Source organism: Perognathus longimembris, chromosome 2 (genome assembly GCF_023159225.1).
Source record: "Perognathus longimembris pacificus isolate PPM17 chromosome 2, ASM2315922v1, whole genome shotgun sequence".
In the NCBI taxonomy this organism is placed as follows: Eukaryota; Metazoa; Chordata; class Mammalia; order Rodentia; family Heteromyidae; genus Perognathus; species Perognathus longimembris.
The window spans coordinates 30,740,096-30,884,274 of NC_063162.1; the positions used below are offsets into that span (position 1 = coordinate 30,740,096).

At 40.2% G+C, this 144,179-nt stretch overlaps 6 protein-coding genes and 1 pseudogene across 10 annotated transcripts; 3 read left to right on the forward strand and 4 right to left on the reverse strand.

Annotated features, from left to right (window-relative positions):
* The first annotated feature begins 10,660 nt into the window (after nt 1–10,660).
* Nucleotides 10,661–80,138, forward strand: Slc16a12 (solute carrier family 16 member 12). 5 transcript variants are annotated; one of them, XM_048338733.1, is made up of 7 exons: nt 10,661–10,992; nt 60,850–61,095; nt 68,747–68,850; nt 71,310–71,453; nt 73,705–74,284; nt 76,246–76,505; nt 78,373–80,138. In XM_048338733.1, exons 2-7 carry the CDS (start codon nt 60,986–60,988, stop codon nt 78,630–78,632), a joined length of 1,458 nt encoding a protein of 485 aa, XP_048194690.1. In that variant the 5' UTR covers nt 10,661–10,992; nt 60,850–60,985; the 3' UTR covers nt 78,633–80,138. The 5 variants fall into 5 exon arrangements, with proteins under 5 accessions (XP_048194690.1, XP_048194695.1, XP_048194692.1 ...); XM_048338738.1 differs by lacking the exon at nt 10,661–10,992 and adding an exon at nt 11,173–11,196; XM_048338735.1 differs by lacking the exon at nt 10,661–10,992 and adding an exon at nt 20,890–21,637.
* Nucleotides 26,325–27,203, forward strand: LOC125346296 (probable RNA-binding protein 18). Its single transcript, XM_048338739.1, has one exon. It carries the CDS (start codon nt 26,361–26,363, stop codon nt 26,922–26,924), a length of 564 nt encoding a protein of 187 aa, XP_048194696.1. The 5' UTR covers nt 26,325–26,360; the 3' UTR covers nt 26,925–27,203.
* A 4,483-nt stretch (nt 80,139–84,621) lies between the features above and the next one.
* On the reverse strand, nt 84,622–89,838 carry LOC125343029 (interferon-induced protein with tetratricopeptide repeats 5). The gene is made up of 2 exons (XM_048335349.1): nt 89,734–89,838; nt 84,622–86,251 (listed from the first exon to the last, which is right to left on the reverse strand). The coding sequence occupies exons 1-2, from the start codon at nt 89,736–89,738 to the stop codon at nt 84,808–84,810; spliced, it is 1,449 nt and encodes a 482-aa protein (XP_048191306.1). The 5' UTR covers nt 89,739–89,838; the 3' UTR covers nt 84,622–84,807.
* A 3,315-nt stretch (nt 89,839–93,153) lies between these two features.
* On the reverse strand, nt 93,154–98,214 carry LOC125346297 (interferon-induced protein with tetratricopeptide repeats 1-like). Its single transcript, XM_048338740.1, has 2 exons — nt 98,047–98,214; nt 93,154–94,859 (listed from the first exon to the last, which is right to left on the reverse strand). The coding sequence occupies exons 1-2, from the start codon at nt 98,049–98,051 to the stop codon at nt 93,446–93,448; spliced, it is 1,419 nt and encodes a 472-aa protein (XP_048194697.1). The 5' UTR covers nt 98,052–98,214; the 3' UTR covers nt 93,154–93,445.
* A 7,998-nt stretch (nt 98,215–106,212) lies between these two features.
* On the forward strand, nt 106,213–106,884 carry LOC125343040 (annotated as a pseudogene).
* An 11,532-nt stretch (nt 106,885–118,416) lies between these two features.
* Ifit3 (interferon induced protein with tetratricopeptide repeats 3) lies at nt 118,417–129,787 on the reverse strand. Its single transcript, XM_048338741.1, has 2 exons — nt 129,603–129,787; nt 118,417–120,426 (listed from the first exon to the last, which is right to left on the reverse strand). Exons 1-2 carry the CDS (start codon nt 129,605–129,607, stop codon nt 118,950–118,952), a joined length of 1,482 nt encoding a protein of 493 aa, XP_048194698.1. The 5' UTR covers nt 129,608–129,787; the 3' UTR covers nt 118,417–118,949.
* Nucleotides 129,788–135,577: 5,790 nt separating this feature from the next.
* Nucleotides 135,578–140,543, reverse strand: Ifit2 (interferon induced protein with tetratricopeptide repeats 2). The gene is made up of 2 exons (XM_048338742.1): nt 140,383–140,543; nt 135,578–137,463 (listed from the first exon to the last, which is right to left on the reverse strand). Exons 1-2 carry the CDS (start codon nt 140,385–140,387, stop codon nt 136,059–136,061), a joined length of 1,410 nt encoding a protein of 469 aa, XP_048194699.1. The 5' UTR covers nt 140,388–140,543; the 3' UTR covers nt 135,578–136,058.
* Between the last annotated feature and the right edge of the window lie 3,636 nt (nt 140,544–144,179).

A 144,179-nucleotide genomic window follows, 5' to 3' on the forward strand; every position in this document is an offset into this window, starting at 1 on the left:
TTAGAGTCATTTCTAATCCCATGCTACATCCTATACCCTCTACAGCTGATGAGGAGGGAGAGAATTTTTTCAACTCTCACAAATGCATAGTTGTGTTGTATAAAAGGACAATATTGAAGGTGAAGGAAGATGGCCAATTAAAGCTTCTTCCATCTGCCTCTGAATACAAGTCCAAGACAGCAAAGGGAAGACTTTTCCAAAGACAGAAACAGAAGGGCATCAGAAATCACAACAGAGACAGGGCAGCTGACAGAGAAAGTCAATGGAGAAAAGTAGGAGACAGCAGTTACAATCCTGGCCCCCTGAGGGGAGGAGAAGCTGAGGTCTCAACCCCAAAAGTAACTCCAAAGCCCATCACCAGTGGCTCACACCAGCATTCCTTCTATTCAGGAGGTTGAGATCTGAGGATCACAGTTCAAAGCTAATCCAGACAGGAAAGTCCATGAGACTCACCTCCAATTAACCACCCCAAAATTGGAAGTGAAGCTGTGGCTCAAAGTGTTAGCCTTGACCAAAAAAGCTCAGGGACATTGCCCAGGCTCTGAGTTCAAGCTCCACTACTGACAAAAAAAAGTCACTCAGAGAATCCTGGCAACAGACTGGCAGAGTTGGGCATGGGATAAGCTCATGCTCCCCCAAAGCCTTAAACCCAATGTGGGAACCTCTAACACACGAGGCCAACACTAGAGAAGAGTGACACTTTAATGTTCCCTATACCTTCGACTGCTAAATCTAAGTACCTTCTAGAGACAGTGCCTTGTGGAGATGGTGCCTGAGACTGACCTACCCTGGGAAGCTGAAAACAAGTACCCATCTTGGCTCAGGAGCCTGGGAACACCTACCACTGTGTTTGGTGGAAGGGAGCTGGCAGTGGGGTCCAGGAGGAGAAGAGAGTCTGATATGGACCTGCGGGGTCGGGGTCATTTAAAGCACAAAGGAGTTCAGGGCAGTGTTGGGCCTGGTGATTGTTGGCCCCGCCTTCTCAGCTGAGAAAATCACTACAGAAACAGAGCTCTGAAGCTATGGCTGGTGCTTAGCCTCTATCTCTTAGCTATGTGGGGGGCTGTTACCCTGTGGGATTGAGAGTTCTGAGCCTAAGTCCCATGACCATGTGATTTCATGAGCCACCCTCTCCCCACCCCCATCCCTGCCGCTTGGGGTGGGGGGCGGGAAGGGGGGTTCACTGCTGGATTGTGGAGAAGCCACAGACTACAAAAGCTACCTGCGACAAGCAGTAGCTCCCCATACACTTTGGAGAGAAGCTTCTAAACTAAAAACATCTCTGTTGCCTAAACACAGCACTGACCGGTGCACAAGGACCCAAAAGAGGACCTAGCTGATTTTCTCCTTTCTAAGTTGTGCCAGGAATGAGGCTCAGTAGCCTGAATACTGTGACAAATGCTTCCCTTCTGAAGTATATCCCTAGTCCTTTTTGGTGGGAACTACACTTCAACCAGCCCATGACACCATTCTGACTGAAACCTCCTTTGGAAGTAAACAACACCACAGAAACAATGGCTAAGGGCAGTGAAGGTGGAAACACCAAGAGGGAGAGCTTGAGGCAAGCCTGAGCAATATAGCAACTTCCAGTTCTAGGCTACATCTCAGCAATGTGTTATATTTGGGAAGAAATATTTCGGGGTTTTTTCTTAATTCCAAAATAGATGGTCATAATAGTCCTGGCCTAAAGCCTATATCTTTAAAATGAAGTTACATGGAATTCCTTTAATAAGGTTTTAATATAACCATAAGTACTATTAATAACACATGCTTTGTACTCCTTTGACATTCTTTCCCATACTCTTCTTATTTCTTGTGATATTTTTTTGTACCCATGAACAGTAATAAATCCCTCAGAAAAAGGGAAAAATGACATTTTTAGCTTAATAGGCATTTCCCAACAACAATATACCCCATTTCTACGGGTTGGAAGAGGAACAGACTTGGAATATTTAGGTCTCCAATCATCCACATAACACTGAAATATAGTTTAAGTTTAGGATGACAACCATTCCACATAGAATATGGAATGGTCTTACTTGTCTGTCTCATGGATTTCCAAATCTTCAATACTTTGGGACCATTTATTCATTCATCAATTGGTTCCTTAATATGTGTCAGACTCTGTTCTAGGTGCTGGAGGACACAACGGTGATGGTCAGACAATGTTCCTGCTCTCATGGAGGTTTAGCTTGGAGTCAAGCAAAATACATGGAAGCAACAATAAGTCAATTCCAGTTGCCATCAATGTCTGAAGAAAACAAGACATTTGGATAAAGAGCAATGGAGATGAGCCTGAGTTTAAATAGAATGGTTTTCAACGATTCACTGGAAAGTTGACTTTTTAAAATTTAATTTTATTGTCAAGATGACATACACAGGGATTACAGTTACATACATAAGGTAGTGAGTACATTTCTTGTAAAATTTATTATCCCCTCCTTCATTTTTCTCCCACCTTCCCTAAAAGTTGACTTTTTTTCCAATGCTAGGGATTGGACTCAGATGCCTTGTGCTTGCTAGGCATTCTCCCACTGGAGCCACACCCCAATTGTTTTGTTTTGCTTTTTTCTTTTTCAGATAGGATCTCATGCTGACTTTGCTTAGGCTGGACTCAGATCATAATCCTTCTGCTTCTGCCTCCCAGGTAACTAGGATTGGAGATGTGATCAACACAGTCTGGCTTGAAAGATGGCTTTGAAGTTTAGGTTTTCACTAAAGGAGAGAAGAGCTTTCCAAACAGAAGGAAAAGCACAGAGGGCACAGATGGTGGGAAGGGCAGGCAACGGCCAGGCCTGGGCATATCAATAGACCATGGTTAGAGAAGCTCAGATTCACTTCCAGTGCTTTGGGAGTAACAAATAAGTTTTCATGAGGATCAGAATAAAGTTTGTTTTTTACATAAAACAAAGCAGCACTTTTTCATGCTATGTTTAATTCTTCACACATCACTAAAATAAAATGCAACTGATAGTTATCATTTATACTGCAATCAATTCTTTGAGCATTACCTCCAGTTTCTTGAGATGAAACATTCTTTGCTAATTTATCAGTGCTATCATAGTATTATCTATAAATACAGTAACAAATTAATGTGTGTAAATATGCTACTCTGCAAAAGGGAGGCCATGCTGTAGTATACCGCTTAATTTTAAAAAATAAGCAACACTATAATTTGTATAATACTAAAGACATTTACAGCACATGATTTATCCATTGTTCATTTCCCTGGATAGTGGTGTGTGTGTGTGTGTGTGTGTGTGTGTGTGTGTGTGTGTGTGTATGTGTGTGTGTTGCTGGGGATACAACCCAGGGCTTTGTGCACACTGGGCACATGCTAAACTATTGAGCTACATTCTCAGTCTTTAATGCCTTATCTGTTGTATTTGGATTTATCCTTATGAAACATTTTCTTCAATTTGCAATAGCAATATTGATTACAATGAGTATCAGTGAAGCAGATACTTGCTCACCAATTCATTAAGATCAGCACAGAGTCAGAAAGGAGAAATTATCCCCAAACATAACCGAGTTCTATTCTTTTTCTTTCTTTTGCCAATCCTGGGGCTTGATCTCAGGGCCTGAGCACTGTCCCTAGCCTCTTTTTGCTCAAGGCTAGCCCTCTACCACTTTAGCCACAGTGCCCCTTCTGGCTTTTTCTAATATATGGGGTGCTGAGGAATCGAACCCAGGGCTTCATGTATACAAAGCAAGCACTCTACCACTAGGCCATACTCCCAGCCCAACTGTGTCTTTTTTTTCACACAGGTGTAATCAGTCTCCATTCCGATTCTGTTGTTACCAGGTATGTGGTCCAGTGGGAACTATCAGTCTCTTCAAATAATGGCTTATGACCATGGCTGAGAGCAAAGCCTGCTGATTATCACTCACTCTTCTCCTGACAGTGTTTCCCTTTTGCTGGTGTCCAGCCCTCTCCCTTCTCTGTAGTAATCACACTTACAGAACTCATATGGTACTGGCTCCATACTGCCTAGTGATCAGCTCTGCATCTCTCTTCTCTCCCTCTACTAGGCATGGCAGGCATTTCCAAATGGCCAGTCCTTACCCTGCTGCTCTAGCTTCATCTCACCTCTCAGGCCCTAAGGATTTTCAAACCATAGTTCTACTCTGGACATTTTCCTTCGGCTCCTGTCTCGAGTTTCCAACAGAGGGCTGGGTATTTTGCTCCTTCTCAGAGCCCTGCATGTCCACCTTTGAATTATTTACAAGCTGTTAATGATCAACTCCCTTCTGTCTGGAGACACACATGTTTGGCCTCTCTCTTCTATTCCATATCTCTTTAGTCACTTTGTCCTATTGATTTTCTGTCTTCTCATCAAAATGGTTTATTTACTAGCTCCCCAAATACATCTTGCACTTTCCCACTGTAAATATTATCACCTGCAGTTTCTCCTGCCCAGACTGCTTTCCTTCATGCTAATGGAAATAATCCAAGAAAGAGCCCCAGCCCCACTTACAAAGCAGCTTCTCTTCCAAACATTCTATTTCTCTTCTGAACTCTCCCAGCAATGGGCTACTTCCTTTATCAAAAGCTATTTCTTTCTTGAAGCAAAATGATCACATACCTTTCCTTGTATCCTATTGTGTGTCTCAGAGTTTTCTTCCCTGGCTGGCTTTGAACCACAGTCCTCATATCTCAGTCTCTTGAGTAGCTAGGATTATGGATGTGAGCCACCAGTATTTGGATAAACAAATAATTTCATCCATATAAAGTCTAGAGAAGCCAAAATGTAAAACCAAACACTTCAGAAAATATTAGGTAAAAGTTTGAAAGATTTTGAGTACATTAACTAGAAAATGAAGCCTCGTGTTATTAAAATTATTAAATCCTGTGTCATGTACAATGAGATTAAGAGATGGTAGATTTTAAAGTTTGTCAGTTAGACCTTGAGGAATTTACATTCTCTTTTTCATATTTCACATATGATTGGAAGACAAGACCAGTAACTTCTCTTTGCTTCCTGATCACCATACTAACATGTATTTCTATTCTAGGTGTAGTCTTAGAAGGGCCTTAATTATGTCAGAGAATGTCCAAACTACACAGTAGCACCCAGGCTAGAAATCACTGATTTCATGGATTAAGATGTTGGCTTGGCCAACCACAATGGTTGTTGACTACAGTTATGGAAGACACAATAACGAAGGCTGGGTAAGTTGACTAGATGAAAGAAGACTTACTAGTAGGCAAATAAGTTCCATTTCAATGAAGTAAATATGGGAAATAGAGATCCAGATGTGATGGCATCCATCTGTAATCCCAGTACTTAGGAGGCTAAGGCAGGAGAGTTGTGAGGTCAAGACCAGATTGAACTACATGAAGAGGAGACTCTCAAAACAAAAACAAAATACACAACTACCGCATGCTTTACAAAAGAGCAAGAGAACAAACAAACAAAAATATGGGAAATAGGAGTCAACAGATTTTCTGGTAGAAAGACTGTTGGGTACAAACAACATCAGTTATATAGGTGGGGAAGAAGAAAGAGAGGCAGAGAGAGAGAGAGAGAGAAAGAGAGAGCGCCAAAAGTGATATTTAAGAACTTATAATTTAGGACAAAACAATTTTCTTCTAAACATGTTTCCCCCTGTGGTTTCAGAGAACACATCACAATGACAGAGCTTCATGAATGAGTAAACATCTATGTTCTGCAAATGGTGTCACAGGTCAAGAATTACACCACCTGCTTTCTATTCATCATCCCTTGCAATCCCTGAAGGAACCAGACAGAAAGGCACCATGGCTCTGCCCAGTATTTCCCTCTCCTCTAGGGGATGTTTGGCAATGTCTGAAGACAATTTTGATTGTCACAACTAGAAACGTTTGTATTGACATATAAAGAGCAAAGACCAGGGATGCTGCTAAATAGTGTACAATGCACAGGCCAACATCATAACAAAGAATTATCAGGTCCAAAATACTAGTAGTGCTGAGTTTAAGAACCTTATTTAATCAACAAAGAGGCGGGGCTGGGTTGGGTTGCTGTTCAATCCATGTTTTTTGTTTGTTTGTTTGTTTTGTTTTTTGTATGGTACTAAGTGATCTCATTTTACAGATGAGAAATCTGAGGCCCGAAGGTATTAAGAAACTTCCTAACCCCATACTGCTAAAGTGTGGCAAAACTATATATTTTTATTTTGATCCTCTGATTCCAACACCAATGTCTTTCTGTTATATTCTGATTCCAGGAAAAAGATACACGTATTGAAATAATTTCCAGGCTTCAAGTCAGGGTAAATGAGAGAATGTTAGTATCTGAGATCAGGGCAGTAATGTTAGAGAGAAGCAACTTTTGAAAGCTAACAGCAAATTGTGGTAATAAGACCAGGCAGGTCTTGCTATTTTAAATTTTTGAAGTAATAAAGTGGGGAGAATGCCAGTGAAACCATCCCCTGGATCTCTGGTGATGTGGCCTTGAGTATAGTGTGAGGTCAGAATAGGAAAATCAAAGTTGAGGACATCAGGCTTTAACTACACTCACGAGGAGAGGCCAGGGATCCATTTTAAGAAGAAGGGAGAGCAGAGATGTAGGGGATGAACTTAAGTCAAGTAAGGATCATATTCAAAGCCAGCCCAGGCAGGAGAGTCCATGAGATTCCTATCTCCAATTAACCATCAGAAAATCGCTGTGGCTCAAAGTGGTAGAGCACTTACCTTGAGCAAAAAAGGATATGCATAGGAGTGATCACAAAGGCTCAAGAGCTATGCACATATGATCATATAAAATAAATAATATTTTACAAAATGAATTCCTAGAAAAGGACTGTTTTGGTTGTCTTTTCACCTTGTTTGCTTGTTTATTTTCCCTTGTGAAGGCAAAGGGGGAGAGTACAGAAAAGGTGGGACAAAGGGTGAACAAATAGTGGTATTCACTAGACACTATTTGGAAAATGAATGATTCATCTTGTGGGTAAGGGTGAGAGGGAAAAACTGGGAGAGAGTGAGGGAAAGGGAGACATGGTTCAAAAAGAAATGTACTCATTACCTGACTCATGTAACTGTAACCCTTCTGTATATAACTGCTACAGTAACAATGAAATATATATATATATATATATATTCTTTTTTTTAAACTCAGGATCAGTGCTCAGGCCATGACAGACACACCCACACACACACACATACACACACACACACTAGAAAAAGAAAAAAATGCTCTTAAAAAAGAAGTAAAGTGGTAGGAAAAAGTAAGGGAGACAGCTAAGAAAGTGAGCTTTGAAAGGTGCTCCCAGGCCATGATGTGATTAAATATATTATTTGGCATGAGGGAAAATGGGAAGGGAAAGTGATAGAGATAGTAATTGGACTACATGGTAAACATGTGGAAATGTAACAATAAAATATCTTTCTGTATAACTAACACAAGCTAATAAATACTTTTTAAAATGTCATATATACAGGAGCTTGAAAATAAAGTTATTCCAAAATCTGTTTTTGGTATCTAGAGAATGATTTTGATGTTTCCTTTTCTATGTCTTGCTCTAAAATGTACAGCTGTCATACATGCTGCTTATATAACACTATGTTTGATATATATAGTTGTTTTTAAAACATTCATTTGTCTTAACAATAAAAATTTAAATTCCATGTAGGCAAAAGCCTTAACATCAAATACCCAACCTCCAACCTTCTGGGAGCTTTCATTTTCATGTGGACACCCCAAACTCTCCTTATCTGGAAACAATGTTCTTGTTTCTTTCTGCTAATTTTACAGATCCCTGTTTGTTCTTTGATGAAGAACAAACAATTCCTTCCATAATGATTGTACCCTAAGGTTACATGCTTCTCAGAATCCAATCTGAAAATTAATTTTACTGAACCATAGTGCAATGATTTTGAAAGATATTTGCCTGTTAGTTATCATCTACAATTGGTATGAATTTGGCCAAATATGCTGTGCCCCAAGGCCAGAATAGTACAGGTAGTTCTCAGCTCTGGCAAGTTTGGGAAGGGGAAGAGAGTAGTAGCAGAGGTATTACACAGTTGAGGTATTAGATTAACTGATCCCACCAGCCAAAGGATGCAATGATAGTACCATGTCCTCTGTTAAAGAAAAAAACCCCAATGGTTCTTTAACTATGATATTGACTTCATTTAGAATCCCTAAAAGGCAGAGGGACCACTGAAATGAGGTCTTGTTAGAGGAAAGAGAGATGGGGTTCAGATCAAAATACAGCTTGGAAAAATGAGTAATTTATAGGAGAGAAAGTGTGTGTGTGTGTGTGTGTGTGTGTGTGTGTGCATACACGCATGTGTGGTGGGGATAGGAATCTGGGGATGGAAAATCACTAAGAAGAAACAGCCAGGGTACAGGAGATTCTGGTTAAACTGTCCTAACAATTCTTGCTAAACGTAGGTCAGAGTGATTGGACATCAAGTCCAATTGGGTGGATTTGGCGAGTGATCAGATACGGAGGAGGAGGGGTTCTTTCTAACTGACTTAGTGATTTTTTTTTGTAGTTGTTGTTGTTGTTGATGCTAGAATTAGATTTTGAAGAGAAAAAAGGTACTGGGATGATCCACAGAAAGTTCAGAACTAAAACTTGACCAAGGAAAATAATCCTTTTTTTTTTTTTTCTCCACTAAGTATAAATAGAGGGTTTTCTCTTCTTCATGCAACAACTTCAACCTTCCAACTTAGGAAGAAAGATTCCTTTCTTGCATCCACCTCCACTTCTACATGCTCCAGGAGAGCAACCCTTTCCACAGCCTTAGGAGAAGAGGCCCATGGGAAGTTACCTTTCCCTGTTAGGCTCTGCTTATTCCATTATACTTAGTCATCATCATCAACAGCAGCCTACTATTACTGAACTTTTAGAGGATGAAACTTCTTCTGCCTGAGATACAATCAATCCAAATCTGAACACTCTAGGGTTAAAACAATGACACAGCACTTAATGGAGTCAACAAAATATTTGCTTTGGGCTTTGTGAAAGGCATGTGATTGGTGATTTAGAAGGAAGCCCAGGAGGTTGCTGTTCTCTTTTTCTCTAAAACTTTTTTCTTTAAAGAGAACTCCTTGGCTTACATTATTTAAACAGAAATGGAATTTACATACCATCCAAAAGAATATTTAACTGAGGGAAATGATTTTTTTTGAAGCACAAAAGGTGTTCAAGTCTTTAACCTAAAGACCTTCACAGTTCAGAGTTCTGGGCTCACTGTTGCTCCTGCATTTATTGGTTTATTTCCATTGTTAATGAGTTCTTTTACACACTTCATTTGCTCCCTCCTATGTGTGTTCGAAACAAATGTTCACTAATCATCACTGAGATCTAACTTAGAGTAGTTTTGCAAGTGAAAATAGGACTTAAAGTCTGATTTATGGAGCCAGGAGGTGAGGTGGAAAAGAAGAAACAAAATAGCCAGAGGGTAAAATGAGAAATGACTTTCTTAGATTCTTCTGTAAAACACCACAGTTGGATGCTGGTGGCTTGCATCTGTAATCCTAGCTACTCAGAAGGCTTGCAACAGGAGGACGGTGATTGGACATCAGTGTGCCAGAAAAATCCTGGAGACCTCCACTCAGGAGACTCAAGTGGTAGAGTATCGGGCCTCCAAGAGCAAAACCAGCAAGCCCCAGGCTCTGAGTTCAACCATTCCTATGAGAAAGTAAGTAGCAAATATTACCTACTACTGATTAGTGGTCTCAAGTTTTCCACAAGTCTATTTTGAGACTCTGGCGTTTACCTGAACCATTAGAGATTTTGTAAAAGTGGTTTAAATTGGAATGTGCATAAGATTCTGCTGTGGAACCCGACATTTTCTATTTTTTTTTTAAACAAGCTCCCTGGTACCCTTGGTCAGTAGGCAACTCTGAATAAAATGGAGGTAGATTCTCTAAGAAGTTGGAATCTCTGTAGTGGCCTTGCTCTCTAAATAATCAGGCAAACTGGGACCCTTACAGAAACAGTACTTAACAGTACCTCCTTGTAGATTTGGGCAGCTCTTTTCCTAAGTCTACGTTTACTGGTGCCTGCCATGTTACGTGCTGGGCTGCAGCGCCAAACTCATTTATTCCGTTCTCAGCAACTAAGCCAAGCAGCCACTGTTATCATCACAAGATACTGAGGCTGGAAGAGTTGTTAAAAGGCCCAAAGTAATGCAGTTTCCAGCAGTTGGACCAAGGTGGGTTTGATGCTCTTGATGCTTTTTAACTAAGCCTGTGATGCTTTAGTTTCCAATGTTGCTCCATGGGGTGAGCTTGCAGGGTTCAGATCCCAGCCCCATAGATCTAAAGTAGTCTCCACTAGTATTCCTCCCTGAGAGCTTGCTTGCTCTTTGACCTTGCAGGGAAAGAATCGTGTGTGTGTGTGTGTGTGTGTGTGTGTGAGAGAGAGAGAGAGAGAGAGAGAGAGAAAGAGAGAGAGAGAGAGAGAGAGAGAGAGAGAGAGAGAGAGAGAGAGAGAGAGAGAGAGAGAGAGAGAGAGAGGAGAGAGACAGCGAGCAGGTCCCTCGGCTTGTTTAGGCCAAGGGTAGGCACGTCTGGGGATCGGACAGTCGGACAGTCCTGGAGCGCGCTGGCTCCGGACACCGCGGGCCATGTGCATTACATAACCCGGAGGCGTCCCTCCTCCCTCGCGCCCCTCACCCCTGGCTGAGCCCCAGTACGCAGCGCGGATCCCGGTGATAAGCCCCCTTCGCCTGCCTGGCGGCGTCTCCCTAGGGCTGGCAGAGCTGGACCAGCCAGTGCATTTCGGGGGACCAATTAGTGCGATTCCCACCCCCCACCTTCCAGACACTCTCCTCCCCACCCCCCCACCCTCCCCACCCCCGGCGCTGCCCTCCGGCCTCCCCGCCCCGGCCCCAGCCTCCCCGCTGCTTCCCCCCGGTCCGCTCCCGCCCCTCTCCAGCGCGGGTCGCAGCGCCTGGGGCCCGGGAAGGGGACACGGTGCGGGGACACGTTCCCGCGGGGAGCCTCGGGGAATATGTCGGTGCGCCATCTCCAAGGCTGCGGCGGTCCCCGCGAGGTGAGGACGCGGCGGGACCCGGGTGCGGGTGGATGTAGCACGGGGGCCCGACGAGATCAGTCCGGAACGGGTGGTTCCAGAGCCAGGATCACCCCCGCGCCCCAGCGGGCAGGGACGCACCCTCGGTTCAGGCTCTGGCCGCTCTGCGATTCCGTGGTGTCCGGGGCGCGGTGGCTCAGGTGACGCGGCCGGGCATCCTCGGAGGTAGGACGGCGCGGCGGCGGGGCGCGGGAGCGGGCGGAGAGCGCGGGCTACCCTTTTCCTCCCTCCGCTGTCCCCGCGCCCCGGGGAGCCGGAAGAGGACCCGACGCGGGGTGGTGGCTCAGCACGTCGCTGGTTGGGTTAGGAAGTTTTTCACGTGCTCCCCGGGTGGTGCCGCGCTCCCGCCGGGCAAGTGAAAGGGAGCGGATGGCTTTGATCTTCATCTCCTGAGGTTTCCAAATGCAGACTTTCCCGGAGCCAAGAGACAAGGTCTTCCCTTCGCCACCCCCCGAAATTTTCTGTATTCATTTTTACAACCCACCTCTGTACCCCCACAAGAATACGTATTTCCCCTTGGGTGAGCTCTTAAAAACACAGTAGACTTCAAAGTTTTTCATGAATTAAACTTAATTGCCCCCCCCCCCCCTCAGTGGCTACCGGTCCATTAGGAAAATCAGAAATGCCCATAAAAATGAGCTCACAATTCTGCATTCTCAAGCAAACACTTCCACTGACGGATGGGCCTGCAATTAATTCCTCTTACTTGATTCTTTGCTGGGCGCCCCAGAGACTCAGCTGGCTTAACCTAGAAAGAAAGCCAGTCCTGCCAAACTCAGGAACGGTGGCACCGTCTCTACAGGTATTGGAGAGCACCAGCTTTTGAAATTGACTGTTCGAGGCATAATTCGTCTCCCTTCCGAAGTCATGATAAACTTGGGTCCTCCCACGGTATTCATCCTGTGTCTGCTGAAGCATTGAGGGACAGGAAGGAAAGGAGTTATTGAGTGACTGAATTTGATCACTTATAATCACAGGATTTAAAAAACCAAAGAAACTTTAGAAAGACCAAACAAAAATAATCACCTACTAGATTCAAACCCATCAGCTCGCGGCGCTGGAAGCTCAGCTCAGGGCGGGCAAGGTTTGGCTAGTTACATGAATATGGGATAAAACCTGAAATCAAGCATTTTTGCTGTTTCCTATGTCAATTTTCAAGGCACTTCATCTCTAGGCATTTTGAACAAAAATGATATGCCTAGAATCATCTAATACTATCAGTCTCCTGTCCTTGTATTTTCTTTATTTTTCTATTTTTAAACTTGCTAAGATTCTGAAATAGATGAAAAGCGTTAATTTGCTCAAACTCACTTTGTAGCACAACTTTAAATGGGTGTGTGCATATTATATACAACATTCATGAATCCTTAATTTAAAGCAATACTTGAAAATCTTTTTATGTCAAGATGAATATGCAGATATGTCCCAGGTGAACACCTAATAAAGAGATAGGCAAGAGTTAGCTACCTCCATCTGTCCTTGGAGCTTCTTCCAATTCTATGTTCTCTGAAATGTTTATTGGCAAGAGCTAAAGGCATGATTTATGGTGGTGGATCTGGCTTGAGCAAAGTGACTTTATAAAAGGAGGATCATTTGTCGTGGTTAATACCAATGCCCTATAATATAAGTCATGGCTTAAAACTTGAAGGAATCTTAAAATGACATAGTTAGCATTTCAGCATTGTATTGCACAGCACTTTTAGTGTTTCAGTTGAAGTCAGTTTTGCTTTTTTTAATTAATTAATTAAGACTGGTTCTAGACATGTAACTCAGTCTGGCTTTGACTTTGCTATGTAGTCTGAGGCTGGCTTCCCCTGCCTTCTACTTCTCCAGTGTTGGGATTCCAAACTCACACCACCCAGGTCAGCTCAACAGAGTGTCCTAGTGCTGTTCTGGGCATTCTGGTTGTGCCAGTTGACAAAACAAAGAACTTTGACCCCCTGGGGCTAAAGTTCCAATTCATTCATTAGAATCTCTCTAGGATTTTCTCAGGCACATGGAAGAGAATTTTAGTTTTGCCTGAAGAAGATACATGTTCTAATATATCTTCTTCCCAGTCCCACAATTCTATTGATTTTTTTTTTGTAATCATAGGAAACAACAGAACAAACCAAGATGAAATTGCTTTGGCTTTTATGATCTGACTTTCTAAAATATATGAGTTGGAGTTCTTACATTTGGTTATTAAACTTATGCTCATTTGGGGTCCATTGCCTTTGGGAAAATCACTGAGGTGACTTTAAACTTAATACAGAGTGGACTTAGTTGTCTCAGAAGTGCTACCATGTGAGTATAGGAGACTAACTGCAGTAGCTTATAAGATATAGCTGGCTGTGTTCGTGTAGATTGTATTGTTTTATTCTGTATCTCTTTGTGTCTTGATTCCCCCACTCCCTTTCATGTGAATAGGTTGCACAGTAATGACTTAATGAGAAAACTGACAACATGGTAGTTTTGAATCAGAGATTCCAGTTTTAAGCATTTTCTAATTCTTTCCATTGCATTTTCTTCAAAACAGCATGGTTTGCAAGCTCAGGCATGTTTGTTGTTCTTAACAAAAGCTTATCAAAATGAACTTGGCAGTTTTTTTGACTTATAAAGCCAAAAGGAAAGTGTTTAATGTTTGGGTTTTTTTTTTTTTGTATTTCTCTCCTAACTAAATGCTTTACTTCTGTGTTTTTTTTTTAAAGTCTAGATTTGAAAGAGTTTTCTCTTTATTTTTTATTTATTTATTTAATTTTATTTTTTTTGCCAGTCCTGGGCCTTGAACTCACGGTCTGGGCACTCTCCCTGGCTTCTTTTTGCTCAAGGACAGCACTCTACCACTTGACCCACAGAGCGACTTCCAGCTTTCTCTATATATGTGGTGCTGAGGAATCAAACCCAGGGCTTCATGTATATGAGGCCAGTACTTTACCCCTAGGCCATGTTCCCAGCCCTGAAAGCATTTTCTCATGAGTAGTTTTTCCCCATATTTCTATGAACTAACCCATTATAATATATAATATGATTGAGAAAAGCCAAATCCAAAGTTAAAGATGTTGGGAGATCTTGAGCACAAAGATTTCCTGTCTCTGTTTTTAATTTTCTCTACATCAAAGGACATCAGGAAGTGTCATTATGTCCTATTAATGTCCTATTTAAAAGTAGCCCCTGTCACACACTAGAAGAGTCACTTTTTTTTTTTAATGCCTGCTAGGCATCCAGAGAAGTGGATTTTTTCTGCATTTACATGTCACTTTGACCCATCAGAAGCTCATCCCTCCTTTATTTAGTGATTTGGGGGTGAGGGAGAACAGGAGAGGAGTTACTATAGTCAGGTAGTAAGTTGCATGTAATTAGTTAATTGTTCAAAATGCTCATTACGTAATTTATTTGATAAATATTTTTTGAACTTCTTGATGGTTTGGAAGGGCATGGCAAAGAAAACTCCTAGTTGTCAGGCCAGGAAGGAGAGGAGAGACATGAGAGAGACAGAGACAAAGACAGAGAAAGAGACAGAGGCAGAGACAGAGAAAGACAGAGATAGACAGAGATAAAGAGACATAGCAAGAATATGAATTAGTAGGGCGCCACAATCCTCTTCAAAGGCATGTCCTCTATTATTTACCTAGGGAGTTTTTTTTTTAAAATAAAACTTTGTATCTCAAAGGTTCCACCACCTCCCATTAGTACTACCCTGTTAACACATGGATATTTAGAAGACATCTGACATCTAAACTACAACAGTCAATGAAAGTAAGCCATATTAACAATATATTGGGTAGAAGTCATAGCATAGCTCAAGTGCTAGAGTACCTGTCTAGTAACTATAGGGACCTGATTTCAAGATGTGTTTGTGTGTGTGTATGTGTGTGTGTGTGTGTGTATGCTTATACACACATATATGTGTTTATACCTACATATATAAGCATATGAACCTTGAAAATGTAAGTAAAATTAGATACAAAAGAGTTTCTATTATATTACCATTTATATGAGATGTTCAGAATAGATACTCCATAGACACCACAAGTAGATTCACAGGAGCCAGAAGATGGAGGTAGAAGGAATCAGGAGTAATTGAAAATTGCACAGTTTCTTTTGTGTGGTGATGCATATGTTCTAGAATTAGGAGTAATGCTTGCCGAACATAATGGATATATTAAAAATAAAAAGAAAAACACTGAAATGCTCAGTTTAAAATAGTTAATGAGTAGTAGAACATTTTCTTAGCATGCACAGGCCTGCATTGGCATCACCGACACCACACAAGAAAAAGAAAGTTAAAGATTCTAGTCTGAAAAATTAGTGTTTATATTATGAATTTAGTTTCAATGAAAAAGAAAAAGCTTTTGAGCAATATTAACAAACTATTATTTACACATAGAACAGTGGTATAAAACATTGGGAAACTACAAGAAAAACAAGAAGATTCCTATTTCTACCCAACTGTTTTTTTTTTTTTTTTTTACAAGTTTCTTCTCCAATTTTAGAAATGGAAGCAAGAAATCTGGGTATGATTTAACAAAGAAAGGCAATAAAGAACTCCAGTCATGACATAATAGACAAAGATTAGTTAATGAATTTACCTTTGTTTGTGCAACTAAAGTTGATAAAGTATTTAAAACATGTCATAACAACTTTTTCACTCTATACCAATGACTTCTGGTTGATTGCTTCAGTTGAAAGAGAGTGAGGTTCAATTTCTGAATTTCAAGAGTATGTCAAAAATAGCTCATCTCTGTATCTGGATAGAAATTCCTGTTTATGAGTCTCTTATGGATACAGAAATAGTTACTTGAGATAATAGATGAGACTTGAACCTAGTTTTCAAGTTTCCAAATTGTATAAAAATTAGTTTTGCCACTCCAAACTCTATTATGATACTTGGGTTCTACACAAACACTTTAAATTTATTACTCAGAACATGTATAAACTATAATTTTTCAACATATTCCTGAACACACTTCATCCTTTTGTTGTTCATTGACTTATTACAAACTAATGGTGTAATTACTTATTTTGGGGACAACTTGTATTGTTTTTGCAACTCTGCTTTGCCCGATGAAATACTTTCCATGGAAATGAGCTCATATTTATCTATTGAAACCAGCTGTATTTCTTGAAATAGCAACTTCAGCTCTCTGAATCTGTAACTTCAAAACAGCAACACCATAGCTGATGGAAGAACCATACACAAAATAATTTCATACACACAACAGAGTAAAACCTGCTGTAAGGAATAACACAGGGTTGCTACTTCACTCAGAGATGGGAAAGTCAATGTTAACTGGCACTAATAAATCATGACAAACATGTAGTTTCTATAGGCATAACTAATATCAAAGCGATGTATTTGTTCTAGTAGATACTTGACAACTAAACATTCATAAATCCATTGATTCAAGACTCTATACCAATGGTTCAGCAGTTTATACACTAGAATCACCCAGGGAAAAGATAAATACTACTGTCAATGCCTCATCCTACAAATTTCCATTCAGTAGTTTTGAGACTGGGTCAAAGCTCATGTCTAACCAGGGTTGAAAACCACCCAGTAAAATAATATTTCAAAATCATATGCTTCTTCAAATTTATTATTGTAATAAATGGTTACTATGGTATTTTATAAACATGCCTGATTAAAAAATTAAGTGATTATTTTTCATGTTTTTGTTGTGTACTTTTTACAGTTTCTCTGTTTGATATATAGAAAGTCTTCCCCCGTGATTGAACAAATTGTCACTGTTATTTTTTTCTTCTTACCCCTGTGCAATTAATCACTAAGCTTATGTCCCTATTTCACATGGCTGTGTGACTTACTGTGTTTCACTGATGCAGATCCTACCCTCAGTGCTGAGTAGCTGTTTGGCAAATTTAGTCACAAGTCTCACCAGGAAACAATTAATTAACTTAATTTTACTAGTTAGAGATGCTTTCAGAGAAAAGAAAAGCACCCACATAAAGAATAAATAAGGATTCATAAATAAGATACTTGTTAAAATACTTCATAAGGTATTTCAGTGACAAAGGGGCTGGCCATTGTGTCAAGGAGTAAATCTTTATGTTTTATTAAGTTGACTTATTTATTAATGTTTCTTTAAGTTGACTTTTTTACCTTCTATGTTAAAAAGAACATAAAATTTAGACTACTATACATTCCAGTTTTATTAAGAGATGAAGATATTACTAAAATTTCAAATGAAAATAAGTAACTGATATACTCAAATTTGCATCTCAGGATCTTCATGGGATATTTTTACTTTCCTTATAAATTCTTGCATGTCAGCATGCCTAATTGGCTATAGAGGAGACTATATTAAGGTAAAGTTTTGTTTTAGCTTTTTTTTTCCCCTCTGGGGCTTGGTGTTGTCCCTGAGCCTCTTTGTGCTCAAGGCTAGTGCTCTACCACTTGAGCCACAGCACCACTACTGGCTTTTTTCAAAGGAGTTTATTGGAGATAAGAGTCTCACAGACTTTTCTTCCAGGACTGGCTTTGAACCGTGATCCTCAGATCTCAGCCTCCTGAGTAGCTAGAATTACAAGTGTGAGCCACTGGCATCCAGCTTGGTTTAACGTTTAGTAGCTGTAAACAGAAACTGAAGAAGAGAATTATTTCGATTCAATCATGTTGAAAGAACTCAGTGGGTTTACCTCTTCACTAGGCAAATGTTAATTGTATACCCAGCGTGTTCTGGACTTCCCAGAGAAACAGGTGTGCACACAAAGAATCATGGCGTTTCCATGAGTCCCATGAACACTGTCTGTTGTGGCAGTTCAGAGCTGGATGCACTTGAGGCTACTTAGATTGGTCAAAGAAATGTAGACATTTACAAGGTGGACATTCTGGGCATCAGAGACAACATGGACAATGGCACTGAGGGGAGAAAGTACACTGTGATTAAAAGCAGCATTCATTCTTCATGATGGCTCCTTGGTGCTGGTGCAAATAGGTGGGTTGCTAGGACACACCAGAGGACAAGCACAAGCAAGGGCATTTAGGGTCTTGTGTATCAAACTATGAAGTTTCAAGTCTTCTTTGGCAGCTTCTAAACCTAAGAGTAGAGTGGCAGTTGAGGTTTCATTAGTTTATGTTTTATATATAGCTCCAAAAATGAAATTTGAAGGAAAACCCAATAAGATGATGACCTAGGAGTCCTCCTGAGGTGATACAGATGAGAAGACTAATACCTCACAGTGAGACTTTTATTTATCTTGATATTTTTTGGGGGCTTGTGTCATGCAGAGCATGTGGTGAGAGGTCTAGTAGGCAGTTTGCTATTTGGAATGATAAGTGTAAATTTTGAACATTATCTTTGAGGATCCTTTGAAATCAATGTCTGGGAAAATTGGAAGGGCCATGAAGCTGGGTGAAAACTGAGGAAGAATAACCAGGCTGTCCTTACTTTGTACTCAGGGCTTATCTTGGGCACTTGCACCTGTATTTTTATACTCCGATTGCCTAGGTAAGTGTTGGTCTTTTTCTTTGGGCCAACTGTAAGGGCAGGGCTGTGAGTTTTATTCACAGTGTCTTTGCTGCGGCACAACCTTTGACCTCATAGGTCTGTGTGTGCCACTGAAATTAGTGGCTTTTTGCATGGAGCTTCAGCAATTCTCGCTTGACTTTCCCCAGCAGTCTACCCAGTACCTGCTATGGTCTAAATATGGTTTATCTTCTCTGAAACCCCATTATGACCTATAAACAGATAGGACCAAATGAGATCTTAAAGAAGTAATTAATGTTCCGCTCTCCTGAGTAAATTCATTCATATAATTAGTGGATTAGTGGATGCATGGAGTCAGCTCTGGAGTGGGTCTGCCATAAAAGCCAGTTTAACTAGTTATCTCCCATTATCCCTATTATTTTCAAAAATCATTTGCTGCTCTGTGCTGCTTCTGGACTCTACTGATAAGGACATCATCAGATGCAGCCGTTAGACTAGAATTACGAGCTGAAAACAATTTCTTTTTTCTTCATAACTTACCCAGGCATTGGTATTGTGTTATTAGCAACAGAAAACTGACTAAGACACTACTCCAGTGGTAAGGATTCAATATGCATTTGTTGAGTGAATAAATGCCACAACTATCATGAAACCACATAAAAAGTAAAAATTAGGGGTCTATAGGAAAGAAGGACAAAGAGGAGAGCTTTAGGGGAGAGACCATTTTGATAATGGGAAGAGTGAATAGTGCTTAAGAGAGGCCCATTAATTGGATAACAGAGTAAGCAAAGGGTGACAAGGACAAGAACAGCTTGGGTGTCATGATAGGGAGACAAAGGGCAAATTCCATTCCACTGAGGTAGAGTGAGGAGATAGAAGATAGTGCAGACAGCTTTAAGAGATTGGTTTTGTGAAAAGAAAATAATCAATGATAGAGTGCAGGAGGCTGAGGAATTTCTTTTCTGCTTCCCCCCCTCATATTATATTCTTCCTTCTGTCTTTAAGGGCAGGAATAAAATAACAGATTAAGAAAGATATAGAAAGAAGTTTGTATTAAAAATATAGCAAAGAGAAGAAAGAGTGCTAACTATAGAGCTACAAAATAGAGGGCAATCCTAAAGGCAAAAATTGTCTAATAAAATAGTACCTCGGTGTTTTGGACACTAAGTTCCAAGTATGCTTAAAATTACTTTATATAAGTAACTCATGGATTCCTATGTAACCTTGAAGAGGTTTAATTGTTATCATAATTTAAAATCAAAGCATCTACAATAGGGAAAGGTTAAGCAACTTGCCTGGGGTTATACAGCTTCTCAATGGCACAACCAGGATGCAGAATTGGCGACCATTGTGCTACCTAAGGAAAATGATGAATATACAGAGTAATTATGATTTCAAATTCCAACATGCAAGAAACAGGTACAATACTGTCTCTGAGTCATGATGCCAAGAACTTAGTTTCTGCTAGAATTCTTAATCTGCATGATTAGAAGATTTCCCCTTATAAAACTTGCCTTACCAGTCATAGGAATACCAAGCATGGGGGTATTTGAATTGATACAGAATTGGAGACTGGTAACTTGGGTGGAGATATGATCAAGGGAGCAACTGAAGTGTTAGATCATGAGCTCCAATCTTTAAGGAAAAGGAGAAGAAAGCAGGACTGGCTAGTACATGGGAGATAGAAGTAGCAGGGAACTGGGGGCCAAGAACGTTGAAAAATCAGTGACAGTTGGTGTTTGAGACTTATGGAGTACAGCAAGTTAGGATAGGGAGGTTATTTAATCCTTAAAACAAACCTAGATCTCAGAGATGAAGCTTGGCACATCTGATAGCAGGTTGATGAATGGCTTTGGGAATAGTGGCCAAGGTGCTGGGGGTGTGGGTGGGACTACAGATGAATCTTCTAGGATATGAAGTGGTTCTCAAAAAATAGAGTTTTCAAGGAAAAGTTGAATGTTTTATATTTTACATGGTAGTTTCTGAAAAATGAACTTGAAGTATGAATTGGCCAAACAACACATTTCACAGGGAACTTGGGTTGCTTTAGCCAAATCATCATCCTTGTGCTAATGAAATCTTTTCTTCCTTCCCATCCTTGCTCTTTTCTCCTAACAATGTGTTGTATAGCATTTTCTAGGCAGCAAGAGATGGCTGAAAACTATCCAGCTTTCCAGATGTGGAGCTCTGTTGTGGCTTGTGGGGGAAAGGTCATGGGAGAGGGGCCAGAAGTTTCAGTTGAACTCAGTGTGCTGTCCTCCACTTCTATAGTTAGCCACATGACAGGAAACCAGCAATATGTTTTTCCCTCATCCAGCTGTACATACATCTCCTTTCCTTCTCTGCCAGTGTAGCGCTCTGGGTGTGGGGGTCAGGGGGGTGGGGAGGAATTAGATCTGATGCAACCTTACAACATGTGAAATCTGTGCTGATTTGATACATAAGTGGTATGAGCAGAGAATTCACCAGGCAGGATGTTGGTGATCTAAGGAATAGAAGCCCTGACTTGGACTGGCTTCTGCCGGAAGGAAAATAATTCCCACATATAATAGGAAATCCAGGAGGAGAATGTCTGGACTCTGGTGTTACTCCTCTGTGATTCTCTTTACTCTGGTATTGTTATCCTAACTTAAAGTCAAAGCTTTTGCAGCACAGAAAAGCTAAGTGACTTGCCTGAAGTTACATAGCTCCTCACTGGCACACTCAGGATACAAATCTGGTAATCGGCATGCTAACTACAGAACCTACATCAAGTAATTAGGATTTCAGATGTCAACATGTGAGAAAAAGCAGTTACAGTCTACTGTCACTGAGTCATGACATCCTGCACTTAGTTTCTACTGGAATTCTTAATCTGCATGATTGGGAGTTTTCCTCTCACAAAACTTGCCTTACCAGTTGCAGGAATAGAAAGGTCGGGATGCTCAGGTTGATGGAGAAGAATTGGGGGCTGGTAGCTTGGGGTTGAGGCATGAGTTGGAGAGCAGGTGACTCAACCTCAACTTGATTGGTTTCAGTGCAATCCGATTTCCCTTATGGCCCCATAAGGGCTACCTCAGTTTGAAGGAATACACAGACAGAGGAAAGTTCTAGTGGATGAAGAGAGGCTATGTATTTATGTGTCTTCAGCAATAAAGAAGCCTGTTCTGGAAGCCCCCAGAAGACTTCTCAGATCTTTGGTAAGAATTGGATCACTTCTCCTCTTCCTTTACATAACCCATCGTATGCAGGAGGAACAGGATTAGCATGCTCTTTTTGAGACTAGGATCTTTTTATGTATTCCAGGCCAGCTTTGAACCTATGATCTTCCTGCATCAGCTTCCCAAGTGCTGGAGTTATAAGAATATACTACCACACACAGATGTCATTAATTCTAGATTAACTGTTTTAAGTAGACTGGATGTTGACAATTAGCAACAAAGTCTATGATAGACAGAAGCTAGAAATCGTTATTTGAAATTCAGACAGCTTTGTCGAAGAGTCAGTGTCATGGATGGCAGCCAAGTCCTCAGTCCCGGTATTGGTATTTGTGAGCAGTATGAAGGCAATTTGCCAGCTCTGTGAGCCTCAGTTTTGTTTTTTTTTCTTTTTGGATTTTGGTGAGAATGAAAGCAAGTACTTCAAACATACTCTAAGTAGCTATACAAATGAAATTTGCTCATTTAATGAAAGTAAGAACAACCCTTCTTCTTATTGAGCATTTAAATGTTCTAGGTACTTCCTACAGATTTGACTGACTTCTCATTATGGTCACTTAAACATATACTGGTCACACCCATACTAAAGAACTCTTGCTGAATGCTTCATTTCCCATCTCACTTAGGCTGAGGTCTAGAACATTAGGATCCAAGGATTGGGCCAAAGAACAGGTGTAGGTTCAGTTTCACCTGGGGGTTCCTTTTTTGTTTGTTTGTTTATGTGAGAGAACAGTGGATCAGAATAAGAAGTCTATGAAGGGGAGCTGGAATTACTGTAGAATAGGTGACTACTGGCTGTGGAGCCTGAATCACTTACTCTCTTTTCTGATTGTCTTTTGCTAATTGGTTTAGGACTCTCTGCACTGAGATGCTACAAAACACAGATGTGTGTGTGTGTGTGTGTGTGTGTGTGTGTGTGTGTGTGTGTGTGTAAAATACTGGATATTTTTCACTGTCATTTTATTTTTTTAGGCTTCTGGAAATGGAAGAGAAGTTTTCAAAGGCTTATCAACTTAGTTGCATAAAATCTTGTCTCATTTGAATCTCATGAAGAGGTCAAGCCTATGTACTGAATGAGGGTTTAGTGGCTGTGGGAACCAAACATGAAGTGTGAAGTTAATTAGGGGATGTATTATTTTTCTTCATGCTGCAAATTTTCTTACTGTGAACAATGCTGAGGATATAATTTTTCCTCCTATTTTGAGTATGATGTTTTCTTGCAGGAAATTAGCTAGGTTGAAAAGTTTGAAAAATTTTTTTTAATATAAATGCCTAATTGAGAAGGAAAGAAATGAGCTACCTGCCAGGAAGGGGGCCCAGTGACAAGGACCACAAAGCATGGCCAGGTCGTTGGGGGAGTAGAAGGAGTACTGTGGGAGGAACTGCATTATTTGGGGGCCAGAATGACTCTGTAGAAAATGGAGACCCAAGAAGTCATTTGGGTGGAATCAGACATGTCAATCAGACATAAAATATTTGTTAGAACTTATGTATTATTAAAAAATATACACATATATATATATGTATGTATCTGCCAGTCCTGGGCCTTGGACTCAGGGCCAGAGCACTGTTCCTGGCTTCTTTTGGCCCAAGGCACTACTCTGCCACTTGAGCCACTGCGTCACTGCACCACTTCTGGCCGTTTTCTATATATGTGGGGCTGGGGAATTGAACCCAGGGCTCCATGTATACAAGGCAAGGACTCTTGCCACTAGGCCATATTCCCAGCCCTTTAAAATGTATTTTAATGCCTTTAGATGGATAGAGGAATTGCCATTTAACAAAGAAGTTTTTGAATATAATGTTTCTTAGTCAATGACACCCCTTTTCATTGCTCATCCCTCCCAATCTATGCACTTCCCTCAACTTGCTTTTTTACATTTTATTTGTTTTTTAATTGGAAAGGTGATGTGCAGAGGGGTTACAGTTACATAAGTCAAGTCATGAGTACATTTCTTTTTGAACAGTGTCATCCCTCCTTCATTTTTTCCTAGTTTTCCCTCAACTTTCTTAATTTTATCATCAAAACACTGAATTTTATGATCACACTCTACTGCTTTACTCTCTCCATTGTTTACCTCCTCCTCTTGGCCTCATCCTCTAACAGATAGAGTTTTCATCCTCATCTTTCAAAATAGCAAGTGTACTTTTTTTTTTTTTTTTTTTTTTGCCAATCCTGGGGCTTAGGACTCAGAGTCTGAGCACTCTCCCTGGGTTCTTTTTTTTGTTTTTTGTTTTTTTTTGGCCAGTCCTGGGCCTTGGACTCAGGGCCTGAGCACTGTCCCTGGCTTCTTCCCGCTCAAGGCTAGCACTCTGCCACTTGAGCCACAGCACCGCTTCTGGCGGTTTTCTGTATATGTGGTGCTGGGGAATCGAACCTAGGGCCTCGTGTATCTGAGGCAGGCACTCTTGCCACTAGGCTATATCCCTAGCCCCCTGGGTTCTTTTTGATCAAGGCTAGCACTCTACTTATCGAGCCATAGCACCATTTCTATGTATGTGGTGCTAAGGAATCAAACCCAGAGCTTCATGCATGCTAGGCAAGCACTCTACCACTAAGCCATATTCCCAGCCCCAGGAATTGTACATTTTTGTTTGCTTTTTTCCTCCAGATTAAAAAAATTTAAATTGCCCGTACGTGCATTCACACTCTAGAGAACAGATTAGAAAGTACTGCACATCCCCTATCTTCTTCCAGATCTCTAGCTTACCTTGTGAACACTTTGGTGGCGCCCTTCCAGGCCAACTTCTCCATATATTCAAATCCCCCAAGGCAAGCCAGCTGTGCCCTCCACCAGCCAGGTAGAACAGATGCTGGAAGTCAGGAGAGCTTTACCCTCTTGGAGCTACCTGGATGAGGCGAGCGTCATGCTGTTTGAGGATCAGGGCACTCCCAACTTTAGAAGGCAGCATCCCGGACAGCCCACCCTTTCCAGAAAGGACAGCTATTTGTGCCCTCTGGCTTCTCGCCAGCACTGCTCTGACTTCCCAAGCAGAGAGCAGGGCCCCTTACCAGTGAAGAGGCTGGTGCCAGACCCAGGGGCTGCATTACCAGCATTGCCATTTCTCTAACACCTACCCTTGTCGCTATACAACCACTTTGTATGAAAGGAATGAAAAGGCCTTGATTCTGCAGGTAAATAGCTCATTTGAGTGACTTCTGGGCAAGTTGCTTCAAGGTTAGAAGACTTGTCTTAGTTTTCTTCAAGTTTAAGGTGCACATTTTCTCTCTCATTTTAATGAAATAAGGTCTGATTAACATTAGATGTGTATATTTTATCAAGAAATGTTTCTTAGTTTTTCCTTCTTCCTGGCAAGTTGTTAAGTCAGTGAGCTATAGTATAATTTATGTTAACTTTAAGGTAGTGAGAAAATGACAGTTGGTCTCAGAACAATGGCTGATAATCTGCTTTGTAAACTAAAGTGCTGTCAAGTAAAAATGATCAGAAAACTTCTAGCTAGGTCATCATTTCCTAAGCATACGATGTGTAGACCGGAACTTGTTGATTTAAAACTGGTGATCGTCTTCTATTCAACCAATTTGGTATTCTGAGTTTTCAAGATGCATGTTCCTATTCTTTCTCCCATCCAATAGCACTTACTAAGCTCTGTTCGTTTTGAATTAAATAAGGAAACATGGCTCTTGAAAACTAGATTTTGTCTTGAATTAGACCTTGACAAGAATCGTAGCCTCCATGCAGATTTAGTGGATTCCTAGCCATTACTGGAAAGACCAGTATGGTGACAAAACTCTTTTCAATTTAAACAGAACAGCAATTTTAAAAAGGCTGTGTTGTGATTCAAACAGAAAAAAAAAGATATGATTGAATGCCTACAATATGCAAGGTAGAATGAAAGAGTTAAAAAAAAATCCCAGTAATTTAGAGTTGGGCACTGTGGCTCACATCTGTAACCCTGGCTACTCAGAAGGCAGAGATTTGTGGATTGTAGTTCAAAGACAGGTCAGGCAGAAAAGTCCAAATTCATCAGCACAAAGCTAGAAGCAATGGAGCTGTAACTCAAGTGAGAAAGTAACAGCCTTGAACAAAACAGGTAAGAGACAGTGCCTAAGTCTTGAGTTCAAGGCCTAGTATGGGTACCAAAATAACTAAATAAAAATGAAAACAATTGTGTAGATATTCTTTCTGTCCTAGTGGAAGTTAGTGTAAAGAGAACAAAGAAAAGTGAATCCTAGACACTGAACTAAAACTCCACTTTTCAGTAAGTTCAGTCAACTTGCTCTAATAATAAATCTGAAGATGTTTACAATCCTAGGAACCTTGGTAAAAACAGAGTGCTAACCAATTACCCTTCTGAAACAAGATCATGTATCATATGTATCAAGGATATGTAAACTCCCACAAGAACTCTCGTCTGTTATGGAGACTGTCCATTTATTTACATGTTATTTGTCACCACATTTAAGGCAGGAGCTGCAAAGCCAAACATCCTTGAGGGGACTCAAGTGTGAAGTATCTGGGTAGTGACATCATAGGGGCTTGGCCGTGGCCATATAGAGGAGGGCAAGGATAAGGTTCATTTACTATCCAGAAAATACTGTTCTTGGTGCTAAGGGCACATCAGTGAATGAAATCAACTGAAATCCCTGCCTTCCTGGAGTTTACCTTCAACTCCACTGCTGCTTTAGAAAACAACTCAGCCAGAGGGCACAGCGGTGAAGTCATCAAGTATTTCCTAGAGATTGATGGAAGCAGAAACCAAAACACTTCCCCTGGAGAACGCATCCATCCTTTCAGAGGGCTCTCTACAGGAAGGGCACCGATTATGGATTGGCAACCTGGACCCCAAAATCACAGAATACCACCTCCTCCAGAAGTTTGGCAAGGTCAAACAGTTTGACTTCCTCTTCCACAAGTCAGGCGCTTTGGAGGGGCAGCCTCGGGGGTACTGTTTTGTTAACTTTGAAACTAAGCAGGAAGCAGAACAAGCCATCCAATGTCTCAATGGCAAGCTGGCACTGTCTAAGAAGCTGGTGGTACGATGGGCACATGCTCAAGTAAAGCGATATGATCACAACAAGAATGACAAGATCCTTCCAATCAGTCTTGAGCCGTCCTCAAGCACTGAGCCAACTCAGTCTAACCTAAGTGTCACTGCAAAGATCAAAGCCATTGAAGCAAAGCTGAAGATGATGGCAGAAAATCCTGATGCAGAGTACCCAGCAGCACCTGTCTATTCCTACTTTAAGCCACCAGATAAAAAAAGGACTACTCCATATTCCAGAACAGCTTGGAAATCTCGAAGATGATGGTTATGAATTATTGTAGCGGCAAAAGAAAATTGATATCCACACCTAAGCTCCTTTGCCTTTGTACTTTGTAGATATAAGCGGTACTGTCCAACAGAGCACAATCACATGTTAGAATTTGGTAATACAACGTTTTTGGTTGTTCCTGATATGTCTTCCCTAAACAATATGTGGAATTGAGTGTCATCCAGAATAAATAGGATGATGTCCAAAACTGTGATTTGAACACTGAGATGCTCTAGTTGGCTGGGTTTGCTTGAATTTTTAACTCCAGAAATACAGTGTTGCAGAGAGAAAGCCAAGCTTATAATCAGGAGAAAACAATTATTAAGTCCATCAAAAAAAAAAACAGGGCATTTTCCTGGGCACATGTTTGCAACATAAAAAGCAAAAAAAGTAACGTGAGAGGCAGATTTTTAAATCGTAACTAGAACTACTGGAGAATTTACAATGGCAGTCTTTCCAACTGGATTGAAAAAAGAGAATTATTGGCCATTTGTAGTAATCTGTTTAAGAATTATGCTTGTAAGTTTCAAAATCCCAATTAGGAAAACATGGTGTGTATATCTTAAAATTGTTTATGTCAACAAACTGGATTCCAGTTTTAACATTTTTTACTACATTCTATTTAGAAACCCAGCTTTTACTCTCTAGTGATCATTTTTAAGAATCTAAATTATCCTACTTTCTCTAATACCAAATATTACTACCACAGCACTTTTGAAAGTTGCAGTAATTGCATGAGATTGTTTTTATAGCATAAGATTTCTCTGTTTGGAACTGTGTCATGGCTGATCTAAATAGAAAAGCAAACATTCTTGGAAAGCCTAAATTTTGCTGTATAAGTCACCATCAAGCATTACTACCTAATAATTCTGTAGGGTCTGAGGAGAAGAAGCGAGATGGGCCATAAAGGCCACATGCAGAGGGCACCAGGAATCTGCAGCGGCCTCTGCTCTGGCACCCACATTGTGACCACCTCATGTTTTCAGTAGTTCTAAAAAACTGCATGACTTGAAAACAATCATTTGTAGAACACCCTGGATGAAAAATAAAATGCCTCTTTGAACAATTCTGACCAAAACAGTGTAGAAAGATTCATAAAAGTGTTTCTTCAGCTCAGTTTGGTCATTTTTGATACCATCTTTGACAGACTATAAATGGGCAGCACTATTGCTCCTCTATAAGTAAATCACTCCAGGTGCCATTCGTGGTAATTAAAGACTGTTTACCACTTTCATTACTAGTTAAAAAAAGAAAAATAAGAAGCTTCCATTGTAGATACTTAAGTCTTCCTAATAATATAAAGATACCAAGCATGGTGTCAACCATCTATAATCCTGGTACTGGAGAGGCTTAGACTGGAGGGTCACAAGTTCAAGAGTAGCCTAGACTAGGTAGTGCTTTCCCCAAGGTCAGTCTTTTTAGATGTCTTTAGATATCAGATACTCTACATTTAATTAGCTCTATGTATATTTGTGATGCAAGTGGCTCTCCTTCCACTTGGAGGCTAATTCAGGGAGGTGGGAGCAACTGTCTCCCCCCCCTTTTTTGTTTCTGGTGACTTCTTGAAGTATAGAACACACCATTTTATCCTTAGGTCCTCAAAAGGTTATGCTAATACAAAACTTAATGCCAGTAGTCTTCTATTTTTAATAGAAACTTAGAAAATACTTAAGTTAGGACTCTATTAAAGTTACTTCCTCTAGAAACCAGAACTATTTATTTGTATTTAAAACAATGTTTATTATTTGTACCAGTTCTTATCCCTCCATGTGAATAAATGCAAGACCTTCTCTGTGAAAGAAAAAAAAAGAAAACAACTCAGCCAGAATAATCCCTAGTCTATTAGAATAATTATATCAGAATAATTTCCAAAGTAAGAGTGAATGAGTCAGACACACAGGTACGGTCCTGTGGATAAATTACATAGATTTTGATTTTGTTAGTATATAGACCTTTTCCTTCTGGCCAGTTTTTGGGGAATCAAGTATTACTGGATAAACATGAGTACTAGAATTTTAAGTAGGGCTAGCTTCCTTTTATCATTTGTCTTGGTCTATCACCTTGATTTGCCAAAATAAGCATAGGTATCAACCTTATAAGACTGTGGCTGGTTTATTTTACTTCAGTTTTGCTGTTCAATTGAAAATAACACTTCATTGTAAGATAAATATATCATGGTACTGATTATGATGAATGACTGCACTTAATTCAGATGACTTGGTGAAGTTTACATGGTGTTGAACAGTGGCTTTTGTGGCTTAGGCTGGATAGCTTGGAGCCCAGCCTCCAGCTCTCAAGGAGTCACTGGGGACTTCTCTTCCGGCCTGGTTTTCTAATGAGTGCTCAAGCAGGGCTTTCTGGAAATGTGACACTGATGAGATCATTATAATAACAAGCCTGGGAGCGTGGACCTGGACACCCTATGCTTTTCTTTTGAGCTTCTTGTGGGAAAATGAGCATGGGCGACTGCCCTTATCTTCCATTTCAACAAATGAACTTCCGCTGGGTCTGCAGAGGAAGATAAAATTGGTCACTGGTGAGAGACAAAAAGCAGGCAGTTGGCAGGGACTGGAGCTCTCTGGCACTGAGAATTCAGTCTTCCATGCTCCTGTTGGCTTGGCTGGTTTCTACTATATCAGTAGATGTTAAGGATGGGAAAGTTTGTGGTGAGGATTCCTGTTTACCAATTTGTACCTGAAGTTCTTTCATTAATTGTATCAAGCCAGGCTCTCAACATCTTTGATTTGGAGAATTTTCCATTGGAGTGACAGCTAACATTACAAAGTCCTAGAATCCTTGTGCCCTCAATTAACCACATAATCCACTGCAGTACCTGCTAAACCCCTAATGAGGGCCTTTCCATCTCTACCAAGCCCAGCAGGCACTGCTGTCAACTGAATATTTGTCTCTAAAGATTTATGATCAAGTCCTAATCCTGGTCAAAAGCCAAAATCACAGCAAACTTAAAGGATCTTCAGTGGCTTTATTTATGTTCTAGAACTGGACAATCCTTTATTTGACAAAATAAGATGTGTGTTCTATGAGCCAGGCAGAAATTGGTTTTACCAAACAGTAATGAGCTGAGGAAAGCAGAGATAAGAGAACAGAAAGCAGATTGGCCATTTCTAAATTACATTTGTAGTTAAGGGTGAAACAGAGGGTGTTTCTTTATCATGTAAGTCACAACTGGCATGTTTGCAGATTTGGCTATAATCTCATGATTCCACCACCCTGTCCCTTCACCCCCCACCCCCGAAACTCAGATAAACAAGTTAGTTTCAGCTTGGTGATGTGGAATTTTAACACAACTCCATTTGGCCTGGTCTGATGAGCCTAGTGCAGCTTAGATCCAAGCAATGACCTCCTCCAAGTTTTGTTTGGACCCCTTAATGTGATCATATTTGGAGGTAGGGAATTTGAGAAGTGATTCAGGTTAGACAGGCCATAGATTAGAGCTCCCAAGATAAAATTAGTGTCCTAATAAGAAAAGGAAGAAGGAAAGCCATGCAAGCATACACAGAGCTGGTCATCTACAGATTAGGAAGACAGAGCCCTCCCCAGAGCCTTCCCTTGCTCTGACACCTTGGCCCCAGACTTCCAATGTCCATAACAGTGAGAAAGCAAATGTCTCTGCTATTTAAGCCAGTCAGCATGGAATATTTTGTTGTAGTAGCTTGATCTGACTATGAGAGGCACAGCTTTTTAACCTTTTCTTTTGTGCCAGTCTTGGTGCTTAAACTTAGGACCTGTACATTGTCCCAGAGTTTTTTTTTTGTTGTTTTTTTTTGTTCAAGGCTAATGCTCTACCACTTGAGCCACAACTCCACTTCTAGCTTCTTTTTGGTAGTTTATTGGAGATAAGTGTCTCACAGGCTTTCTTGCCCAGGCTGGCTTTGAACCACGATCTTCAGATCTCAGCCTTTTGAGTATCTAGGATTACAAGTGTGAGCCACTGGCACCTGGCTAGTTTTTGTTTTCTTAAGGACTTACTTGATTCACAGGATTGTTGGTGAAATCAATTACCTTACACTCTTACAAGCTATTACTTTGCAACTATTAAAATGACAAGAGGGAATACATTTTTTGAGCATGGAAATACATACATTTGTGATCTTACACTATGTATGAAAGAGCAAATTTCACACAGGATGACCACAGCTTTCTGCTTCCAGTACTTCACAGATGATATCAGGTGTGTAAGATTTTCCACACCAAACAATTCCCAATTTTCTGCACATACCTCCTGGATGTCCTATTGAATTCAGTTCTCCCTCTACCCATGCCCAGGTTAAGAGTACAGACGCCACCTGCATTTAACCCAACTGGCTATAACTGATAAGTTCCAGTTCTTCTCAAGTTTATTTCATGTGCTAGAAATAGCACTCAGGAAAACAGTTTACATACAGATGTTATGAGTTTCCTACAAAGAATACACAAAATAGACAGTTATGGAGATAACAGAATATGGTCTGATGGGTACCAAGTAATGGATCTTCTCTCTCCTGGAGGTTGTAGAGAGGCACCAAGCTCTCAGAACCTTATCCTTTTGAGTTTTTCTGGAGGCATAATTACTTGGGCCTGATGATTGATTAACTCATTTGCCACTGGTGGTTAAGTCAATCTCCAGGCCCTCCCCCTTCCCCTGAGGTTAGGGCTGAGGTGGTACCACAAGTTCCAACCCTCCAGTCACGTGACTCATCCTCTAGGCTGCTAGTCCCATCCAGAGGTCAATAGGAACCCCAGCTACTTCATTTCCATGCAAAAAGATACTGAAAGCTTTCAAGCCTTTTAGGCTTACTGAAAATTTCAAGGTGTTTAGGAGTCAGCAGTCGCAAGTTAGGAAACCTGGGCAGAGACTCAGTATGTTTTTCATATTGTGCCAAAAAAACCCCAAAAACAACAAACCTCTCACATTGCTGGACATCCATTACCAGTATCAATCTCTGGAATACTTTTATCTAGACTACCCAACATTAACTTATTATTCTTGTCCTCAACCCCTAACAACTACCATTTATTTCCTGCAAACTTGACTATTCTAGATCTACTTACACACAAACTGGAGTTTGTCTTCTGATGACCTTTTATCACGTCCTATCTTCATGTTCCATTTGTTTTGGTTATTATTAATAATGCTGCAATGAACAGGGCATATAGGTATCTGTTAGAGTCCCTGCTTTTTATTGTTTTGGGTGTATACTTGGAAGCAAAGTTGCTGCACCATATGGAATATTCTTTAAAAAAAAATACTTTGAGGGGCTGAGAATATGGCCTAGTGGCAAGAGTGCTTGCCTCGTATACATGAAGCCCTGGGTTCAATTCCTCAGCACCACATACATAGAAAATGGCCAGAAGTGGCCCTGTGGCTCAAGTGGCAGAGTGCTAGCCTTGAGCAAAAAAGAGGCCAGGGACAGTGCTCAGGCCCTGAGTCCAAGGACCAGGACAGGCAAAAAACAAAAAAAAAGCTACTACCAAAAAAATACTTTGAGGAGCCACCATATTTGTTTTCTATAGAAGCATCACCATTTCCTAATCCCACCAGCAATGCACAAAGCTTTCAATTTCTCTACATTATTCTCAATACTTATTTTCTTTGGTTTACATAATAGTCATAATGCTGATAAAGTCACACTTTCATGTTTTTTAAAGTATTCACACACATAAGCATAGGAAAAATTTTCAATGTATTTTCTGTAACTAAAAATAGTGCCTATTTAGGTGGGAAGATGTGGTTGATATTTATGACCTTCACATTCTCTCTTCTTTTTCTGCATCAAGCAATGCAACATGCAATGGAAAACATTTGCAACTATCTCTTGAGTCTGATATCAGTTCTCATTTGCTGCAGCACATCCTTTCATATGCCTCCTTCTACTTCTTGATTTGGGGCTTATGCTGTCTCTCTTTTTTTTATGATCCCCCTCTTTGTACTGAGGCCACCCACGCGTGGTCCATGGCTAAAGCCTGGCTACAACATATCCCTCTGCCAGTGAAGAAGAACTAGGGCTCTGTGGCAGATTAGATTGTGGAAATGCTACAGTCCAACTCCACCTCTTTCTATTGCCCTTGCCCACCTTCCTCCTCACCTGTTTCTACCACAAAAGAATCTCCCTTTCTTATTTGTTCACGCACTAAAATTGCGGTCAGTGGCTTCATTACAGCCAGATGGGAAGGGTGCGTTCTGTTCTTCTTACTCTTCTCACATTCTTGCATTAGTAATTTTCCTATGACTTTTAGAGCTCACAACAAATGTTTATCTTTTGTTTAAACATCAATAAAGATTTCATGTGTGCCAATTAATAAAAATTAGATGAAATCTTTTTATGGAGCTAGGTACTGATGTTGTGAAGCTATACACGAACAGTTTGTAACAATGTAATTTGTTTTTCATATACTGAATTTGATCACATGCAGGCTGAGAGGATGGTTTACAAAGTGTAGATAGAGAGATAGATATATAGATATAGATATAAATATAGATGCAGATACACATATAGCAAAGAGAGGTGCTAAGAAGAGGCACAGCTAGACAAAGACCTCTCTTTTAAGTGGCTAAGCGACTTTTTTACACAATCGGTAGACTTTCTATAGTGGTGTTTTTGTTTGTTTTGGTTGGACATGATGACTATGATTAGTCTGGGGGCTAAGAAGTTGATGCAGAGGAAAAGTGTTGCAATCATCCTCCCCAAACTGTTATAACCTATGCTGGTTTCATGTAGATATGGGAAAGAATGCTGAGATCAGATGAGTCATTTGGGGGCCTTCGGCCATGGAGGGAATCTGAGGATCAGCTGTGAGCCAGGGCAGCAAAAGTAAATCCATTTCCTAATCCTTTCATGTCTCAATCAGGCACCTCTGTTTCTATGCTCTCAATTTCTTCCTTATGCTTAGATTTCTCATAGACTTCTCAAAGGAGAAACTGTTGATGACTTTGGGGATTGACTTTCTCTGACTTCCTCCTTCACTTCTAGCCTAAATCCATAAAGGCTTCTCTTCCTCTAAGGCCTTTTCTCAACAACCACCCCCATTCCATCTCAATAGTCCTGAACTGCAATGACAGTATTAGGACATTTGCCAATTGATGGGGAAACTTGCTAATTCCACTTCCAAGGCTGTCTTCCTTTCTTCTTTCCTTCCTTCTTTTTCTGCCTGCCTTTCTTTTCTTTTCCTTCTTCCTTGCTTCCTTCCTTCCATCCTTTCTCCTCCTTCCTTCCTTCCTTCCTTCCTTCCTTCCTTCCTTCCTTCCTTCCTTCCTTCCTTCCTTCCTTCCTTCCCTCCCTCCTTCCTTCTCTCTCTCTCTTTCTTCTTCATTATGGAGTTATGGTTCCACTTCTGAGTTATCATATATATATATATATATATATATATATATATATATTTTTTGGCAGTCCTGGGGCTTGGTCTCAGGGCCTGAGCACTGTCCCTGGCTTCTTCTTGCTCAAGGCTAGCACTCTGCCACTTGAGCCACAGCGCCACTTCTGGCCATTTTCTGCATATGTGGTGCTGGGGAATTGAACCCAGGGCTTCATGTATACAAGGCAAGCACTCTTGCCACTAGGCCATATCCCCAGCCCCGAGTTATCATATTTTTAACTTTTCATAAGTTTGTCTAAGTATATGTAGCCTCCTTGCAATCCAAAGACATATTCTGGAGCAAGCCATCTCCCTTGCCTCACCCAGCCCCATGGTGTTTTTCAGATTACTGCCTGTTACTCAGCATTCCACATCTCTTCTTTATTTGGGTAAATCTAGAAATCCATGTGATCCACCCCCTTGCTGAACTTTCCCTTTTCTCTCCATCCTGCAGTGTGAAATCCCTGCATGTTTCTTTCATTTTATCATGCTGTGTGATCACACAGTAAAACCAAAACACCATTAAGAGGGAAATCTTAGTTAGATTAATAGAATCATGCAGGGAGTTTTTATAATTCTGATTGGGATTAGAATAGCAACTATTGATTAAATGGCACTGTATTAATTTTCTTTTTCCTTTTTATTGTAAGTAAAGCAAGGCCATGTTTATATAACCATGCAAGTTAAGGACCTCCAACTTCAGCAAGTCATACTTATTGTAAAAGGAAAATAATTCAAAATAAGAAAAAAAGTCAGTTTCATGAGAAGTCTTTAATTCGCAATGTCATAAGATTGTTATATGAAAAGGATTTATTGCCTTTGCCTCTTTAATGACAACTGTTTTTCGAGATCTGGGTCTGCTTTTGAGAACATTTGCCAAAGAGATATGAATTAAGAATTTGACTGTTAGGACTAGGCATTTTTTTTTTTTTACCAGACTGGAATCATTTGATCATGATCTCAGATTGTAGCTTTTGATAGGGAAGAGAACATTTGTTTTGTTTTATATTATAAGTTTTGATGATCATGGTAGCTTCTTGGCTTTTCAATCTTTGATGAGGGTGCAAGAAAAAACAGACTGCTGGCTTCTTTGGACAGATGGAGACCTACTTGGTATGAAGTCAGGAAATTTCTGATCTTCTGCCATCTATTTGATCAGAATCCAAGGTCCTCCAGCTGTGGCTACCAATATGATTAGCCGTTGGACACTTGAGCATTATCTTCAAAGGAAATATGTTATAGACTTTAGCAATGCCTGGTACATATGCAGTCAAGATGCCCATTGTTTATTCTCTATGTAATCCTAAGGGATTGATGCCTTTGACATGTATTTGGGGGCTCTCCAGTGTGAGGCTTTGAAATGTTGCAAGTCTTAGGCAAGCTGCTGAGCTCTGCTCAGGAACAGTGTCCATCAGCTTCTGAAGGCATATGCAATCGAGTTCTCAAGTCTTCCAGAAATAGTTCTGTGGACTTCACTTTTGCCTGAATTTCAGCCTCAAATGGAAATTAGGTCTACACTACTGTAAACTTCCCTCAAACAGGGTTTTAGGCTACTGTGAACCTGGTCTGTGTCAGTGGTAGATAACTTGAAAACAACACAATAAAGATTGTTCTTGGCTCATTTTCAGTTTGAAATTCTACAGATGATAAGATAAGGAAGAATCCCTAACTGAGTTTGCACTTTCATACTAAAGATGAACAAGCAACAGACAAATTAATAACTGAGACGACGTAAGCAGTGACAAGTATACTGTGGAGTCTATATAAGAAGCCTAATTTCAGGAGGCTGACTTCTGAGAAGCATAGTTCCAAGTCAACCTGGGCAGTTCTTGAGACTCTTATCTCCAATTAAGCACCCCAAACAGATGGAAGTGGAGCTGTGGATCACATGGTAGAACACCAGCCTTGAGTGAAAAAGCTGAGACAGTGAGTTTAAGTCCAGTATTGGCACAGAAGAGAAGTCTAGTTAATTGAGAATTACTAAGGGATGGGAGGCCGACGTATCATAAAATTATTATTATTATGGGGTAAGGGCTATCTTACAAAGAGATGATGGCACAAAGGAGCCTGTGGAGTGAAGGTAGGAGAATAGTATTCCAAGCAGAAAAAATAGCAAGTGTGTGAGAAGGTGTTCAAGTCCTTTGCAATCACAAAAACGTAAGTTTAAAGCATAGGAGAGAAGTATGCTCCCTAATGCAGTTTAGCTATTAGTAGTGTATCAATAAGCTTGAAATTGACTTCTGTGAATGGTGTGAGACTGGGAATTGTGGGATTTTTATATTAATATTATTGCACACTGAGTTATGGAACATGTTTTTCTTTCATTGCTTATTTCCCCTTGTGGACTTTTTGGTTCTGGTACATCCTTAACTGAATGTTTTCTTATTCCTTCTAATATTTTATATTTTTATGTTTCTGCCATTTGCCTAGAGTCTAGAAGGGTGGGGCTAGTGTTTTTGGACTCAAATGGGGTCAGCTTTTGGGGCTTGGTATTTCATCCTACACTAGGACAATCCCCCTGTGATAGAATAGCATATCACCTTCTCCACTAACCCAAGGGTTTCAGCTGTCCTAAAACCAGTATTAAGTGTACGCTACAGCAAATTCAGTACCAATTTTCTTCCAGAAGGGAAGACTAATTGACTGTGGGAGAAGGTAGACAATGTTTAAAAATGTCCATTACTTCATTTTTAGGGGCACTCTGTACTCGATTTCTTTAGAAATTCTCTGTTCCTCTGTTCCTGAGAAATACTGCAAATGGACTTTCTTCCTTTTAGCTCCCTTCCCTGTTGGGTTAGGTTTCAGTGATCTCTGTTTTGTTAAGTCACATACCATCTGTTCATTCATTTCCCAGTTTCCAATTTGGTTGACATCTCCTGTCTATTGTCATCTTCATTCCTGTTCGCTTTGTTCTTGTGGCTTATTTCCTTTTCATTCCTTTACTATTGGTGGGGGGAATAGGAAGGAGCACAGATAAACAAGTCTGCTCCATCTGCTATATTAAATTAGAAGCTGAATGTATCACAACATATCGAACTAATTCCCCCGCAAATGGAAACTTGCTCCAGTGGTTTTGTAGTTTCAAACGATGCTGGTGTTCTCACACAAAGATCTATTGGGGAGTGTTATCCTAGGATGAGGTCCTACCATAGAAACATTGGGTTAAGTAGATTAAAAATTTATGATAGGTATTATCCAATATTATCTCAAAAACTAGTTATTTTTTGCCTTTTCAAGAAATAGATTATCTAACCCATGAAAATAATTTAAAAAAATTATCTAACCCATGAAAATAATTTTTAAAAAAACTTTGGTATTTAATGTCAAATCTTACCTCTTCCCCTAGGCAGAACCAGGAGGAAATTAGCTCTCTGCAGTGGGAAAGAGAAGTATAATCCTTCCTTATTTTCTTGCTCACTGTAAGTTTTTTGATCTTTGAAACTTCCCGAGCATCTGGTTCAATTGGAGTGCGGGTTAGGAAGGTTGGACACACCTTACTTGGCATGTTATTTCTCTTGAATCTTCCTCTTTGATGGGTGATTTTGTAGTTTTCATTTTTTATTTATCTTACTTGTTTGAGGCTTTCCTGCTTGTGTCTTCTGGGTGCAACCTCAGCCAGTCCTGTAACAGCACATTCATCTCTTGTGGCTGATTGCATTTCGATCAGCTACTGCCTCTCTGTTTTCTATTAGCTTCCCTGTTAGAGAGCCATTCCCCTCCAGACGGCCCTCTGGGGCAGGACTGTAATGACTCCTACTGCTCTTACAGCAAGGTCTGGAGCTGCCTTATGGGAAACTCTCATGCATCCTTTGAGTGATGAGGAAGAGGGCTGTATGCATCCTGCACCTCATAGAGTGAGGAATGGGACAAGGGGAGAAATCTATCATTGGTCTTTGTCTCCTAAAATCCTCAGGATTTCTTAAGTGTTAGGAATGACCAGAGCGTCTTTTGCAACAATAGAGTACTCTTAAAGCACAGAAATACTTCAGCTAGGAAAGGAACATTTTGCTCTATGGGAGTCTGGTACTCTGTTGCCAAAGGTTCACTGATGATCTGACCCTTCTGAAATTGTTGATTTTCAAGTGACAGATTTTACAGGAAATTTACAGAATTGTATGTAGTATTAGTGGTGCTAATGGTTTGGGAGAGCACCTTTTTATTTGAGCCTATTTTTCTTTGCTGACAACAAGTAATTTTATCAACGTTTTGTCCCTTGCACCACAGTCTGTACTGAGAGCATCAAGTTGGCTGGACTGGTTTGTTCAGCCAGTGCTTTACCACTTTATCCATGTCTCCCATTCAGCATTTGGATGGTTAATTAGTGATGGCATCTCAAGAACTTCTGTCTAGCCTGTCTTCAAACTACAATTCTCAGGATCTCAGTCTTCCAAGTAGCTAGGATAATAAGCATGAGCCACTGGTACTTGGCTTTAGTATCTTTTTTGATCACAGTATAGTAGACTGGTATCATCAGGAACTAGAGAATAATTTTTCAACATATATGAAATAACCTACTTATTATGGTTTTATGAGTATAAACACATGTAATAATATACAGACTCAAGTATATAGTGTGAAAGCCAGACATGGTAGTACATGACTATAGTTCCAGCTATTTGTAGGGTCTGAGGTAGAGTGATCACTTGAGCCTAGGAGTTCAGGACTAGCTGGAGCAACACAGTGAAACTGCAATCGATAGCTTCTTAAAAGTAGTTACCTTAGAAAAATTTTCAGGTCAAGGAATCATTTTTAGTAGTGTTTTTAATCCATTTTAAATAAATTTAAGCATTTTGCATTTTCTTTTGAATAGTGTCAGCAGTGATTAGTTGGTAAATCTAATATTATTTGGGGGAATATGAAAAAAATTATGTGGAATCAAATCTGAAGTCATTGGAATGGAATAATATGTTTATAAAAGGATGGATTCAGCTTTCTTTATTTTTACCCTGTGTAAAATTCAAATTTATTCAAGTTAATATTAATGGACACATCCTCATATAATACACATTTTTTTACAAGCTTATCTCTTCTCTTTCAACAATTCTTTTGAACAAGTTGTTGCTCAGCCCCTTTCTGTAAAGAATGTATATTTGCTACAATGTATAAAATGGTGAGGCAGATACAAATAACACTGGCTTCAAATACGAAAGTAGAATTCAATTTATTAATATGAAAATCATTTAAGATAATTTATTGTATTTGTGACCCAAGTACATGATTCTCAAATATGAAAGGTTTTTGTTTTTTTGTGCCAGTCCTGGGGCTTGAACTCTGGGCCTAGACACTGTACCTGACTTGTTTTTTTCTTTTGCTTAAGGCTGGAGCTCTACCTCTTTAGCCACAGCTCCACTTCTGGCATTTTGGTAGTTAATTAAAGATAAAAGTCTCAAGGACTTTCCTGCCCCATCAGGCTTCAAACCGGATGAACCCTGATCGCTCCTCAGATATCAGCCTCCAGAGTAGCTAGGATTGCAGGCATGAATTACCTTCTATCAGCAGTACATGTGTTCTGTGTTCTTTGTGAGACCCTGGGACCAGTGGGAGGGCCTTTGTCTTTACGCCACAGGTAAGATACTGCTCACTTGGCTTCTTCTCTGATGTTGTTTACTGTAATTCTCCTTTATCAGATTTCTCCTCCTCAAACGCCACTACGAGTGTGTTTGCTGGCCTGAGAACCTTCTTTGTAGAATACTTTCTTTATTGTGCCATTCTTTGGAGCCTTTATGATATGCTCCATCTTCATGATCATCATAACCATCAGAGAGTCTCCAGCTTTCACTCTGTCGCCAACTTTCACTAACACCTTTTCAGTAGTTCCAGTCATTGGAGCGATGGCACCTCCTCCTTGGATTCCTTCTGAGCTCACAGAAGACAAGTATTTGGGTACTGAAATGTCAATCTCAGTACTGCCTTCCATGGAAAACAGGTAAAGCGTGTTGTCTAGGATAACCAGCTTAGCCTTACTGGCCACGCCATCGATGGAACACTTGAGGTATGTGCAGTCTCCCTCACTGTGAAGTTCACCAAGGACTTGAAAGATCTTATCTTCAATCTGCATGCTGTATGACCCATCAGGGTTATATGTTACAGTGATGGCCACATTGTTTTTACCATCTTTAAGAGTCATATTTTTTTTCTATATATGTGGTGCTGAGGAATCAAACCCAGGGCTTCATATATACGAGGCGAGCACTTTACTACTAGGCCGTATTCTTAGCCCTCAGCTTTCTTTTTTAAATTATATATTTATTATTTTCTGTAGTTGTACAAAGGGGTTACCATTCAACAAGCCAGATTACAGGTTACAGTACATCTTTATCAAGCTCACTTAGTTTTATTTAATTGTCTTGGCTTCTAAAGCAATACCAGCAGTAATTTCAAAAGCTTTTCACAAAAATAATACCATGAAAATATGCCCTCATTTCTAGAAATCACTACTTAAGTGTAAGAAGGGTAACAAATACTGAAAGTATGTTTTTTTTAATTTTTATTTTTTGACTGTCATGGAGCTTGAATTCAGAGCCTGGGTGCTGACTCTGAGTGAGATCTTTTGCTCAAGGCTAGCATTTTACCACTTTGAGCCACAGCTCCACTTCTGTTTTATTATTTATTTATTTATTTATTTATTTATTTATTTATTTATTTATTTATTGCCATTCCTGGGGCTTGGACTCAGGGCCTGAGCACTGTCCCTGGCTACTTTTTGCTCAAGGCTCTGCCACTTGAACCACAGCGCCACTTCTGGCCATTTTCTGTATATGCAGTGCTGGGGAATTGAACCCAGGGCTTCATGTATATGAGGCAAGCACTCTTGCCACTAGGCCATATCCCCAGCCCTCCACTTCTGGTTTTGAGTAGTTAATTGGAGATAAGAATCTCATAAGGATTTTTATGCCTGGCTGGCCTTGAACCATGATCTTCAAGGTCTCAGCCTCCTCAGTAGCTAGGATTACAGCATGAGCCATGGGTGCCTGGTGCCAATTTTTTTCTTTGCTCATGAAAGACTCCTTCCCTGGACTATAAAACAGCCAGCACTGGTAAGACATTCTTATCACTTTCAGATATTCCAGTTCTGCTTTTAATCTTGTCACACCAAACCTTCAACTCATCTTGATGACTATGTAGAATAATCTCAACCACATCTTAGTGTTTGTATTGCCATTCATAATGTATGATCTTTTTTCATCTTAACTCATATTCTTCCTCCTCTTTCCCAAGGGGTAGGTGGTCCTTTCAGAATCCCTAAAGCTACTCAAAAAAAGAAAGAATGAAAGACAAAGAAGCAACTGTATATTTCTAAGACATCATCATTTGGTAGGAAACTGACCTCAGTGGTTTGTTGCTGCTGCCATCACATAATTTCATCCTGCTGGAATAACCTAATATGTTATAGGGAATTGGTTTAAAGTCTAGGAGAGGGATAAGCAAGGGAGTTTTGTTCTGAAGTCCTTTATTAGCACATGTTCAAACACAGAGTTAGTGCAGAGAACAAAGGATTATACTACTTACACCAAGAGGAAAGAGCTGGCTCTCAGATTCTCTTTGATTGTAGTGCTTGCGACTGTCTTAGCCCTAGCTTGCAATTAAGTCCTCAAAACATTGTGGCTTCTGTTACAATGAGGCTGACCTTCAGAGTGAAAACATGAGTTGTCCTTTTTGCCCTATCATTCTAGACATTTCCTTTAAACAGCAATTAGTTTTAAAAATGTTATTTCTCCTGAGAGAAGCTTTGTACCTTTGCTCTAGGATGACCATGCTCATTTGGAGGAATCTGACTCTTTATACAGACTGTACAGTCTAGGGGTTCTTTCTCAGTCACTTACAAGAGGAATTCCCCTGAGCCAGCCTCTAGGCCCTTGAAGCATGGCCCATTTGGCAGCGAAAGGGTACTTGATTCATTCTGTGATCTTAGCTTTCACTCTTGAGTATCTTTTGTCCTCCAGATAGATTCAGTACCTGTGAGCAATACCCTTCCTTTTAGAACACAGTATCTTTTTTTAATTTTAATTTTTTTATTGTCAAACTGATGTACAGAGAGGTTACAGTTTCATATGTTAGGCGTTGGATACATTTCTTGTACTGTTTGTTACCTCCTCCCTCATTCCCCCTCCCCCTCCCCCTTTCCCTCTTCCCCCATGTTCAGTTGGTTTACCTCAAACAGATTTGCAAGTATTGCTTTTGTAGTCGTTTGTCTTTTTTTTTTTTTTTTTTGGCCAGTCCTGGGCCTTGGACTCAGGGCCTGAGCACTGTCCCTGGCTTCTTCCCGCTCAAGGCTAGCACTCTGCCACTTGAGCCACAGCGCCGCTTCTGGCCGTTTTCTGTATATGTGGTGCTGGGGAATCGAACCTAGGGCCTCGTGTATCCGAGGCAGGCACTCTTGCCACTAGGCTATATCCCCAGCCCCAGTCGTTTGTCTTTTTATCCTGTGTCTCTCAACTTTGGTATTCCCTTTCACTTTACTAGTTCTAATACCTACATACACAGTTTCCAATGTACTCAGATAAGATACAGTGACAGTGCAGGTACAACCACAGAAAGGGGATACAAGAGGATCATCAACAATGGAAGCTACAGTTTCACATGGCATGTTGAAAGTAATTACAACAGTGATATGACACTCATTTCCATGATATGGAGTTCATTTCACTTAGCATCATCTTATGTGTTCATAAGGGCATAGCTATTGGGCTCTTGTGATCCTCTGCTGTGAATAGCCTAAACCTGTGCTAATTATTCCCTATGAGGAAGACCATAGAGTCCATGTTTCTTTGGGTCTGGCTCACTTCACTTAGTATAATTTTTTCCAAGTCCTTCCATTTTCTTACAAATGGGGCAAATGTCATTCTTTCTGATAGAGGCATAAAATTCCATTGTGTATATGTACCACATTTTCCTGATCCATTCGTCTACTGAGGGGCATCTGGGTTGGTTCCATATTTTAGCTATGACAAATTTTGCTGCGATGAACATTGTTGTGCTGGTGGCTTTAGTGTGTTCTTGTTTGTGGTCTTTTGGGTAGATGCCCAAAAGTGGGGCTGCTGGGTCATAGGGTAGCTCTATGTTTAGCCTTCTGAGGAATCTGCATACCATTTTCCAGAGTGGCTGAACCAGTTTACATTCCCACCAACAATGAAGTAGGGTTCCCTTTTGGCCACATCCCCTCCAACATTTATTATTTTTAGTTTTCTTGATATAGGACATTCTTACTGGGGTAAGATGGAATCTCAATGTTGTTTTGATTTGCATTTCTTTTATGGCCAGTGATGTAGAGCACTTTTTCAAATGTCTCTTGGCCATTCTCATTTCCTCATCAGATAAGTCTCTTTTTAAGTCTTTAGCCCACTTGTTGAGGGGCCTATTGGTTCTTTGTGGTTTTGTTTTGGAGGAATGCAATTCTTTTAGTTCTGCATATATTTTAGATATGAGGCCTTTGTCCATTGTATGGCTGGTAAAGATCTTTTCCCAATCTGTGAGCTTTCTGTTTATCTTGTGAGCTATGTCCTTTGCCCTGCAGAAAGTCTGCAGTTTGGTGCAGTCCCATTTGTCCATCCTTTCTTTGATTTGTAGCATTTCTGGGTCTTTGCTGAGGAAGTTCCATCCTGTGCCAAGGAGTCCAAGTGTTTCTCCTTCTCCTTCTTTTAGTGTTTTCAAGTTATCTGTTTTAATTTTGAGGTCTTTGATCCATTTGGAATTGATTTTGTTGCAGGGTGATATATAAGGATCTAGTTTTAGTTTGTTGCATGTGTTGAACCAGTTTTTCCTGCACCATTTGTTAAAGAGGCTATCTTTCTTCCACACTATTTTTAGTTCCTTTATCAAAGATTAAGTAGGCATAGTTCTTAGAACACAGTATCTTCTGTTTTCTCATCTTTGACCTGCTAACTACAAATCCTGTATAATTTCCTCAGAGTCACAATTATCTTTATGGGAAAATAAAGGAGAGAAAAATACAAATAAGGTATCCTGAAAGTCTAGCTCCTTCTTATTCATTTCTACTTGTCTTTGTTTTTAGATTTATTCCTGTCACATGTAAAAAAGTAAGTCATATATCTTACTTTGATCTTATTTTTTCCTGCTTCTCCTGGAGTGTCAACTAAGAGCCTCATGCTTGCTCAGTTTTGCTTGCTTGACAGGTGTTTTACCACTTGGACCACATCTCCAGCCTAGCTTTTGCTAGGTATTTTGGCCAAAATCATGGACATTTTTGCCAGAGCTGGTTCCAAACTATGAATCTCCAATTCTGTCTCCTGAGTAGCTAAGATTACAAGTGTGAGCAAATGGGTTCCCAGCAGGAACATGCTTCTTTAATCAACATTCTCTGATCTGCTAACCAGTAACAGTGTTTAACTCTGGAGACATGCCCTTCTTATCAAAATTCATTGACACTGACAGTGGGCAACATTTTCCCTCCAATTGTCAATCACTGGTAGACATATGCAGTGCCTACTCTGGGAATGAGCAAGCCGGCACCCATGATCATGATTCTAGAAAGTCTTGAACCATATCTTGGCAAGCCAGGACCTACAATAGGTCCCTTAGTGCTTTGTCCTGACTTCAAATTTGGCGATGGCTTTATGAATCCTAAATCAGAATCCATCAAGTGCTGAGGGAGTCCACTTTTCAGTCCTTGTGTGTCCTCTCTCCTTCCTTCTTCCTTCTTTTCCTTTCTTCTTTCCTCCTTTCCTTTCCTTTTGCCTCTGTTCTTTGCTCATTTCTTTTCTTTCTTCCTTCTTTCTCTTCTCTTCCCCTCCAGTTCCTCTCTCTTTCCCTCCGGCTCCCTCTCTTTGTTTATCTCTATCTGATTGTGTCTTTCTCCCTCTCTCATAGTTCACTGCTTGCCAACCCTACAAGACTCACATTATCTTCTTCAGAACAAAGAATGAGAAACCGGGGGCCGGGGAAGTGCTTATTGCTTAAGAACTCCATTTGCTCATTGCTTTGATGCTGGGGATGTCTGCCTGTGCTTCAGTTGATTTCACAACTTGGGCAAGTGCTGCTTATCATGGGTTTTCATTGATAGGGCAAAGTTTACATGGCACAGAGATAGGTTGCCAAAGAAGTCTATTCCTAAAGGTTCTCTCCTCCTCCTTCTCTTCCTCCTCCTCCTCCTCTTCTTCCTCCTCTTCCTCTTCCTCCTCCTCCTCCTCCTCCTCCTCCTCCTCCTCCTCCTCCTCCTCCTCCTCCTCCTCCTCCTCCTCCTCCTCTTCCTTCTGTCCATTGAAATGAAGAATTAGGGTTAATATTTTCACACAAATACAAATCTGCTTTACAACTGCATATGCTGGTATATCTTTTGAAACTGTTCTTTAATTTTGACTTTTCCAGTGTATTCCTGCTGGCTTAGTTAGGCTACACTTTATTCTGCCCAGAAATATACTGTGCTTATGGGGTTTTCTTTATCTAGACTTTCCCCCCTCATTGTTATAGTTTTCTTTGCCTTTTCAACTGCATTTCCATATTCCCAACCTACTTAACCTCTACACATTTATTGAAGTGCTTCCCCTGACAACCTAGCCAGTCCCTCCATGAGCCTGTGGCTAGTACCTTTGTTTGCAAGTAACCTAACCTCCCTGAACTGGTACTATCAAGTAGAGAATTTTTGTGGAATGATTCCTGGATGGGAAGAACTCAGGCTTTAAAGTGCCTCTGGGAACCTGCGGTGGGAAGAGCCAGTAGACTTCAGAACCAGGCTGCATGGGTTCCCGTTCACTGTATCATGTGTCAGACAAGGCTCGGGCAGACCATGTGATCCCTCTTTGCTTTGGTTGTCTCATTTTCCAAATGAATGTAATGATAACAGTTATAATACCTGTAGTCAACACTTATCAGATGTCTCTGAGCATTCTTTTAAGTGTGCCAGTTAAATTAATTTACTTAATTCTCATACCTATAAGTTTAAGCTTTCTTTTGGAATTATTTAGGGCAGATTTTTTTTCACTATTGGGGTTTGAACTCAGGACTTCACACTTAACTCAGTTTGTGTTCTACCACTTGAACCATGCCTTTAGCCCTGCTTTTTGCTGGTTATTTTGAGATGGAGTATAACAAACTTTTCTTCCATGCTCTGGCCTCAATTCTGCTGGCCTTCTGGGTAGCTAAGATTACAGGCATGAACTGCACAACCTAGCTGGGAGCAGATTTAAAAAAAAATGTTTTATAGAACACAGTTTGAAATCCTCCAGCAAGGTCTGACTCCCAATGTGCCTGTACTAGAGATGAAACCTTTAAGGAGGTGATTAATGTTAAATGAGATCCTAAGTCAGGGCCTGGATCTGGTAGAATTGGTGTCCTATATTTCAGTTTGTTTTCTAAGTTTGTTATCTGGGTAAGTTATAAAGGAAAAAGGTTGATTTTGATTTTGCCTTGCAATTCTTGTCCAAGGTTTCAATACCAAATCTGATGATGCTTTCCTTATTGCCAGAGTTCAAAAGTAGCACCTGGTATCATATGATGACAGACAGGGAACTTGAGCAAGCTCTAGCCAAATGGGCTTTTGTATCACACACACACACTAGAGATAACCCATTAAGCCATTCATTACATAGATAAATTAATCCATTCCTAATAGCAGAGCCTAACTATTTCTTAAAGGTCTCAACTGATCCCACCTCTTAGAATCTCATAACTGAGATTGAATTTCATCATGAGTGCCAAGGGGAAGAAACCATATTCAATCCATACCACTTTGTAAGAAGAGACGCTGGAGCTTAAGCTTTCTCCCCTTCTCCCCGGGTATAAGTTGAGGCCTATGAGGATATGGCAAAAAACGTGGCCATCTGCAAGCCAGAGAAATCTTACCAGAAACTGAATTATGATATCTAGCCTCTAACACTGTAAGAAAAGAAGTTCCTGTTGGTTTAGCCATCCAGTGGCTGGTGTTTTGTTGTAGCAGTCGGAGTGGACGAATGCAGGCCTTTATTAACTGCTGCAGCCCAGCCGAGCAATCAGGAAGCTCTGTAAGAAGACACAAGAATGTGGCTTCCTCTACAAAAATGATTTCATGCCATCAAATTTGCTCAGTCTTTTCTGTCTTTTTGTTTTGTTTTATTTTATTTTGTCTTCCTGACCTACTCTATTACTGCTTTACTCTTAATTATGACTTCTTATAATTACAGATTTGACTGTGATACCTCCTTTACACACACAATGTGATAACAATTCATTATGACAGTGAGGCTGAGGCCCATAAAATCTATCTTGTTAGTGTTAGTGTTAATAAAATACAGGGTTAAAATGCATTGACGGCACTACATTGGAATGCTCCTGAGAATAAAGCGTTTTAGGATTGAAGATGTGGCTCAAGTGGTGGACTACCATTGATGAGCAACCAAGCTGAGTGAACATGAGGTCCTGAGTTCAAGCTCTAGTACTGGAGAAAAAAAATTATAAAGGAAGGAATAAAGCATATGAATTATGCAGTATAGACTTTATAGCCATTCAACAGCATTTTATTTTTTCTGTGTTCATTGGTGTATTCTTAAGAAACAAGACGTCAACATACTGAATTGGTCCTAACTGAGGAGTGGATTTTAGACATGAAAGATCAACCTGTGCTTTTTAATCTTATAATTAATTATTAAGCAGAAATCATAATGCTTATTTTATTCCCTTCAGATTACCTTGAAGATTCTACAATGATTCAGTATAACTCCAGTTTTTACCTATTTTTATCTTGACAGTATCAACTTCCAATTCCTATCTCTCAGCCCCCAGTGAGAATATTTTGTCTTTGTCAGTATTTTCTTCAGGACCTTTATCAAAGAAAGGAAAATGATTTCCTCATAGGAACCCAAAATGACACAGGAAAGAACAGTGTATTCCCTGTCCTGAAGTAGACTGTTCGTTTTATGGTATTTACTCATCAAATATTGCATCACTTTGGAGAGGAAAACAATTTTGAAAATTACAGTGAAACACCATGCTGGAATAGGTTTCCATTTTAAACTTCCATGCACATTCAAACATTTGGGAAATGTTTTTTTGTCAATTAGATTGTAGTTAACCTTGAAATAAGATAAAAACATGACAGAAAACCCCAATCCATTAAGATTCTTGTTTTCAACTTGTTAGGACATGAAGTGAGGGAGATACCTTTATTCCACCTATAAAAGCATAGCCCCAAAGTGAAAACCTCTCAAATACTAGTGGGAGGTAAATGTAAATAAGAAGGGACACACAAACACAATACATTTATAAAGTGGCAAGTACCAATTATGCCAAATATATAGAAAACATGTGCATTACAGGAAAACAATGAATTCTGTACTTAGTCAAAGCTATTTAGGAGTAATTTTAAAGCCAGGTGCCAATGGATCCTGCCTGTAATCTTAGCAGCTCAAGAGGCTGAGATCTGCCGATCATGGTTTAAAGCAAGCCCAGGCTGGAAAGTTCATGAGACTCTTATCTTGAATAAACCACGAAAATGCTAGAAGTGGAGCTATGGCTCATATGGTAGAGTGCTAGCCATGAGCACAAAAGTTCAGGGATAACACCCAGGGCCAGAATTTGAGCCCAGGACTGGTATTTCAGAGGTATATAGTGCTTCTTCTTATTTGTGCTTTGTTTTCACTCTATTTGACTCTTTTTATCTTGTTACCCTGTTTCCAAGGGGAACTGTGAAAGATGAAGATTCTGAATCTCTTGTTGACAAACCCTCTCTCGTTCCTTTTAATAGTCTAAGAAGAATATTAAAACATTTAGAAAAATATCAGAAAAGTATGTGCAATTTTTATTTTCTAATAAACATTACCAAATTAGTACTAAAGTTACTTACTAGTAATTTTTTTCTAACCATGTCACTATTTGATCTAGTGACTGGTACATATTTAACTTCATTCCGTTTTTAATTTTCTTTTATGAAGTTGCCTCTGAGCTACATTCCCAGTCTCTGTTCAGGAATTTTTTTGACTCCCTGTTATAAAATTATCAGAATGTACAATATCTTACTTTTTAATTTAGAAAATAACTAAAGGGAATAAATGAAGTTTAAAATATCTCTGCTGGTATTATAGGGAAGGAAATTAATATTTGTTCATATGTGAATATTTTAATAGTTTTCAGATGCTTTTCTTGTATTTTAATATTGAGTTGTAGTTAAAGCTCAATTGCATGTCATGACCATATAGTTAATGATTGAGTGAAGTTCCAAACACAGACATGTCTGACCTCATGGTGGGGAAACTGTGCTTAAAAATGTAATATTCCTATTTGTAGCACAGTTGTAAAGGCCTCAAAGAGCAGTTTTTATTATGGCTAATCCTAAGGAGAGTCCTTAGAATTAGAGGGAGATTTCTGTTAGAGAAATGTGGGTTTCTTTTTCTTTACAAAAAAAAAAATCTTTCGGAACCATGAGCCTCTTCTCAACCCTTCTCAGAATATTTTTACATTCAGCTTGAGAACACACATCAATGACTTCACATGAAGTGTTTGTATTGGGAATGTGGTTCTTTTGTAGTTTATGAAATTCTTCTTTATGTAACTATTATTCTTTAACATTTATTCTGATACAAAAGAATTGTAATAATCATAAGCTACTGAAATTACAATTCCTTTCGGTAAAATTCAGGCAGATAGTCTACAACAACAGCAACAATAATAGTATTAAGAGCTAACTTTTGTCTGAGTACTTGCTATGGGCATATCCTATGTTTCTAGGTATAATTTCAGTTATCTCAGATCAATTTTCACAACTTTGTGAGGTAGGTATTGAGATTCAGAAAGCTCAGTAGTAAAACATTTGTCTTTTACCTATGTTCCAGTTTGGAGGTAGCATCAGGCATCAAATATCAGAAGAGGATAAAAATGCTATCTAAAGTGCTAAAAATTTGGCTAATTGATCAATGAAGCTTATAGCTATCAGCCAAATACAGTTGCAATATCTTCTTGGTGAAAGAAATAGGCATGTCCAAGTTCAGTCTCTAACAGTCCCTAAGCCACTACTGGCCTCTTTGCCAAAAAAAAAAAAAAAAAAAAAAAAAAAAAAAAAAGCTGAAAAAGCAGATCAATTGTGAAAAAGAAAGGGAAGGGCTCAATGAGTTAGACAAGCAACACCCCTTGTGGAGAAAAGGAAGAAGGTAGTGAGGATCCTGTTGTGTTAACCCCACTGTAGTCTTTGCTACAGGAGGAAAGAGGTCTTTGTTCCCATCCTGTAGATCCTATTTATAGATCTATCTATCCTATGGTGAATACTGCTTATGAATCCCTTCTACAGTAGGTACTACTCATGGGCCTGAACAACAGAAAAGGAAACAGGCTCATAGACACTAAGAGATGACTGAGTAAGTGGAAGAGAAGTCAAATAAGGTTATTGAGTAAGTGAGGAGTAGAGTTAGGATTGAATAAGGCAGGTCAGGACAGGCTCGGGCCTAATATTGATATAAGGCAATAGAAAATGGAAAAGGGGAGGATGGATTAAAGTGAGATTAAACAAAGAAGTGGTGAGAATTGGATTCACTGCTTATAAGAGTTGGACCGTAATCAAAATGACTCAAAGTTTTCCAGCATTCTGGGTTAGAAAAATAATGAAAGGCCAGGCACCGTTGGCTCATACCTGTAATTCTAGCTACTCAGGAGACTGAGATCTGAGGGTTGCAGTTTGAAGCCAGCCCAGGCAGGAAAGCCCAAAAGAACATTGTCTCCAATTAACTACACACACACACACAAAGGTAGAAGTGGAGCTGTGGCTTAAGTGGTAGAGAGCAGAGAGCTAGCCTTGAGCAAAAAAGCTCAGGGACAGTGCCTATACCCTACAAAAATATAATGAAAGCATTTAAAAAGTGCTTTTTCTGGACATGTGAGTTCAATGTACATTTTACAAGTACTGGAAATTTGAATTTGCAATGTAGGAGAAATACCTGAAGCAAAGATGGAGATATTGTAGAGTGGTCCATTTGAAGGTGATCTGGCAGAAACCAAGGAAGGGTTGAAGTCTGAGCAGACAAAGAGAAACTCAATTTCACAGATACATTCAGTGCGTGAAATTCCCAAAGCTACTAGTCAGAAACTATGAGATGTGACTTCATTTAAAGTCAAGCCCTGACATGAGTTCAGTACCTGATCATGACCCTAATGCACTGTAGGACAAGCCTCCAGGTGACACAAGTGTACAGTTATCTCCATTTGTTCCTTCAGGTTTATGGTTCATCTCATTTCCACCCTGGTTTCTGCCCTGGAATGCTGGCATTATGGATAGTATAAATGGAGTTCCTACTGAGTTCATTCAGTGCCTCAGCCCCTGGGATTTTAAGGCAGGAGAAGTATGAGATTACCACATTCATTTCCTTGGTTTACTATCAGTTCCTATGAATGGCACAAATCTTTACCTGGGATCATCTTCTACAATAACTGCTCTCTCTCTCTCTCTCTCTCTCTCTCTCTCTCTCTTTTTATTCAGGCTTTGTAGGGGTGAGAGGGTGACTATTACCAAGGGAAAGCCTTTATTTGCTGGATTTTTATTAACACTGCCCTTACATGTCTTCGTTAACAAATGCTTTTGTTTAAGTCTCTTCCATTTCCTAGTTCCTTCTGGATTTTGACTAACACATTCTGAAAATAAGATGGACCTCATGTTTTCCAAGGCTCTTGACCTATCTTAATAAACCAAGGGGGCATCTGTTCTGTGGGCCTCAGACCTGGGAAACTATGGAATCTATACAAGAATCTTCAACTCATTTCATCTGTTGTCTTAGTATATTTTCCTACCAGATAACTTATTTAAACAATACAACTATTGCTAGGTTTGGCTAAGTATGTATTTTTGAATGTATAGATAGTATTCATATGTTTTTTAAAAAAAGGTTTGGAGCTAGTTGTAAGACCTCTACTATTAAAAGATCACAAAACATTTTTTGGAATCCCAAACCAGAAACAGGTAGACTGATTTGGCTAAATCAGAATAGGAACAAGGACAGATGTCCCACAACTTAAAAGAACTTTTGTAAAGTCATTTCTAGCTCATTTCAAGCAAGAAGTTGAAGTCCTCAGTCTTAATTAAAAAGAAATAACAGAGCACCCCACATCCCCCAGCTTGGCAGCACCTTGTCCTTTGATTGACCTGCTGTGGCTCAAGCAGCGAGCAGAGTTGACAGAACACAAAAATAAACATCTCTAAGGGGCTGTGGAATTTGATGGCCTGTATAATGTGGGGTAGACAGTGGGCCATGTGCCAGGCTCAGTAGGCGAGCATGCCTGCAACCCACACTGGCTTTTAGCCACTCTGCTAAAAGCAAGGAGAGGAAGGAAAATCAGGTAATAAAATAATGTTCTGCTCCCAGCTTTGGCCTGGTCTGGAGTCAGGGCCTAGGGTGGTTCCTGTGTTCCAGTGAGATGTATTCACTCAGGGTTCTATGACGCAAATGCTGGCAAGGCTGGTTTGCAATGAATAAAAAGAACAGAGAAAGGATGAGTCCTTTCTTGCCCTGATTCTTCAAATTCCTTGCACTACCTGCTTAAATGATTTGAGAAAAATAATTCAGAATTAGAGAATTGGGGATGTTGGTTCACAAAATAGTTTTGAGTACTTTCTTCCAGGCACTAGAAAAGGAATAGTGGACAGGGATCTCCTACTTCCTGAGAGTCCTGAGTCTCCCAAGTGCTGACCTGGGCTTTTCTGACTGCACTGTGTTTCAAATGCTAGTGCGTCACAATACTTCAGAATATGAAGGGTTAATTTCTAGCCACCTGACATACTTGACTTCTTGTCCCTTCTGGGTCAAAAACGTGGTATGGCAGAGTGCAGTGATTACAGAGTGAGGAAAAGTTGTTATGTCAACAGGCTGCACTTCTCTTCAATAATAGGCCAGGTGTTGGTTACCAGAAAGATGGTATAATGCATCTCAACCTCCAGATTCTCCTCTGCAGCCAAGAAGCCCTGGACATAACACAATCTGACTTAAGAATTCCATACTCCGTAAGAGTGCAAAGTTTGAAGAAGTGACACACAAAGTGTATATTCATTGATTCACGTAAATAACAAGCACTACTTTATGCCAGACATTGTGCTAGCTAGGTTGCTAGGTGCTGAGATACTTCTCTCTCTCTCTCTCTCTCTCTCTCTCTCTCTCTCTCTCTCTCTCTCTCTCTCTCTCTCTCACACACACACACACACACACACTTATCACAAAGGGCCACAGCTCAGGATTTACATGTAATTCCAATTAAGAGAAAAAAGAATTCCCTTGCTGCAGAAAATGGTAACCTAGGACAAGTTCTTGGTTGGGAGCTGCAACTGCCAAGAACTCAGAAGTAAGCATTTTTTCTAATGTTGCCTAGAATCAGTGGCTCTGTGAATCAGGAGCCGAATAAAGAATTTTGCTTTCTACTCTGTGCTTCTATGAGAATCACAAGTTGCACCTCTTCCTTCCTTTCCGTAGACTAAGTACCATATAAATCACACTGATGTTTATTCTAGGTTTTATGTAAAGTATTTCTACCCCAAAAGTATTACATACAATGTAGAAACATTGGCAGTGTCTTCAGCAAAGGTCAGAGTTTCAGCTTAGTGCCCAAAGGTCCCCTGACAAACATCCAAAACCTTCTAGTTGAAGTCAGTAATTATTAATTCCCTTGTTACCAAGATCTGTTTGAGGTATAAGCAGAGAGCAGAGAAAGGAAAGAGAAATACAGATCATTCATTTTTCTTCATTTCAAAATAGTATTTTTTGTGACTCATCTGAAATGTCATTGAACAACAAAAATAAATCTATGCACAGCCAAAGACATTCCTAAGACCCAGAGATCTAAGGAAGAAAACAACAGTTGGATCCTTAAGCAGAGAGCAGTTTTAGTTTTGTTTTTAATAACTTCCTTGCACTTTAGTCCTTTTCAGAATTTGAGTTTGCCCCCAGAATAGAAGTCTGTAAATTCACTAGCTGGAACACTTTGCTCCCATGCTGAAAAGGCTTTGTAATAAAAAGAAGTTGAAAGGCTCTCACAGCATACTTGGAAAACTGCCTTTTAATATCCGTTAATATACCTGGCCCCTCTGTTAAATGGGGCCTGGAGTTGCAGGTTGGCCAGAACCGGACATTTCATTCTTGGTAAGAAGGAGTAAAAACTATCAAGCCACTTAGAGGTGAGATGTATTTCTCTGTGCATAAGAAGAAGCTTACAATTAACCGCTTGTAGCAAATATAGCCAGGCACTGTTCTACGTGCTGGGGGTATAACACGGAAAACATAACAGTCATGACTTCCACTAAGAGGCCAGAAGAGGGATTAAGAGCACAAACATAGAAGTCAGTCGTGAGAACATTGCTTACTTGACCTGTAATGTGAAGATTGGCATGCCTACCCAGTGGAATTGGCATGAAGATAGAATGGGGTTACATGTGCAGCAGCGAGTTTGGAGACAGGTAGATTCAGTGCCTTCTTACTGTTTGCGTCTGGAATGTCAAAGGGTGAATATTGACTCCCAATGCAGTTGTGGGTTTGGGGAGGTGATTAGAACATGAGGGCCCTAATGTCATCAGTGGATGAATTCATTGGTAGGTTTGTAGCTGAGTGACAGATGAGGAAATGGTGGAATTTGTAGGAGGTGGGGCTTACTTAGAGGAAATAAGTCACTGAGGGGTGTGTCCTCACAGGGTATATTTTGTCTCTGCATCTTCCCTTGCTTGTTCTTTCTGCTTCTGGTCACCGGGCGGTGAACAGCTTTGTTCCACTCATGGTCTCCACCATGGTGTTCTGTCTTATCACAGGCTCAGAAACAATGTGTCCTCGTAATCATGGATTCATACTTCTGGAATCATGAGCCAAAAATAAACACTTCCTCCCTTTAAATTGTTTTTCTCAGATACTTTGTCATAGAGACATAAAGCTGACACATGCCCCTAAACAGTAAATGCCACTACCATTAGTATTTTGTGGTCTTTCTCTCTTTTAGTCTCTGACTGAAAGTCTAAGAGCTGGCTGGTGTCTGTGTGATCAGAATGTATGTGTCGCCAAGTATTTCTAGTTACATTGGTTGATTTTCTTGCCCTATATCTAAACAGGAGACGTCTTTGATGTTAATTATTTCTCTCAACTTAATTGAAATTTAAAATTAGTGACTCTTATTAAAGCTTTTGATTTATTTCCTTTTAAAATATTAATTTGCTTTATTGTTGTTATAAAGGTGATGTACAGAAAGATTACAATTACATAAGTCAGGTAATGAGTACATTTCCTTTTGTAAAGTGTCTTCCATTCCCTCACTCTCTCTCTCTCCCTCCCATCTCCACCAACCAATTGTATGATGCACTTTTATCAATGTCTAGTGAGCTATACTGCTGCACCTTTCACCCTTTTTTCCCTCAAGTTCTGTATCCTTCCCCTCACCCTCCTGAAGATATACATGTGAATACACACCATATATAAATAAAGAAGACAGAAACATCAAAATATTTTTAAGAGAGATCTCATTTCTATACCTTGTGACTAATTTTGATATATATATTTGTGTGTATATATATATAATTTTATATAAATATAAAGTGACAAGTAGGCATTGCACCTATGTGTTTCTCTCTTAAGAGAATCCTCTTTTGGTCTCAATGTGTGTGAGTATCTAGAATCCTGTATAGTATATCATATTTCTTATGACATGATAGCTCTCCCTGGAGAAAGCAGAACTTACTCCATTCACTAATTAGGGCATTGATTAGGCTCTTTTCATCCTATTAGGGCATTAATTAGGCTCTTACTTTTCACCCATCTGTGTGTGTGTGTTGTAATTTGGGGATACTGAGGAAAACTTGGGGAAACGATATCCACAGATAATTTCTGGTTTTTTGGAACTTACCCCTTGGTAGCAGAGAAAGACTGGCAGGTAGATAACAACCATATACCTGGTAAGTATCAGGAGAGATGTTAGGAAAGAGATTGTTAGGAAGATCTCTTGAAAAGAGTACCCACTTGGAGTCAGTTAAAGCAGAAGCGGTACATAAATCAGATGAAAAAGTAGAAAGGTAACCTTTTTTTTTTTTTTGCCAATATGGGGGCTTCAACTCAAGGTCTTGGACTTGCTCAGCTTTCTGCCTCACAGCTTGTGCTCTACCACTTGAGTGAAACCTCCAGCATTGCTCTTTGCCTAGTTATTTTGGGGATGGAGTCTCAAGAACTTCTTTACTTGAGATGGCTTCAAATTGTGATCTTTTAGATTTCAGCTTCCTGAGTACTTAGGATTACAGGCATGAGCCACCATCCAGCATGAGCATCCAGCTGGAATTTGAAAATAAAAGAACTGTCATGAAACAGATATAAGCCTGACTTACTAGTGACTTACAAAAAATGTATAGGATCACAGATAGGTAGATGGGATTATACATGATGGATGGATGATAGTGAGGCTGATAATATGTTGTTTTTCTCAGCTGTCAAAGAGCTGTCAAAAAGTCAACAACACAATCAGTTATTTTATTTGGAGAGGAGACTTCAGTAATTCAGCCCTCTGACTTTGTTAATTAGGAAGCACCATAGAGAGGAAGTGATTCACACAGGCTCATGCCATTTAAGTAGTAAACTTGGACATCCGTCATTCAATTCACACTCTGGGTAAGTTCCTATGACATCCTTTTACCTCTTTTGTAGCTGTGAACAAACTTATACAGAGTATTGCTACAAGTTAAGCTACTGGAAATAGGAGGGAGGGACTGAGGAAGGAAATAACAAGGGAAAGCCAATGTTAGAAACCTTCCAAAGCAAGTGATTGTTGCATCCCTGTTTCCTGTTAGCTAGCTGAATACTTTCTCATGTAAGACATTGGTAGGTATTCTACTGATAAAATAATTCACTTCAGATAACATCACTAAAGGCAACAGCAAAAGAATTGTTCCACTGATAGAGTGCTTTATAAGAAGATTAAGTGTTAGGAGGAATTCTTTCCAAATGATGAGTACTTTACTTTTGTTTTTGTACCAGTACTAGAGCTTGAACTCAGGGATTAGACGTTGTCCTTTAGCTTTTCCCACTCAAGTCTCATGCTCTATCATTTGAGCCAAATCTCTATGTCCAGCTTTTTGCTGGTTGATTAGAGGTAAGAGTTTCATGCACTTTCCTGCCTGGGCTAGCTTTCAATTATGATTGTCAGATCTTAGCCTCCTGAGTAGCTAGGATTTGAGACATGAACCACCAGTGCCTTTCGTGATTAGCTTCAGTGAATTGAGACTATACCCTAATTTGAGTTGTAAAGAATAATATTAAAAGAAGCCCTTACTAGTTTCTTTTGTTCCATAAAATTCTTTTCTGTAGCCAGAATAAAATTCAGAATAGCATGTTAGCAGTTGATAACATAATACAATGAATCAGAATCACATTAGTAAAGTAAAGAATTGCTTGATGGTACTAGCACTTCCATTCTTTATAATTTTAGGTATACCACTGACTCAATAAAAGATTTTCCCATATCTTTGTTTTATGTAAAGTGAGTTACCAATTGACAAGAATGCCCGTGTTAATATTGTAAGAGAACTACCAGCTATTTTTAAGTCTCTAGGAAACTAGATTCCCCTCATATAACCTTTTCATTTTTTTCTGAATATATATGAATCATCTATTAAATGGTTTGAGATAAACTTACATGCATTGTTTTTGCTCATAGAATGAGCAGCACTGTATGCTTACATTCACATTTCAGGTTCCCTCCCTGCCCTTTGTTGTATTCACTCACATGAATAAGTGCTTAAGCATTAGCATTATAAGTATGTCTTGCTGACAAGAATGCCAGTCACAAACTTGAAATCTCCAGCGCAGATGAACATTGAGCCTGCCCCATGTCAGCCAAGGCTGTAGTGTCATTATTTGCATTATAACAGCTTTGCCAGGGGAGTCTCTTCACTTCTCTCACTTTTGACATCATCATTGTGAAAAGTAGGGGAAATAGTATTTGTTTATTGTTTTTTTTTTTTTTTTGAGACATGGCCTAGCTATGTAGAATAGGCAGGCCTCAAACTCATCCCTGTTCCAGGCTTCGTGGAACTACAGTCACATATTCCCATGCCCTGCTCTATTCTCTTTCTCTCTCAATCGATTTGGAAATAATGTTTATGTCTGAGGGTCAAGGCAGTAAGTAAGTCATGAGGAATTCTGAATAATAGCATTGCATACAAATGTTTTAAGATCAGTTACTTTTCCCACATTGAAGCACTGAAAGGATAGTCTTTGTTCTGTGATGTTACCCAGCATGCCTCTGACTTACAACAGACCTCTGCCCATCATGCTGTCACTACAGCAATATTGAGACTATTACTTAACTTCTTTATTTGGATTTGTGCAATTGAATTTTTAATATTTCCTCACAAATTGGTTTTTATTGATAAAATGTGGAAATGCTGGAGAGTGCATACTCAACTAACACAATTGAAAAGGGAATTACCTGGCTTTAGCAGAAGCAAAATAAAAATGAATGATGCTTAATATTTTTGTACAGCATTGGAGCATTTTATTTTGCCAGGGACTTGTTGCTTACAGTGTATCCTGTCCTGGATAATCACTTCATTTTTAATGTGCAATATAAATAAATGATAGGGCTCTTTTTAGTCCTGGGAGACCATATAAAAGATATTTTTTCATGTTTGCATTTTTCCTACAGGAGTAGAACTGAAATACTTACTCAGGAAAATTATATATATTTAATACAGTTTGGTAGGTGAGTAATAGCAATCGTACCAGTCTAACAGTGTTGCTTTTTGCATGCTTTACATGTTCTTTGTGGTAATTACAAGCATACAACTTTTATATAGGGTTTATTTAGCTTTTCTCTCAAGATACATAAAAATCTTCTTATTTTAACGTTGTACTATAAATGACCATGAATCTTTCCATATTTAGTGTTATCTTTCTATTTATAATTGTGTGTGTGTGTGTGTGTATGTGTGTGTGTGTGTGTGTGTGCACGCGTGCCCCTGTACTGGGACTTGAATTCAGGGCCTTGCTCTCTTGGTTAGCTTTTTTGCTCAAAGGTAGTGCTCTACAATTTGACCCACACTTCCATTTTTGGCTTTTTGTTGGTTAATTGGGGGGGGGGGGGAAGAGTCCTTTAGCCAGTCTGGGCTGTCTTCTAACTTAGATCCTCAGATCTCAGCTTCCTGAGTAGCTAGGATTATAGGCATGAACTATCAATGCCTAGCATAGTTATAGCTTTAAAGAATTATATACTATCCAATTACATGTATCATAATTTCCAAAACACATGTGTGTTAGTTTGATTTCTGTCACTGCAACAAAATAGCAGAAAAAGACAACTTCGAGGGAGGATAGGTTTATTTGGGTTCATAGTTTCAGAGGTTTCAGTTCATGGTTGCTTGGTTCTGTGTTTGGACAAATCTCTGAGTCAAAATAAGCCTTTTCTTTTCATAAGTGGATTATCTCAAGTATTCCTTATAATGACTAACATAGCCCAACGACTTATGTATTGGGGTCTGATAAATTTTGGTATAATACTCCCAAGGGGAAGGAGAATTCACTGTGAGTTATCTACCATGTATGGGGCCTGAAAGAATGTGGTACTCAGAGATAAAACATCAAAAATAAAACAAAGATGTAAACTCCCAAACAAAACCGTCATGTAATAAACTATGCAATCATTTCGAACTTCTGAATCACTTCAAAACTATTTAACACTTTAGGACGAAAATCCTCAGCCTTTCTCTATGAAGGGTCAGATAGTAAATATTTTAGGTTTTGTGAGATACAGCTTTTCTATTCCAACTGTTCTAATTACCAAAGACAAATAGAAATAATAGGCATGGCCATGTTCTAGTAGATTTTTATTTACCAAAAGAGACAGGCCACATTCTTTTTAAGAACTGTAAATTTGTCAATCCCTTCCATACAATGAAAGTACCTTACATAAATGGTAACAAGTGAGTTAAGTTGCTAAACTCACAATGCTATGTTTAAATTCTCTCTTAGTTTTTTGGTTTGCTTAAGGTTACTTAGAAATGCTTAATAAATTCACCTTAAGCTACTTTGAGGCTGTAGTGGTGTTTTGGATATAATCAAAGGCATTGGAACAAGAGACTCCAAAATACAGAGGCTCAAATATAATCAAAACATACTTATATTTTGTGTGTCAGGGTAGGCTTGTGGATGTCCAACATGAGAAGGGAAACTCTTGGGAGTTATCTGGGAACACTGAGTTCTTCCGTTCTATAGCTCTGTTATCCCCAGATGATATCTTGATTCTCATACTTGGAGCTGTCTTACCTCTATGTATATGTTTCAGTGTGTTGCAAAGAAGGTTCCCGAAGACCTGGGAAAGTACTTTTGTCTACAAAATGCCACCTATTGCTACCACTTAAGTGGTTGCTATCTCAACCCTCAAGAAAATCTAAGGAAAATGGTATCAAACTTGAATACTATGAACAGATCTTGGCTAAAATTTGAGAGGCTTTATGATTGGAAAATGAAAAATAAGAGAGGGAAGGAATGTAGGTGTCAAAAAATAATGAGTAGTCTGTTCTAATACAGTGTTCATAATTATAAATAGTTACATCAATAGAAAAACTATAATCGATTTTTTCCAATTTGAACAAAGTCTATCTTTTGACATGGCAATAAAATAAAAATATATTCCTGTTTTTTGGTTTTAGATGGCCAGCAACCTTCATGCCAGCTAGCATTCTATGCCAACTTTGAATACCAACAAGAAGTCACTGGACAGAAAATTCTTCTAAGATCATATCTTACTGTTGGAATAAGACAAAAACGAAGATAAGAATTAACACCATGGCAAAAATGAATAGATCTGGGTCTGCCAACCCTCCTGACGGAGGCTGGGGCTGGATGATTGTGGCTGGCTGTTTCCTTGTTACCATCTGCACCAGGGCAGTCACCAGGTAGGTGGGAATTTCTTGTTATTGTGACAAATTAACAGTGGCAGTGGCCCGGATTGTCTTTCCTTCCAAATATACTTCATTCTCTATCTGAAGTCATTACTATGAAAATGTGTGTGTGTGTGTGTGTGTGTGTGTGTGTGTGTGTGTGTGTTCCCCATGATTGCTCAGGTATTTTTTCTCTGCAAGTTCTGGTTCTAAAGAGTCCTGGATAGTGCTCTCTTCCATAGCATCTAGTGTGTGATAGTACATGTAGAATGGTTTAGATATTTTTGGACCAACTCTAATGGCTCTTCCAGTCATTCCCCCCCCCCCAAAAAAAAAGCTCTAGAAGATGTGAAAATATATGGTACATATACATTTTGACTCTTTGTCTTCTACTTAGTATTAATTTGAAATATGAAAGAATATGAACAATATAGGGGTTGTCCTCATTTCTCATTAGAGGAAAAGTTTGTTCCATCATATTTTCATAATGATTTCATTGTCAAGGTTTTAAAGATTTACTAAATGACAGTAAGCTGGCATAAGTAGACATGACTCCAGGGGTGGCTAAGTTAATTTCTGCAAATCCATTTCTCAGAACTTTCTGACCTGTCATATTGATGATAATTATTAATTAGGGTAAATCTTAATCATTAAGATTTTGCAATGGAAACTGAGCTAATAGACTATGTGAATCAAAACTCATAAATTAGGGCTGGGGATATAGCCAAGTGGCAAGAGTGCCTGCCTCGGATACACGAGGCCCTAGGTTCGATTCCCCAGCACCACATATACAGAAAACGGCCAGAAGCGGCACTTTGGCTCAAGTGGCAGAGTACTAGCCTTGAGTGGGAAGAAGCCAGGGACAGTGCTCAAGCCCTGAGTCCAAGGCCCGGGACTGGCCAAAACAAACAAACAAACAAACAAAACTCATAAATTAAAAAAATTGAGATAACAGATCATAATTTGTAACATGTTTTTATTATTTATTTTTATTTATTTATTTATTTATTATTTTTTTTTTTTTGGCCAGTCCTGGGGCTTGGACTCAGGGCCTGAGCACTGTCCCTGGCTTCTTTTTTTTGCTCAAGGCTAGCACTCTGCCACTTGAGCCACAGCGCCACTTCTGGCCATTTTCTGTATATGTGGTGCTGGGGAATCGAACCCAGGGCCTCATGTATATGAGGCAGGCACTCTTGCCACTAGGCCATATCCCCAGCCCCATGTAACATGTTTTTAAGTATAAGGATGAGGAAAATTATGTCAAGTGACCGAAGTATGATTATAAAGCATAGGGTAGGTTTGTGAACATTATCACATGAAATTCATCTTGTATGGAGGTATGCTCTGTATTTCTCTAAGAAGAAGACAATATGATTTTCAAAATAATTCTTGAAAATCCCTTAGTTCACCAGGTACTAATTGAACCTAGAATTCAAATTAGTTTTTCTCAGGCACAAATTACTGAAAATCAAAGTGTGCCAAATATAATTGGTAAATATAGACTGAGAAAGAGACAAACTTTGTCCTGGAAATTTGTGGTAGCCTTTCTAGAGAAGCTATCCCTGGAGTGAAATCTTAAAAGATTGGAAAGTATTTGGCCCAGGAGAGATGAAAGAGAAATACTCCTACAACTGAGTTCGTGGTATGAGCTTAATCTGCCTCTCTGGTTCTTCACAGTTAGCAGCCTCCACTCCTGAACAGTCAAGGCCCCATGGTTAGGAAATGAAAGTTACACTGCACAGTTAATCAACTCCTGAGCTGATTTAGCAAATAACTTCAAAGATCTCTTTACTGACAGTGGGATGTTATAGCAGTGCTAAGAATGAGACAATGATCCTATTGACCCCTTATGAGCAAGTATCTTTGAGAAATATCGCTTCATAACTGGTGATGGGCTTGATATTTTGTTATGAGGAGATGTTTGTTCCTGCAGCATGACCTTGTACATTTTGACTGATAAAGTCACCAGAATAGCTTGTTTTATACATGAAGGATCTGAGAACCTGAGAGATAGAATGCTGTATCAGAAACTCTGCTATCTAGTATGGAAATTTGGGACTAGAATCCTGTCTTCATAACATCCATCTTCGAACAAATACTCCAAACAAGGCAACAATAACCAAACCAACAATAACCAGATATGCAGAGTCAGATGTGCACATGTTCCCAATACAAGGTGATTACTTTAGGATCATGCCTGCATTTCAAAGGCAGAAGTTATGAAACCTCATCATTGGAAAGTTTAGTACTCCCTATGAGAACCAATAGGAAGTGATGTAATAGTCTTTCCATATTTCAGATACAAATCACATTACTCAGAAGCACGTTTGGGCTTTCTTAAATTTTGCCCCTGGCTAAAGTACTCAAAAGATTAGATGAGCATCTCACATACCTTTCTTTCTTTCCTCCTATGACTGACAAAGTTACTTCAGAAAACTAACAAGCAAAAAAGCAACAAAGCAAGGTTCAAAAATAAAAAAAAGTCAGGAGACAAACAGTTGTACTAATAATTCAGTTTTCCTGGGGCATTGAGTCAACAGGAGAGTTGTGACTTATAATTCCAAAATAGTTAATTGTAACTGGGGACCCTTTTCTCTTGAATTTCCTGTGTTCTTCCATCTCCAACTTCCTCATTCTCCTCTTGCTGATGGTTGCAGCCTCTGTCACACTCATGTTCTTCACATTCCTCCACTCCTTCACCCAGTCCACGTTGCTATGTCCTAGCTGCCTGCCAGTCTTCTCTTTCTTTTTTCATTGATGATTCTTGAAGTTGTTGTTCATTTTCATTTTCTTATATTATAGACACTTCTATCAAGTCCAATCCTTCCTTCTTCTTCCTTGCTTCCTGCTTGCATCTTCATTCATTTGTTTGTTCCCTTCTTTCCTTTCTTCCCTGGAAAATCATTGATGAGAACCTAGTCTCTAACAGGTACTAACCTAGATGTGACGGATTCGGTGTGAGGTGTGGCAGGCATGCTTTTGCTCTCATGGAGCACAGCTGGGTAGAGAGTACAAACAAATGCAATGGAAATTGTCCACTGTGTGACAGAATCTCATGCAAAGCATTGGTCCAAATCTTAGGCAGTAAGGGAGTAGTCAGGGGAGACTTTTTGGAGGAGTGTATTGTTACTCTGCATCTTATATGATGAGGGAAGTGGGGAGAGCATCTTAGAAAAGAAAAAAACACACACACGAAGGCTTAGAAGTGTGCAAAAACCCTGAGTGTGTGTGGAAAGAAGCAGGGAGAAGTTGAGCCTGACGGCAGTGAAGACTTTAACAGGTGTGCAGAAAGGAGAGACAAGAAACCAGGCTAATTTATGCCATCTCATAAACAAGAAGCATTTGGATCTGATGCGTATTCTAGAAAGGTCACTGTGACCTTTGTGTGTAGAATGTACTGAAGGCAGCTTATGTGTGGCTTTGGAAAAATCAGTGAGGAGCCTTTTGGGGTGCATTCAGTACTCCAGGTTCTGACATAATTGCTAAGCTGGCTTCAGATTGGCTTCTCCAATCACTGGGTGGAGAAAGGTTTCTTTTGTATTCTTTGACAGCAGGAGTTCCATGAACATTCAGTGTGAAGATGGAGACTGTGAGGAGGGCTGCGGTGAATCTGACATGTTCCCCATAAATAGCCTCAGCTGTAGGACACACACCCAGTCCTGCACAAGCCTGGTGCCTGGCCTGTGGCTGCCTGTCCTCTGCAGCTCCTCAGAGGCAGGAAGCTGCCTCTCCCAGTGAGCCCCGCAGGGGGCACCATGTCCAACACAGGCTGTGCTACTTGCTTTGAGCCTGTCTGAAGATTTATCAGACCTGTCCCATACTTATTACACCTTTCTCTCTGCTTAAGCTTGCCTTTTTCTTCTTCTTCCTATAAGGAAGGAATTGGCAGTCTATAAGCTCCAGACTGGATTCTATGCTAGTGTTTGCTGACATTTAGAAATTAGCTTCCCATACAAATCTCCTTTCTCTTAACTAATATAAAAAATCCCTCCCTCCCTCCCTCCCTCCCTCCCTCCCTCCCTCCCTCCCTCCCTCCCTCCCTCCCTCTCTCCCTCCCTCCCTCCTTCCCTCTCTCCCTCCCTTTCTTCTTTCCTCCCTTGCTTCCTTCCTTCTTCCCTCTCTCTTTCCATATATAATATATACTGGGGCTTGAACTCAGGATCTCATCCTTGGTATGTCTTCTACCATTTGAGCCATAGCGTCAGCCCTATTGCTCTAGTTATTATTATTATTTCATATGATCCCATAGCTTTGCTCAGAGCCAACCTCAGACTGTGACCCTCTGACTTATGTCTCTCATGTTACTGAGATTATAGCTGCTACCCCTATTCCCCGAATTATTATTGAGATGGGATCTTGCTTACTTTTTGTGGTCTATCCTTGAACTGTGATCCTTCCAAACTATGTCTCCAGAATATTTTCTTTCTTACTGTGCTCTCTTATGGTTTTTTTTTTGTACTTGATATTTAATATTGTAAGCCAGGAACAGTGGGATTCTTAAACTATGTGCATGGTTTTACTATTTAACTTTATGTTATACCACACAGTTTTTTTTTGTTGTTGTTTTTTGTTTTTACTTTTTTGTTGTAATGGGGTTGGAACTCAGGATGTCCTGATTGCTAGGCAAGCACTTTACCACTGAGTCAGAACTTTTGACTGCAGGTTGTTTTTCAGACGGAGTCTTGTTTCTTTGCCCAAGGCTGATCTCAGACTGAAATCCTTCTACTTTTGTCTCCTGTGTAGCTGGAATTGTAGGCATGCATCATCATGACCTGCTTGTTTTGTTAAGATGAGATCTTACTTTTTACCTGGGTTGCGTGGTTTTCCTTTTCTCTGGTTCCCAAGTAGTTGTGAGCAACCATGCCTAATGGCAATTTTAACTGAAAACCTGAGTGGAAAATGTGTATGTTGAGTCACTGAAAGAATACAGCTCACATTTTCACATGTATAAATATTTCATTTTGTCCAGACAGTAGAAATCCTGCACAAACCTAATTCATCTGTTTTTCATTTGTTCTTTTGACAACTGCACATACCTTCTTCCTTCCAAGTCACCACACTCATTCTAAGTGGTTAGTGGTAGAAAAGGTAATAATAGGAATTCTTGGTTCTTTGTGAATGTGTATAGTTCTGTCTGACTTTGCATTTGAAAGAAATTCTTTAGATCATGGGTCTACTGGAATTCTGTACTCATGGGACTGTGTGTGTGTGTGTGTGTGTGTGTGTGTGTGTGTGTGTGTTGATAATGAGGCTTGAATTTGGGGCCTTGTTCTCTCTTAGCTTTTCACTTAAAGTGAAGTCTTCACTTAAAGTGAAGTCTACCACTTGAGCCATGCCTCCATTCCCAACTTTTTGCTGGTTCATTAAAGATAAGGGTCTTATTTGCTTTCTTGCCCAGGCTGGTTTTGACCTGGCATACTCATATCAGAGCCTCTTGAGTAGCTAAGTTACTTGCATGAGCCACTAGCACACAGAAAATCATAGGACATTTCCAACAGGACATGCAATTGGGCCTCACGCTAGCATCTCCTCAACTCACATGCAGCCTCTGAAGTCCCATTGGACTTCCTTTAGAAAACCTAAAGATAACACTGTTAATTCTTAACAATTTTAACTTACTCAACTTTCATCCTTTTGAGTGCCAGACTTGGTGTGTGACAGTTTGGAATGCACTGCCCTGAGGCTGGCCCTGCCTAGGTCAGCTGTCTGGATGCCTCCTGGTCCTCTCCCTCCTCCAAACTCCACCCATCTTCACAACAACAGGAAAGAGCAAGAGAGCTTAAACCACTGGGACTGTGGGCTACTGAAGCACCATGAGCTGGAATTCAGACACAGCCCAAGGCTGCAAAGCCTCAGTTCTTCCTGTTATCAGAGACATCTGAAAGCATCTGGCCCTGAATTAGGACACAAGACCAGTCTGCACAAGGCTCCTTTCTACTTCTGTGGCCATGCACACTGTTTCTTCTGCCTTATTTATGTCCTTCCTTCATTAGGTCATTAACATTTTTTATGTAAACTTTTCTCTCTGTGTGCACGTACACACGTACACATGTGCACACACACACACATCTCTGACTCTGTAAAAAAATCTTGATTCTCAAGTAATTCAAAATGCACAATCAGAAAAAGCAATCATTTGTTTGCTACTGCTCATATCTTATTCAGTAGAGTATGATGTATTTGCTTTTAGATTTTTTCCATTTACCTGAACTCAAATATTGTGAGGTTTTTTTTGTAGGAAGTATTTCACAACAATTTTTAACTTAACTTATTGTGACTTTACTCCAAAATCTTTAGATGCAGATCAACATCATCATTTTAATATTTAATAATACACTATTTAATTTTATTAATAAGCCACACTTTATTTTATGTATTGATGAATAGTTAAGTTGCAATATTTGGCTACATAGATAGAATATAATTAGTCATAAATACAGTCCTTTTGTGTTATTTTTTCTCATACAAATGAATACCCTCTCAAACATTTCCTTTGTAGCAGTTAGAGACTGCCACTGGTCACATTCATAAATCTATAGCTTTCCAGACACTTCTCTGGCTCACCTGTCCTGCTAAGCTTTGTTTTTTGGAAGTAATTCAAACCTCTCCCACTGCCATAGCTTCTGCTGCTCCTGCAACCATCTTGACCACCACTTTGGCTTATGGTTTCGAAAACTATTGGCCCACATTACCCGAGGGGCCAGAGCTTACAACCATTTTCTTCTCTTCCTGGGTCCAAAATTTGAAGACTGGATGTTGTAATTGCCCAAATCATTGTAGCTTCCAGCCCTCTAAAACTGTTTCTATCATTTCCAAATCCGTTGCCATCCCCACTGTTACCATATCTACCACTTCCGCCAAAGCCCTCACAACCATTGAAGTTTCCTTCAAGACCAAAATTGTCATTGGCACCAAAACCCAATCCAAAGACTGCCACCCAAATTTCCAGAATCACTTGGACCTCTTGGGCTAGACTAAGCATTAGGCTAAGCATTGCTTCTCCAGAACTCTCTTTTCAGTTAAGTGGACACCTGAACATTGGAATGTTCTCTTGGGATAGCTCTCTTTGGTTGTACAACTCTTTCAACCCCACTGTGTATTCGTGGTTGCATACATCTCCTCCACAGGGACACAAGTGACAAACACAAAGCCCTGGAGCATTTGGTGTTTGGGTCTCTTGTTACCACATAGTGTATGTGTCTTCCCCATTGTTCAAAATGGAGCCTTAGATTCCTCTTGGTTCTGCAAATTCTGCAGTTGCTTGTTACAGCTGCTTGGGCTACATTTTAGGAGACTTCTGACTTTATTCATGGGCAAGAGGAAGTAAGCTATATCCTATAGCCATTTTTAGAAGCTACAGATGTTAACAAAATATCAAGGTGACTAATAACCATGTTCTTGACGTACTGTCTTGTCCAAAAATACTTTTTTTTTTGGAGCAGTGGTCTTTGCAGCTATGTGTCTGTAGCATCTCTTCTGGTCTGTAGCAACTCTTTTGGTTGAACACTTTTGTTTTGGTTCTTCAAAGTGGCTCAAGTGGCCAGCTGCTGATTTCCCAGTTGTTTTTGGTCTAGTATTAAAGCTGTTGGAGACTGGATCTGAAACCTTTAAGTTCTGGCCCAATTCCACATTCATTCACCTTTCATACCTGCATTGTATTTTTCAGATGCATCTCAATTTTTTTTGTGGAGTTCCAGACATACTTTTCTCAGGATTATTCACAAACAGCATGGATCCATTCCATTGTAGATTGTGTGACAATGCTCTGTGGTAAGTGTCACTTACCAGCATAGATTACCACAGGCTACCCTTGAACTGCACATGACAGTGACCTTTGACATGGTCCAATATTAAATAGTGATCCTAAGTGGTTAAAAATCGAGTCAGATAGTATAAGAAGAAAATATAAATCCTATACAGTCCTACCGTCAGCTGAACCTAACCATATGTGCTCTTGTAATGGATGGTCTTGACTAATCCCAAATAGAAGAGGTTGGTAATATGGCAAAAATTACTTGTACTATGTAGTTATTCTATATAAAGAGATGGTGAGCATTTTAGAACTTGTTCTAATTTTATTAGTTTTCCATGTAATGTATGTATGACTAATTACTTCAAATGCTATGTCCTTCTCATTCTCCAGGCACATAAACAGGCTCATGAGCAATTTATCCATCATTTCCTTAGATGAATGTCAACAATGTTGCATCGCATCTCATGTCTTCAGCTCTTTTTCCAGAGGGTTCCAAATTTGACTAGTATATAACATATTCATGCATAAATCTTTGTGCTTACAGAAGTATTGAGAAAATATAGACTTGTATAATCAATCAGGGTTAAAACATGTCTACCATGTATAAATTTCAGTCAAGAGCAGTTAAAGGTGTTCTTTAGCACACGTAGAACCTTCTAGAAGTGCATGGAATCCAACATTGCATCTACATAGTTGAAGATAACAAACTTTGAAAGTTTGTTTTAATGTAAATTTCAAGCCAGATTTCTGAAATTGGCTTTTTATTGTGCTTCTAAGACTGTATTAAATTGTGATAATGTGTTTACAGCCTCAGTTCAATTAATTCTTTCATTTAGATGAGGCTCAAGTATTTCAGAAAACTTTTGTGTCTTTAGGTATTAAGGCAAAAACAGAAATATACTATTCAGTAACTCATAATATCTTATTCATTTAAGGCCCTTCTAGGGATCAACTCATTTTTTTTTAAAGCCAACAGGTAGACAAATGAAGAGAAGGGAGTACAGTGAAATCGTAAACTTAGTGTATAACCTACAAAATTAAGAAAAGTGGGAGTAGGGATGGGAGAGATGGGTGAGAATGTTAAAAGGGATGCCATTGACCAAGACACATTGTATTCATAAACTGCTTTGTTGAATGGCAACTTCTTTGTACAACTAAAGATCATAAAACTATTATAAAGAAAAACAAAGATTAAACACAGGCAGGAATCAATGGAATTATGCTAATATATTTCATTGATTAGAAGGAACTTGAGAGCAATTCTAGAACGAAAGTGTGTTTTATAAAAGCAGGTCTTTTTTTTATACTTTTAACTAAAAGGAAGGTCGTGTGGAATCGAATCAAAAGATCCTACATTTGTGTTTGTAGCCCATTTTTTCTTGTTCCTTCAGATTGCATTTTCAGGGTCATGTTTTCAGTCACAATATTTGTCTTTCTCAGAGGATGTGAGTACTATATTTTCCTTACTGTTATCTCCTAGAGAATATTTATAACCCCCTATAGAAGAACAGATGATTTTAAATGATCAAAATGCAGTTGATTACATAGGTTCTAAACATTTTATGTCACTGGCAGTGTATTTAAATTCTATTCAAGACAGGAGACATTATACTCACCACACATATACTTGATCCCCAGGTAATATATTGGAACAGGAGAAATTAGAGTATAAAATTTAGAGTGAAATACTACAGAGTTGGATACTGGACATATAGTGAGAAATATTTTCTTATCATCAACCGAGAAATGAAACTTATTCATTGGGTTTGGTGCAGATTTGACTATGAATTCTGCTGCTTTCCAGTAACTGTAGTAGAATGTCTATGAGGATTAAATATCTTTTCAAGAGATTTGTTCATTCTTACTCACTAACTGTAGTGTATGTAGCCAGCCACCATTATACCTAGGTAGGAGGACATTGGACATTGAGAGGAAAGGCTGATAACTGAGTCTGCCACATACATTTGAGCAAGTCCCCAATTTCATGATGACCAATACAAAAATGGTCATATTATGCAGAACCCAATGAATCAGTGCTTCTGACCTTGTTTCAAGGACTGGTGCTAGCACTTACTTTCCCCATGCATCACATAGCACTGTTCATTTCCTTTCTTGTTAAGTATCTGCCATCATTATTGCTAATGATGTATGATCAATACTATATCAAACATGCAGTTGAGCAGAGTTGGTTTCCTGTCTGAAAATACCCTAGAGCCCCAGGATTATGACTGTAATAAAATGAAGATAGGAATAAGCAAACCAGGGCACTTGAGTTTTATTCCAGCTCTGGTATTCTGTGTGGTTCTGGACAAGTCACTTTTCTTTGGGCCCCACTTTCCAAAGTTATAACCTTATTAATAGGGGTGCGCTTGATGCTTTAAAACTCAGTTATTCTCTGTTCTTCCAGTGCAATGTTAGCCTTTTGTCAGGGTCTGCAAAGCCTTTTTGTTGACCTTATTTATTATTGTTTTTGAAGCTCCTCTTGGGAGTGTTGTCAGTAACCATTTATCCTGCCAAGTGGGAATTATACTGGGTGGCTTGCTTGCATCTACTGGTTTCATCTTGAGCTCATTTGCCACCAGCCTGAAGCATCTCTACCTCACTCTGGGAGTTCTTACAGGTAAGGGCACCTTAGTACCACCTGTCTTACCCCACTCTATCCAGGTGTTGGACAAATATGTCAACAGATCAGTGAGTCATAAAAATATTTATTTGTTCACCTCAGGGGGGGAAAGGGGGAGGGGGGAGGTGGGTATGAGGGACAAGGTAACAAACAGTACAAGAAATGTATCCAATGCCTAACATATGAAACTGTAACCTCTCTGTATATCATTTTTATAATAAAAACTTAAAAAAATTGAAAAAATAATTATTGTGTTAATGCATCATTCAGTTGACACAGCTTATGTTTACCTACCTAGAAGTTAAATGGAGATGATAATGAGATTGTATGCCCTTAATGAAAATGCACTACTACTTTAATTTAGCCATGTGATAAAAGCAACTGCTGCTTTTCTCTTTGGCATTAGTGTCTGACTGTGATTCTGTACTGAAGAAAGAAGGCATTACTCAGCTCAATATGGATTGTCAGCAAGGATTATTCTCCCTAAATATCCTTACTAAGGCTATTATTGTTGTTATTATTGTTTGTGGTCCTATGTATTGAACTCAGGGTCTTGTGCTTCCTAGCCAATGTTTTATGATTTAAGCCTTATCTCCATCTTCCTTTCTTTTTTTTTTAAAATTTTTAAGATAGGATATTGCTAATTTTGTCCTGGCTAGCATTGTATTTATAATCCTCAAGCCTCTGTTTCCCAAGAATTTTGGATTACAGACATGTGCTACCATAACCTAACCGTGAAGATATGAAAATATTATTTGTTTTTAACTTGAATTATCCTTGCTTTATAATAAATATTATTAGCCAGTAAGCTAGAATTTGCAATTTTAAAAAGAAATGGCCTGTGTGAATATTCTTATATTGCACATCCTCTCTCAATATTATTAATATTATCATATTATTATTAATATTACCATTTTAGGTACTCGTTGGATAGTGAATGGAATGTACAACATGGATGTACAACATGTGTACATCCAGAAATCACACTTTTGGGGCTACAATGGGATCAAGATGGGTTGGTTGATGAGAATGGAGTAGCAGTTCATTCATTTACTCAGAGGGAGAGGCATGGAGGGTAGCTCCCATCCCATCTGTGAACTGGGCCACAGAAGTAGAATGAATCAGCCCAATAAAGGATGTAACCTCATAATGAGGCTGTAATGTGTCTCTTGCAGCTTACGAAGGCACGTCCACCCTGTAACCAAAAAAAAATCTTACCGTTAAGGTTATGAGCAGTCCCCATGTACAATTCCATGGTTTCCAGTGTTACATCCAGAAAACCTTCAGTGTAGGCAACTCTAGATGGCTGAGCACTTACACCATAGATGGAACCAGGAGTAGAAGGTGACTCTCCTTTCCCATCTCTAACATTCTAGATACTGTGAAATTCAGGCTTAAAGCCCAGGGGATTTTCTAAACACTAAAGGCAACAGAAGCTAAAAACTTTTTAGGAAACTTTCTTCACTATGAACATTTTTTTCCCAGGGACCTTAGCAATAGTTTCAGGTTGTTTGTTATTTCCCAACTATATGAACTGAATCTGATACTCCCCCCCCCGCCCCCCCCCCCAGTCCTGGGCCTGGGAGCTGTCCCTGAGCTCCTTTTGTTCAAGGTTACCCCTCTACCCCTTGAGCCACAGCTCCACTTCTGGCTTTTTTGATTAATCAGAGACAAGGGTCTTATGGACTTTTCCTGCCAGGGCTGGCTTCATGCAGAGATCTTCAGATCTTAGCTTCCTGGGTAGCTAGGGTTACAGGTGTGAGATACCAGTTCCTGGCTGACTCATACTGAGTTATTTTTACTGTTTTAACCCACATTCCAAAGGGGTGCAGATGATTAATGTTGTGTGTTCAGACAGTGAAAAGTTGGGATGACTAACTAGATAACTTAGGACAAGGGGGAGATCAGTTTCTTTGATTAGCATTATCCAGAGTTTCTAATAAATTTTAGCTTATATGGAATAATGGCTTTTTAAAAAGTGTTTCATCTGATTTTGTTTAAGAGAAGCCATATTTTAAAATGTGTTCTTCCTAATAAGAAAGTCACGCATATTCTATGTTTTACAAATTATGGGTAGCTGGGGTGAGGGGAGGCTGAAGATGGTGTTCCAGCCAAGTGCAGAGAGCAGCTTTCAGGGAGTTCTGCAGCAGGTCAGATTCTCTTCCATTGAAGCCATCTTAGTCTGAGATCACTTCTCCCATGAGCTGCTCATGATGTGCCAGTACTCACAGAGGTTTCTTTCTCCCAGGTCTTGGATTTGCACTTTGTTACTCTCCAGCTATTGCCATGGTGGGCAAGTATTTCAGCAGACGGAAGGCCCTTGCTTATGGCCTTGCCATGTCAGGGAGTGGCATTGGCACCTTCATCCTGGCTCCTCTGGTTCAGCTCCTCATTGAACGCTTTTCCTGGCAGGGAGCATTACTCATTCTTGGGGGATTTGTTTTGAATCTCTGTGTTTGTGGTGCCTTGATGAGACCACTTGCAGTAAAAGAGGAGCATTCAAGTCCCAAGCAGAGCCATACCTGTCTAACTCAGAAAGAAGACTCCAAGCAGACATCTCCCTATTCGCCTTTCACCAAAGAATGGGTGCAGACTTGCCTTTGTGGCTCTTTACAGCGGGAATACAGCTTTCTACTGATGACAGATTTTGTGGTGTTGGCCATCTCTGTTCTGTTTATGGCTTATGGATGCAGCCCACTCTTTGTGTATTTGGTCCCGTATGCTCTGAGTGTTGGAGTAAGTTACCAGCAAGCTGCTTTTCTTATGTCCATACTTGGAGTGATTGATATCATTGGCAATATCACATTTGGATGGCTAACTGACAGAAGGTAAGATTCATGAAAATCCAATTGGTTCTCTCCCCGACCCCCTGCAGAGTTTAAACTTTGAACATCCCTTCATCTTTTACCCTGGTAAATACCTACATCTTTAGAAGGTTCTCAAGTCTTCAGTATCTGAAGGCAACTTCCCTGCCTAGAGATTGGCAAATGATTTTTGTAAATGGACATATAGGAAACATGTTTTGGCTTACAGGCTATATGATATAACTTCATCATAAATGCCCTATGTTGTTAGTCCTAGTCTATATGCTAACAAATGAAAGTAGCTGTGTTCTAATGAGACTTCATGCATACAGAGTTTAGAATTTCTCCTGCAAATTTTATATGTCACAAAATACTGTATACATTTTTTTCTCTGACTTAAAATGGCAAAGCCATTCTGTTTTGACAGGTAAGTCACAAAAGCAGGTGGTGGGCTAGATTTGGTCATAATTAGTCCACCCTTGTTCTAGATGTTTTAAGGTAGTGAATCTGCTTAAACTTCCAAAGCCAAGGATAACTACAAGTTCTGATTGTATATTTCACACTCAAGTCAGTGTAGTCCCTAAGAAAAGACAACTTCTGGCTAGCTTTTGTGGTTTTAGGTGTTTGTGAGTTACTCCAGAGACTGGCTAGGAATGGAAACAAGAGAAGAATCTAGTCCAGGAAGGAGAATCAGGTACACATTATTGGTAGCTACATATTTATTTTGACAGTGAGATAGTAAATATTTTCATTAGATTGTAGGCTTATAAACCGAAATAATAGGAAATCTACCAATGAGCATCTGTTTGATTGAAGAGTATAAGCTACTCATAATCTCCTAAATGAAAGGCTCTTTCTTCTTGACTTATGACCTGGGAAAGCTAAAATCATATGGCTTCTCAAAAATTATGTCTTTGGCAATGAATCACGATCCAATTGCCATTCCCCAATATTATGAATATAACATTGAGGTTTCATTCCACATTTTTTTTTGGTGTGGTGCTGGAGACAGGACTGAGGATCTTGTGTAGATTATGTGAACACTATATAACTAAACTACTTTTCCAGCTCCTTCATATTTTTAATTATGAAAAAAAGGAAAAGCAAAAGTACAAAAAAAAGGAAAAGGAAAAGGAAAAAAGGAGAGGAGCAAGGGAAATCAAATTCAATCAAGTAGCACAAACAGAAGTGGCCTGTTGTAGACCTGAGAGTCTACAACTAGATGCTTAGTTTAAGATACATAAGACCTAGCTTTGGGGGCAGCTCTGCTCTGTGACCCAGGGAAGAATTATGCAATTCTCAAATCAGCAAGTATCTTCATCTTTCAGGTGGATCGGTGAAATATTTGCCTGTCAACCCCACCATGTTTTGAGATACTGTGTGTAGACAAGCATTCATAAAGAGTAAACTGTTAGAGCTGACATATTCATATGTCATATTCAAAATCTTTAAAATAATTGAATTTATGGATGAATTTGGCATTACAGAGGGAAACTGACATAGTACTATCACTTGGAAAGTCTTAAGATAGTCCCAGTACGAAGCCATCATTGCCTCTGGAAGTTCATTTTAATATTATTCAGTTTCCTCTTTGTTTAACCACTTGAGTTGTTGATCATCGATGATGTGCTGCATAATGTCTCTAAAAATATTCAATATAATAGATTGGCAGAAAATATCAGCCTTCTGACATGTTATGTACTATTTTATAACCCTTTCTAGAGTCATCCTATGAAATACTTAACATTCTCATTTTATAGTGAAATAATTTTAGGTCAGAGGTAGGTAGCAGGATTGACACATCTATATTTCAAATTCTAGAGCTCATATTCTATACTAGAACATGCTTCCTAGGGAGATAAAACCTTGCATTTGAGTATACTAAAAGATAGATAACACAGATAACATCTGAGAGGAAGCGAGCTTTATAAATACTTGTGATAGTTACTGTGTCCTGTATTCATGCTTGTTCTTCAAATCCACAGGTGTCTGAAGAATTACCGGTACATTTGCTACCTCTTTGCCCTGGGTCTAGATGGACTATGCTATCTCTGCCTCCCAATGCTTCAAAGTTTCACCCTTCTTGTGCCTTTCTCTTGTATCTTTGGCTACTTTGATGGAGCCTATGTGACCTTGATTCCAGTAGTAACTGCGGAAATAGTGGGGACCACATCTTTGTCATCAGCACTTGGTGTGGTATACTTTCTTCATGCTGTGCCATACTTGGTGAGCCCACCCATTGCAGGTAGGTTTTGAGAGAGATGTCCCAACCACTTTTATAATGTTGTTATAAAAACGGTGAATATACACATGTATAGATACACATACCACACACACACAATTAGCAAGAGAATTTGGAATGAAAGAGAGCAGGGGTACAAGAGGCACCCCAAAACATGATCTTCCTACACCCTTGGTCTGTAATTTTCTTACACTATGTGAGGACCTTAATGCCTCAAAAGAAAAAGTTCCCAGTTACAATCTTGGTTCCATTCCATACTAATGATGGTGATAGTGTCTTGAGTGGCAGGCATAGGAGCTTGGCTCAATCTTGATTCTTTATTTCCCATTTACATATGCCAAATGTGGACACTGTTAATGCTTTTGTGCAAAAGGGTGGAAAGTGAAATTTTAGAAAATATGGTGTGGGAATTAATCTAGTGATTTGGGCCAAAGATACATTAAAGTTCCATTTCAATAGTTTAGGAACAAATGGATTATGATATAGACTAGTGCTACAGATATGGAAATAAAACCTGGTGATAAGGAGAACATTTTGAATAACATATCAACAAGTTCATTATATGGAGAGGAAGGAGAAAAAAAGTGAAAGATGACTGTTGAAAGAAATATAGAAATAAGAAACAGTGGCTTTGCCTGAGAGCTAATGGGTTTCAAGTTTAGCTATATTGATATATCCTAACTAAGAAGGTAATAATTCTCAATAGAGCTCTGCAAGGAAATCTGTAGCAGGAGATCATATTTGAAGATACAAACTTGGGAGTCTTCAAGGAAAATATCTAGAATGTTATGTAAACTGGAATGTCATAAAAACTTAAAGCATGATCATACAACTTATATTTATTATATGCATTAGGTATATATTTAAGCAAATATTTATCACATGTTTGTGTGTGTTTGCCACTCCTGAAGCACTGGTCCCTGAGCATTTTATGCTCAAGAATAGCACTCTATCACTTGAGCTGAAGCTTCACTTCTGGCTTTTTGGTAGTTTATTGGAGATAAGAGTCATAGAGACTTTCTTGCTCAGGCTGGCTTTGAATCACAATGGTCAAATCTCAGCCTCCTGAATAGTTAGGATTACAGGCATGAGCCCACCAGTGACTGTCTTGTTTATTACTTACATAATCCAGTGCTGGGCACTTGGTAACCCAACAGCAGATAGGTCATAATCTGTTTCTCTTTTCTGGAGTATGTAGTCTAGTTCAATGTCTCCAGACATGAGATGCTGGGTCCTTTGATTTCCCTAGTGGCATTGCTAAAATACAGATTCCTCGAACCTCCTGCTTGTGATCTGATTTGTTAGGGGCAAGTTCCAGGTAAGTGGCTGGAAGTCTCAACCATCTTTCTTGTGATGGACAGGCACACCAGAGACTGAAATTAACTGGCCCAGATTATTACCTGTCTAAACCAAAACCACTTTAAAGCTTGTTATATTACATAAGATAGTGTGGGGGTGCATTTTTCATGATCACATTCTCTTAACCCCCACACGAGTTATCCCAAACTTCAATCACTCAAATGATGCTGACACAGAATGTACAACAAAACTTAGAACTTTTGTATTTATTAGATTCCATGGGGTTAATAATAGCTAATATTTATTAGGTGATTATTAAGTCCATAGCACTGTGCTAAGTACTTTCAGGAATTAGTAACAACTATAAATTTATCTTAATGATTGACCTAAAATAGTATTTCTCAGCCACATATAATATTTTAAGGCAAGCTGTTTTTTGTCTCAAAATTATAATGATGGAAGGCAATCAACTGTTATTATCCTTACAAATAATGAGATTTGTGAGGGAATGGGTAAGCACAGTAATTGAATCTTCAGCTCCACCATGTCATGTTGTTATTGTTTGTTGTAGGGTGGCTGATGGATAAGACTGGCAGCTACACTGCGTCATTCCTTCTCTGCGGATTTTCCATGATCTTTAGTTCTGTGCTGCTTGGCTTTGCAAGGCTTGTAAAAAGGATGAAAAGGACCCAGGTGCAATTCCTTGCCAAAGAATCAGAGCCCAAGCTTCAGCTGTGGACCAATGGATCGGTGGCTTATTCTGTAGCAAGAGAATTAGATAAGAAAGATGAAGCTGTGGCTCCTGCCATGCCTGGCTACGACCTGACATGACCAATGAATGGCCCTGAGTCTGATGGAGCTGGATCCAGGAGAGTGTTCACTTTTCTGAAGCATTTTATTTCAACAAAGTATTGCCTTCTGAGAAAATGATGATTATACATCCTGCTTTTGTTAACATCTTTATAAGGAAAAGTAGCAAATAATAATAATAATGAAAAGCTGATCTCGCCTAGAGTTTCCTCATTTGGGAGTTGTACTCAAAAATCGAAATGGGATCTTTAGCATTGGAGCCATAGCTCCACAGGGAATATAAGAGCACAACGGATATAATTAGCTGTGATTAGGAAAGACGCTTAGACTTAACCAAAGCAGAGGACACTGGGCAGAAGCATTTCATCCTAAAGTTTCTGCCTCTTGTCTTCCCTCCTCAGAAGGCAGGCAGAAACATTGACATGTGGAGTTGCTCACCTTGTACTGTTTGAGAAGGTGGAGATGGAGGTTTACTCAGGTGTGGCAGTAGAGATGCCAAGCCTTTCCATTTAAATCGAGTGACCAAAGAATACTTGAAATGCTTCTAAAGTCTATGATGAATACAGACATAGAGACTTTTCTTTCCCTCTTAATCTTCCAGCCAGACTTTGCCCTTGCCAATAAGTAGATATCACTTTAAGAATAAAACAAACAACAAACACCAAAAAACCTGAAATGGCATCGTTGGAAGGGAGTGACTCTAAGATCTTCTGTTTGAACTTTCCCCCTTGACAAGGCAAGCTCTTTTCCTAGGACAGTGTCCCAGGCATGCACTCTGTCACTAGCACATGCTCACTCCAAACAGAGTAGAATACAAGTCACCGGGCACCTTGCTATCTTTCCTGAAATGCTAATACCACAAAATCTTCCTATTTCTGCTTCTTCTGGAAACATTTTTTTTAAAAAAGGTGTTACTTGAATGTAGATGTATTCCTGTTAGGAACAGAAAAATGCTGACAGTATTCCAATTGGGTGGGAATTGAAATTTTAGATCATCAGGTCTCTGGTGGTGATCTTTGAAGACAAAGATGCTTGAATTCAACAGATCAGTGTATGAGTACTATGCATCCTTCCATATTTCTTCTCCCATTTCTCCCAACCCAACCCATCCCCTCAGGTTACCTGCTTCCATATTTCCCCGTGTTCCCATTTCTCAGTGTGATAATCTTTTTGTTCCAATGTCTACTTCCCTTCATCTCTTTATGAACAACATTGGAAACCTAACTTATTAATTTATTCGTTCTCAACACTTCACTTTCTGTGATCTGGAATCATTTTGTGTTTTCAGTTTAGGGAGAAAGGGCATAGAGAAAAGAGCTAAATCGGGGTGTCCTGTTTGTCTCCAACAGTTTCAATCCATTACCATCTGAAATCCCAAATCATATCACACCTAAAAACAAGGGCAGGATATGTCATTAAAACAAGGGATTTAAATTTATTGAAGAGTTGAAAATCCAGGGAAATTTTTTGGCCTCTAAGGCCAATAAGCCATTGTCTGCAAAGAGGCTTTACAAGTGCTAGGCTGAGAAGAATCTTAAGTTGCCTAGCAAGTCCTTGCTTGCAACTGGGTTATTTCACAAAAATCACAAGGTTGCTTTCAGAATGAGATACTGGTTTGATTTTATGGGAGAAAATGGCATTATTACATAGTTGTTCTTGCAGGAGAAATTTGAATATTGTTACCTCTTGAGAATTTAGCTTCAAATGCATTGTCATTTGCTATGTAGAACAATTGGACAATATTTATAAAATATAAAGTTAAAATGAAAGTAAACATATTTAGAGTAGCACTTTATCTTAAATGTCTGTTTTTGAATCTTAAAGCCTAGAGATGTTTTGGAATCTAAATATTCTTATATATACTTTTTATATTATGAACACAGTAAAGTTTTGCTTATGCAATTCTACCATGTAATTTATCCAAACTGTTAAAAATATTTATGAAAATAAGCACAATGATCAGATTTAAAAATTTGTATAAAACATGTTATATTTTTTGTTTGTATATGTATAAATTACATGCATAAATCTGTATCTTACTTCATCTCTTGAAGCATTTTTAGAAACGAGTAGGAGAGAAAGTCTAGATCTTAGAGTCTAGTTTTTGGACATACACAGTATTTTACTGTCAATGTTCTTATAAGTGTGTATTCTTTTTGTTTCTAAACTAAGGGAATTTATGAGAATTGTGTATTTTATGAAATCAAGAATAAAATTTAATGAAATGACTCTACATCTTAAATATGTTTATAATACTTCATTTTCTACTTTAAAATTGACTGAATAGAAAATAATAAATTATCTTTTGTAGATACAGAGTATCATTGAACCTTTTGTTCAGATTATAGTTTTACTAGCTCAGATATGTATACTAAAATTTTCCTATTTCTAAAGCAAAATAAAAGAAGTCTATAGTCATGTTTGGAACAATTTTTCCCCCCAAAGAGTATGGATAGAATAGTAAATGAGTCAGTTTGGATGTAGCTAAGATTTACAACATCCGAAAGCCTTTGTTGAGTATTTCCACTATGGTAGCTGCTGTGCTAGGTCCTCTCTATTCTTTATCTCATTCAACCCTTATCAGAGTAACATACCAATATCTTTAGATGTGAAGCCCAAGGCCTCAGGTCCGATAACTCAATAGCCACTGCCCTCTAGTGGCTGAAACATGAAATCCTGTGAAAGTAGGAAGCTCTAATACTGAAGCCTGCATTCCTTCTGTTCGGATAGGAACCTGGGATTTGGGATGTTGCATTTGGCCTAAGATGAAAGGAGAAACTTTCACAGCATAGGGTTAGACTTCAACTTTCACTTCTCAGTTGTAAAAGGGAATCATTTACAAATATGTGTATAGAATCCAGTGCTTCACAGGTATGGAAAAACATTTTAAAAGTGAGGTGTGTTAGGCAGCAATGCCATCTGCTGGGGCCAGTAAGAACACTCCTTGGAAATGGTGCTTCCAAATTGTTCAATTTAGCAAGGCTGGCACTTTAAGTTGGGCTTGTGTTATCTTTTTATTTTTCTTCATGGTTTCAATAAATAGCTTATAAACAAGCACTTCCTAAATGGATTTTTAATGATGTGTAGAACATCTGAACTGAAAAGTTAGATGCCCTCAAGGAGCAAGGCATTATGGTAAAGGATATGAATGAGAAGCCTTCAAATGGCACACAGAGAAAAAGCTACACTGGAGAAGAGGCCACAAGTGGATATCTTGACTCTGGCTACATTAACAGTACTTCACTGATACCTCTCTTTGGCTATTTAAACTCTGAACCTATACCATTAATAAAGGATAAAGGTAATTTGGATAAACCTCATACTGCCTGTAGTAGAGAGGAGACATACCTGTCTTATGAGGCTGCTTTAATTTGAAGGTCCTCAGGGGTCTGAGGACACTCTTGTCTTCTAATAAGTCAAGCTATGGCAGCAGATACTGGGTTTTGACAGATAGAGTTCTAGTTCCTAATTGAATCATTAATAAAAACTTGTTTTCAATCCCAGGTGTCCCTGAAGTCATTTTGGATAGATAACATAATCCCTGACAAATATTGAACTATTAGACAATTTTTGCTTAGTGTTTAATAGAGCAGTATCTTTGTGTACTGATTCTACACTTAGTGTATCTTGTCTACTTCAGTGTTTCAATGGCTAGTGAATTCAGTTGTTGAACAGACCTTAAGTTTATTGTTATTTTTATTTTTTATAGTTTGGTGGGTTTTTCCTTATTATTTATTTATTTACAGATAGAATCTTGCTATGTAGTCCAGACTAGGCTGGAATTTGGAATCTTCCTGAGAGCTAGAATTTTATAGAAGTGTACTACTATGCCTGGACCATTTTTTAAAAATTAGAAGCTTAAAGTAGCATCTTTATTTTGATATTGTGACTATTTTATCTTGTATGATATCACTACTTGGGAACATAACCTGAATTATGACATTCCTAATAAGAGAAATGCCATCCTACTTTGATAAGTAATAGGATAAAATATTTGAAAGGAATACGTGTTTCTTCTGAATCAGGACTTCAGGCTTGAATTCTGAAATTCTTGAGTAGAGATAATTTGCTTCCTGTTGCTCTTCCTTCTTTTTTTTTTTTTTGGCCAGTCGTGGGCCTTGGACTCAGGGCCTGAGCACTGTCCCTGGCTTCTTCCCGCTCAAGGCTAGCACTCTGCCACTTGAGCCACAGCGCCGCTTCTGGCCGTTTTCTGTATATGTGGTGCTGGGGAATCGAACCTAGGGCCTCGTGTATCCGAGGCAGGCACTCTTGCCACTAGGCTATATCCCCAGCACTGCTCTTCCTTCTTCAGCAGAAAAAACAAGCAGTGATTTAAGCAAAACAAAATATTAAGAAAAATGTAATTCATGAGGTGCATTATACTTGTTAAATATATATGGAAAGATGACTTGGAAAATACTTATCAAATTGTTAAAAACTGACCTTGATGTATAGAATTGGGGTAGGGTGAGAATATATTTCTGCATTAAAAGAATTTTCAATGAGCATTCTTTTATAAAAAGCCAAAGTCATAATAGGAACTGTTTAAATAAAAACAACAAGAAGGAAAATACACACATAATAATTTAAAGAGCTACACTGAAAATATGGATAATTAAATCACATGGCATCCTTTTTTTCTAATACAGTGGTAAATAATAGTATAATCCATTATCAAAGAAACAATCAGAACATCCAGATTACAATACACAAGTCTTAAACTATTTCTTGAAGCTCTATAGGGGAAGAAAATAACAAAAGAAAATGCTTCACAAAAGTCAATATGAAATACAAATACAGTTAACCAAAGGGCAGAGTTGTAGATATGTGAACTCTACCCAAACCCAAAAGTACTATGTTGAAATCTTGGTAGTCTAGAGCTATAGGTCATTGACTCCTCCTTTATCCATATATTTATCAGTTCTCTTAATTTCTCAGTTAACCTCCTCTGTATATCTCAATGATTTTAACTTAAAAATACTGTAATACTAATTGTAAGGAATAAAGTTCTAGTATAGATTCAGTGTGGATATGTTGTTTAAGGTTTAAAAATACCAGAAAAACTGGAGATTCATGATGTTCCAATATTTATTTATTTTTGCCACAAATTTTAGGTCTGCAATGAATGTTTTGGAAAACAACAGTTCTGGTTTTCCATCAATATACTACTATATTATTTACAATTTGAAAAAATCTATTTTCTCCTGTTCTAATTTTTCTCTTTTTATTGAGGTCACCAGAGATGACAAACTTTTTACTATGATTTTTGACCCCCCAAAGGAGGATTCTTTTAGATGACTATCAGGTTGACAGTTAAAAGTTAAAACAGGCCAGGGATCAGTGGCTCATGCCTGTAATCCTAGCTACTCAGGAGGCTGAGATCTGAGGATCGTGGTTCAAAGCCAGCCTGGGTAGGAAAGTCAGTGAGACTCATCTCCAATTAACCACAAGAAAACCAGAAGTGGCACTGTAGCTCAAAGTGGTAGAGCACTAGCCTTGACCTGAAGAGCTCAGGGACAGCGCCCAGGCCCAGAGTTCAGGCCCCACAAAAAAAAAAAAAAAAAAAAAAGTCAAAACAACTGTAATTGAAAAGTTCTATCTTTTTTATGCTATATAGTTATGAGCTTCACTAATGTACTTTTGCAGTCCTGAGTGTCTTGACCTAGCTAGAAAGCATCTCTGTACAATTACGCTCAATTTGTAGGCAATGTGGGTTGTTACACAAAACTTAATGACAACTTAAATAACTGAGTGTAAAATTATACCATTTCAAAAATGATTACAGGTGAACTGTTACTTTTTCTTAATGGACAATAGTAACTTAAATAAAAATAAAACAAGCCAGGTGCAAGTGTTTCACACCTGTAATCCTAACGACACAGAAAGCTGGAATCTAGTGGGGCAAGAAAAGTCCATGAGATTCAGATCTCCAATTAACCACCCAAAAGTTAGAAGTGGAGCTGCAGTTCAAGTGGTAGGTAGAACATTGTTAGCCTTGAGGGGGAAAAAAAAAAAGCTCAGGGATAGCAGTTCCCATGCCCCAAGCTCAAGCCCCTTCTCTCCTCCACACATGCTCTCTCACCAAAACAATACAAATACAAATAAACAAATAAGATACTGGGTTCTATAAGGAACAGTGAGTTAAAACAATGAACATATGGGAACTACAAATGGAAGGAAAGGCTACAATATGTTCTTAAATGGAAAGTTGGAGTTCACAGAGAGCAGTGAGAAATTCCGCATTTTCTGGATCTATCTTTTGTGCTCTCTCATAGTACTCGGCTGCTTGCCTCTTCTCCCCCTCAAGCCTGTAAACAAAACCTAAGGCCCCTAAGCTCTGCACATCCAAAGCGTTGCGACAAAGTCTCTTCATAGCCAGTTTCTTCAGAGCACCTGTCAGTTTTATTCGCAATGATGACCTCTCTTTGACCTTTAAGGCTTCCAAATAATGATGGATGGCAGTACTTTCTGATTTACGGTGAAATTCCTGAAAGCGGCCATAGTGGTAGTGGATCTGATGTTTGTGGTCATCGGTTATGTTCTCCAGAGTGAGGGCTTTCCGGAAAACATCTTCAGCATTGCTGTACTGGCCTCCCTCTGCGTACATGTTGGCCAGATCCGTGTAGGCAAATGCAAACATCGAATCTCGGTCCACAGCTGCTTTGAAATGGAAGACAGCAGATGCAATCAGCTCATCCACCTTCAGTTTATCCTTTCCTTTAGGTCTGTTGCGAGTTGCTTTCTTGATCTGGATCATTTGTGCCCGGTAGCAAAGTCCCATCTGGTGATGCAGGAAGGAAGAGGTTGGCGTCACCTCCAAGGCCTTTTTTAAAAGCTCAAGGGCTTTGTCCCAGGCATTTTTCCTCCTGTAGAATTTAGCAGCATAACGAAGGACATAAGGCTGGGATGATATTTGGTCTAGAATCTCTTCAATATACCTTTCCCCTTCTGCTTCTGCATGGACATCTTGAAGCTTCAGGGCCAGAAAAACCTTAATATAGCTGTTATCTGGGTTCAGGGTCACAGCCTTTCTTAGAGGCCCCAGTGAAAAGCTCTTGACAAATCCTTCTCTGTCAGAATCATCCAGCCGATACACAGTGATGGCATAGCCAATGTTAAATTCAGGATTGTCAGGATCTACCTCCAAAGCTTTCTCAAAAGCTGCTTTAGCCTTTTGGTAATACTTTCCTCCAAATTTCAAGAGTGCCCATCCTTTCTCACAGTCAATCTCAGGACGGTCCACCTTGTGTGAATAAGAGCTGGAGAGTTTCCTGCAAACGCCCCCTACCTTGTCTATGTACTTCTGTACATCCTCAAGCCGCTGCATGTGGTAAGACACCCAGGCATAGTTGCCCCACGTGACCACACTTCGCACATCCTCTTCCTCCGAGTGTTCTCTCTGGATGATTTCTTCTGCTTGTTCCAAGCACGCTAGGGCATCTTGATTTTGACCCTTTAGATGTTTCACATAGGCTAGCAAATTATAAAGAGCAAGTCTGGATTTTGTGGTGAGAAACTCAAGCTGTTGCCCAATGGTATCTTCCACATCAAACAGGTCAATATCTTCCTTAAGTAAATTCCAGGTAAAGTGGCATTCTAGCTCTAACAGAATGGGCTTCAAGGAGTCTTCAGAAGTTTCACTGGAAAACAAAAAGTTCCATTTACTTTTTGAAGAAATAAAATAGGCGATCTTCTAAACCTTAAGTAGATGTGCTCATTGTGTAACAACCAATTTTAATTCATACTTAATCTAAAATTAAAGTCCTGGGTTTCAATATGATAATTATATTTCATTTAGATTTCCTTTATGACAGTTATGTTTCTTTTATAGCCCATTCATTGTGAAACCAGCTCCGAAGAGGTGGCAGAAGTTTCTATTTTTTTTTGGCAATCACTAGCCCATGAAAATGAAGTGCGTATGTGTGTGATCATTTCATATAAAACATAAAATTCTATTCTGTATTTTGAGTAAGGAAGAGAGAGAATAAGAGGGCCAGGGATACAGCTCAAGTGGGAGAGAACTTGGCTAGCAAGCACAAAGCCTTGGGTTCAATCTCTACTACCATGATGGAAAAAAAGATTACAAAACAACAACTAAAAAGCTTTTGGGATTGGGTATGATGCTACAAGCCTGTAATCTCAGCTATGTAGGAGGTGTTGATGGGAGACTCACAGTTTGAGACTAGCCAAGATAAAAAAAAAAAAAGTTAGCAAGACCCTGCTTGAAAAATAACAAAAAGGACTGACAGCATGGCTCAAGATGTAGAGTGGTTAGCAAGCGAGAATAAACAGTTCAAACTATTATACTACCAATTAAAAAGAGGAAGGGTGGAGAAGGAAAAAATATTGAAGGAAACAGAAAAGTGAAACCAATATAATGTTTTTACAGAGAAAGAAAGGAAGGAAAGAAGGAAGAAATCAAGCTCTGCAGAGAGGGGGAAAATGGAGAACTAGTCAGGAATAGGTATACCAGAAAGAAAGAAGCATAAGTTTGAGACAGACAAAAGGAAAGTAACAAATATTTAGAGACAGATGGAAAAAGGGGAAAGGAAGCGAAAATGGATTTGACATGAGTGCCACCTCCTTCCATCCCCTGGGTTGTGAGCCAATAATAAAGACAAATGTCTATTGTTCTGTCTTTAACAAGTATTTATTGAAATACCCTTGGTGCCAGGCACAGTGTTATTTGTGCAGAATCAAATGGACAGCCTGTTTCTGAAACTAGGAAAAAGAGAGGGAAGGCAGAGATAGGAAACATTCACTGATTAGGGACAGCCTTTTAGGGACAAGATTTTCTGAAGAACAATGGGAATGGAACTGTGAAAAAGACACAGCCTTATTTATACAGAGCCAGCTCATAAGGACACAAACATGAAGCTACATGAAGCTTACATGAAGCTCATAGGATAAGGAAACAGCCAAATAACAACAGTATGTTCCAGTGAAGTCCCACAGAAATGACTTAAGGCCACATAGTGCAGTCTTATGAACATCTGTGGCTTCCACTCACCAGGTACAGATAGGAAAAAACTAGGATCCCTCTGGTTTCAGAAGAACTCCTTAGTAGGTCTGTGTTCCTCTGAATTGAGAGGGGCTAGGCAGCCCCATGCTAGTCTGTGGGAAGGCACTGATATCCGGGCCAGTCCTTGAACCTAACAATTTATTCAGATAGCCCAATTAATATTTAATTGTGCTGAAATGGTACTTAATAGGAACTCTCTTTCTCTCTTCCCTCTGAGATGGTAGAATAAAAACTTTGCTGTTTCTGATGGCCATGTTTCCAAGCCCTTGGGAAGATAGGCAGAGAAGTAGAGTGGTAAAGATTTATTTATTTTTTTTTCTATTACTCTGCTTAGGCAGATTTGAGTTGGGTTTCTACTGCTTGCAACTGACAAATGATGGATATACTTAAGTTTGGTTTTTCTGTCTTGCCAATGGTGGTGTTAAGTTAGTTGGGAAGGACTTTCTGTAATTGGCACTGACCTTAATGGTCACAAGAAAGGTATAGATAAAAAAAAAAAATAATAACTTGCTTAAGGCCTCTCTCTCTATATATAGGCAAGTGCTCTAATTTTAGGATGGAAAACGTTCTTATATGTGTTCATATGTGCATTTCCCTTTGTGGTACATAAAGAAATACCCGCCCCTATTCTCCTTGTAAGTACAAGATATATTCACAGCATGGATCATTACATATACATAATTAAGGTACTATATATTTTTATTAATAAGCACTTATTTGACCCCATGTTATGAACACTGAGGAATATTCTATTCTATTCTATTATTTTATATTATATTTATATTATATTATATAGTAGTGAACAAAATGGAAGAAAGTGCTTCCTAGAAAGACCTTCCTTCTAGAAGGAATCCTTCTAGGAAGATTCCTTCTAAGGGGAACAGATTTAAAAATAAAAATGTAAAAAATAGAAAATATAATTCTAGGCGGGAAGAAATGCTAAGAAATAAAGCACACACACACACACACACACACACACACACACACACACACACAAATGCACAGCAACAAGAACAAACCCAGATAACAAAATCAGTGTTACAGGGCTGAGTTGAGGTGGGATGGGTGCTTTGTAGCCTTTGAAGAAAAGGGGCGGTCGAAGGAGGATCTCTGTATGAAAACAAGGCAATCACAAAAGATCTGAAGCAGAACAATCTAAGCCAATGCAGTCGGGATGGTTTTGATAATTTCGGGGAGACGATTCCACTTGTGATCACTGGAGGAATGCTACTGACATCCAGTAAGTCCGGACACAGAGTGCCCAGGAGTAATGCTAAATATAGTATTATATATGATATATAATTAATAATATATAAGAATATAGTAAGACGTGTGTGTGTGTGTGTGTGTGTGTGTGTGTGTGTGTGTGTGTAATATTAGCCCTCCCCAAACTACCAAGAGATGGATACCATTCATTTTTACTGACAAGAATCAGAGTCATAGAGTTTGGCCTGTCATCTCTCAACGGACGGTTCACTACTGGAGAGCTAGCTTCCCTGGATACAAAATAATCGTCCCCACATGGACGAGGTGCGGCTATAAGAAGCTGGGCGAGTTACAGGGGAGGCTCCCTGGAATGGGCTACCCCGAAAAAACTCCCGAAGCCCAGTAGCCTGGACACGAATGCGACGCCCCGGGACTGCGGAAGTGAGGGTGCCACGGGGGAACGGCGGTTGAAAGGGGAGGAGAGGCGGGGGGGGGGGGGGGCTGGGGGTCTTGGACGGCTGTGGCGCTCTCTCTGCGGACGCCTGCACAGTCCCCGAGGCCGTGGTGGCCTGGAGGAACCCTCGGGCGAGCACCAGCCTCCCGTGGGGGGCGGGGTCGGCGTCACCCGGCCACGCACCCCAATAGTCCAGGACCACCGAAGGGAGGCAGGTTCTCCGCGGGACATCGCGCAGCCCTCCTCCAGGACCCGCCGCTTCCGGTGGCTCCGCCATGCTTCCCGACCCAGGGGTCCTGAGATCCCGCAGGGCAGGACGCGGCTCCCCGTGGCGAGGGGTGCGGTCCCCGGGCGCAGCAGTGAGGAGGAACGCCAGAAGCTGGCGGGTGAGAAACAAAGGCGGAGCGGGGCTGGAGACCGGGACGGAGGAAAAGCCTTACCTCATGGTGGCTGGGTCCCTGGGCTCTCGGGAGGTGGAAGCCCCTGTCTCTCGCGCGGTGTCCCCGGGACCTGGGACCCCGGCTGGCTCGGGGTGAGCGGGGTGAGCGGGGTGGGCGGGGCGGGCGGGGTGGGCGAGGGTGGCGGGGAGGCGGCTACGCGTGCGCATGCGCGCGCCTCGGCCGGGCCTGGGCTGGTGGTCTTTGTTCCAACCCCGACGAGCGGGAAAGGAAAACTGGAAACCGAATGTGCTCAGCTGGGCCGCCGCCCTTTGCCCTGGCGCTCTTTGCTTTGGATGGGACCAAGGGGTTAACCTTTTTCTTTCTTTCTTAATTTCTTTTTTCTTTTTTAAGCAAAATAACAAAGCGTTTGTAATGGTGTCAAGTGTCTTCCCAGCTTTCCATATCCTAAATGAAAACGGAGATACCGGCTTCCGTCCCAGGAATTCGATTCCCATAAGCGACTCTGCACGGCTGCAGAGCTATGCTATTAGTATTGCTTGGTATTTATTTTTATTTTACTTTAGGTAGTTGTATAAGGGGGTTTCGGTTTAACAAGTCACTTTGTAATTATAATGCATCTTGATCAGTGGCACTCCTGCCGTCGTTCTCCCCATCTTTCCCAATACAGCCCACACCCTCAAGTTACATGGTTCCATTGACACACAGGTGTAGGACTGTGTTTGCCAGCCCTTTCCTCTCTCCTTTCCCCTTTTGCCTTCCCCTTCCCCACAAATAAACGTATTTCAGCTTCCTGGAATTCATTTTGCTTGACATATGTGAAGTAGTGAAATTGTGCTCCCAAAATGGACATGCATTTTAGGTTTTGCTGATAGATAGAGCTGAATAGCGTTGCCAAGCGCTGGACCCACTCCCGGCCACATTTATACCAGATTGCTTTTCTGTAGGTCCTGGCCAGCTAATCCTTTGTGTAATACAGTATCAACAAAGACAGGAGTGGAGAGTGACTGTGAACCTAAACTGAAGATCAGTAATTCTCCTCCATTCAGATTGTTCTGCTCTCAAAATTCAGCCACTTACTCATTTCACTAATTTTATTGAACTGCCAAGAGCCAGATTTTGTTTATTGTCATCTAACCATGAAGGAAACAGACAAGACCCTTATTTTCATGAAATAAATTTTTAGTGGGTTAAAGATATTAACAAATATATATGTATATATATACAAATATATATATATATATATATATATATACACACACGAAATGTGAAATAAAGCTACAGAGAAAGTTGAGGTGCGGGGTATCACCCTTACTGTTGTAAGGATGACAGGGAGGAAGGGTTTCATGGGGAAAGTGGCCATTAGGCAAGTATCTGAAGGGAGTGAAGTAGCTGGTGCTATGGCTATGGGCTGTGGACTGCAAGCACAGGGAAGATGGGGAAAGTGGAAAGGTGGGGAGAGCAGAAAGGCAGGTTGGGGGGTTGTATCTGGCACATGTGGATGATATAATTAGAGTGGATTGAGTGCAGGGGAAAAAAAATCACAAAAAAATGAGATCAGAAAGGAAAGTAGGATGTGCTGTGGGCTCCCTGGCCAGAGTAATATTTATCTGAAATGAGATACCAAATGCATTGGAAGATTTACTTTGCATTAAATCCATAAACCACAAATTTTCTTCTTACCAAGAATGTAGAAAAGTTTAACAAAGCTCTAATATTTGAAAAGTTTTCCTGCACACTGATAGTTTGTCTTCTTCGTTTGTTTCCCCTTCTTTTAGTTGTGTCTGGGTTAAGAAACAGAGTTCTTTTTTACGAAGATTGATTAGCTACGAAGAAGATGGCCACTTCCTTACATTATTTAGGAATTTGAATTCAGGAAAACATAAATCAAGAGCTTGGCACAATTCTACAAAGTATCACACGTTTTCTCTCTTGTCTGGAAGTTAGCAAAAAACTAAACAAAGAACAAGACAAAACCCCAAAGTCAAGAAAGTAAAGGAACTATGTGGGGTAGAGGGGTGAAAGAAGAGAAAATGACAAAGGAGGTGTAAGAATAAGAGAATATGTACATTTTAGGATATCAAAGCAGCATCCTCATACAATTCCACCAGATGGCAGTAGTATCCCACAACTGCAACAACCAGAAATGGCTGCTGATGTTAAAGGCCATTGAGTAGCACAGTACCTCCCCCCTCCCCTGAGAGGCCCCACCCCACATCTGCTGAGAATCACTGCTGTAAATAATACCTTCATTTTACATTCCTGGTTGAGAAAACTAATCTTTACAACACAGATAAGGGATAGGAGCCAAATTCACATAGAAGAAGAGAAAATGAAGGCAGAATTCATGTATTGAAATTCAAGAAGTAGAGGACCAGGGTGAAAGGGTGGAGAATAAAGAAAAAGTCAGAGAAGGCCTAATCCCTTCAGCAGGGATCTTCAGACTGGAAATGGTTGGTCACCACATTTGCTCTGATTGAGGATAAGATACACAACTGTGGCTAGAGACTTATAGTGGGTGCTGTGAGGTGGTTATGATTTAATATGTCCCTGAAATATTCCTGTGTGGAAAATTGGTCCTTAGGTGGTTAGACATTTAAGAGGAGAGGTTTAGTGGGAGATTGGAAAACTGGTCCTTTCTTGCTTTCTGGCTTTTTGTCTTGTCACATGATGTGTTCCTCCCCCTCACCCCCACCAACCTCACTGATCCCCAATCCTACCATTATATGATGCAGTCAGTAGGCCTTTACCAGAGCCTGTGCCATGCTATTTGGGCCTAACTTCAAAAAAGAGCTAAATAAAGTCCTTTCCTTTATAAGTTAACCTATTTTTCTATGGTAACAAAAGATAGACTAAGTCACCCAACTTAGAACAAGCTATATAGGATATTTGTACTGATCACAATGCAACTGCAGCTCCAGCTGTAGTCTGAAAATGGAGACATTGCTGGTTAGCGTGGTCTACAAGGGGGTGGAGCTTATGCTGCTATACAGATAGCAATTAACAAAGGCTTGCCCCTGGAGTTCCTATGCCAGTAGTGAACAAGGGGAGCTACAGTTTGACTTGATTTAGGAATCAACCTAAATAAGGATACCAACTGAGATTTTTGTCATTTAAACGGAAGTAACACATTCTTTTTTAAATTTTTTTTCAAATTTTTATTATCAAACTTATGTACAGAGAGGTTACAGTTTCATACGTTAGGCATTGGATACATTTCTTGTACTGTTTGTTACCTTGTCCCTCATACCCCCCTCCCTCCCCCTTTCCCTTTTCCCCCCATGAGGTGTTCATTTCACTGACACCATACATTTTTGCAAGTATTGGAAGTAACACATTCTTGAAATCCAGCTGCCAGTTTAAAGATATTTCTTGGTAATACTTGGAAATGGTCATGTGATCAAAGTTTAGCAACAATCTTGTCAATGAAAAAAGCATTTATCCTCCAGGATTTGCAATATTTTTCTTTCTGTAAACACCTGAAGTATCCCACGCTTATACATCACTGAGCCACTTGCATTACTGAGAAGTATAGAAATATCTTCCAAGGTTGACAAATATGGAACAGAGAGGTGCTGTTAGGTTAGCATAAGACATAAGTATATTTACTATTATTTATAATCAGATTTGATTACTTGTTCAGCAATCATAACATTAAGTGAATTTAATGTTTCTGAACTATCAGAACTCAGAACAGAGGGTTAGTACATGTTAAAATAAAAGCAACTGAAATGCTGAAATGACTGGTGCTATATCACTCAATATATTTCACAGCCTTGTTAGAGGCAGCAGCCAGGCTCAGAGCTTGCTCATAATACTCTAGAGCTTCATGGATTTTTCCCTTCAATTTGTAGACTAACCCAAGAAGACTTAAACCTTCCAGGTCAACCTCATTTCTTCGGAGTCTCCTTAAAGCCAATTTCTCCAAAGAGAAAATGCTTTTCTCTCTCACAGGGGATATGTATTTTACTTCTATTGCTTTTAAGTAATGCCTAATTGCATCCACTTCAGATTTCTTCTGAAATTCCAAAAATCGAGCATAGTAGAAATGTCCATCTTGTAATATGTTCTTCTCCTGTGGTTTTGTTAATAAAAATTCTTGAAAACTGTGTTCAGCTTTTCTGTAATTTTTTGCTGCAACATACATATGTGCCAGGTGTAAAAAAACAACCTCAAATGGGTGCTTTTGTTCAAGAGCACTCTTGAAATGAAATATGGCTAATCCGATCATATTCTCCAACTTTTCTCTCTCCTGCCCTCTAGGCTGTGTACGTGTAGCATTATTGATTTGGAGCACTTGTGCCCTGTAGCACAGCCCTATCTGGTGGTGCACAAAGGCAGAGGTGGGTGATTCCTGCAAAGCTCTTTCAAGGAGCTGAAGGGCTCTCTGCATACAGCCTTTTCTTCTGTAAAACTTGCCTGCATATCGAAGGATGTATACCAGGGAAGTTGAGGTGCTAAGAGCTTCTTCAATATATATTTCTCCTTCATCTTCTCGTTTCACATCCTGAAGCTTCAGGGCAAGAAGGACCTTAATGTATGTATCTGATGGATTTAGCCTAACAGCCTGCTGTAGGGGATTTAGAGAAATAGCATTGTGATCAGAATCCAGGCGATAGAGAGCGATGGCATATCCAGTATTGAACTCAGGGTTTTCCGGCTCCACTTTCAGAGCTTTTGCAAAGCAGTACCTGGCCTGTTCATAGTTCTGTCTTCCACACTTGAGCAAGGCCCAGCCTTCTGCACAGTCCATCTCAGGACACTCCATCCTATAGCAAAACATGCTTGCAAACTTCTGGCAAGTGTTCTCTACCTTGTCCAGGTAAGTCTGGGCTTCCTCTAGCCTGCCCATGTGGTAATACAGCCAGGCATAGTTGCCCCAGGTAACCAGACTGCCTATGTCTGACAGGTCAGCGTGCTCTTTCTGGATCAGGTCCTCAGCTTCTTTCAAGCTCTGCAAGGCTTCCTCATTCCGACCTTGCAAGTGTTTCACGTAGGCCAGGAGGTTGTGTATTCCCACGTTGTATTTGGTGTCTAGGAACTCAATCTCCTCCCAGATTCTTTTTTCTAAGTCAGGTACTGCAGAGTCTTCAACCACCAGCTCCCATGTGAAGTGACATCTCAGCTGAACCAGTTTCTCCTTGAGCTGGTGTGCATCAGTACATTCTCTGCAAAAGAAAATAAAGTTTTTATTTGTTACCCAAGGTACAGACTCATGTGGATGGGGAGACTCCTTGTACAAGTTTAGTGCTTATTCTAAAAAGTTTCACAGTTACTTCAATTCCTTCATCTCTAGGTTTTCATCCATGCAAGAAGAGTAAATGCATTTTCATTGCTCCCTTTATGGCAGTTCCTGTACTTTCTAAGCAAGTACCCACTCTACATTTGATGGTACCCTTTGTGAAATGGGAGTTATTAAAACTAACCTCAGTGGGCTTTGGAGAGATTGATGATCACTTGTATTGTGTAATCTGCTCTATAAAAGTGTCTCTTTTACTCTGAATAAGATTGACAGAGACCACGCAAAAATGCAGAACTTAAACAATCTTTATTCATGTCAGCAAAATAGTGCTCATGGAGTATTAGGAAAGAAGATCACTTTAGTGAGAAAATATTCCACAAGAATATCAATATTCTTTTTTTTCTCTGTTGGTCTGGGAACTTGAAGGCCTGGGCACTGTTCCTGAGCTTTTCCCTTCAAGGTTAATGCTCTAACATTTTGAGTCACAGCTCAACTTCTGGTTTTCTGGTGAAGATAAGAGTGTCATGTACTTTCCAGCCTGGATTGGCTTTAAACTTCAGTCTTCAGATATCAGTATTCTGAGTAGCTAGGATTACAGGCATGAGCCACTGGAGTATTCTTTTGATTTTTTTTTTTTTCACTTAGAATGGTGAGGTGATCACAGAATTTAGGAAACATAGATCAGAGATCCAGGTATCTGTCAACCAGTTTCTCAAGATGACTATAACTTGTACAAATGTCTAGAATGTCATCAAAGTAATAGGGTTTTGACATATATAAAACAAAAACCTATGTACATAGCTTGTTGTTTTCACATGCAAAAACTTCTGTAATCAATACTTATCACAAGTTTCAGAACTCCATCACCATCACCATCACCTCCACAATATGGAAACTTTTCTCTCTTTCCCTAGGCGCCCCAGGAAATCATAGCTCGTATACCTACACATTTGTTCTTCATTAATGTGATTTACCATTGTATGAATGTAACCTAAAGAATGTCATTCAAAAGGGTAGCTGAATTCAGAAATCAATTGGTATAACATGCCATTAAGAGAATGAAATGATTACATTTATGACAATTGATGAAGAAAAGCCAAGCAGGCATTCTCCACAGAAGAGTCACAACCAGCAACATATGAAAATGTGCTTGATAATATTAGTCATTAGATAACGCAACATACCAGCAAGACACCATTCTCACTCTCTGACCTGGCTACAATGGAAAAATAATAAAGGTAAAACAACACATACATCAGTTAGTTGGATCATACTATGGACAAACTGGAATCCTCATTGATGGTAAGAATGCAAAATGGTATGATGAAAAATGCTGAGGAAGCAGTTTGGGGATCCCTTAGTGAGAAATATATAGAATTACTGTCATGAGAATATATTCCTGGGTATATTCAGCAACTTAATGTATGTTCCAAGATAATTGAAATGAGGCATTCAAAAAATCCCCTCACACATAAATGTTCACTGAAACACTATTCATAACAGGCCAAACATGGAAACACCACAGATGGTCTTTATCTGAGAAATGGATAACCAAAATGGCTATCTTCAGTCATGAAAAAAGCTTGCAACATAGGTAGGGCTTTAAAATGTTCCATAAACTGAAAGAAGTCAACACAAAAGAGCACTCATTTGGTTTCGAGGGCAGGGTAGGCAATAAAATTAGTCTGGAGTTTGTTCTTTTAGTGGTGAGAGTATTTTTGAAGTAAATGATAATTGAAGAACATAATGAATTTACTAAATGCCAGCAAATGTGTACTTTAACAATTAAAAATAGCAACTTTTAACTTACAAGAAAACAGGTTTCATGGATTATATATATACATAAATTCTTAGTCCATGTAGAAGCAAGCAAAATAGTACAATCTAAAACACATTCATCAGTATTTAAAATGACCTCTTAAAGCCAGAAGCACCCACTTGGAACAATTACATGAACAGTTAATAAGCTGTGTTATTCAGATCTGACTCTTAAGAATTATTGTCTCAGATATCTTGCTATTTCTTATTAGAAAGCTTACATCAATGTAAGTATTAGTTGTCATGGATTTCTGTTGGCAATTAAATGAAAATTTACATAATACTTTTAGAATCCAGGCTAACAGCTAATAAGCACAGAGAACGAGATAGCTATGTTTATAACATTATTTCTGTTCTTGTTATTGTTTTACCATTATTATCAGTGACAACTCTTTCTGGAACTCCTGTGATCATGGCACTGGCCCTCTGTACCCTCTGTGAGTTTTGCATCTCCTAATTTTGCCTAGCTGGAAATGGGATATCTGAAAGTCAAATATAACCAGTATTTTTCAGTCTTAGGACATTAGGAGATATTTGACTCAAGATTCAGTTGCTTCTTAGGTAAAGAAGTTGTAGATATTCCTAAGCAGAGAACTCAAGATAAAACCTAAGAAAAATAGATATCAGGATTTGTAGGTAACTGATTTCCTCTGGAAGAGAGAATCTGCTCATCTTCCAATCCAGCCAGACCTCTCTTGTAGGCTGCTCTCAAAAAGCGAGAACAGAAGCCTGTCAAGGAAAGCCATGAGCTTCTCCTACCACATTCCCACATTCCACACCAAGATATCTGACAGACTGACTGTGGCTCTCATCACTATGGTGGGCCCACTTTTCCTCCATAATGAGGAGTGAGCAGAAAGCAATGTCTCTCCCCAGACAAGTGATCTCTCCCTTCCCTAGATAGGACACAGGAAATTTGGTCAAAAAGCAATCTCCAAGATTGGAATTTTATTCTCCTTTCCTACAAAGCTCTTTTCCAACATCCTTTCTTTCCTTTGGCTAAATGGTAAGGTACAAGTATTCTTAGGCTGATGTTGATGTTAAAAAATTAACTTTTTAAAAGCCTGCATTAATAAAGCAGTTTGTGTCTGTGCATGAATGTACACGCACATACATGGTTATATATATATACACATATATATGACATATATACATATATATACACATATATAATAACATTCTAGTCTATGAGCAAATGGTCATACTGAAGGGCCAGCAAAGCTAACTCATTGAGAACAAAGCTGTTGAGATCCTAAGATCAACATCTTTACAGTAAAGAAGAAGAGCAGCCTTACCCCATGGTTGCTTGTGGATGAAGTAGAAGTCTTGCAGTACTCTCAACTGCGTGGGCTCCTTGCAGAACCTGATTGTTTCTGTTCTGTGAATTGTCACAGGACCAACTTGCTAACCTAAGACAGGGCTATTCATGCAACTCATGTAAAAAACAAAACAAACTCAAACCCAAACTGGGATGTGTCCTTGAATCTGGCTGTGGAAACTGAAACCAGAAAGTGAAAGTAAAGCTGAGAGTTTGCTCAGAGAAACAGAAACTTAACTGAGATGGTCTCTTGGCTCTGACTTTGGGCAGGGTGATAGAATCCCAAAGCAGATGTGTTGGTGTGTGAATTCCTGTCTCCTGGTCTGGTGGACCCAGGCTCTAGGAGATGAGAGTGTGTGCCTGGCTTCACACAGCCTGGCTCCAGGGAGACATGTGTACACTGATGGGTATTGTCCTTCTGAAATCAGTTTGTGGCCTATAATCCAGTGAATTGCTGGATGTGGGTTTATAAATCCAAAGTTGAGGCCATTTTCTGACACTGTGTTACTGTTTGTTCTATACTTTTAGTGACATTCTGGAAAATAGTCCATCGCAAAAATGGTTTGGAACAGAGAAAACATACATATTTGTCAGCAGGTAAGAGGTGAAGGGTTCCCTCTCCTTAGTTTCCACCAAGAATCACAAGAAGTCGAAATCTACATGTGTAATAAGAGCAGTATAGCAATGACTTTTTAAGGACAGTTTAGTAATCCTCTTTTTTGAGATTTTACTTTAGTATAACAGGAGAGAAGTGAGGAGATAGAGAATCAGAGAGAGACATACACACATACAGAGCAACACACACACACACACACACACACACACACACAGAGAGAGAGAGAGAGAGAGAGAGAGAGAGAGAGAGAGAGAGAGAGAGAGAGAGAGAGAGACTTTCTATTTCCCAGGCAAAAATGGAAACAAAGGTTCAAAATGGTGGTCTGGGAAAGACACATGGACATGCCAAGCAAACCTAGATTATTAGACAATGATTCTAGGGGAACAAGATGGATGATGTTTATTATTATGAAACATGGAAATGTAATCTTGAGGTAGATTAGATCGATGGTGAGATAGGAAAATTATTTTAAATAATTCTTTTTTTTTTTTTTTTTTGGCCAGTCCTGAGGCTTGGACTCAGGGTCTGAGCACTGTCCCTGGCTTCTTTTTGCTCAAGGCTAGCACTCTGCCACTTGAGCCACAGCACCACTTCTGGCCATTTTCTGTATATGTGGTGCTGGGGAATCGAACCCAGGGCCTCATGTATGTGAGGCAGGCACTCTTGCCACTAGGCCATATCCCCAGCCCTAAATAATTCTTATTATACAGAATTATACACAGTTGGCTCTTTCCTCTCCTTGACATTGCTGTATTCTATGCAATTCATGGGTTTATTTAGGGCAAGGACACACTGGACAAGATTGTAAATACCTAGTCAGCTGAGCCAGAGCCCCTCAGGACCAGATCTGCTGCTAAATCCAGTAGCCACATGATAAACACTCACTCTGTTTCCATGACACCCTGTTACTAAGCAATAATTTCATACACACACAAATATTTCTGAGTCACACTGCTCCCAGTGTGAGCCACTCTCCTAATGTGCATTTCAGTATTTGCTTATGATTCTTTCCTTTCAAAGTTGGGTTTAAGGGTTAGCACTTTGGCAGAAAGTATTTATACCCAAACTCTCAATTGGCCAGTTGGAAATCTCCTGTTTGGTACAGAACCAGAAGAAGAGAGTTGAAAACGGTCCCCAAATCTACTCTCTCCTGATCCAGCTCTGTCCCCTGGAAGGAGCTAGCTAGATACCAGCTACTGGAGAGCCCTTGTGGGGCTCTGTGCTTGGGGATAGCCAGTACTCCTGAGCCTTACAGTGGGAACATCTATACTGTCTTGGTCTAAAGCTCAGGATTAAATACCTGTATCTCAGCAATGACATAGACATAACATAGGCACATGTTTCCCAGTGCCCACTGGGAAAATTGCAGTGAGAAGGCCTCTAGCTGATCATTAGCACAGACTACATAGGTGGAAGGAGTAGAACTCCCTCCCTCACTGTGAGAACAGCACTCATGATGACTAAACACATTTTTTTGCTTGTATTTTTTTTATTTTTGTGCTTATATATGTTGAGGCTTGAACTTAGGGCTTTGCACTCTCGTTCAGCTTTTTTACTCAAAGCTGGGCTCTATTACTTGCAGTTTAGTATGGTTAATTGAGGATGGAGTTTCACAGATTTTTCTGCCTGTGAATAGTTTCTAAGCTTGATCCTCAGATCTCATCCTCCTGAGCAGCTCAGATTATGAGTACAAGTGCTGGCAATCAAATGCTTTTAAATGTGATGTTTTCTATGTAATAACCCATTTCATCTCATTACAATCCCACAAAGGAAGTCCTATTACTCTGCTGATGAACAAGCAAGTAAATTTAACTTAAAAAATGTGAACCTTCTAGGTTAAGATCACATATCTAATAAGCAACAAAGTCATGTAAGGATCCCAGAAGGGCTGACTCCAAGTGGCCTTCACCGCTGTGTAATTCCATCTTGGGGTACACAAAGGCAAGAGACAATAAAAACAAAAAACAAAACCAAGCAAGCAAATGAAACCTTAGTATTTCTCATGATGCCCGAACTAGGGAAGAGAGATGGGAACCTCAAGAAAAGATGTTCCATTGCCCTAGATACTGCATGCAAGTTGTTTTCTAAATGGGGCTTTCTCATCTTGTACTCAGAGCACACCAGAGTGAGATGACATACAGCGGGGAGAAGCCCCTGCCAGCTGGAGATCTGGCACCTGGAGGGTGCTGTGGGTTCTTTCCAATAGCCCAAGTTTGTTCTTTCTGCAGATGTTTGCCCTAAAATCATTCTTCCTTTTAAAGCAAACAGGCTTCCACTTCCAATCTTCCCATTAAGGAAGCAGACTTCAGGCAGGCTGGCCTGGGTCTGTTTCCTTTTCTTTGTTCCTTTGGGTGGTTCCATTTCCACTTGCTGGCTGGCTTTCATTATGATAGGAGAACTGTACCTTTTGTTTCTGTAAGTCAACACACATAGGAAATAGGACCAGAATTATCATTGTTTAGGTCATGAATCTAAATAATATCCTGTGCTTTTAAGGTATCAAGAGTGCCAGAACCTTCTCTAGGCCCTAGGAACTTGTTTCTTTCTTATAGGCAGAGGTACTTTATCTCCTTACTGAGACCTTCCTTTGAATGAAGTATGGAAAAAAGTTATTATTTTATTTAAAAAAATATATTGTAAAGGTAATGAATGGGGGGTTTACAGTTACAGTAAGGTAATGAGTACATTTCTTTTAAAACACTGTTACCCCTTCCTTCATTTTCTCCTACTTACCATTCCCCACTTCCCTCTCCCTCCTCCAAGTTGTAAAGTTCATTTCCAAAATAATGTCTAGTTCATATCATTGTTGCATTAGTTCCTCCTTTGTTCTGCTGTTTCTGTGATTCTCTTTCCCTTCCCCAGATCAGATAAGCTTATATGTAACACATAGGGAACAGAAAACTAAAACAGAAAGAAAGAAGGTAGAAATAACTGCATACAGGACACAATAAAAGCTTTTAAATTTGTACAGGGGTTTTCTTCTATATTCCTCAGGTGTATCCTTTTACTATGCAATCTGAAAATTTGAACTGAGTAATGACATTCCTTTTCTGCTTACGCCTTCATGCATATATATTCATCTATGGACCTAGACATGCTCTTCTATCTACTGAACAGTAACAAAGACTTTCTCTTGACTAGATCCTTCTCAAATTGGCTTAGTCTCTTGCAGCACATAAACAATTCCAAAGACCATTGGAGTCAGATAAGGCCACATTGTGATGACAGTGGATGAAGTTAAAGTACAGGCATGTCAGAGCACAGGTCAAAATAGAAATGTTCAATTGGGTCAAAAACCAACCAAACAGCCCCATAACCCAGCCAATGAAAATGTCGGTATCTTGTTCAGATTACACCTTTAGCCTTGGTCCAGTCTTTTCCCTTTCTAGATAGGATTTTAATTCTTGCTTCCATACAACAACCATTCTGAAGTGAAGTCCTGATTCCTTGAAAGCATCCCACAATCTCCTAACACATATTCAAATCCAACAAGTCCTCATATGATGATACTCCATGGCTCCCCTGGTATGTGTTGTTATGCCAGATTTGCAGTCCCTAAAGACCACCAAGGAGCCGATACCGATGCAAACGCAGGAGAGTCTTTATTACAAGCCCGAGCTTGGACTCCCAACCGTCACCGACACAGTGGATCAGGATTGAGAGCCCCGACCCTCAGATAGCAGGGTTTTTATTGTGATTACAACAGGGGCAGGGTATTTCCAACTTGGCAGATACTTGATTGGATGACATTTAGCAAGGAAGTCTTGTCCTATTTCTATTGGCTATCTACCCTTTCAGTTATCTATTTTGGCTTTGATATCGGGAACTGGCCTCAATATCAGGAATTGACAACAGGTGGTCACATAGCACTGATGCAAGGGGTTAATGCAGGGGGTAGGCAAGTCACAAATGGGTTAAGCAAGCCATTTATAGAAGCAGAATATGCGGTCAGGATGACCTAGTACCAACTTTATTTTTAACAATTGCGACCATGTTTTCCCATTACCACTAAGCAAGCTTGAGCGGGCTAAAACAACCCAGTACTCAATCATAAGTAAACCAACATGATAGTTACCATGGCATTTCTACTACTATTATGGTTATTTCTATAGTCTATGACTATGATCATTTTTTACTGTCTGTTACCATGGTTGCTACCCAGGTATAGTGGTGAACAAGTGCTTCCTACATTTTTAAATATCAAACTATAAGAAACTAGTCTCATGGGTGAGGGTGCAGCCCTCTATCATGGAGTCATCACCAGGGTATAGAAGCTGCTATAATTTTAACGCTAAAACTTATATTTAGTTACTCCAGTTTTCAGGTCAGCCCTTACAGTGTCTTCTTGAATACTAGATGCTATTCAAGAAGACACAACTGTAGGATCTTTCAGTCGAAGGTATTATCCCAGGAAAGCACTGAAATTTGACTTGGGCAATGCCAAAATCCCTAGCCCTTGTTCCTGATTGATGTCTATGTTTCAGGGATTAACTCTCATATTTCAACTCTACCATTTTAAAGATTGTTTACTAGTGTTCTTCATGGAAAGTTCATCTGTGGACATTTAGTAAAGTAGGTCTGGAAATGGCATGAAAATTAAATGCTTGTATCAGTCAAACTCAGGTTCATGATCACATGTTCCTACAAGGGAAACTGAGAAATATAACCCTTCAAGAAATGAGAGGTGGAGAGAGGAAGATGGCGCCGCCACAGTAGGGAGGCACCCCGACTCGCCCCAACTGAATAGCGAGCTGGGAACTCCAGCACCCAACACCCCATCAAGAACCCAGCAAAACCAGCAGCCAGAAGCAGTGGAGAAACGCAGGAAACAAAAAGGAGCAAAAAAGAAGAGCCTATAACCTGCATGGAGCCGGAGAATCTCCGGGGTACCCTCCCCCCACCAGCCGACCCTGGCCCAAACAGGGCCAGGCTGGGAAAGGGGACCCGGCGAATGGCAGACCAACTGCTGAAAAGTCACACCGGGAGCGCAGAGTCCAGACAGCAGGACTCCACGGACCCCAGGGAGAGCGCTGACCAAGACACACAGCAACGGCGGTGAGGGAAAGTTCGGGTCCACACGGCTGGGAATGGACGTGAGCGGCTGGGGAACCGAGCGGTGCAGAAGGGGAGAGCCGGGGATGCCACCACAACCTTTTGCCACACCACAGCACTCCACCACGAAGGACCAACTGCGGCGCGGGACACACACACAATCCAGGACTAGTGAGTCCCCCAATACCCCCTCCCCCAACGGGAGACCAGCTATCAGAGACCCAAACCCTACAAAGAAGCTAGATCTCCCTCCCTCCCCCTCCCCACCCCGAGGGAACAAAGAACCCCCAAATCAGGTAGGAAGGTCCCATCAGGCTCTGAGAAGACACAGGAGTTAGCAAGGGAAGGGCGGAGCAGCGCCAAGGCCGCCGAGGAGCCTGAACTGGCTGCACTGGCCCCGCCCCCTTCCCAACAGGGGCCGGGGGACCGCAGGCAGTATAAGCCCCACTCGAGGAGCCTGGACCTCGCGGACTTTTACAACTAAAATCACAGGTGCTGGTGGGCAATACCAGCACAGCAGGGACACCTGGGCCTGATCATGCGCCCCCCTCACAGTGGAGGTGCAGTCTGAGGGTGCTAATCTGCGCCCGGACAGTTGATCCCACTGGGCCCCACACATACCGCCCCCCACAGCGGACTCGCAGGAGGGCGCAAGCACAACCCAACAACCCAGGGCTCACTCTGGTAGGCGTATCCCGCTCAGGTGGGTGGGGCCACAGCGGCAGCACCTGTTGTAGTGGGCGCACAGTGCAAGGTGGGCGGGGCCCCTGGCAACAGCGCCCGCTCTGGTAGGTGCACCTGCACAGGAGGGCAGAGCTCTCCATCGGCCCATGTCCACTCAGTTTGGCTCATTTCGCACAAGTGGGTGGGCCGCCCCTCAACAACACCGGCCCTGGAGCGGTCCACACAGGAAGGCGAACCGCCTGAGAGGTGAGCTCCTCTGACCAAGATACAGAGTGGAAAAAAGAACCAAAGAAGAGATAAGCATCCACGCCACACTGAATCAGTGACCAGCAAACCCCCACCAGGGGCACGCAAGGGTCAGCACAACACAGTGGCAGGACACTGTCCCTCAGGGAAAGACACAGAACCTACTGGCCCCCAAGTGCAGGGAGAGTGATCACCTCAGCAACAACCAAGAAGGTCACGCTCACCCATTGGGAAGCAAGGTGCAACAGCCAAACCCAAACCCAGAGCCAGGACACCAGGACACAAGGCTCCCACTAATGGACCAGCGGGAACCAGCACAAAGCCAAACCAGGGAAGCTACCCACAGATCTCCAGATGTGCAAATCACAAAGAAATATAACACAGTTCATCAAAGGGCAAGCCAACTCGCCAGCTCCAAAAAGCAGCACGACTGAAGAGGAGATGGAGAATAAAAAATCAAATGAGGCCATGTTAACAGAAATGATGGAAAGCATCAGAAACAAAATCAGAAAACAATTCCAGGAGTTTAGAGTAGAAGTCTTGAAGGACATCCAGGAAGCCAAGAAAGAAATGGAAGCAACAATGGATACAATGCAAACCTCCTTTAAAGAATACTTTAACATTCTGAGAAGTGAAATGCATGAAAAAATAGATTTAAAATACAACTCTTTAAAGGAAGAAATTTCCACAATCAGAGCTGATCTGACAACCATAAATAGCTCTCTGACATCCATAAACTCCACAATTGAATCCACAGCACAAAGAATTGACCATATGGAATCCAGAATCTCTCTCGGATGATGATGCAGCCGACAAGAACCAGAAAATTACTACACTCCAAGAAATGGTGAAGCTTCAGGGCAGACTAATCCAGGAACTAGTGGACAAAGACAAGAGATACAATCTGTGCATAATTGGAATAGAAGAAGGAGCCGAATACCAGAGCAGAGGGCTTCATCATATTTTCAATAAAGTTATTGCAGAAAACTTCTCCAATCTCACAAGGGACCCCATCCAGGTAACCGAAGCCTATAGGACACTTGGCAGGCCAGACCCCAGAAAAGCCACCCCAAGGCACATAATATTCAAGACTTCAGATCTCAAGAATAAAGAGCAAATTCTGAATGCAGCCAAAGCGAAGAAAGAAATTTACTACAATGGGAAGAGGATCCGAATAACAGAAGACCTCTCCATACAAACCTACCAAGCGCGAAGAGAGTGGAAGAACACCATCCAAGTTCTACAGGCCAACAACCTGCAACCTAGGATAAAATATCCAGCGAAGTTGGAGTTCACATTCGAGGGGAAAACCAGATCTTTCCATAGCAAAGAGGATCTAAAGGAGTATGTGAATAAAAAACTAGCCCTACAGCGAATTCTAAGCGGGGAATCCTACCCAACAGAAATCGTACAGGACACACAGACAGAAACAGAAAGAAACTACAATAGCCAGAGCCCAACAGAAAGAGCAGCTCACTAAAGAGAAGAAAAAAAAAAAAAAGAGGAGAAAACAGCCCAAAAAGAAAATGGAAGGAGGACGCTGCTGCTGCAGGATCGCGACCGGAGCATCTGAGTAATAGCTCTTCAAGTCTACAATTAAAAATGGCCTCTAACAAGACTACATTGCAAAAAATGGGAAATAAACAGAATGGAAAGGTAAAAAAGTTGAAGAAGCAGAGCCTGAAGAATTTGTTGTAGAAAAAGTACTGGACCTACATGTAGTGAATGGGAAGGTAGAATATTTCCTGAAGTGGAAGGGATTTACAGATGCTGGTAATACTTGGGAACCTGAAGAAAATTTAGATTGTCCAGAATTAATTGAAGCATTTCTTAATTCTCAAAAAGCTGGTAAAGAAAAGGATGGTACAAAAAGAAAATCTTTATCGGACAGTGAATCTGATGATAGCAAATCAAAGAAGAAAAGAGATGCTGCTGACAAACCAAGGGGGTTTTTTAGGGGTCTGGATCCTGAACGAATAATTGGTGCCACAGACAGCAGTGGAGAATTGATGTTTCTTATGAAATGGAAAGATTCAGATGAAGCTGACTTGGTGCTGGCAAAAGAGGCGAATATGAAGTGTCCTCAGATTGTGATTGCGTTCTATGAAGAGAGACTAACTTGGCATTCTTGTCCAGAAGATGAAGCTCAATAATTGTTTGCATTGCTTTTTATATATATTTATACATATATATAAAATCCGAGTCTTGGTTTTTGAATTAATGGTGTAAAACAATAACTACATTCTAATGAAAATCAAGTATGACATGTTGGTTTGGAAAGTAGTATTGGGGGAGTTGAGGTTTTTCTTTTTTCCTCAATAGCACTGGTTACTTTGAACAAATATAATAAAGGCTTTCTGTAGTTGCTTTATCAGAAAAGAATGTTTAATACCATGGTATATTTCCTCTGCATTCAGAAACAGATTGTGGCTTTTTTTAATATTACGCAATTTTTTTTGGTCATTACTTAATCAGAACAACTTGTCTTTAACTTCTATGTTGAAGGACCGTCCTGAATTTTCTTTTTTGTGTTTGTGTGTGTGTAAACAAAATACTTACATAGGTAGTTTTTTGTTTTGGAAATTTTGCTTGTTTAGAGGTGTTGGGCATCAGCCTTGCATATGTAGGTAAACGATATATCACTTAGTTACATCCCTGGCCCTTGTTTTAGTTTTTTGTTGATTTTTGAGACAGGGTCTCTAGGAAGCTCAGGTTCACCTTGAACTTCCTAGGTAGCCAGGCTAGCTAGCCTCGAACTTTAGGTCCTCCTGCCTCTGCCATAGATAAGCAAATTCAATAGCTTTGCAAAACTTCTTGAAAGGAAAAAATTTAAGCTAATAACAGCTTCCCTCACTCAGATGAGAAAAGACAAATCTTGATTTCCTTTCACTAAAATTTTCTGTAGTGAGCATTCCTTTACAGAATATTGGGTCATGGGCTATCTAACACTCAGCTCATGGAAATGTAAAATCAGCTGGTTAGAGATGAGACTATTTAGGACCTACTGGCCTAAATGAATGGACAGAATTTTATAATTATTGACCTGCATGCTTTTTCTTTATCCCAACTCATTCCTTACATGTAGGCTCAATTTTTTTCAGTATTGGGTTACTGGTTCCACAAAAGCCTGAGAAACAACTTTGTAGTAATCAGAATGTTACCCAACTGTATATTGTTTACTTTATTGTAAATAATGGTGAACAGTGGTCAATAAATAGTTTTATATTCCTTTAAAAAAAAAAAGAAAATGCGGGGCTGGGGATATAGCCTAGTGGCAAGAGTGCCTGCCTCGAATACACGAGGCCCTAGGTTCGATTCCCCAGCACCACATATACAGAAAACGGCCAGAAGCGGCGCTGTGGCTCAAGTGGCAGAGTGCTAGCCTTGAGTGGGAAGAAGCCAGGGACAGTGCTCAGGCCCTGAGTCCAAGGCCCAGGACTGGCCAACAAAAAAAAAAAAAAAAAAAAATGGAAGGAGAAAAAACACTTTTATCCTTGATCTCTTTAAATATAAATGGTATAAACTCTCCAATAAAGAGGAGCAGACTGGCAGAGTGGATCCGCAAACAAAAAGTTGACATCTGTTGTCTACAAGAGACCCACCTTACAGCAAGGGACAAAAACAGGCTCCAAATGAAAGGATGGAGCAAGATCTTCCAAGCAAACGCACCTACCAAAATGGCAGGTGTAGCCATCCTGATCTCAGACAAGCTGGACTTTTCATTAAAATCAACTCAAAAAGACAAAGAAGGACACTACATTTTAATACAAGGAAAAATCAAGAATCAAGACATCATGGTGATAAATGTATACTCACCGAACAAAAGAGGCCCTACATATGTCAAGCAAATTCTCACAGAACTACAGAACTAGATAGACCCAAACACAATCATAGTGGGAGACTTTAATACCCCACTCTCTCCAAGAGACAGATCCAACACCCAGAGGATCAGCAAGGGAGCTGAGGACCTAAGTAACACCATATCCCAAATGGATCTGACAGATCTATACAGAATCTTCCACCCTACAGAGACCCAATACACCTTCTTCTCAGCAGCCCATAGATCATACTCCAAAATAGACCATGTCATAGCCCACACAAAGAACCTCAGCAAATACAAAAGTATTGATGTCATCTCACGTATTATATCTGACCACAGTGGATTAAAGGTAACCTTCAATAACAACGGTTACCACAGAGGCTATACACATTCTTGGAGGCTAAACCCCACACTGTTATCCAACACTTGGGCCACAGACCAAATTAAAGATGAAATCAACGAATTCATAAGCCACAATGACAATGAAAATACATCACAAAGAAACCTATGGGACACAGCTAAGGCAGTACTGAGGGGCAAGATCATTGCCCTCAGCACTCACATTAAAAGAATGGAAGCAGAGCAGGCGAATAACCTCACGATGAAACTAAAACAACTGGAGAAACAAGAAATGATCGAATCTAAAATGACTAGGAGGAGCGAGATCACAAAGATTAAAGAAGAGATAAATCTGATTGAAAATAGATCATTCAACAAATAAATAAGACTAAAAGCTGGTTCTTTGAGAAAATAAATAAAATTGACAGACCCCTTGCAAGACTTACAAAAAAAAGAAGAGAAGAGACTCATATACGTAAAATCAGGGTCTCCACCGGAAAAATTACAAGTACACACGATATTCAAACAATCATAAGGAGCTATTTCCAGAACCTCTACTCAGTAAAAAACAATAATTTTACAGAAATGGATCAATTCTTAGAGAAGTATAAACTGCCCAAACTGAACCAAGAAGAAATAAATCAACTAAATAAACCAATAACTTACAGTGAGATACAGGGGGTAATCAAGAGCCTCCCAACAAAGAAAAGCCCAGGCCCAGATGGATTCTCCAACGAATTCTATAAAACCTTTAGTGAGGAGCTAATACCAATACTCCTCAACCTCTTCCGCGAAATAGAAACAGAGGGAGAAATCCCAAACTCATTCTATGAAGCTAATATCATACTCATTCCCAAACCAGGCAAAGACCCAACAAAAAAAGAGAACTACAGACCAATATCACTAATGAACACAGATGCAAAGCTCCTCAATAAAATATTAGCTAACAGGATCCAGAAACTGATCAAGAAAATTATACATTATGACCAAGTAGGCTTCATCCCACAGTCACAAGGATGGTTCAACATCCGTAAATCAATCAACATAATTCACCACATAAACAGAACTAAAATCAAGAATCACATTGCTATCTCAGTCGATGCCCAAAAAGCCTTTGACAAAATACAACATCCATACTTATTAAAAGCTCTGGAGAAAACAGGAATAGATGGAACATTCCTCAAAACAATAAAAGCCATATACAACAGACCAACTGCTAACATCATATTAAATGGAGAGAAACTTAAATCATTCCCCCTAAACTCAGGAACAAGACAAGGATGCCCACTCTCCCCACTTCTTTTCAACATAGTGCTGGAATCCCTAGCCATAGCAATAAGGCAAGAGGAGGACATCAAAGGGATCCACATCAGCAAGGAAGAAATCAAATTATCCCTATTCGCAGACGACATGATCTTATATCTGAAGGACCCAAAAAACTCAGTCCCCAAACTCCTACACCTAATAAACCATTTTGGCAAAGTAGCAGGATACAAAATCAATCCACAAAAGTTAGCAGCTTTTCTGTACACCAGCAATGTACAAACAGAAAAGGAAATTATGGAAACAATTCCATTTACAGTAGCCAAAAGAAGAATAAAGTATCTAGGGATCAGCCTAACCAAGAACGTGACTGACCTATTTAATGAGAACTATAAAAATCTAATAAAGGAAATCAGAGAAGACACAAGGAGATGGAAAGACCTCCCATGCTCATGGGTAGGCAGAATCAATATAGTGAAAATGGCCATGTTGCCCAAATTGTTACACAAATTCAATGCAATCCCTATCAAAATCCCAGTCACATTCTTCACTGAAATAGAGAAAGCAATCCATAAATTCATATGGAACAGCAAAAGACCTAGAATAGCAAAAGCAATTCTAGGCAACAAAAGCAGTGCAGGAGGTATCACAATACCAGCCTTCAAGATCTACTACAGGGCCATCATAACAAAAAACAGCCTGGTATTGGTATAAAAACAGATGGGAAGACCAATGGATTAGAATTGAAGTTCCAGAAATAAAACTGCACTCAGTCAGCTGATATTCGACAAAGGAGCTAAAGACATACAATGGAATAAATGTAGCCTCTTCAACTACTGGTGCTGGGAGAACTGGGCAGCCATATGCAGAAAACTCAAAGTAGACCCAAGCCTATCACCATGCACCACGATCAACTCAAAATGGATCAAGGACCTCAATATCAGACCTGAATCCTTGAAACTACTGAAGGACAGAGTAGGAAAGACGCTAGAACTTATAGGCACAGGAAGGAACTTCCTAAATATAGTCCCAGGGGCACAACAAATAGGGGAGAGACTTGACAAATGGGACTACTACAAATTAAAAAGTTTCTGCACAGCTAAGGACATAGCCACCAAAACAGAAAGACAGCCAACCATATGGGAAAGTATCTTTACCAGCACAGCAACAGACACAGGCCTAATATCTGTCATCTACAGAGAACTCAAAAACCTAAGCCCCTCCAAGCCCAGTAAACCAATTAGGAAATGGGCAAAGGAGCTAAAGAGAGACTTCACAAGAGAAGAGATAAAAAATGGCAAAGAAACATATGAGGAAATGTTCAACATCCCTGGTAGTAAAGGAAATACAAATAAAAACAACCCTGAGATACCACCTCACTCCAGTTAGAATGGCCTATACTCTGAACTCAGGCAACAACAAATGCTGGAGGTGGTGCGGGGAAAGAGGAACCCTTCTCCCTTGTTGGTGGGAGTGCAAATTAGTACAACCACTTTGGAGAACAGTATGGAGGTTTCTCAAAAAGCTCAATATAGACCTACCCTTTGACCCAGCCATACCACTCCTAGGCATCTATCCTAAACAGCAGGTCCCAAGATATCAAAAGGACATTTGTACTTCCATGTTTATCACGGCACAATTCACAATAGCCAAAATATGGAAACAACCCAGATGCCCCTGCACAGATGAATGGATCCAAAATATATGGTACTTATACACAATGGAATACTACATAGCGATTAGGAATGGTGAAATATTGTTATTCGCAGGGAAATGGTCAGAACTTGAACAAATAATGTTGAGCGAGACAAGCCTAGAACACAGAAAACAAAGGGGCATGATCTCCCTGATATATGACTGTTAAGAAAGGGAGATGGAGAGACAGTAGAGACCAGGTCTGTGAAACCAAAAACTGCTTGTCAAATGGTATTTCCCACAGGATTGGGGCAGCGACCCAACATTATGTAACTAAAACCAAACAACTACTCAACATATAAAGGTCAAAAATTGACCTCTCAGTGGAATACAATTGCCCAAAAGCTATGTATGTATGTTCATATAAGACTACTGTCGACATATTGTCTAATATCAACATTACATTTAAAGCCCTAGGCGAATTTTCTTGGGCTTGGCCACGTGGCTACTGTATATGTTCTTGATACATTGTGTGTTGTATATATGTCTACCTGACCTAGAGAAGGGAAAGAAAAACAGGGCGTAAGACATCACAAGAAATGTACACACTTCCCTACTATGTAACTGTACCCTTTTTGCACAACACCTTGTCAAAAAAATTTGTGTTCAATTAATAAATAAATTAAATTAAAAAAAAAAGAAATGAGAGGTGAGTGACCTATACAGGGATTAAGGCTTTATTGAGCGACAGACCTACCAGGTTGCTCCAAATGGGAATGGAGGCTGCAGCAGAGAACAGGTGTGGACAAAATTTAAACAAAATTTAGGAGTGCTCATGGATCACATTATATGGGCTGTGGGAATTGCAGGGAGAGTCACATTTTGAGAAGGAGTATAATGAAACTGTTATAACTGGGGCAGAAATTTGTACATCATACCAGGGAAACAGTACATCAGGGAAATAGAAACTTGACAGATTTTTGTAAACAGTTAGGGACTCGGGGCGGGGGGTCCTTTTCAGAATCAGCTAGCTGACTTCCAGGACCTTAGAAACCCTAGTAACGAACCCAAAACAATGAAACAATGAGCATATCTGGTCTAGTTTCACATCATGATGATATGTAGATTATAATGAAGTCAATAACCCTATCTTGAAACGTTCAGAGCGAAATGGCTCTTGGTCTTTGCTCATTTGCTTATTCCCCCTGCATAACCAACATATGGGAACTTAGAGATAACTCAGTAATAATTCACAAGAAGATGTCACAATAGCATCTTTTCAAGCCCCACCCCACCCCTTCCTGACTAATCCCATAGGCAATTACACCAGCCTTGGTCTCAAAAAACTTTGATTCAACATGTAAAAGTGGTTAAATAGCCTCTCTGATGGTTGCTATTTTTTTTTTGCAACAGATGATCTTAAAAAATAGTAGAAATAGATGAAACCTGAGGACCACTGAGAAGAGTTTTGTGGACTTAAGATTTAGATGCTTTATAAATCCACACTTCATAGAGTACTGTGGTAAGCAGTGCCCCATCACATTCTCTATGTGTGCATACTTTTCTACTAACCAGATCAAACAAGGTTGGTTGACTACTGATGAGGTCAAGGCTAACACCTGAATGAGCAGTAATAGAAATTTTTACTGAAAAATTAAACACAACATAGGTCTTTTCAGATGACTTTTTGTTGTTGTTGTTGGTTAGTTGTGGGGCTGAACTCTGGACCTGGGCACTGTCCTTGAGTCTCTTTGTGCTTAAAGCCAGCGAGCGCTCTTCCACTTGAGCCACTGTGCCACTTCAACATAGGTCTTTTGGTAGAGACAAATATCTCCAATGTAGAGGGAATAGTCTTACAAAAGATATAAACATCTGAGCATTCATTCTGCCACACATTGAAAATTGATTTTTATAACCTTCCCTCTATCCATAAACCACTGTCCCTGAACATTCCTGGAATTGCCTGCCTTGGTATAATGTGATTGTGTCCATTGACACCAGTTTGAGTCTTTCTATTTGTCCGTGTACTCTGCTGGTCTAGTCCTACTTAACATTGGACAATGTCCGTGGTCATAAGATCCAATTACCTGCTATCGCTAGGACCACATAGACCCTAACGGAATTTGCATATGAAAACAGCATCTCACGAACATCTGCCCTAGCTGATGCAACCAAACAAGAATGTAATCAGAGTAGAGACAGTCTTCTGTGGGTATGGGTTTCATTTTAACCAAAATAGAAACTTTTCAATTTCATTTGACCTTCAGAATGTGAAAAATTGCCTGAAATTCCTCCCCTGTTCAAGTACCTCATGTTGGGTCCATTGAGGAGAACAGCCTAACCTCACCCCTTCCTCAAGGGCCTTGCTAGAAATCACCAGTCCCCAAACAGTAATCACCTGTGACTATCAATCACCTGGCTGTGAGCCAGTGAAAGGCTCCTGGGCTCTGTGGTCACTTCCTTATTTGCTGCAGTCATACTTCCTTCTCAATCTTCCCTACATAATCTCTCTCCATCACTAGTCCAAGCTGCTATTCCTACCCTAGAGTATAGCCCAGTGGTTTGGCCCTTCCAATAAACTTGCTTCTGCCTGAAGTGAGTGATGGTTTCCTTTCGGTAACCCTTATACCTCACGTACCTGCAAACCCCTAGAACTTCTTGGAGGAGCCTCCCAGGAGGAATCAAAGGACTGAGAAGCACCTACTATCTCCCAGACCATAAGGTAAGAACCTGCTCTGCTTTATTGACTTTGCTTCTGTGTACTTGGCAATTATAGAACTTTTCTTACCAAATAGTTCCCAGACAAGCTTCCTTATAAAGGAGCCTTTTTACTCATGGTTGTGATGCTGACAGGGACCCATCTATCTCATTTAATAAGGGGGTTGTTTAAGGTGGTATTGAAATATGGATACTGGGTCTAACTGGCTCCATCTTGGCATCTTGGTGGTTGTTGGGGACTTTCTGAGAACTCTAGGACATAGGACATAGGACATTCTTTGGATTGCAAATGTGTTAAGAGTTTTTAAGCTCCAGGAAAGTCTTGCTTCTCCTAGATAATTTGGCCCTTGATAGCTCCCTTAGATGGTTTAAGTTACTTATATAAAACCCTTTTGTTAGGTTTAATTCCTCACACCATCTATGTGTTTTGGCCTATGTAAGCTAGCACACTAGCTGCATTAGCAGCTGCAAGTCCTTTGGGTCATGAGTCTGCTTGTCGATGCCAGTATTTTAATAAAGACTCCCAATTCGACCTCGTGAAGTGTGGTTTCTCTGTATTTCCATATCAAATTCCCATATGGGTAAAGTTCAAGGAAATCAATAGGGCATGGTAATAGACAGTGAGGTTGCGGGCTGACAACAAAGACAACATGACACCATTAGGCCTACAGAGGTAGGAAGAGGGAGCACCTACCAGACCTGGTAGAGGCCTTTTGTGAAGGACTAAAACATTGATTGCACAAAGCCCAGCACAGTGGGAATTTAGCAATGAGCAGTATGACCTTCACTTTTTCCTGAGTTCTTTTTTTTTTTTTTTTTGGCCAGTCCTGGGCCTTGGACTCAGGGCCTGAGCACTGTCCCTGGCTTCTTCTTGCTCAAGGCTAGCACTCTGCCACTTGAGCCACAGCGCCATTTCTGGCCACTTTCTGTATATGTGGTGCTGGGGAATCAAACCCAGGGCCTCATGTATACAAGGCAAGCATTCTTGCCACTAGGCCATATCCCCAGCCCCTGAGTTCTAGTTTTTAATGGCACCTATGGGTGTTCAAACTCTTAAAAACGTAGATCCAGTTGAAGCCTCCTCATCCACAGGACATGTAAATAGTGGGAGAAAGTGGCTGTACCCAAGCTCAAAGGCAAGATTCTTAACTTTCCTTTTTCAGAACATGTTTAATAGGCTCAGCCCTTTTGTTACAGGAATGGACAAGAATGCCTTCTTTATCCCAAAGGAGATGGTTTTATGTAGTATGACCCTAATGTGATCATGTCCCTGGGGACCAAAGAACAGAAGCCTGAGCTTCGAAGGGAAACTGGCATGTGGTGAGGTTAGGGCAACAGCTTATGGATACTTTCAGACCTCCAGGTGGGAAAGGAGAGGAAGCCATATTTTGTTGGATAATTTGATGCAATACAGGAGGGAAGAAGTTACTTTCAAAAGTGATTATTTCTTTGTTCTTAATACCAAATCACAGTTTTGTGATGACTGTAAAACTAGGAATTTGGGATTGTTACAACATTACTTTTAACTAAAGCAACTATTCTAAGGTGATCCTTAGAGGAGCAGCATCAAGATTCACCTGGGAACCTACTGGAGTGCAAATTTCTACCCACCCTTCCACTCGATGAGTCAGAACCTGGCAGGGAGGGGGGCTCATGGTGGGTTGAGCCTAACAATCTGTATACTGTAAGTCCTTTGAAACTCATGCTCCATGCTAAGATCTGAAGATCTGAGAAAGCATGAAGCTAGAAATTTGAACATTGGAAAGATCAGGATTGTAATTTGTTTGTTCCACAACATGAATATTTATCTCTTGTTTGGTGTGGTTCCAATGACTAAACTGGTGAAATATTTTCTGTTCAAAAACATTTTGGCTTGTTCTCTGGCCCAATATGATATGGAAGTTAATAGGAAAGAAAAGCAGTAAAAGGGACCCTCCCACAAAGATGCATTGGGTAACATTTGTCTGTACTATTTTGAGAAGAAATTGCAAGCCAGGGACTGCCAAGGAATTTACCATGACAAATGAAGGAAAAAATGTAGCCTATGTTTCTTTGGATCTGGCCTGACTTATGTAACTGTGCATACCTTTAGTGTGTGTGTGTGTGTGTGTGTGTGTGTGTGTGTGTGTGTGTGTGTGTGTATGAATTCACCATGAGAATAGCCAATTCTCTCTGTTTAGCTGTGTCTCTCTGGCCCATGCTATGTTTCTGGAACCCTTGACCTGAAGCAGGGTAAAAGAAGCCCACATCAAAATAGTTGTGATCCTACTGGTGCAGGAGAGATCAGGCTATGACTCCTAATCAATTCTGCTTCTTATTTATGTGTGTCCAGGTGTTGTCAAGCCCAAGAGATCTACATGATACAGAACATTACTGGACATTTGTTCACAGCTAAGGTGATTGTTGACATTTTCAGAAAAATCAAAGTAAAGGCACAACAAGTTTGGGATGTGCATGCTAAAAATGGCACAAACAACTTCTGATAGTGCTTAGGTGTTTATTGGAAAGTATGTGATTATCATCTCCTGATTTTGACTTGATACTATTCAGTAAAATTTGCTAAGCATGGAAAATTTTCAGTGTATTTTGTTGGTGACATTTGAAAATGTGTGTTCCATGTTTGTATGGAAATAGAAAATGGACAAAACCACGTTGGCAGCACTAGATGGCCTAAATGAAGGGGGCCCTTGGAAACACATTTTTCAAAGCAGTTTGACTAGTACAAACACTAGGTATGTGACCTTGAAAAATTATTTTACCTTCTAAGTTCCTAGATTCGTCACCAGTTAGACAAATCACTTGGCCTCACTACAGATCAATTTACTCAAAATCTTTTGAGTGGGGTTGGAGTCATTAATATTTTTCAAAGGCTTTTCAGATGATTTTAATGTGCAGGGACCTTTGAAAACTGTCTTCTAGATCCCTCATTTTGAAACTCCTCAGGTATACATCACCATAAGGCTTGCAAAGATAAGAATTCCTGGACACCATCCTCAGAGTTTCTGATTCAGGAGGTAAAATATTGGGTTCTTAGAATTTTCATTACTTCCAGATTCCTGATGCTAATACTGCTGGTCCCCAAACCACACATTAAGAAACACTGGCCAAGATGATCTCTATTATCTCTTTTTAATATTTCTTTGGCCTATACTGAAAATCCCTAATAGGCCCTGGATATAGGGTTTGGAAATGGTCCAAGTGTAACTAGTTTTAGGCTTCAGGAGTCAGCTTCAGAAGTTCTACATTTCAGGTCCACCCTCTTACTCCTACATGCCAATTAAAGAGACACAGGGGAGGGCAGAGAACAAAGATTTATTACATGACACAGGCATGCCATGGGAAGACAGCATTTCAGCCTATTTCCAGCTGTCTTTATGGTATAGAGGAGACAGATATACAGACAGATACACAGCAAGCATAGAGTTCCTGGTTGCTAAGGCAACAAGACCAGGGCCACTATCCAATTTGTAGCTCTGCCCACAAGACACACCCTATGTTTAAAATGCCCCAGTACTCCAAAATGATCTCCTGTAGGGTGCTATGAGAGTGCTGTCAAGGGTGCTGATGGTGTTTCTTGGACTAGACAGCTGGCACTAAATGCTGATAAGCAGGAAATTCATCTGACAGGCAGAGACTGCTCCTCAGTACAAGTACAGAAAATAAAAATAATGGGCCTAAAATGGGACATGTTAAGAATTGTGTAGTCAGCTGGGCACCAGTGGCTCACACCTGTAAATAGTAGCTATTCTTGAGACAGAGATCTGAGGATCGCAGCTCAAAGCCAACTCCAATATGGGCAGGAAAGTCGTTGACTCTCTTATTTCCAATTAACCACCAGAAAACCTGAAGTGACACTGTGGCTCAAAGTGGTAGAACACTAGTCTTGAGCTGATGAGCTCAGGGACAGAGTCCAGGCCCTGAGTTCAAGCCTCATGACCAACACCATCCCTAACACAGAAAAAGTGGAGAATTATCACTGCCTTAAGTCATTCACACAAGGGACACATTGCCTATATTGTAAGCTGAAATTTTTAAATTTATTATAGCATGACTGTTGTCTATACACTTATTATAGTCACTATCAAAAAATACACAAATGACACAGTTAAACCAAGAATAGGATGTAAGAAATATTCCAAGTTTAGTCAAACACAAATCATCCTGGTGTAGAAGGCTGGAAGGAAATGGAGTTAAGGAAGTAAGCTTGAAGCTATTGTTGGTAGACAGTCCCCAAGTGTTGTTGGCAAGAGGGGCAGGGATGCAGATTATCGGATGAGTGAGTGCACACTGCAAACTAATTAGCATCATGTAGGCCTAATGCACTTTCCACTAGTGATTACGAGCACTGAAGTTAACCTGATAACTGTGTGACTGCATGGACAGGGGAGAAAGAACATGAGATAATGCTGCAAAATGTACTTTAGGGCAATAAACAAATCCACATGGTTCAACAATCCCAAACTGGGGACCTACTAGGTTTCTAAGACTTCTCCATAACCCCACACTTCTACTCAGAGCAATTTCCTTCCTCCTTTGTGAATGAGTCCAAAAGTTGGGAAGCTCCTGCACCTTGGGCCTTGTCCTCATTGCTGTCTCCTGGCTGCGATGCTGTCAGGAAGAAGCTGCCTATGCCTGAGGGGGACTCCCTAAGCAAGTAGCCTAGTTCTTTTTCATAACATGCCAGGGCTTGCAACAGATCTCCATTCCGTTTATGAACTGATCCTTGCAGATACCAAGAACTCACTGCATCTGGCTGAAGTAAGTTTTTCTCCATGTTTTGTACTTGGCTTTTCCTTTCTTCCTTCTCAGGTTTGTCTTTGCTTATAGAAATACTCTCAAAACCATTTTGAACAGCAGTGTCTTCTGCCTTTCCATGATTCTCTTGAATGCTGCAATCCCTCGAATGGAGATGCTGGCTCTCAGCCTTGGGGAGCTCTTTATTGAATGTGTTCTGACAGCATTCTTCTGTTTCCAGGAACTCATTGAGCTCAAAGCATGTATTCAGAGTCCTTACCCTCTTTTCTAGAGCTTTCTTTGTACAGTCTCTGAGCAGTTTCTCCAGTTGTTCAATCTTCTCTTGATTTCCACCTGCTTTAGATTCTCCATTGACTTTCATTTTTTTGATTTGTGACATGAAGCTACACAAAATATGGTAACAGAGGCAGCTATTATTTGGTGTGCATTCTATTGTCCTCACAATCAGTTCAATAACTTTGTCTAGGTCTCCCTTTTTTCTGTAAAATGTGACAGCTTTTAGAAGGACATTTGTTGGGCAAGGGTCCTTCCTCAGGGCTTCTTCAATGAACTGTTCTCCTTTGGCCTCTGCACTTGTCTTCTGTAGTTTCAAAGCCATTAGAGCTTTGACATATAGGTTGTCAGGATCTAACTCAATGGCCTGCTTCAGAGCTTCAGCAGAAGACTCCTTCTGAGGATTATCATTCAAATGGAACATTGCAATTGCCAACCCAGAGGAGAATTCAGGGTTGTTGGGCTGTTCTTCAAGAGCCTTCTGGAAGCACACTTTAGCTCTCTCATGTTTTCCACACTTCAGTCGTGTCCATCCTTCCTCAGAGTCAATCTCAGGATACTCAATACTGTAAGGATTTGAAAACTGCTCACAGATACGTTTTACCTTGTCAATGTAAGTCTGAACTTCTGAGAGTTGGCCCATGTGATAGTAAAGCCAGGCATAGTTACCCCATGTGACCAGACTTCTGATCTCTGCCTGGTCAGTGTGGCCTTGCTGGTGTAACTCTTCAGCTTTCTGTAAGCATTCTAGGGCTGCCTCATTCTCACCATTTAGGTGTTTAATGTAGGCTAAGAAGTTGTATATTGTAGCCTTGTACTCAGTGTCTAAGTGTTCCGCGTGACTGTGTAGTCTTTCTTCTAGATAACTTGGTATATTTCCATCCTTGAATAAATTCCAGGTGAAATGGCATTTCAGCTGTTGAAGGATTTTTTCCAGGGACTTTTTGGGGGCCTCACTGTGGAAAAAAAATACACACAGTCATTTTGAGGGAGCACTTGTCAATCATTGTACCTGGTGATGGCTTTATTTTCTGTGTCAACTCAGTTACAGGATAGTTCAGAATTTGCCACCTTTCTGGTTCCTAATCACACCAAGAACAGCAAGGCTCTAGGAAGTATTCACTTTTTGGCTATGTTTTCCAATGGCTAGTTTACCATCCTTGAAGTAGCCCTCAAGTAAGCAAACTTTGCTTTAAGTCAGTATCCTTCCTATCATCTCTCCCTGCCACATCTCTGGCTTCCTCTGCTCATATTTACACATAGACAACACAGGAGACTTTGTGTAAATTTAAAGAGTGAAGAACTGAGAGGCTGGTATGATTTCTGCAATACATCAGTTCTTGAATTTTAACGTCTAGATTTAAAGTATCTTTGGAGCTTTTAAAATAGGATTCTCCCCTTGGGTCTTATTTCAGATCTACTCAAGTAGGACTTCAGGTGTTTAGTTGGAGCAGTGGGGTTGGTTGTGGAACAGGGCATCCACAGAGCACTACGACACTTTCTCCTTGTTTAGAGTTTACCTGAGGGTCTTGTAGATCAGTAAAATGAATGTAGATGACCATGTATCCAGTTCTGAACAAGCAAATTTGAAGGCCAAGATAACCTATCTGGGAGTTTTTAGTGCTGAATTAATTCTGAACACATTTGCTGATCAGTAACATCTTAGGGGGAACACACACAACCAATCCACATTTCTAATTAATTTTTTCCCCCTCTAGTTCCCAGTGTTCAATGACCAGATTGGGTTTGAATGGACCCAAACATGTGCTCCCTCTGGGCCCTGGTCAGCTGCTGATCCTTCTCTGTTCTCCCTTACCACTTCCTTATGCCCATACGCTGCGTGATTCTAAATTTAAAACATCCAGAGTTTAAACTGGGGACCAGGCAGGTTCCTTCTTCAGAAACTCTCTCCTTCTGCCTCCAGTCCAAGCAGGAGGGACTATATAAGGTGGAAAGGAGGGGGTAGTGTACCAGCGAATACTTTTTCCTGGTTTCTCTATAATTGCCTTTGTGAAAGGGAAGAAATTACAAGGTCTTGTTTTGACTGAATTAGACAAAGTAAGTTTTGATCTCTGAGCCCACAATGAAGTCCTCAATTGAGGAGGCAATATTAAAGAAGGAGAGTTCCTCAGTGGGCCTCTAGAGGGCGCCAGTAGACACCCATAAGCTGGGCGTGCTGCCAGGTGATATTTCCCTTTTGGAAATCTAGCATTGCTTGGAAGGAACAGCCCAATCTGCCTCTGTTCGGATGGAAACCTGTGATATGGGCTCCAGCCAACGTGGTCCAGAGGGTCCCCTCAGACCTCCTCATAGGGTGGCTCTGGATGCCCAAAGATAGGATCCTGGAGCAGGCTGGCCACCAAGCCACAGGGCAAGGGTCTAGCTTCTAGTCAATCACACTCATACAGATATAATGAACATCTTTTTTTTTTTTGCCAGAAAAAAAAAGAAAAGGAAAAACTGAGGTAGTTGGTAGTGAATTTATCTCACTTGGACATATTCAATTTTGACCTTGAAATGAGCTTGAAGTCCTTGGGGGCAGCCAGTCTCCTTTTGTTTACTTGAAAAGTGGCTGAGCAATTTACCACTCAGGCATTCCCCATAGGTATTTGATGGGAAAGACCAAATTTTCTCGTTGTTGTTGCTGAAGAACTACCAATGGGAGGACTCTAGCAGGTGCATATGTATTTAAAAACATCAAGGTCCCTGAGATTATACTTTGCAAACGACACGATGTACCTGGACCCATATACACTTTCTGCAGACTATTCCTGCCACTCCCAGAGATTCTATCTATGTCCCCTACTCCATTCCCACCATCTTCAGTTATCTTCTACTTCCCATAATGAGAGATTAGACCAATATTGCATTAGAGATGAAATTATTGTGGTTTTGTGCAACCTTACTTTGTACTACTTATTAACACTCACCATAGCAATAAAAATTAACTTTGAGACTGGGAATGTGGCTTAGTCTTAGAGTGCTTGCCTCCATGTACAAAACACCAGATTCAAGGATTCAATTCCTCAGCACCACATAAACAGAAAAATCCAGAAGTGCTGCTGTGGCTCCAGTGATAAGAGTGCTAGTGGACAATAGGGAGGCACCCCGACTCGCACCAACTGAATAGCGAGCTGGGAACTCCAACACCCAACACTCCACCAAGAACCCAGCAAAACCAGCATCCAGAAGCAGTGGAGAAACGCAGGAAAACAAAAAGGAGCAAAAAAGAAGAACCGAAAACCTACACGGAGCCGGAGATTAATCGGGGCACCCTCCCCCCACCAGCCGGCCCTGGCCCAAACAGGGTCAGGCTGGGAAAGGGAAACCCGGCGATCGGCAGACAGGCTGACAGGAGCGCAGAATCCATATAGCGGGAGACCCCACGGACACAAAGCAGGGTGCGGACCAAGACACACCCAGCAGCGACGAGAAGTTCGGGTCCACACCGGATTCGGACAAGGGAACCCAGCGCGGCAGAAAGAGGGAACGGGGGAGCCACCACGACACTTCGCCAACCCCTGAAGGGCCAACGGCGGTGCGGGACACGCACACAAAGCAGCAAAAGTGAGTCCCCCATAATCCCTTCCCCCAACGGGAGACCCAAGCCCGACAAAGACGATATATCTCCCTCCCTCCCCCTCCCCACTCCCGTGGGAACAAAGATTCCCCAAATCAGGCGGGAAGCTCCCAGCAGGCACTGGGAAGCCAGTCTAGCAGGGGAAGGGCGGAACAGCCCCAAGCCCCCAAAGGTTCCTGAACTGGCAGAACCGGCCCCGTCCCCTTCCCAACAGGGGCCAGGGACGGCCGGCAGGGCAAGCCCCACCCGAGGCGCCTAGACCTTGCGGACTCTTACAACTAAAATCACAGGCGCTGGTGGGCAATACCAGCCCAGCAGGGTCACCTGAGCCTGATCTCGTTCCCCCTCCTCGAAGCGGAGGCGAGGTCTGAGGGTGCCAAGCCACACCCGGACAGTCGATCCCGCTGGGCCCCACACATACTGCTTCCCCCCCCCAACGGACTCGCGGGAGGGCGCAAGCACAACCCAACAACCCAGGGCTCGCTCTGGGAGGCAGACCCCACTTAAGTGCCTGTTGTAGGGGACTCACAGTGCACAGGAGGGCGGGGCCCCGGCGAAAGCGCCCGCTCTGATAGGCGTGCCCTGCACTGGTGGGCGGGGCCACAGCGACAGCACCTGCTGACGCAGACACGCCTACACAGAAGGGAGGGAAGAACTACACAGACTTCCAGATGCGCAAATCACAAAGAAACATAACTCAGTTCATCAAAGGACAAGCCAACTCGCCAGCTCCAAAAAGCAGCACGACTGGAGAGGAGATGGAGAATAAAAAAGCAAATGAGGACATGTTAACAGGAATGATCGAAACCGTCAGAAATGAAATCAGAAAACAATTCCAGGAGTTTAGAGCGGAAATCTGGAAGGACACCCAGGAAGCCAAGAAAGAAATGGAAGCAAAACTGGATACAATGCAAGCCTCGTTTAAAGAAATGGAAGCAAAAATGGATACAATGCAAGCCGCCTTTAAAGAAAATCTCCACACCCTGAGAATTGAAATGCATGAAAAAATAGATTTAAAATACAACTCTTTAAAGGAAGAAATTTCCACGATCAGAGCTGATATGACAACCATGAATAGCTCTCTGACATCCATAAACTCCGCAATTGAAACCATAACACAAAGAGTGGACCATATGGAATCCAGAATCTCTCGCCTGGACGATGAAGCAGCTGACAACAACCAGAAAATGACCACACTCCAAGAAAAGGTGAAGCTTCAGGGAAGATTACTCCAGGAACTAATGGACAAAGACAAGAGATATAATCTGCGTATAATTGGAATAGAAGAAGGAGCCGAATATCAGAGCAGAGGGCTTAATCATGTTCTCAATAAAGTTATTGCAGAAAACTTCCCCAATCTCACAGGGGACCCCATCCAGGTAACCGAAGCCTATAGGACACCTGGCAGGCCAGACCCCAGGAAAACCACCCCAAGGCACATAATATTCAAGACTACAGACCTCAAGATTAAAGAGCAAATTCTGAATTCAGCCAAAGCGAAGAAGGAAACTTTTTTCAATGGGAAGAGGATTCGAATAACATCCGACTTATCCACACAAACTTACCAAGCTCGAAGTGAGTGGAAGAACACCATCCAAGTACTTCAGAATAACAATTTACAACCTCGGATCAAATATCCAGCGAAACTGGAGTTCACATTCGAAGGGAGAACCAGATCTTTCCACACCAAAGAGGAGCTAAAGGAGTATGTGAATAAAAAACCAGCCCTACAGCGAATATTAAGAGGGGAAGCCCACCCAACAGAGATCGTAAAAGACACACAGACAGATTCAGAAAGAAACTTCAATAGCCAAAGTCCAGCAGAAACACAAGCTCACTAAAGACAAGAAGAAAAAAAAAAAAACAACAGGAAAAAACAGCCCAACAAGAAAATGGAAGGAGAAAAAACACCCTTATCCTTGATCTCTTTAAATATAAATGGCTTAAACTCCCCGATCAAGAGGAGCAGACTGGCAGAATGGATCCGCAAGCAAAAAGTTGACATCTGTTGTCTACAAGAGACCCACCTTACAGCAAGGGACAAAAACAGGCTTCGAATGAAAGGATGGAGCAAGATCTACCAAGCAAATGCACCCACCAAAACGGCAGGTGTAGCCATCCTGATCTCAGACAAGCTGGATTTCTCTTTAAAGTCCACTCAAAAAGACAAAGAAGGACACTACATATTGATACAAGGAAAAATCCAGAATCAAGACATCACGGTGATAAATGTATACTCACCGAACAAAAGAGGCCCGACATATGTCAAGCAAATTCTCACAGAATTACAGAGCAAGATAGATGCAAACACAATCATAGTGGGTGACTTTAATACTCCTCTCTCTCCAAGAGACAGATCCAACACCCAGAGGATTAGTAAGGGAGCTGAGGACCTAAATAACACCATTGCCCAAATGGATCTAACAGACCTATATAGAACCTTCCACCCTACAGAGACCCAATACACCTTCTTTTCAGCAGCCCATGGATCATATTCCAAAATAGACCACGTCATAGCCCACACAAAGAACCTCAGCAAATACAAAAGAATTGACATCATCCCATGTATTATATCTGATCACAGTGGATTAAAGGTAACCCTCAACAACAAAGGATACCACAGAGCCTATACACACTCTTGGAGGCTAAACCCCACGCTGCTATCCAACACTTGGGCCACAGATCAAATTAAAGATGAAATCAACGAATTCATAAGCCACAATGACAAAGAAAACACATCACAAAGAAACCTATGGGACACAGCTAAGGCAGTACTGAGGGGCAAGATCATTGCACTCAGTACCCACATTAAAAGAATGGAAGCAGAGCAGGTGAATACCCTCACGATGAAACTAAAACAACTGGAGAAACAAGAAATGACAGAATCTAAAACGACTAGGAGGGGAGAGATTACAAAGATTAAAGAAGAGATAAATCTGATTGAAAATAGAAAGACCATTCAACAAATAAATAAGACTAAAAGCTGGTTCTTTGAGAAAATAAACAAAATTGACAGACCCCTTGCAAGACTCACAAAAAAAAGAAGAGAAGAGACTCATATACGTAAAATCAGGGACTCCACAGGAAAAATTACAACAAATACACACAATATTCAAACAATCATAAGGAGCTATTTCCAAAACCTCTACTCAACAAAAAACAATAATTTTACAGAAATGGATCAATTCTTAAAGAAGTACAAACTGCCCAAACTGAACCAAGAAGAAATAAATCAACTAAATAAACCAATAACTTACGGTGAGATACAGGAGGTAATCAAGAACCTCCCTACTAAGAAAAGCCCAGGCCCAGATGGATTCACCAATGAATTCTACAAAACCTTTAGTGAGGAGCTAATTCCAATACTCCTCAAACTCTTCCGCGAAATAGAAACGGAGGGAAAAATCCCGAACTCATTCTACGAAGCTAATATCATACTCATCCCCAAACCAGGCAAAGATCCAACAAAAAAAGAGAACTACAGACCAATATCACTAATGAACACAGATGCAAAGCTCCTCAATAAAATATTAGCTAACAGGATCCAGAAAGTGATCAAGAATATCATACATCATGACCAAGTAGGCTTCATCCCTCAGTCACAAGGATGGTTCAACATCCGTAAATCAATCAATGTAATTCACCACATAAACAGAACTAAAATCAAGAATCACATTGTTATCTCAGTCGATGCCCAAAAAGCCTTTGACAAAATACAACATCCATACCTATTAAAAGCGTTGGAGAGAACAGGAATAGATGGAACATTCCTCAAAACAATAAAAGCCATATACAACAGACCAACTGCTAATATCATATTAAATGGAGAGAAACTTAAATCATTCCCCCTAAACACAGGAACAAGACAAGGATGCCCACTCTCCCCACTTCTGTTCAACATAGTACTGGAATCCCTAGCCATAGCAATAAGGCAAGAGGAGGACATCAAAGGGATCCACATCGGCAAAGAAGAAATCAAGTTATCCCTATTCGCAGACGACATGATCTTATATCTCAAGGACCCAAAAAACTCAGTACCCAAACTCCTACATCTAATAAACCAATTTGGCAAAGTAGCAGGATACAAAATCAATCCACGAAAGTCAGCAGCTTTTCTGTACACCAGCAATAGACAAACAGAAAAGGAAATTATGGAAACGATTCCATTTACAGTAGCCAAAAAAAGAATAAAGTACCTAGGGATCAACTTAACCAAGGACGTGACGGACCTATTCAATGAAAACTACAAAAATCTAATAAGGGAAATCAAAGAAGACACAAGGAGATGGAAAGACCTCCCATGCTCATGGGTAGGCAGAATCAATATAGTGAAAATGGCCATACTGCCCAAATTGTTATACAAATTCAATGCAATACCTATCAAAATCCCAGCCACATTCTTCACTGAAATAGAGAAACCAATTCATAAGTTCATATGGAACAGCAAAAAACCTAGAATAGCCAAAGCAATTCTAGGCAAAAAACATAGTGCAGGAGGTATCACCATACCAGACTTCAAGCTCTACTACAAGGCCATCATAACAAAAACAGCATGGTATTGGTATAAAAACAGATCGGAAGACCAGTGGATTAGAATTGAAGACCCAGAAATAAAACCGCACTCTTACAGCCAACTGATATTCGACAAAGGAGCTAAAGACATACAATGGAATAAACATAGCCTCTTCAACTACTGGTGCTGGGAGAACTGGGCAGCCATATGCAGAAAACTCAAAGTAGACCCAAGCCTATCACCATGCACCAAGATCAACTCAAAATGGATCAAGGACCTCAACATCAGACCTGAATCCTTGAAACTACTGAAGGACAGAGTAGGAAAGACACTAGAACTTATAGGCACAGGAAGGAACTTCCTGAATAGAGTCCCAGGCGCACAACAAATAGGGGAAAGACTCAACAAATGGGACTACTACAAATTAAAAAGTTTCTGCACAGCTAAGGTCATAGCCACCAAAATAGAAAGACAGCCAACGATATGGGAAAGGATATTTACCAGCACAGCAACAGACAAAGGCCTGATATCTGTCATCTACAGAGAACTCAAAAAACTAAGCCCCTCCAAGCCCAATAAACCTATTAGGAAATGGGCAAAAGAGCTAAAGAGAGACTTCACAAGAGAAGATATAAAAATGGCAAAGAAACACATGAGGAAATGCTCAACATCCCTGCTAGTAAAGGAAATGCAAATAAAAACAACCCTGAGATACCACCTCACCCCAGTTAGAATGGCCTATACTCTGAACTCAGGAAACAACAAATGCTGGAGGGGCTGTGGGGAAAGAGGAACCCTTCTCCATTGTTGGTGGGAGTGCAAATTAGTACAGCCACTTTGGAGAACAGTATGGAGGTTTCTCAAAAAGCTCAATATAGACCTACCCTATGACCCAGCCATACCACTCCTAGGCATCTATCCTAAACAGCAAAACCCAAGATATCAAAAGGACATTTGTACTTCCATGTTTATCGCAGCACAATTCACAATAGCCAAAATTTGGAAACAACCCAGATGCCCCTCCACAGATGAATGGATCCAAAAAATATGGTACTTATACACAATGGAATACTACATAGCGATTAGGAATGGTGAAATATTGTTATTTGCAGGGAAATGGTCAGAACTCGAACAAATAATGTTGAGTGAGACAAGCCTAGAACACAGAAAACAAAGGGGCATGATCTCCCTGATATATGACTGTTAACAAAGGGAGATGGAGAGACAGTAGAGACCAAGTCTGTGAACACTGTATATGTGCTTGATACATTGTATACTGCATATGGGTCTACCTGACCTAGACAAGGGATGGGAAAACAGGTTGTAAGATATCACAAGAAATGTACACAATGCCCTACTATGTAACTGCACCCTCTTTGCACAGCACCTTGTAAAAAAAAAAAAAATTTATGTTCAATTGATAATAAAAAAAAAAAAAAAAAAAAAAAAAAGAGTGCTAGTCTTGAGCAAAAACAAGCCAGGGACAGTGCTCAGACCCTGAGTCCAGGATTAGAAGAATGCACGTGGCACATGTAAGAATTTTTTTCAATCACCCATCTGTAAGAATTGTTTCTTAAACTTCCTACTTGAAAGTAAACTGAACATTTCAGGTTGATATATTTTGAGTTTGCAGTATTGAACTTGTAATGTTTCTCCCAACATCTGCTGAAGAATAAATGCTTCCTTTGAAAATCACAAGAAAAACATCACTAGTTTAGCCACTTCAAATAAAACAACAGTATGAAAGTCCACAGAGAATAAGACCCTTAGGGCTAGCTTTTATTTGGCAAAATTTGTGCCTCATCTCAGCCCCCCTTTACTCCCAGATACTAGCTCCTCTATTAGAATTTCAGGAACCCTAAACACGTACATCAGAAAAAAAGCTATTGAAATAGAAGGCAAATAAGTAACTGATGAGTTCAGGTCCAAACTGACACAGATCTGTTGAATCTGGAAGCAAAAAGTCAATCAGGGAACTTTCCTGCCGGGTGAGAGGTTCAGTTTACACTTTGCAAAGGAGAACAAGAATTTGTACTGACCTCATGATGGTGATTTGCTTCTCTGCAGTTCTGAAATACAGGGGACCAGGCAGGTTCCTTCTTCAGAAACTCTCTCCTTCTGCCTCCAGTCCAAGCAGGAGGGACTATATAAGGTGGAAAGGAGGGGGTAGTGTACCAGCAAATACTTTTTCCTGGTTTCTCTATAATTGCCTTTGTGAAAGGGAAGAAGAAACTAGAAAGTGAAACTGCTTTGAAATCATCCAGAGGAGGAAAAAGAAACTTAGTGTTGAAACCAGCATTGGCTGAATCACAGGCACTGCTCAATTCTCGGGCTGTGGAACTATAGTGAGAGGATAGAAGACACTTGGGTCTGGGAGGGAAGCAATGTTGTTAATAGAGTACCGAGGGACTTGGGGGGCAACAGGATATAGAATATTTCAAATATTTTTAAAATAACTCATTGCACTTAATAAGTTTACTTGTGGGAGGTAATTCGCAACCTGAGAACTGGATTTAATGCTCTTATTCACATTATCAGCTCTGGAATTTTCTCACTGTATAATCACTGAGTTTAAGTTACCACGAAACCCCTATGAGACTTAGGAAATTAAATAACAGAAGGATCTATGCCTCAATAGTTTGCATCTGCAATGGTGATTATCTAGCTCTAAATCTAGCTGGTAATTGCTCAGCTCTAAAATGGTAATTATCTATCTATGTATCTATGTATCTGTATCTACCCATCAGGGACAGTGCCCAGGCTCAGAGTTTAAGCCCCAGAACCAACAACAACAACAACAACAAGAGTAATATTACTTCTTTAGAGTTCAAAGCACAAATATATAAATTTATCATCTATTATTCATTCAGCAATTATAGATACCATTATAATAAGTATGAATACTACTCTCAAACCCCAGTAAGAAGGGCATTTGTCTTTGAGTCCTTGGCATATGGCTTAGAAAGTTTCACCTATCACAGTCACTGTGTGTGTGTGTGTGTGTGTGTGTGTGTGTATGTGTGTGTGATGGATCTCAGTTACTCAGAGTGCAGTGTTTAGCTGCACTGAGCTGCATAGCTCAGTGGGGTTTGAAACCCTAAAAATGCAGCTCAAGGAGAACTAAGCTCTCTCTTTGCCTTCTTTGCTCAGGTGAAAAGGAAGTTGTCTGGAACCTTTGTATGTTGTGAAGGCACCGATTTTAGGGATAGGCTTTGCTTTTAAGTACAGGAAGAGCCTGGGCAATGAAGTAATTGCTTCATAGAAAGACTCATCAACTAAGCTGCTTCAAGCCTCTTTTCTTCTTGTAGAAATGGAAGATTCTAACATGATGGAAGAATTATTTTCAAGTGCAACAAGATAGCACCACTTCTCTATTGCCTTGATTTTCTTTTTATTCTAATTCATCTCAAGAGGTACACATGAGGTAGACAATGAAGGAGGAAGGGGAGAAACTGTAATACATAATTTATTGTATATACCACAAAATTAAGAAATGTAGTAAAGGAGGGGTGGGTCAAATGGGGATGAGATTGGTAAAGGAGGTGACACAGATCAAGATGCATTGTATTTAAGTATTTTGTTTTTGTATTTATATACTTTGTACAGCTCCCCTGTACAACTACTTAAAGATAATAATAATAAAAAATACTCTAAACTCATGTTCTGCCCCCCCCCCCCCAAGCAAACACAAACGTACTTTCAGACAGAAAAAGTACTCATGAATTTTCCCTGGAATGACAACAGTTGCTGAGGGCAAAATGACTGAAAAGTACTCTTCAGCCAGGTGCTGGTGGCTCACTCCTATAATCCTAACTACTCAGGAGGCTGAGATGTGAGGATCACAATTCAAAGCCAGCCAAGGAAGAAAGTCCCTGTGAGACTCTTTTTATTTTTTAAATGTCTTTTTAAATTTTTTATTTTTTATTGTCAAAGTGATGTACACAGAGGTTAGAGTTTCATATGTTAGGCATTGGATACCCTGTGAGAATCTTATCTCTGATAAACTACTAAAAACAGCCAGAAGTGGCCCTGTGGCTCAAGTGGGACAGCGCTAGCTTTGAGCACAAAGAAGCTCCAGGACAGCGCCTAGGCCCTGAGTTCAAGCCCCAGGACTGGCCAAAAAAAAAAAATCCCTTCATTGTTAAGGGATATGTATTACTTATTTTTGCCACTCATGGAATAAAGTAACTTACTGAATTTTATTCTACTACAAGAAAAATCTCCCTTCTCAAAAAGGTACCAGTAAAAGTGTAATGCACACCTCACTGAAACTGCTCATTAAAAAAAACATTAAAAGCCCATGCCTCAAGCAGTCAGAGCTCGTCCTTTTTCAGAGGAGTGCCAAACCATAGTTTGGCATTTCCTCAGTTCTTGGGCAGCTATCATTGCTTCTTGTATCATACTATTTGCTTCTTGTATCACACTATTTGACCTGCTTCCATTTCCTCCAAAGAGAATATGAAGCCAAGGATATGCAATGATCTAATGTTAACCATTATCTTGACATCATCATTTTTTTGGTGCAGAAAGAACACAAATAAAGCACTGGAGGATAAACACAATTTGACATTTTCTTGGAAATGGTCTTGGTAAGCTGGAGCCATTTGACAATGAGTGGTTGGCTCCTAAGTCTGTGAATGTAAATCTAAGATTGGATGGGACCAGAGTTTCATATTCATAGTCTGTTCAGACAACAGGACAAATGATTTATCCTACTAGTTGGATGCTCATAGTGGGATTCTGTGAAAAGATTCAGGAGTTGGGAGAGAAGGAAAAGAAAATGAACAGTGTCAAAATACACTGGATCTTGAGTGAAAAAAGCAAATCTAAACCTAAACTCACTGAAAGTTGTTCTATAATAGAAGTAGTGGATATGGGAAAAGCTACAACAAACAAGGAGATCGATCTGTTTAAAGTACAATATATGCATTTGTGGAAATACTACTCAAACAATTAGCATAGACAAAAAAAAAAGGAAAAATGACAAGAATGTAAAAAGGTCCTGTGGAGGGTGTGTCACTCATGGGAAGGGGAAAGTGAACAGTGAGTGCAATGGAAGAAAGGTAAATACTGTCAACATATTTTATGTAAAATGTAGGAAAAGGGAACAATAAAGCTTGCTAAGATTAGTTTGAAAGGAGAAGGGATAAGGGGAGTGATGTATGGAGTGGCTCTGATCAGGACACATGGTGCGCATATATGGACATATCAAAATGAAATCTGTATGAGCACAGGCAATCATTATATTCAATGTACATTATGTGTAATTTGAACAACATGACTTGAGGGTGGGAATGGGAGTGGGGAAATGAAGGAGAATGATGGAAGGGGCTCTGACTAAGTCATAGATTAATCCATCCATGGATTCATGATTTATTGTTATTATTTGGAGGTGATGGAAATTTCCAGCGGTGGGCCCTCATTGGAGGAAGTATATCACTGGAGTATTTCCTTTGGGATGGTATCTTTTCCAGGGCCCTTCTGTTTCTCTTCTGTGTTTCATGGCTGCCATGAAGTGAGCAGCTCTGTTCTACCATGTCCTTCTACCATGATGCTCTGCCTCACCACATGCTCCAAAACAATAGCACCCAACAACCATGGACTGTAAATTAGGAAACAATAAGCAAAAACAAAAAAGTCTTCTACCTGTTAAATTGTTTCAGTTTTCTCCACAGTGACATAAAATTAACCAAGTAGAAATAAATATGAAAGTGGATTATGACTTAGTGTGCTGTTCCCAGAGACCAGGCAGACCAGAAGGTTTTCACTGAGAAATGACAAGCATTACTTGTAACCAAAACAATGATGACAGAATTTCTCCTTATTCCTCGACTGGTACCTGAGCTCATCTTCGCATGAGATATTAGAACTCTCAAAATGGCCCCTTGAACACAGAGAATGGTGGGATATACTACAACAGTTTTGTGGGCAGTGAATGCTGATGGGGTGGGTGTTGGGGCTGCACAAATAGCAAACACAATCAAGTAATACTAGGGTAGTCCTGTGGGATATGCCATTTACCTTGGTGAGTTATGTGAAGGGAGAAGGTTGTCTTGCACAGGGAGATTTGATTAAGACACAAGGAATGTCTAGTCAAGACTAATGTGACTTTATTTGCTTTCCCTGGATAGTGAAATTTCAGGAAGTATGAGGAACACACATAATTTTTATATGCTATCCAATCATTCAGTATCTCTACCTCCTGAAATAAAGGTAAGTTATTAATCTCTTCTCCACCCTTTCTCCATATTTCCCTCTCAAAAATCCTATTCCAGTATGGTTTGTTGGGCTGACATGTAAGGACATGCGCATTCTGTAGCACAGACAGGTGCTACTGGTCGTCTCTCAAGGTTGGTCCACTTGACCATCTCCCCTCTCACTCTGAACACTTGTGTTCTCTCCACCAAGCACAGGAACTAATAATGTACTTAGCCAAACAGAGCTAGACCTTCACTGGGAGCCAACATTTGTCCAATAAGGTAAGTTTATCACCGGTACGTTCTATGGCTGGTATCTTTTCTACTTTCCACTAAGACTTAGTGGTTCTTTCTAGTCTTTATATAATAAGAAAAATTCTTCAGAAAATATCTGGCTACTTGCTGCAGATTTCTTTTTTTTTTTTACTAATTCTGTTTTATTCATCAAAGGTAGAACATATGACACAATCAGCAATGAGTCTACTTCTCATACAAGAGACTGGATTCCAGAGGAATAACTAAGAACAAAATTTAACAGAGAATAGGGAAATGGCCCACACTGTCAAGGGGAGGTAGTGTGTGTGTGTGTGTGTGTGTGTGTGTGTGTGTGTGTGTGTACAAGGAGATCTAGAGGATAGGAAGCAGGTAGAAGCACACACTTTGGACTCCTAAGACTGTAGAACTTTTATAGATTCAGAAGTTACAAAACTAGTCTAGGTTGTCTGAGACCAGTTCATACTCAATGTAATATTTCACCTTGCAGTACTTGTGTCTTAAGATTTAAGTCTGAAAGAAGGTACAGCAAAATTTCATATAAAATAAACACTGTTTTATGTTCTATCACAGGTAAGTTATTTAATAATAAAATATATCACTTTTTCCAGCAATATAAACAGTATACACTGATGATCTCATATGCATCCTACATTATTTTTATATAGATAGTAATAGGAACTTTTGTTATAATAGGTACAATTGTTAACTCTGAAAGTCTTTGAATATGACATGTTTTAATTATTTAATAAAAAACATTGTGGTATACTTAAATCTTAACTAATTCCAACAAACATTTTCCACACAGAGCATGGCTAAGGGTCTAAGGCTGGTCCAGATGACTCTGTTTTGGCTCACACTGACCTCAATATCTTGTCTATACCATGTCTACTTAGAAAATCCCAGCCATCACAGGCATTCCATCATTTTTGCAGTGGCTTGGAAAATTTTTCAAAGAAGAGTTTGTATTGCCATCATTGTCACTTTTTTTTTCTAGTTCTTAGTCACAAAGTCATTCTCCCATTGTCCTAACAGTGGCTAAAAAGTGAAAATGTCTCCATGTGACCATTATAATCTACAAAGATTAATCAATACCCGTTAGTCTCTCTTTTGATTACTCTTTGTCTATGCCTCCTGAGATCACACACAAGATGTAAAGAAATGTATATTTCAATAGCACATGGCACAGGCTTTCCTTACTTCTTTTCTTGCAGTGCTACAATCACAAGAAGCTGTGACATTCTCCTTCACTTTCGAGTCCCTGGTTAACCCCAGAGAGGAATTTTCTGGATCTCATCAGTCCTCTGTCTTTAAACTATGAGGGAACCTCAAATAATTGAATTCCCATTGAATGAGACTCTATAGATTGAGGACAGACTGAAGAGGAAGAGGGGAAGGGGAGAAAGAGGAGGAAAAAGAGCAAGAGGAGGAGGAGAAGGAAGAAGAGGAGAAGAGATAAACAAAGACAGAGAAATGAGAAAAAGATAGAAAAAATGATGATGATGATGATAATGATGATGATGATGATGATGATGATGATGATGATGATGATATACTAAGTACCATCTAGGCTTTGGGCCCTCAGATTTTTTAACATGGAGCATAAAGGGCTAAGCAGGAATGACTAGTAATGAATTAAAAATATTACAAAGAATGGAGAAATAGAGGTGAAAGATCTAGCTGGTTTATACAAACATAAACATAGAAATAAGTCTAAGCAATCATTCCGTCAGAGATGAGTAATGAATGTCACTTCATTTGAGAGACAGAAGTGGGAACAGTCTGTTCACTAAGCCCTTGGTAAATGCTCCAAGTGGAACTTCTCCCAGCAAGCCCCATGATCCAGCGATTCACATGCTCACATCTGGCAAAAAGATTCTCCCATAATATTGATCCACTAAAATGACCTATGTCTTCATACACGTTTATATTATTCCAGTTAAAAACTGTGCACCATGAGTTGGTAGAAAGGTTTCAACTTCCATCCAGTCTTATGGATGGGAAGTGGCTCATGGCATCAGGTCCTTAATCTTCATTCTCCATCTCATCTAATGATGTGGAAGGAGCATGGCTTTCAGAGTTTGCAACTATCTCAGAGTCTTCATCTATTTGCTCTGCTTCTCCATCTAACTCCTGAAGAAAGGCCAAGACGTGCTGAGCTTCTACATCAGCTTCATTTCTGGAAAGACGTGTTTGAGCAAGTTTTTGCAGTTTGCTTTTCATTTTTTCTTTTGCCTTTGATTTCTGTTTTATTTTCACACCTTCTATAAACTGCTGGATGGCTTTGTCTTCACGTTTCATTTGATACAGCTGAAAATTGCCATAGCGCAGATGGAGCAGTTGTTTAGGTACAGGAGCAAGTTCCTTGCTAAATTCTTTTTGGAAGTAAAAGTCTGCTTCTTTGTACTGACCTGCATTTGCATAAATACTAGCAAGATAGCTACCTACATGGACAAAATTCACATTGAGATCTTCAGCTTTCCTTAAATGATGGATAGCTTTTTCCGTAAGTTCCAGAAACTTCCTTCTTTTTCTATTCATTGCCTTCTCTCTTGTATTCATTTGGAGAACTTCTGACTTATAACAGCAGCCAATACGATAATGCAAATAAGCATTATTTGGCATGCATTCTAAAGCCTTTCTAAGTAGCCCTATTTCTTTGTCTATGGCCCCTTGACTTTGATAAAACTTTGCAGCTCTGAGTAACACATCCGTGGCACCTGGGGCTTTCTTTATGGCTTCTTCAACAAGTTCCTGTCCTTCATCTTCATTCATATTTTGGAGTTCGATACCTAAGAGGACTTTAACGTACTGGTTGCCAGGATTCAACTCAATGGCTCGCCTCAGAGCATGCACTGGGAACTGAGCTGGTGGGTAGCGATCCAGACGGTAGCTCGCTATGGCCCATCCAGAGGTGGATTCTGGGTGTTTTGCCTTCTTTTCCAGAGCTTTCTGGAAACAGGCTTTGGCCCTTTCGATTTTTTGGGGACATTTTAGCAGTGTCCACCCTTCCTCACAGTCAAGCTCAGGACTCTCAATTTTATAAAGACAGGAAAACTTTGTGCAGACCTCTTTTACCCTGTCGACATAAGTCTGAGCTTCTGAGAGTTGGCCCATATGGTAATGGACCCAGGCGTAGTTTCCCCATGTGACCAAACTTCGGATTTCTGCCTGGGCAGCGTGCTCTGTCTGGATGAACTCTTCAGCTTGTCCTAAGTATTCCAGAGCTGCCTCGTTTTGGCCTCTGTGGTGCTTTATGAAGGCCAAAATGTTGCACATTGTGGCTTTAAACTCACTATTCTGAAACTCATGCTGGTTAAAAACTCTGTCCTCAAACTCATCCAAGGAACTTTCTCCCTCTAATAGGTTCCAGGTGAAATGGCATTTTAGTTGATGTAGACGGCTCTCCAAGGATTTCTTAGTGGCCTTGCTGTAGGACCAAAAAAAAAAAGAAATAGAAAATCAAGTTAAGCTGACACTCAGCACAGATTCATAGATCATAAAATTGGTTTACTGTAAGTATCAGTTATTTCTGCTTTGCCTTTTTCTTTTAACATTCTATACTCTATTCTTGTTCAACTATTCTATTTTATTTTCAGTCATTTTCACTTTTATTCATTTCTCTTTATTTTTTAGTAGCACACGGTCTCATAATTTCATTGTTATCTATATTGGCAATGTCTTACACTAGAAGCAATGTTCGACACATTATTTGAACTGAAGTGTAATTATTTTCCCTCTTTCCCCTCTCCCATTTCTACTTTAAAGACTGATGCATCGGGACTGGGAATATGGCCTGGTGGCAAGAGTGCTTGCCTTGTATACATGAAGCCCTAAGTTCGATTCCTCAGCACCACATATATAGAAAAGGCCAGAAGTGGCGCTGTGGTTTGTGGTTCAAATTGGCAGAATGCTTGCTTTGAGCAAAAGGAAACCAGGGACAGTGCTCAGGCCCCGAGTTCAAGCCCCAGAGCTGGCAAAAAAAAAAAAAGTATAAGAAAAAAAAAAAAAGACTGGGGCTGGGGATATGGCCTAGTGGCAAGAGTGCTTGCCTCGTCTGCATGAGGCCCTGGGTTCAATTCTCCGGCACCACATATACAAAAAACAACCAGAAGTGGCACTGTGGCTTAAGTGGCAGAGTTCTAGCCTTGAGCAAAAAGAAGCCAGGGACAGTGCTCAGGCCCTGAGTCCAAGCCCCAGGACTGGCAAAAAATAAATAAATAAAAAATAAAAGACTGATGCATCAATAAGCTGACCTATGAACCATTTTGCAGTTTGCATTTCAATTTTCTATTGAAACTGTATTTTTGTCTCATGATGTTTCTTTTTATTTTATTTTATTTTATTTTATTTATTTTTTTTTTTTGCCAGTCCTGGGGCTTGAACTCAGGGCCTGAGCACTGTCCCTGGCTTCTTTTTTGCTCAAGGCTAGCACTCTGCCACTTGAGCCACAGCGCCACTTCTGGCCATTTTCTGTATATGTGGTGCTGGGGAATCGAACCCAGGGCCTCATGTATATGAGGCAGGCACTCTTGCCACTAGGCCATATCCCCAGCCCCATGATGTTTCTTTTTAGAACAGAGGTAAGAAGTAGAACTGCATGAGAGGCTTCTAGGCAAATCGGTTCTTTTCCTATGGAACAACTCATTTTCTTGTAGGATGTCCTTAGAAATATGCTTAAAGATTTGCCATTCTCCGCTGTGGTTCAATGTGGAAGAGTGTTAACCTTGAGCCAGAGAGCTCAGGGACAGTGCCCAGACCCAGAGTTCAAGACCCATGACTGACAATAAAACAACTTTCCATTCTCCTAATGACTCCCTTCAGGATTGTCCTCAAAATAAATATATTAATAAATAAACAAATAAACAACAAATAAGAAACCCAGCAAACAAACCAATGATAAAAATGCACTGGTGTCCTATAAATACTGCTCTTTTTTCTCTAGACCTTTTCATAGCACCTATCATTCAGGCTTTTTTTCAGAAGCTACCTAACCTTCCAAACATGATGTATTCTGACATACACAACCAGTAGATATCTAGAAAACTACAGGGAGGGGGGTGAGGATCACTTTTCATGTATATAGTCAGATGTATGTCCACCCAAGCCTCCCTCCCCACCCCCTAGGTACTTGCTCCTTTCTTCAGTTTTTCATATCACATTCTCCTATCACATATCTTTTGACTTGAGAGGAAGTGAGAAAGCTGTAGCCAGCTTTGTATGTTAGAAGGTGTTTTGAGCACTGTGATGGTGGCCCTAATCTGGATGGCTTACTCCTTTCTCCAATGTAGGCCGCAGAAAGTGTGGGTCCACATGGAAATCCACAGACCCTGAGTCCTCAACTCCCTCATGTCTCCTATTCTGGTCCTCTTGGGATCACTTTTTGTGAGCCACTGCAGGAATGATAAGGCAGTATCTCTTTTTCTTCAGATAAATAGAGACTTAACTACTGCACAGAATAAGCAACAAAAACAAAAGCACAAAATGGAGGGAAAAGGGGGCGGGGAATGTGGCTTAGTGGTAATCTTTTTGACTAGCATGCATAAAGCCCAGCGTTCATCATACCACATAAACAGAAATCTCAATCTCTCTCTCTGTCTCTCAGTCTGTCTCCTGTCTCTCTCTCTCTCTCCTCTCTCTCTCCCTCTCTGTGTCTCTTTTCTCATTTCATAAAAGAAACAGTTGATAATGAAATAGAGATTTTCTCTACCATATGAAACACAGCAGTTGTGTAGGAAAGGGATATTCAGTATATATACTTATTACATCTCTTTAAGCAGCTTTGAAACAGCTTCCACAGTTACTGCTTGAAAGGAATAATACTTGTTTCCTGGGCTCTGTTTAGTTCATAGCCCAGAGACTAACAATGCCATTAAAAGTTAAATTCATTTTCACAGGAAATGGGATTGGCAATCTGAGTTCCATTTAACATGGAAGAAAAGACATCCTAAACATATTTTTGTTAAACATCCACCAGTGAAAACATTCAAATAAGAAATAGAACTGAATCTTCCAGACACATCTTTACAGGAAAGCCCCAGCACAAACACACTAGATCAAACATTTTTCAGCCTAATTCTGTCTCAGACCTCAGCTCTCATCTCCCCAGCAAGCAGATCAGCAGATGTTCTTAGGGGCTGGACAGTGACATCAGAGGAGGAAACAAAGGAACATCAATAAAACAGCACAGATTTAACAGCACAGACTTATAGCTATAGAGATAGAGGTCCAGTAAGGCTGTTAAATGAACTCTAAACAGAGCTGGCCTTGCTCTGGACCATAGCAGGCACAGAATTTGCATTTCACAGCAACAAAGGCACAGTTTCTGACAGAAAAGGGACAACTTCACCTCATGGTTGATGGAGCAGTTCTCAGCCACTCGAGAGAGGTTTCAGTTCAGGCTGCCACTCTCCTCTGCCTCTGATGAAGGGTAGAGTGTCATATATAAGCAGCTACTGGTTTCTTTTCCAGCCTCCTTGCCAGTTGACTTCACCAAACAGAAACTGAAACTAGAAAGCAAATGTTCCCAGATCCTTTAGAGAAGTGAATCTTGAGTAAGAGCCAAGTCCTTCAGGGAATGGCCCTGAGCAGCCAAAGTTGAGATCTTGAGCTGTGACAGGCAAGGTTTCCAATCTTCACAAGGCAACCTTCCACCCTGATGTCATGTGAAACTATCCTCAGAATTATGTATCACCCCTAGGAATCCCAGCTAACTTCCCTATGGGTTCCTAGCCTATTCCCTTCACTGATCAAAGCTCCAGCCTCTGCAGTGATGAGTACACATTGCCTGCTGTGGTAGTCATCAAAAAAGTCATTGTTGCTGAAGGATTGACCCCCATCCTAGTACCCCAGGTATGTTCAGATGTGCTTGTGTAAGGCCTAGACAAAATATCAATACAATCTAAATAATTTAGGTAGCCAGAAGTCAGTGGAGCTAGGATACTTTGAGTCATTGTTTAAAACATACCCATTTGCCTAAATAACTGAGCTTGAATAAAAACCGTTTTACTTTCCCACACCTACCCATTTGAAATCAGTCCCTCTCAGCCACAGCCAACTATTAACAATGTTAATCCCTAGCAGCTATTCTAAGAAAATGCCAAGGACTTAGACTCTAGGAAACATATCTCTAACCCCCCTTTTTTGTGGTAAACTCCCCAGCTTCAGCTAATCAGCAGGTGGCAGGGAAGGCCCCAGTCTAGCTACTTTTTCAGGCAGCAAGATAATGGCTAGACAGCCCTGCAGGATGGCACATATGTCATGAGAGCCCGGACCATTGAGCTCAAGTGACCAACCCCATGAGCCAGCCAACCGCCTTTCCCAGACCTGTTTCCCCCACCAGCTGTACCAACCAGCTTTTGAAATTGTTTTATTATTTTCCCACAGTGCAATGTAATTTGCTGTATGATACTATGATGCATGAAACGCCCTGACAACCCTATAAAAACTCTGCTAGATAGAAGGGCAGGGCTCTCAATCCAGCTCCGCTGAGTCAGTGAAGGTTTTGAGTCCATGCTCGAGCTTGCAATAGACTTTCATGCACTTGCATCAGAATCGGCTCCTTGGTGGTCATTGGGGATGCCTGAAATCTGGGCTTCTCACTTGATGCCTGAGCCTGGCTGTAAACATTCGTAGCCTATTCTGTAAGGCTCTGAGGCCAAGCTGTAAGGCCAGGAAAGGGTTCAAAAGGTTGGAAGACAGAATTAGACCCTGTGAAGGTCAAATAGCCTAGGCAAGATAGATGTAAAGCTGTTAGAACGTTTAAAAAAAAAAAAAAGCTTGAGACCTTGGATAAGGAATGCTTACCTTATTCTCTGCCCGCATCTGCAGTTACCCCCTTATACTAAAGCCCTGTCTCCTTGCTTAGACTCTATAAAACCCCTGACTCAAACACCCCTCCCCACCTTAGCTCACCCTTCAAGCAGAGGAAAGGCTGAGTTCCTTGGTGTTGTGCCTCAATAAACAGTCCTAGCCTGTTAAGAATGAAGTCCAGGTTTTCCCTTTTCCTTTCTCTTCCATTTTCCTAACAGTTGCCATTAACCAACAAGTGATTTAAAGCATAGATTCCGATGTGAGGCAATTTACATTTGAAATCAAACTCCATCTGTATGCCATGAAGCTTGGGGGAAATTATTGACTGCTAGTCCCTTTTATTGTGAATAGAGAATAATATTGATGAAGGGGGATGGATGTACTCAATAAACAGACACATAAAATATCCTGATGAAGATGCCAGCCATCTAACAAGTAGGTGTTAGATTTTATTATAATTAGAATCATTGGCCAAAGAAGCCAGAAGGGAAAAATTTGGCATTTGATTTTCCTGGAGCCTTCAGTCCTCTGACATCTCTCAATTTATCCTGATATCAACCTAAGCCAAATGTCCCATAACATCTTCACATATCCTTGGCTTCCCCGAGTCCAAGACATTTTAAATCCCTGGTATTCAGCATTTGAATGCCACAAAATGTTTGTCATGACAGAGTGGTGTGTTTTCCTTGCTTTTTCCTTCTTCATTCTTGTGTTAGCTAATCTTGATTGTCTGTGCTACTGGATTAGCATACATCAAGATGATTGTTAAGCACACTTCCAGCTGTGTTTATAAGGTGTTTCCAGAGACCTTTATATATGAGTCAGCCAACTGAGTAGGGGAAGACCTGCTCAGAACATAGTGAGGCTCTGGATGGAGCAAAAAGTCAGAGAAGATTGAAGAAGCAAAAGAGAAGCTTGCGTGGCCACTCCATACTCTTTGTGAGCAGGTGTGAATTTTTGTTGTTGTGGTTACCCATGGACTCAATTCTTCAGTATTGCAACATGGAGTCCAGAGTAATTCCAGGGCTTCTACCTCAGGCTGATGGTGCATTGTTGGTTCTCCATTCTCAGATGTTCATTTTCCTGGCTCTTCAGCCTTCACATGGTCATTAGGAGACTCTCCAGGCTCTGATCATGAAAGCCAGTCCAAAAAAATCCACTCATATATTCATACTATTAGCTCTGTTCCTCTGGAGAACTCTGACAAGTACACTACCCTAATTCTAATGGAGCTGTAATGTGCACAGACACCAGGGAGAAAAGTTCGAGCACCAGAGGCCTTTGCCATCAGTCAGTTACCCAGAGCACAGTATTCACAGCAAAGCACAATACTTGGGTAATCAGTGAGTAATTACTCAGGTTACACAGTTTTGGAGGAAGATTTTTGTCACAAATTTTCTGCACAGGGTGGAAGCAGAGCTATTTCTTGAAATCCTCTAACCTCTGATGTGGGCACATAGGTGCTCTTCTATCACTGGAGTCTGTAACTCATGAGTGATAAATTCTAGTTCTACTTACAAGTCATAGGGTATGTCCATAGATATGCATTTAAAGAAAGCTCTTAAAACAGGAAACTATGAATGTTGTGGGTTTTATTTTAAATGTTTGAATTTTCATTCAAGAAAACTCTTAGAAATGATTAAAGTATGAAACATAAAGAGGCAAGTTTTATCCATGGTCAATGTTTCTGAGTTTCTAGAGCTTACTTCTTTACCCTCCAGAGTAGGTATGGTCAGTGCCTATGTACACAGAAGAGATGCATCAGCTGGTCTGTTAGTGGCTTTCATGTGACAATGTGTGATATGAGTGAGAAATGGAAGCTGACAAGTAGAATCAATGCTCTTGTGTTCTTAGGAAAGTTTATTTAGTGAAAGTTGATTGTTCTGGTTGCTATAGATGTGCACGTTTTATGAGAATATAAACCTACGGTTGTTCTTGACTCAGCCTAGTTTGACAGAAGTGACTGGTTTGCTAATCCCTGGGTGCTAAGAGCCACCCTGAGTCAGTACACAGGCTCTAGGGTGGCACACTGAAAAACTTACATGGTGATCAGCACCCAGCAGCACTGCAAACTTGTTAGAAAGGTCAACTTCAGGCGCTCTTCTGCACCGATTGAATCAGAAATCCGTGTGATAACATGGCTTCTAATCCACGCTAATGTGTGAGAACCATATGATACATTCAATGTAAGTAATAGCATTTTTCTTTCCATAAAAAGATATCATACACCTTTTCTTGAGTTTCTTTTTAATTTAAACTTCCTTTCTTCCCTTTTTTCCTCTTCCTTCCTTCCTTTGATTAGTGTTAGTATGCTCTACACTGTTTTGCACTTTT

Bases quoted from the DNA above. Each gene is read 5' to 3' on its own strand.
- LOC125346296 (XM_048338739.1), top strand. From the start codon at position 26,361: ATGGAAGCAGAAACCAAAACACTTCCCCTGGAGAACGCATCCATCCTT.
- Slc16a12 (XM_048338733.1), top strand. From the start codon at position 60,986: ATGGCAAAAATGAATAGATCTGGGTCTGCCAACCCTCCTGACGGAGGC. The intron at 61,096-68,746 runs GTAGGTGGGAAT...TGTATTTTTCAG, and splicing joins TGCACCAGGGCAGTCACCAG to ATGCATCTCAATTTTTTTTG. The intron at 76,506-78,372 runs GTAGGTTTTGAG...TGTTTGTTGTAG, and splicing joins GGTGAGCCCACCCATTGCAG to GGTGGCTGATGGATAAGACT.